The sequence below is a fragment of the Xyrauchen texanus genome, chromosome 40 (assembly GCF_025860055.1).
Source record: "Xyrauchen texanus isolate HMW12.3.18 chromosome 40, RBS_HiC_50CHRs, whole genome shotgun sequence".
In the NCBI taxonomy this organism is placed as follows: domain Eukaryota; kingdom Metazoa; phylum Chordata; class Actinopteri; order Cypriniformes; family Catostomidae; genus Xyrauchen; species Xyrauchen texanus.
This window is the reverse complement of record NC_068315.1, coordinates 20,485,178-20,613,723: the sequence shown is the minus strand read 5'-3', so window position 1 is coordinate 20,613,723 and position 128,546 is coordinate 20,485,178. Positions and strand designations below refer to the sequence as shown.

General features: G+C 37.0%; 9 protein-coding genes and 1 pseudogene across 12 annotated transcripts in view; 2 read left to right on the top strand and 8 right to left on the bottom strand.

Moving 5' to 3' along the window:
- Positions 1–10,203, bottom strand: part of ccz1 (CCZ1 homolog, vacuolar protein trafficking and biogenesis associated) — a 13,953-nt gene extending 3,750 nt beyond the window's left edge. The window contains exons 1-13 of one of the 2 annotated variants that reach the window (XM_052112674.1): positions 10,049–10,199; positions 8,535–8,591; positions 8,351–8,426; positions 8,142–8,238; positions 7,601–7,698; positions 7,375–7,468; positions 7,159–7,239; positions 6,975–7,022; positions 6,799–6,882; positions 3,699–3,874; positions 2,822–2,903; positions 1,681–1,742; positions 290–401 (exon numbers count right to left, since the gene is read on the bottom strand). In XM_052112674.1, the coding sequence (XP_051968634.1) occupies positions 290–401; positions 1,681–1,742; positions 2,822–2,903; positions 3,699–3,874; positions 6,799–6,882; positions 6,975–7,022; positions 7,159–7,239; positions 7,375–7,468; positions 7,601–7,698; positions 8,142–8,238; positions 8,351–8,364 (948 nt within the window). In that variant the 5' untranslated portion in view covers positions 8,365–8,426; positions 8,535–8,591; positions 10,049–10,199. Of the gene's footprint in view, positions 1–289; positions 402–1,680; positions 1,743–2,821; positions 2,904–3,698; positions 3,875–6,798; positions 6,883–6,974; positions 7,023–7,158; positions 7,240–7,374; positions 7,469–7,600; positions 7,699–8,141; positions 8,239–8,350; positions 8,427–8,534; positions 8,592–10,048 lie in introns of both variants that reach the window. The other variant, XM_052112673.1, reaches the window with a different exon arrangement.
- A 9,841-nt stretch (positions 10,204–20,044) lies between these two features.
- pvalb9 (parvalbumin 9) lies at positions 20,045–23,305 on the bottom strand. 2 transcript variants are annotated; one of them, XM_052113120.1, is made up of 5 exons: positions 23,078–23,305; positions 22,635–22,705; positions 22,356–22,488; positions 21,497–21,606; positions 20,045–20,516 (listed from the first exon to the last, which is right to left on the bottom strand). In XM_052113120.1, the coding sequence occupies exons 2-5, from the start codon at positions 22,693–22,695 to the stop codon at positions 20,491–20,493; spliced, it is 330 nt and encodes a 109-aa protein (XP_051969080.1). In that variant the 5' UTR covers positions 22,696–22,705; positions 23,078–23,305; the 3' UTR covers positions 20,045–20,490. The 2 variants fall into 2 exon arrangements, with proteins under 2 accessions (XP_051969080.1, XP_051969081.1); XM_052113121.1 differs by having other exon boundaries at positions 22,635–22,702.
- A 4,827-nt stretch (positions 23,306–28,132) lies between these two features.
- LOC127633270 (parvalbumin alpha-like) lies at positions 28,133–30,935 on the bottom strand. The gene is made up of 5 exons (XM_052112234.1): positions 30,836–30,935; positions 30,081–30,147; positions 28,801–28,933; positions 28,507–28,616; positions 28,133–28,398 (listed from the first exon to the last, which is right to left on the bottom strand). Exons 2-5 carry the CDS (start codon positions 30,139–30,141, stop codon positions 28,373–28,375), a joined length of 330 nt encoding a protein of 109 aa, XP_051968194.1. The 5' UTR covers positions 30,142–30,147; positions 30,836–30,935; the 3' UTR covers positions 28,133–28,372.
- A 3,454-nt stretch (positions 30,936–34,389) lies between these two features.
- Positions 34,390–36,333, bottom strand: LOC127633271 (parvalbumin-2). The gene is made up of 5 exons (XM_052112235.1): positions 36,268–36,333; positions 35,680–35,750; positions 35,417–35,549; positions 35,204–35,313; positions 34,390–34,650 (listed from the first exon to the last, which is right to left on the bottom strand). Exons 2-5 carry the CDS (start codon positions 35,738–35,740, stop codon positions 34,625–34,627), a joined length of 330 nt encoding a protein of 109 aa, XP_051968195.1. The 5' UTR covers positions 35,741–35,750; positions 36,268–36,333; the 3' UTR covers positions 34,390–34,624.
- A 1,317-nt stretch (positions 36,334–37,650) lies between these two features.
- LOC127633185 (parvalbumin, thymic-like) lies at positions 37,651–38,506 on the bottom strand (annotated as a pseudogene).
- Positions 38,507–59,647: 21,141 nt separating this feature from the next.
- On the top strand, positions 59,648–60,978 carry bhlha15 (basic helix-loop-helix family, member a15). The gene is made up of 2 exons (XM_052111999.1): positions 59,648–59,763; positions 60,391–60,978. Exon 2 carries the CDS (start codon positions 60,421–60,423, stop codon positions 60,973–60,975), a length of 555 nt encoding a protein of 184 aa, XP_051967959.1. The 5' UTR covers positions 59,648–59,763; positions 60,391–60,420; the 3' UTR covers positions 60,976–60,978.
- Positions 60,979–63,430: 2,452 nt separating this feature from the next.
- On the bottom strand, positions 63,431–77,693 carry tecpr1a (tectonin beta-propeller repeat containing 1a). The gene is given in 18 exon segments (XM_052112054.1): positions 63,431–63,589; positions 64,154–64,197; positions 64,200–64,272; positions 65,151–65,228; positions 65,230–65,258; positions 65,813–65,905; positions 66,144–66,279; positions 66,540–66,714; positions 66,809–66,862; positions 67,993–68,072; positions 68,169–68,265; positions 68,360–68,462; positions 68,546–68,660; positions 70,982–71,127; positions 71,251–71,411; positions 71,413–71,808; positions 74,202–74,350; positions 77,673–77,693. Coding segments are annotated over 18 exon segments (2,109 nt in total).
- Positions 77,694–84,940: 7,247 nt separating this feature from the next.
- Positions 84,941–113,416, bottom strand: baiap2l1a (BAR/IMD domain containing adaptor protein 2 like 1a). Of its 2 annotated transcripts, none has more exons than XM_052113189.1 (14): positions 113,200–113,416; positions 109,438–109,513; positions 109,156–109,242; positions 104,414–104,475; positions 101,206–101,277; positions 100,953–101,087; positions 99,552–99,704; positions 98,859–99,014; positions 98,478–98,598; positions 98,057–98,270; positions 88,200–88,259; positions 87,943–88,072; positions 86,147–86,187; positions 84,941–86,051 (listed from the first exon to the last, which is right to left on the bottom strand). In XM_052113189.1, exons 1-14 carry the CDS (start codon positions 113,248–113,250, stop codon positions 85,979–85,981), a joined length of 1,431 nt encoding a protein of 476 aa, XP_051969149.1. In that variant the 5' UTR covers positions 113,251–113,416; the 3' UTR covers positions 84,941–85,978. The 2 variants fall into 2 exon arrangements, with proteins under 2 accessions (XP_051969149.1, XP_051969150.1); XM_052113190.1 differs by having other exon boundaries at positions 84,942–86,051; positions 87,943–88,069.
- A 2,177-nt stretch (positions 113,417–115,593) lies between these two features.
- On the top strand, positions 115,594–120,137 carry tmem130 (transmembrane protein 130). The gene is made up of 7 exons (XM_052113216.1): positions 115,594–115,843; positions 115,934–116,105; positions 116,204–116,346; positions 116,464–116,548; positions 116,705–116,907; positions 118,105–118,220; positions 118,912–120,137. The coding sequence occupies exons 1-7, from the start codon at positions 115,744–115,746 to the stop codon at positions 119,032–119,034; spliced, it is 942 nt and encodes a 313-aa protein (XP_051969176.1). The 5' UTR covers positions 115,594–115,743; the 3' UTR covers positions 119,035–120,137.
- A 3,052-nt stretch (positions 120,138–123,189) lies between these two features.
- On the bottom strand, positions 123,190–128,008 carry LOC127633656 (neuronal pentraxin-2-like). The gene is made up of 5 exons (XM_052112891.1): positions 127,490–128,008; positions 126,015–126,234; positions 125,534–125,778; positions 124,847–125,026; positions 123,190–124,653 (listed from the first exon to the last, which is right to left on the bottom strand). Exons 1-5 carry the CDS (start codon positions 127,901–127,903, stop codon positions 124,426–124,428), a joined length of 1,287 nt encoding a protein of 428 aa, XP_051968851.1. The 5' UTR covers positions 127,904–128,008; the 3' UTR covers positions 123,190–124,425.
- Between the last annotated feature and the right edge of the window lie 538 nt (positions 128,009–128,546).

Sequence of the window (128,546 nt, the reverse complement as noted above, 5' to 3'; positions counted from 1 at the left end):
ATGATCAAGAATAAAAAAAACTAGTAAAAAAGAAACGAGAATAAAAAAACTAGTCAATATCTTGCAAATGTTATTAACAGATTAATCTTAATTATTATTATTTTTAATAACTAATAAATTAATAGTTTTAATTAACATGAATTTCTATTCATTAATTTATTATAATAATAAATTGTTATTTTTTTTATTGAATTCATGTTAATTCTTTTAATGTATTAACTGTATGAATTATCATGCATAAATAACTTTTTATGCAACTGAAACTTCCCCAAATCACCACTTCTCTCACCTTGTAAACAATCAAATGTAGCTCCTCATAACTGTCCTCTGTGTACACAAATATCCTGGGAAATCTGAATTTTGCATCTGGATCTTTAAAATTTGTGGGTCCTGTCAAAAATCTGTAACATAGGTGATAAAAGAACAATTAAGACCAATTATCAAATGTAATTTATTGTAACATTAAACAGACAGTGTTACCAGAGTTATATTGCAAATTATAGTGTTATATTAAAAACAGCAGCAGCCTGCTTGCACCTGGCTCAGCAGTCACGTATCACGGGTAGTGCATGGCGTTTTGAAGTGGGACCCCTTGTGTCACTACAATCGACACAATGTCGAGTGAGTGATAGAAGGGGAACGTCATGGTTACTGTTGTAACCTCCATTCCCCGATGGAAGGAACGAGACGTTGTGTTCCCCTTGCCACATCACTATCCCTACCACTGTAATGTGCCGTAACCTTATTCTCGGCTCCTCAGTGAAAACTTGCTCCCCCGCTCCCCTTTATACTCGTATGTCCGGGGGCGGGGCATGCAAATTCTGTGTGCCAACTTGACATTGGCCTTTTCTCAAGTTCAGAGGTGCGCGAGGCTCTCAGAAGAGACCCCTTGTGTCACTACAATCGTCACAACGTCTTGTTACTTCCATCGGTGAATGGAGGTTACAAAGGTAACCATGACGTGTGTTGGCTATGAATTATAGTTGCTTTTCAAGATTTCACTACAGCACTGAATGTTTGACTTTAAATAATACAATTTTCACATGACCACTTAACTAGGCATCAAAATCCACAATCCACAAATACCTCTTTCAGATGACCTGTGATTATCTCCCTGGCCACTGAATAAATGCCAAGTCACAGTTCTACGTCTGTATGGCTTGCTACCACCAGCTATGTTGTTCTGCTATATACTTGGAGGGGGTGGCCCTGGTCTACAGTGCTAGGATGTCATGAGTCACAGGCTGACACTCTGGCATAACTCCTAACCATATAACACACTAAAGACATACCAAAAAAGAGCTCTGCCAATAATTAATCAGCCTCTCCTTGATTGACCTCATGGGAATACTCTATACATCTTATTACTATCAGTCAATTGCATCCCCAATATTTGTTGCCACACTGACTGGTTGGACTTATCCACATCTCGTCGAAAAATCAGATTGTGAAAGCTATTGTGAAGTCTGTTGGGCTCATTGTTTTCCCTTTCCCGCCAAAGCAATTAAATGACCATTGTGCAATCGGATATTTGGCAGCGCTGGTTGATCTGTGTTGTATTAGCACTGCGGTTGACTCCTTGTGTCCCCAAAGCCAACAAGGCCAAGCAGACTGGTAGAGAGGGGCAAGAGGCTGACGTTCCAGCCCTGAAATCAAAGCAGGAAATATTTGGATACTTGCCTCCCATAGTGCAAAAGATTCCCTGCCATCTCTGGCCTAAGAGGGGAGTCCCTTCCAGCGAGCTGCCAAATAAACACACACAAAGACAGATAATTCATTGCAGCAGCTGTACTTTAAATACACTGTTTCTACACTGGAAGATATTGACAACACGCTGCTACTGCTATTCTATTTCCTTTTCAACTGAAATCCGTTGGTAAACACTTAAAGGTGCACAAAGTATTTTTTCCTCATTAAAAAAAGTTTATTCCTAAAGAAATGAATTGTACTTTTGAAACATACATATAAATCATGAACACTCACATGAGATTAAGTCATATCAGTAACTGTGATAAACAAATGTATTCTACATGCAGAGGGTCCCCTCATTGGGGCTGCCATGTTTCAATCACATGACCAGCCAAATACTACTCGCTTAATATCAGTAACCATTCTGTTATTGGACACTTTTACACATGGATTAAATGAATCATGGCACATAAGATGTTTCACAAAAAATGTGTCTTAAGATGGTTATTTTATATCTTCAGCTTTAGATTGTTAATAGGAAATATCAATTTTGATATCAATCAATTTTTAAACATTCCTTTTGCACACAGAATAGAATAAAAGAAGAACAAGTCCTGCAACAGATGGCATGGCCCCCACAGTGCCCAGATTGAACCAGTCTGGGATTACATTAAGATACAGAATCAGTTGAGACATAGAAATATGACAAGATCTTATCTGCTAACAACCTTAAAAAAAAGAGTGCTCAAGTGTTTACCTACTGTAGGAGAACTGGTGCTGTTTTAAAAGCACAGGGTGGTCATACCAAATATTGATTTAATTTTTACTGCATTTTGTATAAAGCTGGCTTTGACATATCAATCAGACGTTCATAGCAATCAATTCACACATATATTTGTGAATAAAATCATTTTAATTCAGACTGAGGGGAAAATAAAGTGCTGAAGAAACATTGTTAATTATAATGGGGTAATTTAATTTAGACGTGTTGTATTCAATGTAAACACTGCATTAGACCTGTCGGGTTAAAAGGGAGAATCATTCAAATGTCCAGTCTAACACAGCTTTACATGTGTCTGGCACCAGAGATTTGTAATTATCTCTTTTCAAGAAGAAAATTAAGTTTTCTCACCTCTGGTTCACTGTGCCGTGGGAACAGTGAGGCTGTCAGGTATTTGTACAGAATATGCATGTCCTCCTGCTCAAGACCACTCCTGCAAAATACAGGACAGAACATATAGAAATTTTAAACAGATTACTTGTTAGTCAATAATGTGTGTCTGTGTACCTGCAATACCAGTCAAACGTTTAGAATCAAAAATGTTAAACAAATCAAAACTCTCTTATATTCTGTATTTCATAACTATTGTATCTAGATTTGAGCCTCTTCAAAGTAGCCACCCTATGCGTTGATAACAACTTTGCCATCGCTGGGAATTCTCACAACCATCTGCATGAGATTAATTTCAAAACAAATGTATTCATAGGCACAATTTATATTTGTCTCCAAAACCAATTTCAAGCATTTAAGCATTAGCCTTAGATCAAAAAGTTTTAGGCCAAAAACAAAGTGTTCAGAACTTTTGGAACATAGTACTAGTGTGGTAGTTGGTATATGTCATAAAAGAGAATTTTACTCTTTTAAAAAATAATAAAAAACAATATTCAACAGGCATAAACATAGACACCTCTGTGAAAGTGATTTTTAAAAAACAAGAGGTGAAAGTCATGATTAGAATTCTACAAAGAGGATTAAATGGCATGTTTTAAGTCTATCTGGATCCCTGTGCCAGACCGCTCATGATTAAGAAGCTTTGGCAGTGCTGCTTTAGTAAGTCCCTGCAGTCCTGTCTCAGCCTATCTGCACTCTCCCAGACTTCATGCCCTCTAGATAGCTCAGAGATCCAACTTAGCCCCTCCTTCATGTCATGCAACTATTGTGTTTTTCATTTCAACCTGCAATTAGATAATGCAACTGTGAGAAGTGTACAGTATATCTTGACATTAACCAGATCAGCTGGTCGTTGTAGAGGAAGGCTGTGTATTTGACCAGACTCAGGCTCTCCTCTACTCGATTAACAAAAGACTGGATCTTCAGGTAGGTCATCTTGTCCAAGGGGAAAAAGCTGATACCCCCGAGCACATCCAGCAGGTCACATGACTGGAGGTGAAGTGTCAGCAGGTACTTTAGAGAGAGCAGACACATTTAAATATGTTAATTCTCATACAACATTACCTTTTTGAGTGGCAACAACAGATCCTTTAAAATGTTGTGAACTTGGATTCTCTTGGAAAAAAGCTTTTTCAGACATCAGCTGCTTGGTATTATATACTGTATACACTGCGTCCCCAATTATTAGGCAAGTGAGAATTCTGATCTTATCATTATTTCCATGCACATTTTCCAACTCCAAACCAAATAAACCTGAATGCTTATTTGATTCAAACATTTTCAGCTGGTATGTTTTTGTGTAATGAGGGAGGGTGTGGCGAAAGTGACTAACACCTTATATCAAGGTGTGCATAACTATTAGTCAGCTTCATTATCTCAGGTAAAATGGACCAAAAAAGAGAATTAACTGACCAGTTAAGTTAGAAGTCAGATATTGTAAAATGCTTTTCAAGAAACTGACAAACTCCATGGATGGAAGGCTTATGGCAGTTATTGAACAGAAGGATGGCTATATTGGTCACTGAATATTTTAGAAAGGCCAAACATTTTATTTAATTTATTTAATAACAATTGACTTGGGTGAAATAATCTTTTGTAATTTAGTTGCCTAATAATTGTGCACACTGTCAGTTGCATAATAATTGTGCACACTTATATATTCCCCTGAGGAAGAAAAAGTCACTTTTTCTTTGTTAAACATTCAGGTTTGAGATTCAATAACATTTTGGATTGACTGAGAGCATTGTGTTTGTTCAACAATAAAAATAATCCTGAGGAATACAATTTGCCAAATTATTGGGCACGAAGTGTATATATGTCTCTTAGTCCAACTGCACAAGTATCAGAGAAATAAAAAAAACATGAATACAACATTGATATGTACAGCATATAAACGATTAGGTTTGAAAATCTAAAGAAATATCCAGAAGTAACTGTACAAAAACACTGCAACCGCAAACATGGATGAAATTACCAAAGCTTCCCTGATAAGGCTGACGTAATGTAATTTGTCAACTGGATGTGCTAAGATGCAGCGGTGGTTTGACTTTGCATAGCAGTCAGTGACATTTTAGCTAAGGCACAAATTGCACTTTCACTGAGAGCATCAGGGCACAGCTCAGGTTAGAGCGGGGGTGACAAGAAGGGTTTCCCTTGACCTAAGTTGAATTATTCAGATAGGTGAGTAAGCATGATGCCCTCAGCAAGGAAATTTGAACCAATAAGACAAACATGGCAGTCCTTAACAAATGAGATTGCCGGGCCTCTCAAGTAGCAAAAGATGCAAATTAGGGCTAGGGAAACCACCGACTGTGTAAACACATCACTGAAGGTTAGTTCACCCAAATATAAAAACTCTCGTCATTTACTCACCCTCATGCAATCCAAGATATGTTTGTCTTTCTTTCTTCTGCTGAACACAAAGATTTTTAGAAGAATTTCTCCACTCTGTAAATCCATACAATGTAAGGGATTGGTGGCCCAAACTGAAGGTCTAAATATGACAAAGACATCATGAAAGTAATCCATACAACTCCAGTGGTTTAATCAATGTCTTGTGAAGTGATTCAATTGGTTTTGGGTGAGAACAGACCAAAATGTAATTTCTTTCTTTTTCACTATTAATCTTGACAGCTGTCTCCTTGACGATCATGATTTCAAGCTCGATTACACTTCCTATAACGCCAACTAGTACTCGGTGCATGTGTCAAGCATTAGGAAGCTTTAAATTATGATCATGTCTAGAAACTGCAAAGGCAAGATGTACAGTGGAGATATATTTTGGTCTGTTCTCACCCAAAACCATTCACTTCTGAAGACATGGATTAAACCACTAGAGTTGAATGGATTACTTTCATGATGCCTTTACGTGATATTTGGGCCTTCAGAAATCTGGACACCATTCACTTGCATTGTATGGACCAACAGAGCTGAGATATTCATCTAAAAATCTTAATTTGTTTTCTGCAGAAGAAAGAAAGTCATACACATCTGGGATGGCATGAGGTTGAGAAAATGATGAGAGAATTAAAATTTTTGAGTGAACTATCCCTTAAAGAGATCTTTTCCATAATAGCCCATTTTCAAACATACTACTTGTCTCACGCTATTCATTTGTTCACATTCAAGATACAGTATGTTGACAGAGTGAAATTTAATGACTCAAGAGACACTGTGACAATGAGGGCCAGGCCGGCTGTAATGATGGATGCCTGGCGCGGAATTACCGCAGTCAGCTTGGAGAGGGATAAAGAGGAGCTGGAGATGCCGGAGATGTCAGTTAGAGAGAGCGATATGCATGCAGCCGACGAACATGTGCATTCTGCGTTGGGTCGGGAAGGCCAACAGTATGAGCAGCACACAGAGCTGTGTATGTGTGCTGAAAAGCAGTTTTATGTTGTGTCCGAGTGAAACTGTATCTAATTAAAGTCTTCCTCCAACTCACAAGTTTTTGTGGCAGATCTCTGCTTTCCCTACGGAAGGAGGAAGTGGGAGCCGGGCGAACAGTTCACTTTAATTAGACAGTTTCACTCAGACACAACATAAAACTGCTTTTCAGCGCACACACACACACCTACAGCTCAGTGTGTCCCTCACACTGTTGGCCTTCCCAGCCCAACACAGAATGCATTTGTTGGCTGCATGCATCTCCCTCTCTCTCTCTCAATGGCATCTCTGGCTCCTCTTTATCCGTCTCCCAGCTGATTGGGGTAATTCAGCACCAGGCATCCATCCTTACGGCCTGGCCACACACTTCTTGTCACAATCACATATTTTGACAGTATGACAGTGAAGAAACTACAGAAGAGAGTTTTAAAAGCGTAAAACTGATGGTTGTCCCTTTTAAGACATACTTGTACATATGTGTGCAGACCAATGTATACACCGACTACTTTTTATTTGATCAAAGGATTGAGTTTTCTTAATACTTTATTTACCCTGTAAAAGAACTTTTCAAGCTTTTGGATGAGCAGTTCCACACCACCAGCCTCAAATGCCATGCTGAATGTGCCATTGAAGAGCTAGAAATCATCAAAAACAAAAAACTTGTTAGAGACACGAGCCGTAACAAAATAGTGCATCTTTCAATAAAATTGTTGAAAAAAGTGTCTACCTTATACATGCTGTAGCACTGCTCTAATACGGACCCATAAACTGAATCCTAAAACACAAAAAGGGGAAAAACAAGTCTACATAATTATGAAGCTTAATCAGTTTCTGCATCAAGGGTACGGTATATAAAATAAACATTTTGCTTTATTTAAAAATGTGCAACTAATATCCCACACATTACTTACAATAATTTCTTCCTCTTGGTATTCTACAGTTGGTGGTTTTCCATCTTTGTTGGGTTTTTCTACCATTGGATTCCGTACAACCTTGAAAGATACATGTAAAGATGCCCATTACATGGTTCAATTGCACTTCAGTGTCAAAGTAGTTTGATTTTATTCTATTTTAAATGATAACAAAAGGTTAATATGTTTACAAAATCCACTGATGCATCAACATACCATGACCATCCAGTAATTCTCCTCCGGCTCATGGAAAAACTGTCTGTTCTTCTGAGTGTGGAGGGATTTAGCTGGTTTGGTTGGACTGAAGGTTCTGTAAATAAGAACTGAACATTGAATCTCCAACAGCACCTTAGGTTAAATGCTGTCTGTATGAATCATAAACCACTTCAAACCCCTTGAACATAGTTGTTCATCACTCTCATCCCATCATTAGAGTGCTAACCTGGTGAACTGAACGATGGCCTCACAGAGTCCAACATTACGAATCTTTTCGTTCTTCTCTATTTCTATGGGGTGGTAAAACAAGATCTTCTTTTCCTCCTACAAAGCAAAATAGCATGTTTATAAATATGTAATAACCCAAACATGGCCTCTACCTGCATTTGTACATTTTGAGCAGGCCAAGATTCAGATGTCGGCAGAATTTTGTGGAATATATATAAACCTAGTAAAATGTTAAATGGAGCTGAGAGACCTGCACTTGTACTGCACTACTGTACTGGTAGCTGAAAGCATAATCAGATTAGCCAAAGTATTATAAATGAATATATGTATTAAATATTTTGGCTTAACTGATTATGCTTTCAGCTACCAGTAAAAGTGAGTGATGGAGGGCTTCTTTGGGGCAGCCATTCCATTTGTGCCGAAATCTGCAGATTTTGCATGGGCCTAATTATGAGGAATAAAACTATACTATAAAAAACAGCTGTGCAAATACAATTTTAGATTATTCTTTAAAATTTCTCTAAGTAAACAGGACTTACCTCCCCCTCACGGGGTCCAAACTTTGGGTTATAGATGAAAAAATTAAGCAAAGATGGCATGTACTGTTTCTCTTGCATTCCGGAGGCCATTGTTGGACTTATGAAAAGAAGATATATGGGGGAAATAGAAAGAAGATCATTAACACACTAGGCCTGAATGAAAACCTCCCTAAATTGAATCTTAATGACAGCATCTTAAGTGACAATACCAGGTTATCAGCATTAGTGTGGTCTGTGTCTACGGTTCCCTCTTTTTTCATTTAGTTTGGCATTCATGCCTTTGACCTGTAAACACAAAATATACTTCCAAATTTTCAAAGAATTCTTTTATAGCATATGAGGACACAATGAAAACATCTTCAAGAACAAAAGTAACTAGACAAATTTAGGTACTGAAAATGTGCTGGAAACAGATTCCCACACTTTTTGACCAATGACTTTTCCAAAAACCTGCAAAACAAACAAAGACACACACACACACACACACACACACACACACACACACACACACACACACACACACACACACACACACACACACACACACACACACACACTCATGCATTTCTCTCTCTCGAACTGGTGTCTCCGGCCCCCCCCCCCTTATCTCTCTCCCGCTGATTAGTCAACTCAATGCCAAGCGTGCGTCATCACGGCCCGGCCATGCCCCCTACTCATCACACACATAAATTAAAAGATCTAATAATTAAACTAATTATTGATCGACCGATACATCACCCCGAGGCCAATAAATCAGCCGATATTCAGATTTTTTTAATTAACGGCATCGGTTGATAAATGTTCCCATTTAGCCAATTTGTTTCCTTCATGCGCTGAGTATCACCTGCTTGCATGTGAAGCGACTGAGATATGTAAACAACCAGTCACATTTCATTTTGTTGTTATGTGCAATTGTCTTACTACAATAATAGAATGGTGTGCAGCAGTTTCATTTAAACATTTTGCATGTCAGAGCCAGGACAGATGCATTTCAGCTCATAATGCTAAATTGCTCGTCTGCTTCATTCTCCCTCTCTCCTCAACAGTTCCCTGTAACTTTAACTGTCTTGTCTAATGATAAAAAGGCAAATATCAATAAAACTAATATCATACCATCTGCAAATATGCACATATCTCATTTAAACAGATGTATTTTAAGAACTATTTTATGAAGATATAAATTAAGTATTTTAAAATTTATTTTAGATGAGCCATCTAATATCTTCCTCATATCAGCCAGAATCAAAATTTCTGAATCAGGATCAAAAGTTCCTCTGAATCTCAAATTATGACAGTCACTCTGTGACAATCCAAGCAGGCGATCCAACCCGTTTAAACTGTCAGGAGAATATTGCTGCTGGTGCTGGATAATCTTCACTTCATGTGTGCTATAAGTAAATGTCTTATTCACTATTCACTGCATGTTCAATTGGATTGATTCTGTATTTTTGGAGTAAATGTGATTGCTAACATGCACATGCCATCCATGGTTGCTGGACTACTGTGTGTACTGTTATTTCCATCTTCCTAATATATTAACAATTTCTTCATGTGCAGATAAATTACAAAAATGTTATGACTAAACAGAAATCTGAAGAAACTGCTATCCACCTTTTAAAATACAATATTATTTTATATTTTAAGTTAAAGTGTAGTGTGAAATGGAATAAATATAGTGCTACAGTTGTTTCTTCTCTTTGTTTCTTCAGCTAGGAACATTCTAACAACCAACTAAACCATAAACAACTCAAAGACATCCCTTTTTCCTTGGAGAGACTGACGGTGCTTGTGCAAGACCCTTCTGCACACAAACTAGCAGATTCTGCAGCAATAATCCGATTACTTCATGCCGCTGTTCAAAAGCGACTGTCACATCATTAAGAGATATTCAACACAGAGACACTTACCTGTTACAGCATGACAACAGAAACAAACTGCTGGATTTCTTATCTCATGAGGAAAATAGTGCTGAGATCGGTGAAAAGTATTTACTTCCTGCTCTTGACAGTCGCCTGTGTGTTACAGTTGGAACTGCTCGTGTAGATTACAACTGCGACACAAACTTTGAAGTTCCACGTCACGTGAATTTATGACCTGAGATGTTTCTAATGACATTAAGCACCAAAGGCGGTTCTTCTTCTGGCTTCAGTCTGTTGTGACGGGGAAGAAGGTGACTGCCCGGCAACCATTCGCTGTTACAAAGGTTAGGATTAGATTAGTAGTTTTAAAGAGATAGTTCACCCAAAAATGAAAATGGAAACAGGGCCTGACCAGATATGGAAAGTTGGCAAGTGAGATAAAAATGATACCATTAAGATGCAAAAGTGAAGCTTTGAAACATGTCATGTCGTTCAGGAGGCAAGTGTTTATGTTTTTGAACTGCACAGAGCTGGATATATCGTTTACAGTGCAGCATGAAGGAAAAGCGTATATGGTTTACGCGAATACTGGCAGCATGAGATGCTTTGAATGTGGTGACATAGGGCATAAGAGGACGGCATGCCCACATAAGGATCAGGTTAGAGAGGAGGTTGCTGGGCCTAGTTCTGCTGCTGTGACAGTGGAGTCTGATAAAAATGAATCCTTTTCAACACGAATCACAAGCTCAGGTCACTGAGCAAAGAAACAATGTTGAATTGATTGGAAGTGTCACTGATGATCAAAGTAAAGATACTGATCAAACGTTGAAACCTAGTGAAGAAGATGAAGATGCATTACCAGTAAATGATTATGGAGTAATGATTGATGATGATAGAAGGAATAGTGTTGAAATGGTTCTTGTTGAAAGTGTTGTAATGTCAGAAAGTGTAGAAATGGTTGCTGGAACTGAGATTAGAGATGATGATACATTATTTGATATCTCTGATTTTGGGTCACAAATTATGGATTATGGATATACACTGCAAGAGATAAATTATTTCTTAGATGTAACTTTTGGGAAAGCTGTTGAAGTGAAAGATTTTTTTCCAGACACAGAAAAATTAATGGTGTTAGTGTTGATGTTACAGAAGACAGTTAGCTATGAGGCATTAAGTAGGCAAAAACGGTTCAGAATGAAGAAGATCGTAACAAAACTAAGAAAAGAGAAGGCACTTCACAAAAGTAATGGTTAAATCACATAGAGTGTCTGTTTCCCATTGCTTTATTCTGCTTCTCTCCTCTCTATTTCTCTGTTTTTTAATGGAGGTTTTAAGGGTTGGATCCTTAAATATAAATGGGGGAAGGGACAGGAGTAAGTTAGCAATGGTATCAGAGTTGATTAGAATAAAAAAGATTAATATAGCTTTTATGCAAGAGACACATACTGATATTGATAATGAAATTGAATAGGGTATGAGGTGGGAAGGAAAATCTATTCTAAGCCATGGGACAAACAATAGTGCTGGTATAGCCATTTTATTTTCCAAAAATATTGATATTAATATTGTAGCTTCAGAAGAGATTGTAAACGGCAGAATATTATTAACTCAGATAGAGTTTATGGGTACCAGTTTTGTACTTGTAAATATTTATGCACCGAATAGTGGTCCTGAGCGAATAGAAGTTTTTAAAAAGTTGGAAAACGCAATTCAGAAATTTGATAAAAATAATGTATGTTTTATTATTGGAGGTGATTGGAACTGTACCATTGATTTTACGATTGATAGAAATGGGGAGGAGCCACATAATGTATCAAGTACCGTGTTAAAACTGAATTTGATATGATAGACATATGGAGAAATAGAAATATATGTGTAAAACAATACACGTGGCTTAAAATCTCTGATAGTAGGATAAGTTGGGCAAGGTTAGATAGATTTTATTTGGATAAGATGTGGAATAGTAGAGTGATGAATGTTTTTATTTCACCCAGTGGGGTTTCAGACCATCATCTAATTGTTTTAAAGAAATGTTCAAAGCCAAATTACTATTGGCATCTTAATATTAAATTATTGCAAGATGCCTCATTTTGTGAAAAATTTAAGGTTTTTTGGAATATTTGGAAATTAAAAAAGAATTCTTTTGAAAATCTATGTCAATGGTGGGATGTGGGTAAAGCAAATATAAAAATGTTTTGTCAAAACTACAATTCACATAATACATCAATGGTGCAAGCGACAGTAAAAAATCTTCAAAGAGACATTGAAATGCTGGAGAGTGCACTTTTTAATAACAATGGAACTGAACATAAAAAACTTTGACAAAAAAAAAGAGGAATGAACTTTCATTCTACAAGAGTAAGTAAAGGGAGCATTAATAAGGGCAAGGCTTTGCTCTGTTAAGGATATGGATGCTTCTACTACTTTCTTTTTCAACCTTGAAAGAAAAAGTGTCCAGCAAAAGCAAATGTACCACCTTCGTCATAATGACGGGATTCTTACATCAGATCTTGCATAACTAAAGAAGCTAGCAGCAGATTTTTATAGAGACTTATATGATGCTGAGTGTTGTGATTCTGGGAATGGTTCTGATTTACTAAATTAATTACCCAAATTAGGGAATGAGCAGAAAATATCCTTGGACAAACCAATTACATTGCTGAAGCTCACAGAGGCAATGCAACAAATGTCTACTGGTCGATCACCAGGTATTGATGGACTACCTGCAGAGTTTTATAAACAATTTTGGGAGATTCTTGGTCAAGACTTATATGAAGTACTTTTAGAAAGCATTGAAAACAAGTCACTTCCTACAAGTTGTCGACGTTCAGTACTATCCTTAATCCCAAAGAAAGGGGATCTTGGACTTCTGAAAATTGGAGACCAGTATCTTTGTTGTGTCTGGACTACAAAATATTCTCAAAATGTCTAGCAAACAGACTCAAGTGTTACTTGGAATCATTAATTCAGAAGGACCAGACATATTGTATTCCTAATCAGTCAATCATGGACAGTCTTTTTTTAGTGAGGGATATAATTGATTTTAACTAGAGATGCACCGATTGTAATTTTCTTGGCCGATTTCGATTTCCAATTTTTTGCAAGTGTGACCTGCCGATACAGATTTTTTTCCGATTTTCTTTCTAAGAACTATTATTGACCGCATATACAAACAAAATCTACCTTTCTTCAATGCTAAATTTTATTTTCATAATAAAATAAATTATTAAACATTACAATTTCCCCCAAACTGCACTAAGTTTACAGGATCTTCTCTCACTTAAACAACTCTCAAAATAAAGTGCTCTGTGACTGGAAAGAGGTAGAAATAACAATTAACTGCAAATGAGTTGCAGATTCCAAAGATCTGAAAAACTGAAGTGTCCAATACGCTCAACTTACGTTAGATGTCCAAATATCAGTTGTAATACTGAGCACTGCTTCGGGAACCTGTCAACACTCCCGTTTTTCCTGGGAGTCTCCCGTTTTGTTATTTCTCCCCAAAAAAAACTCCCGTAATTTGTATGGCCCAAACCACGTTATATGAATAATCAAATCAATATATTATTCCAAGGTGGTTCAGTTGCCAGATCTTGAATGAATCGCATCCTACTCACACTATCGACACATCATACAAATTACAAATCATTTATGACCTCAACCTGGCAACCTACAACCCATTTGCGCTGTTGATATCTGTGCAGGCAGTAGACGCGGGATGTTAAATCAAGCATCACTGGTAGATGGGAGGAGAAGACTCAGCTGGTGCTCCAGTGAAAACACAAAATATACATGTAAATTTAACAACAGCTGGATGGAAGAATTTAATTTCATATCCCGAAGCCATACCGACAATGCCCAAGCCTTTTGCAATGTGTGTCGCACTGATTTTAATATTGGACACGGTGGGAAAAATTCCGTTAAATCACAACGGCACAATTTGTATAGTATTTAGCCTGCCTCTGCCATCCAGCACTCCCCTTCCCCTCTCCCGGATTTGTGTACCCAAATGTTGACAGGTAACAGGCTGTGTGTGTGACGTGACATGAGATTAAACAACTCGGACAACGCGATGTCGGAAAGTACCTCATACTCTGTATCGAGGAAATTTATCAGATTTCTGAACCCTCTGTCCTCAACTATGGAGAACAGCTGGTCATCCAGGGCCATGAATTCCATAATTTTCCTCGTAATTGCTTTGGTCTAATCGCTGCTCATTCCAAGGAATGATAGGAGAGGCTGCTGACTTGTTGCTCTGAGCTCTGGCTAGCTTTAGCCACTTTCCCTTTTTAGCTGCTTTTTTAAAATGGGCATTTTCAGCTGGGTGATGGTGTTTTAAATGTCTAATTAGGTTTGTCGATCCGAAAGTTATTGTGGTGGTTCCCCCACGGTTTATAACACATTTCAAACTTTATGTATTCTTCACTCACTGTGAAGATCTTCCACGCCAATGACATGTTTACGTGCGGCTGTGACGTTATTGCCTGCGCAGCTGGCAACAAAACGGACCGGCTTGGAATCGGACAGACGTGAGGCTGACCGGCCGATCACCGGTCCGGGCCGAGCATGCGGAAAATCGTCTAATTCCGGTCCCTGGCCGGTCGATCGGTGCATCTCTAATCTTAATCTTAATAATTCTAACCTTGGCATTTTATCATTAGATCAAGAGAAAGCTTTTGATTGAGTTGATCATGGTTATCTTTTTAATGTCTTACAAAAATTTGGTTTGGTGACATTTTTATTTCATATGTTAAATTATTGTATTTTAATGCCTTTGTAATAGTAAAAGCTGGTGGTGGTTTAAGTGCACCAATACCAGTATTAAGAGGTATTAGACAAGGCTGCCCACATTCTGGACAATTGTACAGCCTTGGCTAAGAAGAGGTTTGTGTGGAATTTCAATTCCTGGAATAATAAGTGTGGAGCGGAGGGGGGCGGGGCCGGTCGGAATATCGCGCGCCCGGTCCCCAATCAGCCTGATGAGGCGCGCAAGGGATAAAGGCGGCCGGTGACGATGGTTCGAGAGAGAGAGAATTACGGACATGTCCGTCATGTGTGTTTGTTTATGTGTTTTTGAGTTTAAGTTTCTCATTAAAATATAATTTATGTTGACAAGCCGGTTCTCGCCTCCTCCTTTCCCATTCTTTAACTGTGTTACATTGGTGCTGAAACCCGGGAAGGAGGAGGGATGCCTGTCGCAGAGTCCTCGACACTGCCGTCCACCCAGGGGAGCGCCGCTGCCATCTGCCGGGTGACGGAGTAGCCCGACCGCCCGGATGCGGGTACGGCCGCCGTCCCGGGGCAAGTGGGGACTGGATACCCCGACCGCCTGGAGCGAGGAGCCGCTGCCGGGGCGGAGGAGTGCCCTGCCGTCCCCAGAGACGCGGAGGGGTCGAGGGAAGACCGCCGTCCGCGAGGGGAGGAGGGAAGAACTCTCCGACCGCCCGAGCGGTAGAGCCGCTGCCAGGGGCGGAGGAGTGTCCCCATTTGCCGCCAGAAAAGCGGAGGCGCGTTCTGCCCGCTGGGGGTCGGCGGATTCACTCCGGTTCGCCCGGTGTTGGAGCGGCTGTCGTCCGCCTGAATGTGGAGGAGTGTTCGAGGACCACGCGACGGTACATCAGAGAACCGGTGAGTGAGCTTTTTCTCTCTCTCCTCTCTCTCTCCCTGTCGCACCGTGTTGGCCTTTTCCCGCACCTATTTTGTTTTGTTGTTGTTGTCTTCCCCTCCTGTCTCCTCCCAGGGCGAGGAAGGCGGGGCTGACCACGCGGGACGCAAGATACACCCCGCCCCAGGGATGGGGGGTGTACGTCATGCCGGTGGCACCCCGGCCTGAGATAACGCCGGGAGGAGTGTGGAGCGGAGGGGGGCGGGGCCGGTCGGAATATCAGCGCCCGGTCCCCAATCAGCCTGATGAGGCGCGCAAGGGATAAAGGCGGCCGGTGACGATGGTTCGAGAGAGAGAGAATTACGGACATGTCCGTCATGTGTGTTTGTTTATGTGTTTTTGAGTTTAAGTTTCTCATTAAAATATAATTTATGTTGACAAGCCGGTTCTCGCCTCCTCCTTTCCCATTCTTTAACTGTGTTACAATAAGTAATTCTAGAGTATCACTATCAGGTTATGCTGATGACATTACAGTTTTTATTACAAGTCAAAATGATGTTACAGTGTTAACAAAGGCTATTGAACAGTATGAGAAAGTATCATCAGCAAGAGTAAACTGGGGAAAAAGTGAAGGTTTTATTATCGGGAAGTGGGAGGGGATAGGACCTCCACAATTGTTGAGTGGATTGCTGTGGGGAAAAGCAGGGCTGAACATTTTTGGTGTTTTTTTTTAGGGAATAAACAATTTCAAGCTAAAAATTGGGAGGGAATACTGGAGAAGGTGTCTGTCCGATTGTTTAAATGGAAATGGCTATTACCACAATTGTCATACAGAGGGAGAGTTCTAGTATTAATAACCTGGCCGCTTCCACATTATGCATTGAACTATTGTTATGGAGCCACCTGATGATATGATTTATAATATTCAAAAGGCATTTGTGGACTTTTTTTTGGAGTGGAGAGCCATGGATTTGTGCAGAAGCGCTTTATCTTCCTGTTCGGGAAGGAGGACAGGGCTTGGTGGATGTAAAGAGCCACATTTACGCTTTCAGAATACAAGCGGCACCGAGACTACTATACCATAGAGACCTGGCTTGGACTCAGACTGCAAAAGGGATTTTTAAAGAAGGCTGGTGGTCTTGGATTGGACAGACATCTATTTTTAATAAGGCTGGGAGAGTTGAGTCTGTCTGAACTTGCAACTTTTTACCAGTTTATGCTACATTCTTGGAGGACTGTTTTTAAAACTGAAAGTGTATTGGATGAACCAGGACACTGGGTTACTGAGGAACCTTTAATTTTTAACCCAATGTTGCAGACGAGGCTGTTGTCCTCAGTAAGTGTACGTACATGCTTACTGAGAAATGGAGTTGTTAAGTTGGGGCACCTGATGAATAAAACTGGGTGGAAAGACGCGAAGGCCATTGGAGAAGTGACGGGCTTGAGGTCTTCACGTCTTACATCTAAGCTTGTAGAAGAAATGTTAAATGTGTTGCCAAGCAGTTACAGGGAGTAGATTGGCAGGATACATTTGATGGATATTCAAAGTGGACTGGAATTTCCAAGGATTAAAGTCACCTCTGTCATTAATGAAGAACGAGAAAGTGGAGTTGCAGATTTTATATTATCTTTAGAAACCCCTCAGTTGTAGTTTTCTGAGAACACCTCAAAGAAAGTGATATATTACACTACAGTGAAAGTTCTGTATAAAGACTCACTTACAAGACAAAAACTTTCAAAATGGCCAGAAATGTTGGAGCCAGACTTCCTTGTGGAGAGCCCGGTATAAACCTCCCATAGAGAAGCGAATTGCAGATGCTACAGTGGAGGATTATTCACGTGGCAATAGCTACAGATATAAGGTAGGTGTAGGTGAGGGATGTAGGTTTTGTGGGAGGGTTGAACATTTAGAACATTTGTTTATAATATGTGAAAGATTAGTAGGCCTTTTTAAGATTCTTATGAATTGGTTTCAAGCTTTTAATGAGGGAGTTCTCAGAGAAAATCTTTATTGGAGGAGTGAAGTATAGTTTTTCTATCAGAAGGAAAGCATGTTTATTAAGTTATTTGATAGGGACAGCAAAACTAGTGATTTGGAAAACATGAAAAAATAAGGGACTACAACGGTTTACAGATGCTGAAATGATGTTAATGAATATGATTGCAGGAAGGCTTAAAGTTGAATTTGCTTATTATGCTCTTATCAATGATGTTAATGGAATTGTATGTACAGTTGATGATGGTCTGTTGTTTTTACTTTTTTAAAAAGGAATAATATTTATTTTTGAGTTCGTTTTCTTTTGTTAATAAGAGGTTGATGATGATTTGTGTATTTTATTCTTTTAGTTCTTTTTAAGATTGCGTTACTAAATTATTTTGATAACTTGTGATGTATGATTGTTATTTGTAACAATAAAGTTTTTGTTAAACCTCTCTCTCTCTCTCTCTCTCTCTCTCTCTCTCTATATATATATATATATATATATATATATATATTTGTGTGTGTGTATTTTCTATGTATAATTTTTAGCATTGCGCTGATGAGAATGGGGAAGGGGGTAAATGTGAGAAACTGTCATGAATATAATGTAAAAACAAATTAACAGGGCAAAAAAAAATTTGCAAAATATGTTTTCTTATTTGTTTCTTTTGATTTTTATGTAAAACAGGGCAAGGATATTTTCCTGACAGGTTTCATGAGAATTACCTCGGTGGGTCTGAATAGCTCTATGACCAACTTTGGGTTTTCGCACTCTTGGTTTAAAATAAGTTTTTTTTTTCTTCCTTTAATTTCTTGCCTTATTTAGATTTCAGCATAGTCGTTCATTTGAATCTTTGCCTACTAGTTCATCTTGGATTGTGAAGGGGAAAAAAAATCTGTTCTCACCAAATTTTGCTCTAATGATGCAGGACAAAGATGATCAAACAGACAATTGTTTCAAAACCATTTGGCTGTAAGATTACTAGCAATAGACCTAGCTGGTAAGGTCTTTGTGCTAAGCACAAAATGCTTTTGTGTGCTGACTCTCATTTTGGTTTGCCTGTTTGGTAACACACCAACCAATGTTGTGGATGATATGACTCAGTAAAAAATAAAAATAAATTGAGCATCATTGCTGAACAGATATCACTCATGCCTTACATTTTATTTTACTTTATATTTTTTGTAATCATTTTAAAAACATGAGTACATTATTCAGCCATCTCTAAGGCCACTGTTTCCATCATACTTAAACAGGTGACCTCTCTGACTTAATAATATGGTGGATAAGCTTCATATTATAATTGCTGTTTAATCTCTTCCATTAGTTGTTTGCTAAATCTAATATATTAGGCCATGCACACTGGGATTATTTCAGTGGAGCTATCATCATTTAGGCATATGTTTGCATGGATCATTTAGGTCTGGCTTTAGTACAGAGAGGGGATAATCAGAAACTTGGATTGATGTGACATTTTCAATTCCATTGTTCTAATGGGCTAAGCGGTAACCTGAGCGGGATATACTTACCATTCAGTATTGAGAGGCCCTCTTCACTGAAACTTACACCTGCTCTCACTGTCTGTCCCTTTTGTGTCTCCTTAGTCTACTTTACATTTAACCATCTTGTTCCTAAGGCTATGATTACATCTAGAATGAAAATAAACTGCATTTGAAGTTTATTATTATTATCATTTTCCCAAGTAATGTTGTATGTAATGAATAAAGAATGTGAATACTATGCACTGCTTTTAACAAAGGACACAATGAAATAGATTGATTAAAGGCAATATCGTCTTCATCAGTCCCTTCTGTTAATAGAGCCAGAATCATGAATCATTGCACTGTATGTAAATATGACATTGTATCTGGTTCATAGTCATGAGTTCACAGTCCTGTTTCAGTGTAAATCATTAAAGTAATAGTAGAGTTCATTTTCTCTCTTTTTTTCCCTCATTCTTTTTTATCTTAATGTCTCACAGAGTTCAAAGTGCATGCTAACTTCCTATGCTGGTTTTTGTCAGAAAGGTTTAAATACCAATTATTTACTTTAAATGCAACACCATGTACTATCAAGGCAAATAATTCAGATGCCAATATCAATACTAATATGATACCTCTACATTTTTCTAGTTTATGAGGATAAACATAGGTAATTACTTTCATAAAAAAAAACTTTTTTATATATATATATATTTGCAGGCCTAAACTGTAAAATGTTCTCCTTTTTGTTTTGTTGTGCTGCAGAACAATAGACCTTTACACAGACTGTGATGATGCAGTTTGTCCTTAATTTAGCAATGCATTTTATGTAAATATATCATAATTACCCTGATATTTTATTTTTATGTATTTATTTATTTTTATAGGAAACACTGCCGTGATGGTGTTTCTAAGACATCTGCCGAAGGGGGTGGCAGTAAAATGTATCCTTTTTTTTATTTTATTTTTTATTCCTGTTTTGGGAAGTCATGAATCTACAATAGTTGATTTTTACAATGTAAAGATACAAAATTTATCCCGCTATAGTTTACTTCCACTTTCCAGTCCCGGAAATGTAAAAAGGGTCCAATACAGAACGTGATCAAACACCACAAAGTCCATTTAGCCAAAGTGTCAAATTTAGATTGGTTGTTATTAAGAGTAAATTCTCTCTAAATTTAAAAGTCATTAAACCAAATCATCATCATTTTTAATGACTTCATTTTATTTTCCCTGAAGAGTTTTGCCATTGGTCATTTGGAGTGATTTTGGGACAATAAAACAGACACGTGTAATCAACAGACAAATCAATGTACTGATGTACATTTTGAAAAGAAATCCTGTGTAAAAGCATAGGGAACGATAAAGCTGCAGCGCTCATGGCTATAGGCCGCAGACTCGGTGTGACCGAAGGCTATTCTTTCAGCATAACACCATCGTTTGGAATTCTGCAAAGGAAGAGGCGCAGTAAAATGCAAAATTAGTGATAAATTCTCTAGAAAATGAAAATGCGACTGATTTCACAGGAACAGTCCGATTTAAATAATCGTTCTGTATAGCTCACACCTCTGAGACATATGTCTCAACTTAAGCTACACAGTTGATTTGATATTAATAAACTCAAATTAAATGACTGTCAGTGGTTCCCAACCCTGCTCCTGAAGACCCCCCAACACTGCTCATTTTGCATATCTCCTTTCTGACACACCAAATTCAGGTCTTGGAGTCTTTACTATCGAGCTGATGAGTTAAATCACGTGTGTTTGATTAGGGAGATATCCATAAAGTGTACTGTTGAGGGGCCTCCAGGAGCAGGGTTAGGAACCACAGCACAAAAATATTGGGACATTGTAGTGTGAACTTTCTTTCTTAGAAATGTGCATGCTGTTTTAAGGCGTTGCATCATCTAAGAGCATGAATAACTAAGGACTGGAGTAATCACATGAGGTCATCCTGTCCTTTGATCCTCTTATGCAATGCAGTACAGTTTTTTTCTTAAAAAAATGTCGAGTTTCGATGAGTACTGAGTTAAGTATACAATTTTAGCACTTGATGTCAGAGTATTGTTTAATTTTACTGTCTAGAACGGACTGAACGACAATTGTGCAATCATACAAGTAATTTAGCCAAAACATTTGATTTGGCAAGACACTGAATGTTACTTTGTTATTAACTTATATAATATAGGTCTGATCGGATACATGGTATGTTGTATGCAATGTGATTGTAAATAAATAATAATTTAACAGATAAGCAAACAGCATAAAATAACAGAAATATGCGGTCTAATATAAATACTCCTGTGTTTTTATACAAGTTTCCAAGTAAAAAGGGGTGAACTGTGTAATACTTTTTAAAAACATGCAGATGCATAAAACTCAACAAATAAAAGACACACCATTATGAGACTGCGAGAGAAAAAAATTACCTTCTGCTCCAATCTTTCCATCGCTATCGTCGTCTGCAGCTGTAAGGAGGCTCTTTATCTCCTTTTCAGTCAGAGTTCGTGCCCCCGGGAAAAACCGCTGGAGAAAGAACCTGATTCACACAAAACCACTGATGAACAGAATGAACTGTACATCTCACACTTCAGTCAGCTCTGCATTTTAGCAGATCTTATGCAGACACAAACAATGCAATCTCAATGATCCCATATGATCTCTTTCACCCGAGGAGTCCCAGACGTGAGCTAAAATCTGAGCTTGAAATGAAATACTAGTGACCCTCACAGACTGCTCTGAATGTCATGGGTTCTAGTTCTGCTGATGTCATTACATATATGCAGATAAATCCCATAACAGGGACAGACAAAAGCATAATGACAGCATCTTCATGGATTACATCTAAAAAGGACTTAGTTTAAATGGAACACTGGTATTACCAGGTAAGACAAGGGAATTTAATGTAAAGCTTAGACAAAAGCAATTCTCTTTATGTGCAGGATTTTATTGTGCATTTCTAAAGCATAAGCATATTTATTTTAGAATTAGGGATGTTTTCTCTGATCACACTGAACATGATTCAAGCCATTCAACTTTTATGAACTATGCCTGAGTTGCAATAAAACCCCAAAAAAGAACTTTTTCTATATCTATATATATATATAGATATAGTATATTTGTGCCATTAAGGAGAAAATGTATACTCTTTTTCTGTTCTCAGAGGGATAAAACATATAAATACCTTTAAATATACACAATGGCTCCTTAGGGTACAATGATTGTACCCAAAATAAGTTACACATTTTAACTAGAGCTACAACCTGAGAGTACGTTATGGTGACATACTTGAGCTCGGACTCTTCAATAAATCCACTGTTGTCGTCATCTATGATGCGGAAGACATCCTTCACCTCTTGGGGACTTTTCTGACTCAGGCCACAGAGTTGGAAGAACTTTTTATAACAAAAGGAGTCTGGAGCTGTTGGAGAAAAGCACATGAGACACCAATGATGCTACAGACCAAACATCAAGTGTCACTATATATATATATATATATATATATATATATATATATATATATATATATATATAAAATTCAGTACTCCTAGTTAATCTTCGCTATACCTTGGCAGTCTTTAACAGCATTCTCAATCGCCTCAGCGGAAAGGATGGAAGTAAGTGACATATTCAACCTGCTGGAAGAAGACATGTTAATTGTTTTCCTTTATATCTTTATCTGTACTGCATTTGTGCTTTTTTTAAGGGGACAGAAAAAATTATACCACAATAAAAGTAACATCTAAATGAAAGAAACATTAAAGGCAGTTAGCAAACACTGACATATAACATCATCATGCATTTGCTACAATTTTATGGGATACGCTCATTTCACTACAATAGCCTATCCTAATTTATGCAAGTCTTTTTTCTTTAAGTCTTTTGTTTCTTTAAATTGTGTTAAAAATTCAAATAGACCGCTTTAAAAATAAAAATAAATTCCCAAATGTATGTGGATAGCCTGCATATAACGGTGATCTGTATTATCATAATTATCAACAGCATCTCACCGCTTCGTAGAGTTCTCTTCCCGGTGATCCAGAGCAGAGGTAAGGCTGTGTGATAGCGCCTCTCATCCACTGACAACTTATATATACGTATATGCTAATGAGACGGACAATGAGCGACTCTTGGGTTACCTGTTCGTGTATCAAATTATTGTTCTACTTGAATTTCGTGCCTAACTAATTATCCTTTACTATTTAAATGAGGCTCAGACTGAATGCACAGACAGGCACCTGTATCCGCCCTCATATAGGCTAGTGCGTGCTTTATAGGAAAGAAGCTCTCTCTCTCTCTCTCTCTCTCTCTAGCTCGCTCTCTCTCACACACATACACACACACACACACTGTATGACGTTTGTTAGATTTTACCTTTGTATTTCTGTGAAATCGCGAACCATTGTTTTCAATTACCTTTGAACTGATTCACATGCTTTAGTTTGGTGGCCTGGAAAGAAGCCCAGTACCCATCTCTATCTCTACTAACAATAGCCCACTGAAGTAAATTATTTTGATGCTGGTGTTCAAGTTATGCTGTTTCAAAGTTATGCATGCTCACTCAAATTCTGCCAAGGTTTCGTTTGCACATTAACAGCTTTAGGCCCACATACGTTTTCAGTTTGACTTTGCATTAAATGAGTAGTCTTGAGTCCAATGCATTTAATAAGACAAAGACTAATCATCTACTCATGCAACTCAACACTGACTTTTTTCTTACTGACTTTTTTCTTACTTTGTCACTAATCTGACCGATATCTGAACGGTTAAGCTCCCTGTCAATTAAGTTTCCGCATCGTTTGCTGTTCAGAAAAAGCCGTTAAAATTCAAGGTAAAGTGTACTTTGCATTATATACATACATTGAAGTCAGAAGTTTAAATTCACTTAGGATGAAGTTATTAAAATTCATTTTTTAACCACTCCACAGATTTAATATTAGAAAACTATAGTTTTGGCAAGTCGTTTAGGACATCTACTTTGTGCATGACATGAGCAATTTTTCCAACAATGGTTTAAAGACAGACTGTCACTTTTAATTGACTATATAATTAATCTCTTTTTTTATATTATACACTAATGATTGTCAGAGTATACAAGGTAACAGTTACCTAGTAAAATATGCGGATGATACTGTTCTTCTTTCCTTGCTTTCACATTCAGACTAGGATTATGGTCTGGCTCTATCTCTTGGTGTAAAAGTATGAAGTTAGACTTGAATGTCTCAAAGACTAAATAGTTGGTTATCAATTTTAGTAAGAAAACACTTTCACTTCAACCTGTGATTATTTATGGTACACAGGTGAATGTAGTAGAGGAATACAAGTATTTAGGGACAATTTTTGATAACATGTTGAAGTTCGATAAAAATACTGATGCCATTATCAAAAAATCACGCCAAAGATTGTTTGTGTTGAAGAAGCATAAGTCTTTTGATGTACAGAGACCCATTCTTAGGTCTTTTTATAATTCATTTGTTGAAAGTATTCTGTCGTTTTCTTTCTTATGTTGGTTTTCTTCATTGTCTATGAAGAACAAAAATCGTCTGCAAGGTATTGTAAACTTGTGCTCAAAAATTATGTGTGTTTCTTTACGTAGTTTAACATTTTACTATGAACAGCAAGTGTTGAGGATGGCACAGAAAATAATGGGAGATAGCACACGCCCTTTGAACCCTCATTTTGAGTGGTTGCCCCTTGGGTGGCGTTTAAGGACAGTCAGGTGTCTCACAAACCATTACAAATGTACTTTTGTGCCTAAGGCAATTAGTTTATGTAACAAACATAATTGACTATTTTGTTATTAACTTATTTATTTGTAGTTATTTATTATACATTTAAAAACAATTTTTTTTAATATATATATTTTATGTATTTTGATTTTTTGTTGTACGTGTATTCATTGTTGTCTGTATATGTGAAGCACCAGGACAGTCTGAATGAATTGCCCCATGGGTATTAATAAAGCTCTAAACGTAAACGTATATCACAATTCCATTGGGTCAGAATACACTACATTACATACACTAAGTTAAATGTGCCTTTAAGCAGCTTGGAAAATTTAGGAAAATTATGTAAATCCTTTAGGCAATTAGAGTTTGCTGTCCTTTTCTGCATATCACGGCGGTGTTTTGTGGTCTGTTTTGCATAACACGGCAGCTCGTTTTAGCTTATTGCGACCCACCGGCCCGCTCGGTTCTCCCGATGGCCAGTCCGCCCCTGATCGGCCCCAAAGTGCGTCGGCCCACTGGGAAAATGCCCGGTATGCCAGATTACCAGTCCAGCCCTGACTATGGGACCACGCAGCCATCCCGCTCAGGAAGGAGTTGCATTCTGTCTCCTAGAGATGAATGTAGTTTGGTGCAAAAAGTGCAAATCATTCCCAGAACAACAGCAAAGGACCTTGTGAAGATGCTGGAGGAAACAGGTAAACAAGTATCTATATCAGCAGTAAAACGAGCCCTACATCAACATAACCTTAAAGGCTGCTCAACAAGGAAGAAGCCAGTGTTCCAAAACCGTCATAAAAAAATCCAGATTATAGTTTGCAAGTGCACATGGGGACAAAGATCTTACCTTTGAAGAAATGTCCTCTGGTCTAATGAAACAAAATTTTAATTGTTTTGCCATACTGACCATCGTTATGTTTGGAGGAAAAAGGGTGAGGGTGGGGATGGCAGCATCATGTTGTGGGGGTGCTTTGCTGCAGGAGGGGCTGGTGTACTTCACAAAATAGATGGCATCATGAGGGAGGAAACTTATGTGGATATATTGAAACAAAATCTCAAGACATCAGCTAGGAAGTTAAAGCTTGGTCACAAATTGGTCTTCCAAATGACAATGACCCCAAGTGTACCTCCAAAGTTTTGGCAAAATGGCTTAAGGACAACAAAGTCAAGGTATTGGAGTGACCATCACAAAGCCCTGACCTCAATCCGGTAGAACATTTGTGAGCAGAACTGAAAAAGCATGTGTGAGCAAAGAGGTCTACAAACTTGACTCAGTTACACCAGTTCTGTCTGGAGGAATGGGCCAAAATTCCAGCAACTTATTGTGAGAAACATGTGGAAGGCTACACAAAAATTTCACACAAGTTAAACAGTTTAAAGGCAATGCTACTAAATACTAACAAAGTGTATGTAAACTTCTGACCCACTGGGGATGTGAGGAAAGAAATAAAACCTGAAATAAATCATTCTCTTTACTATTATTCTGACATTTCACTTTCTTAAAATAAAGTAGTTATCCTAACTGACCTAAGACAGGGAATGTTTTCTAATATTAAATGTCAGAAATTGTGGAAAAACTGTGTTTAAATGTATTTGGTGTATGTAACTTCTGACTTCAACAGTATATGTGTAAGATAATTGTCAACATCTCACAAACTTTTAATGGTACTCAATGTCACTATTAAGATTAATTAACATTATTTTCTTACTGTAATGTCATGAATTGACAAAAGAAAGTATGCAGTGCATTAAAGGTGCTCTGTGATAATAGAAGTATCCTACTGAAAAGTGGTGGAGAATTGGCATTTCCAAGGCCCTTTGGCCTATGATGGAAAGGGGAAGACAGGACATTGGAGCCACCAGCTAACAAACCAATACTCTCTAATGTCACTGAACTGACTGGTAGTGTTACGGTATAGTGATCTATCCATTTACATTCTCTAATTTGTTGGTACAGTAGTCATCATGTCCTCTGCTGTCTTTTGTCAAGTCTGCAATTCACATTAATGATGTACAAATGTCTGAAATTTAAATAGTACACTTCTGGCATACAAGCGCTTTGATGTTGAAAGATTTTGAAAGTGTAAGGAATGCAAAAGTTGTATGCAACAGTTGAGAATTCTGGCATGTGAAAGGCTTATTTTACAGGAACGTGGCACCAGACATTAGTGGACGCCACATGCTACTTCATACTATGTACTATGTTACTATGTTACATACATGTTACATACAGGTTACATACATGTTAGTATGTTACACATACTATGTTCAATGGCAACAGCTTTGTCTAAAGTGCATGTTCTGAAACACTATTTTAAACTTTATTATTCTATACTATTTAATACAATCATAGGTATCACTTTAGAATACTGTATCTTACTTAATGCATAACTAACTAAGTTTTATTTTTTCAAAACAATCACTCATTAATTGGGTTTCCTATATTTTCACTATAGAATAATGTTCCAGGTTGTAAGGAATTCCCTCATAATTATGTGGTAATTATTTATTAATTACTCATGGGTTCCCTGTATTTTCACTTCCTCAGTCATTGCCTTTCATACAGGAATAATTTACACAATGGTAATGTGATATGTGCTGAGGAAAACAAGAGACACACACACACTATACTGTATATAAATCATAAACCTGCCTGAGGTAAGTTGGCTAGTCACTTATAGTGGGGATGGGGTTCCATTCCATAGTTAATTTCTGGTTACAGACCACACACACAAAGCAATTGACCATACAGACCAAAACTTCTGTTAAATTCACTGTAATGACTCTTTTTGGGAGTGCAGCAATTCCACGAAATGCATATTGCATTGCCATAGTAATAATAACATTAGAAGTAAGGAAGAAGAAAGGGCCACAACCTTATTCTTGTAATGGCTAATTGTGTATGACTGTTAGTAGATACTTAATATTTATTTCTCCTGAAGCTGAATTAGTAGATAATTAAAAGTAGTTCTTCAGGAGGCATGACTGAATTCAATAGTTATTTATTAGCTAATTGTTACTTAACACAATTTTAAAATGTTATTACATGCTGATTAGTTAACACATCTTCCTTAGTAGTTAATAGTAGTGACTTAAGTGTTAATGAAGAATTACCTATTAGTTCTGCAGTAATTCTTTATTAGTTATGCATTAAGTAAGATACAGTATTCTAAAGTGTTACCCAATCATCTGTAAAGTGTCTCTTAAGGCCATTACAAAGGCTATTGTATCTCTATTATAGTCCAAAATATCTATGCTAAATTCGGTGCAAATGTGTGAATTTACAATGTCGATCACAATGTAATTTGTTTATACAGTAAGAAGAAAAAAACTCAAAAATGAAAAATAGTATTTATTGTTTTCTCACTGTCCGTTCCCCAAAACAGCATCAAAGATTTTACAGTAACCAACATTCATATCAACAACACAAAAGACTGTGTACATATACAGCCATTCTGGACGAAGTGCAATGTTGGAGTGGACAGTCAGAAATGTATAAAAATCAGCCACCCAGAAAAACACGTGGGGATCTCAGGCAACGTTACTGGTTGTGAGCATGAGTTGTTGGTCGGGTGCCATTTATGCCTTGACCAAGGCAGCGAACTCTGTAAATTGAAGAAGTATCTAGTTAGAAGACATTATGAAACAATTATAAATCAACGTGAAAGGAAATGCTGCTTTATGAACAACTGGCAAGGGAGAAAATTCCTTACCATCGACTCCAATCATGCCATCACCATCAGCATCCCCAGCTTTCAGGAAGGCCTTTGTCTCTTCATCAGTGAGTGCCCTGGCACTAGCAGAAAAGTTCTGCAGGAACAGTCTGAAGCACACAAGAAGACAATCAACCTCAAAGTGTTTACGAACTAAAGGTGTCACCATTCCTGGGCGTGAAATAGGAGACAACAGTAGGACACCCTATAGCCAACAAGTCATTAATAAGTTTATTTAGTATGGAAAGCTTGTGGTTTGACCTAAATCTTCGATCTAAGATCAGACTCACTTACTTAAGCTCATCCACCTCAATGAAGCCACTCTTGTCCTGGTCAATGACAGCAAAGGCCTTCTTGATGACTTCAGGAGTCTTGGCGGTCAGGCCAACCTTGGCAAAGAAGTTCTTATAGTTGAAGGAGTCAGCAGCTGGAAGGTAATTTGGTCAGGTTTTTAGAATTATGGTGGAGCTGATAAATACATTTAAGCAGATGCACTTCATATTAGTGAAGCTAGAAATTCCAAAACAGAAATTTTGATTGAAAGGAATAGCTCACCCAAAAAGTTCATCACCCTCATGCATCCCAGATATGTGAGTTTCTTTCTTCTGCTGAACACAAATTAAGGTTTTTAGAGGAATGTCTCAGCTCTGTAGGTCCATACAATGCAAGTGAATGGTGACCAAAAATTGAAGCTCCAAAAAGCACATAAAAGCATCATATAAGTAATCCATTCGACTCCAGTGGTTTAATTAATGTATTCTGAAGTGACCTACTTGGTGAGAACAGACCAAAATATAACTTCTTTTTCACTATAAATCTTGACATCATTACTCTCCTTGGCGATTATGATTTCAAGCTCAATTGCACTTCCTAGTGCCATCTAGCGCTCTGCGCATGTGTCAAGCACTAGAAAGTGTAATTGCGCTTGAAATCATGATCATACCTAAAGACAGCAATCTAGATTTATAGTGATAAATAAATTACATTTTGGTCAGTTCTCCCTCGAAATTGATTGGATCAGTTCAGAATACATTGATTAAACCACTTAAGTCAAATGGACTACTTTTATGCTGCCTATATGTGATTTTTTAGCTTTATATTAATCTTTTATCAAATATTTTTTGGAGATTTAAATAAAAAAGGATTTAAATATTGATCTTTTTCTCACCCACTTCTATCATATCACTTCAGAAGGCATAGGTTTAACCGCTGGAGTCAAATGGATTATTTTAGTTTTTTGCATTTTGGAGCTTCAAAGTTTTGGTTACCATTCACTTGTATTGTATGGATGTACAGAGCTGAGATATTCTACTAAAAATCTTCGTTTTTTGTTCTGTAGTAGATAGAAAGTCACATCTGGGATGGTATGAGGATGAGTAAATGATGAGTGAATTCTGACCGATTCTGAATTAAAGTATCTGAACCACAGAAAATGTGTCTAGAAAAACTGAAACATTTCAAGCCATAATTTCTAAAAATGATGTTTACACTTTTGTTAATAAAATTGATGCTCCAGCTTTAAGTTGTTGGTCAATGTCTCTCTCACAAAGATGATCCAGAGACATGAACATTACCTTGACAGGCCTGCAGGGCTGCAGTGATGTCAGCCTCATTCAGAATACCAGCGAATGCCATGCTTAGCTTAAAAGAGTTAAGAGAGTTTCATTATACTCAAGGATTTGTATATAAGGATACATAAAGTTACATAATTCAATCAGCTAAATATTTCATCACTGTAAAAATGTTACATTAAAGAGACATTTTTATCTGACATAACACTAAATAAAAAGTTAAGAATACATTTCAGTTTCATAACAAATTAAATCAAATTAAATGAGGTAATCTTTAATAAAATCACTAACTATAAAATTTTTGTTTACATTATTCAATTTGATGACATTTTTTTTATGAAATTAAAAAGCTTAAATCTTAAAAATAACCTAATATATAATATATATACATATTATCTTCAGTGTAAAAGATGCCCAGCTTTTAAACTGAATTGATCTATGGTATGTTAACTTGTCATGTTAATTGCATCCGGCTCGAAACTAATGTAAAAATAAATGGTAAATCCCCCCATAAAGTCCTCAGTGTATTCAAAGCGCTTAATAAAGAACGATATCCCCACGCCATGTACAATGACGTCAAGTCCAAACTCGAGGTCGCAAATTATTCCCACGTCAGGTGGCAGAGACTCAATATCAACACATCCTCTCCGGATCGGTGAAAAGTCAAATTGCCGTTGTTGCTTGTCGTTTTCCCCTCTTCGTCGCTAGACATTGTCAGCTGTCTTATTGCTTGTTGTTTCATCTGTGAAGCCACTCACCTCTGGTTGTCTTTGGGGTTTGGGTTTGGATTCGCAGGGATGAAACTGGCAACTGCAGTGAGCACCAACTCCGTGGCTACCACCTTATATACTACTACTCAACAGAAATATAAGGAATAATGAAATGGACACCCCATGCGAAGCAGTTGGTTGAAAAAGTAGTCAGGCCGTTCTATTTATATGCTCTTAAATTAAGATGCTTAAAAGGGATGTATGTATAAGTCCTTGATATCGTGGGGGCTAATAATATACGATGCTGATATGGATGAAAGCCCTGTCGTATGATTTGGGAAAATGAACATGAAGACTTCAGGTAATTTTGCCTGTGAGAAATTCACTTGACTGAGTTGTGTAACTACAGCAAATCATTTCACACGCTGTAATTTGGTGCCTCAGGAGGAAGCGGGAAAATAAAATATGAACCAGTGATACTGACTTTTTCATTGCTTTGAACGATGTGAGGTAAATGCAAACTCACAGGGGATTGTAGATGTTGTCATGTGTCAGGAACACACGATTTCAGCTTTCGGTCCTTCATTGCGTCATTGATGTGGATATCTTGAGCATTGTTAGTCAAAGTCACATTTGATTTCAGTATTTTGTAAGTATTTTGTTGATGTTATTTTGCTTAATATCTGAGTACTTTGTTATTTGCATTATATTATATTAGGTTGGTTGACTCAAATACATTATTGAAAAGTTAATAAAGGACCAGAACGATTAACAGTTGTTTTGTTTTTTCATTTGCTTATTTATGGTTGATTCTCCAATTAGGGTCACTTCTGACTACATGAAATAGTGGCAAGTTTCATTTATGTTAAAACATGTATCATTTGTCCTGGAATAAAGATCTGCTCATGGCCTTGATCAACCTTGGATGAAGTGGATTTTAGTATAATGCGTGATTGTATTAATATTGGATGTTTTGTGTGATGGATGGTAATGTCATTGTCCAATTTTTGGAGAAAAAGTTGGATAGGATTGCATTTAAAATATAGGTCAACATCAATGACCTTTGAATGAAATATAGAAAGAAATAGATGATGTCTTATGTGACAGCAAATATTAGTTCTAACAAAATGACTAATTGTACACAAATACCAAATGAGTTGAAAACAGGATGTAGATATATATTTTTATATATTTTCTTTATTATATAAATTATTATACTATATATTATATTTCTTTCTGTCTGTCTGTCTGTCTGTCTATCTATTACATGTGGAGGGGTACAGTGCTTTTTTATTGGATACAGTCTATCTATATTTCTATATTTCTTTATATCTGTCTGTCTGTCTGTCTATCTATTGTCAATCTCTATTTTTTCTATCTATCTATCTATCTATCTATCTATCTATCTATCTATCTATCTATCTGTCTGTCTGTCTGTCTGTCTGTCTGTCTGTCTGTCTGTCTGTCTGTCTGTCTATTTATATTTATTTCTGTCTGTCTGTCTGTCTGTCTTTATGTCTGTCTATCTATATTTCTTTCTGTCTGTCTGTCTGTCTATCTATCTATATTTCTATGTTTCTTTATATCTTTCTGTCTGTCTGTCAGTCTGTCTATCTATATTACTTTCTTTCTGTCTGCCTGTGTCTGTCTGTCTGCCTGTGTCTGTCTGTCAGTCTGTCTGTCTGTCTGTCTATCTACTGTCAATCTCTATTTTTTATATCTATCTATCTATCTGTCTGTCTGTCTGTCTGTCTGTCTGTCTGTCTGTCTATTTATATTTATTTCTGTCTGTCTTTATGTCTGGCTATCTATACTTCTTTCTTTCTGTCTGTCTGTCAGTCTGTCTATCTATATTTCTTTCTGTCTGTCTGTGTCTGTCTGTCTGCCTGTGTCTGTCTATCTTATCTATCTATCTATCTATCTATCTATCTATCTATCTATCTATCTATCTATCTATCTATCTATCTATCTATCTATCTATCTATCTATCTATCTATCTATCTATCTATCAATGTCTGTCTGTCTGTCTGTCTATTCATCTGTCTGTCTATCATCTGTCTGTCTGTCTATCTATCTATTTATATTTATTTCTGTCTGTCTGTCTGTCTTTCTTTATGTCTGTCTATCTATATTTCTGTCTGTCTGTCTGTCTGTCTGTCTATCTGTCTGTCTATCTGTCTATCTATCTATATTTCTATATTTCTTTATATCTTTCTTTCTGTCTGTCTGTCTGTCAGTCTGTCTATCTGTCTATCTAAAAAATATTTATATATTTCTTTATATCTTTCTTTCTTTCTGTCTGTCTGTCAGTCTGTCTATCTATATTTCTTTCTTTCTGTCTGTCTGTGTCTGTCAGTCTGTCTGTCTGTCTGTATGTCTGTCTGTCTGTCTGTCTGTCTGTCTATCTATCTATCTATCTATCTATCTATTTTTCTATATTTCTTTATATCTTTCTGTCTGTCTGTCTGTCTATCTATTGTCAATCTCTATTTTTTCTTTCTATCTATCTATCTATCTATCTATCTATCTATCTATCTATCTATCTATCTATCTGTCTGTCTGTCTGTCTGTCTGTCTGTCTGTCTGTCTGTCTGTCTGTCTGTCTGTCTATCATCTGTCTGTCTATATTTCTTTCTTTTGTGTGGTAATGAGAATTATTTTATTCAAGTTATTGAATTTTAATTCAATAATGTTAATCAGTAGTTTAATAATAATACAGAACTGTGGTGTTAAAAGTAAAATCCAGCACAGACAGAGTGTAAAGTTCCCAGCATTGCCTCGGTCATGTTGCGTCTGATATCTCTTTGGGATCCATGTATAAAATGACACAACACATTAATTCATTTAAAGCTGTAAATGTTGCCTGTACAAAGCTCATTAGCTCACTTCCTTGTGATTATGAGGACATTAATTGAGCTTGTGTAAAGAAATCCTCTTTAAATTCCTGTGGTGGACAGGGGATACTAAGTGCCTGACATTCATGCTTCCATTCACTGCTGTCCTCTGTCATCTCAACTATTGCCAACAATGTACCCATTCACATTGTAATTCATGTGCCACATACTGTATACTGGTTGTGCGAAATGAATAGGGAAGTCTGGGGAAAGTTGTCACACGGGGAAGTTGTCACAAGGACAATATTGTAATTAAAAAAGGTTTTGAGCCAAACGTCCTATTACACATATGTGTATTTTCTCCAGCAGTGGTTTTATATATCTAGTTCAAACTCCTCTTACAGTAAATTATAATATTTTTATGAACTTTTTACTATAGCTGTTAAGTAAACAAGTGAACACAATAAAACCACACTAGCGTGCAAGGTGTCAGCTATTTCACGAAGGTACATTTTAACTGAAAGGTTTAAAGTGTTCTCAAGTCAAAAGTATTTTTCAGAAATGTCAGGTCAGGGCAAGTTGTCCGGTGTTTTAAATGTTTTAAATTTTGTAACAATTTGTGAAAAATGTGTGTGACAACCAGCCTTGGACTTTCCTGTTTTTTATGAGAGCTTAGACAGTCCATGTATTCTTTTCATTCATATCTTTTCACACATATGTATGATTTGCTTTCACATTCTGAGTAAAGTATTAAGCAGAGGATGCTGTTTTACATCAAATGTTTGTTTATTTCCTTTTCTAAAGTGCAAAAGAGATTGTATGCTTGCACACAGAAGGTTTTTCACAAAACAATACAATTAAATAACATTAATAATAAATAGCTTTCCAAGACATTTAGCATTTGTTCTTTGCAAGGAGGAGTTTGCAGGGCATTCATAAATAAATATAAAAAAGATGATAACTAAGCGGAGCTCTGGTTCCAAAGATGAGGGTCCGTGAATGCTTAAGCTTTAACAAGGAGAGCAAACTCTGTGAAAAGAAAGTTATAAAGAAAAAAATAATAAATACATTTGCAACTTATAATATCAGCAATAGCAGGCTAAGAGCTTACAACCTGCTAGCTTGACTAACATAATACATTCATTTCTTCTGAGATGCAATCATTTTCTATCAGATTCCAAATCATTTATATGTAAGTTATTACTATGTAAATAGACAATTAGTGATGCCTATGGATCAAATTTCCCTTTCATGAATTTTGGCTAAAAATGCCCTTTTCTATTATGTCTCAATAGATACCTTTTTATCAGGACCAGTATTGGTTGATATGGCTTGTTGGTTTCCCAAATTAATATAAAAAAATTTTTAATCAGATATTTAGGCTTCCTCTGGATCTAATTCTCTTCCATTAGTGATGGAAAGTATTTAGAGATATAAAAGTAAGATAAAAAGACCAATAACATATAACAATTTAGAAAGGATTCAATGAAAAAGTGTCCCTGTAACAAGACTTTACTTAATAACCTTGAATGCAGCATCAGAATCAGTTAAGCTTAATCAAGTTTCATCCTATTACTCTCACCATCAACTCCGATTTTGCCGTCACCATCACTGTCACCAGCTTTGAGGAAAGCCTTGGTCTCAGCATCGGTCAATGCCCTGGCACCAGCAGAGAAAGTCTGCAGGAACAGTCTGGTAACATTTGCAAAGGATGCAAATTAGAAAATGAACATTCTGCAACACCATATTACATTTGAATTCAATATTGAAAATTGTAAATCTGTTGCTTGCTTACTTAAGCTCATCCTCCTCAATGAAGCCGCTCTTGTCCTGGTCGATGACGAAGAAAGCTTTCTTGATGTCCTCAGGGGACTTAGCGCTCAGGCCGACCTTGGCAAAGAAGCTCTTGTAGTTGAAGGAGTCAGCAGCTGCAATTACATGCAGAGAGCAACTTTATTTTTGCTCTAAACGTTTCACTGTAAACCATGTCTGCCTATTACACAAGATGCTCCTGTATCATTTTATCAGCTTTATTTTTGTGCAAAAGATGTGCCTTACCAGCGCACTCTTTAAGGGCTGCAGCCACATCCTCGTCCTTGAGAATTCCAGCAAATGCCATTTTGAGATATCTGGAAATTAGAGCCAAACAACAGAATAAGCTTTCTGAAGTAAAGATACACAAAGGATATTACCAGTGAATGTTGGAATAAGTTGCTGGAACACTGCACAGAATAGCCAACAAACATACTCAATCCCTTTATTTAATAATTTCTTAGAAAATGGAAAGCAGGGATTGGAAAGAAAAGTTGATCCACCACCACACATAATGCCTAAATTCACTGTCAGTTCACCCAATGGATTAACCTTCTTCCTATAAATATAATGTCTCAGTTAAAATGCCAACTACTTGAAAAAACAGGAAAAAATCATTAAAAATGTTTAATCATTGCAAGCTCATCCAAAACTCAGAAAGTAGCAAGTCCTTGGTGTAATTTGGTGTATTCAGTCCTGCTGTGAAATGTTACATCCGTTTCCATCCTCATTTTGTTCCTCCATTTCTTGTTCATATTCCATATTGATAAAGATATTCACCGAGCCCTGATCCATGAATCCTCATAGTGATATGGCCTCTCTTGGCAAACTCACCTTTGCGCTGCGCTGGCTACTGTTCCACAGATATGTGACGGCTACCCATGCACTGATGGGCCTGACTTTTATACCCTTTTCTCTGGGGCTGTAACATACACCATTTGCTTAGGTTGTGTATAGTTTGGAAAAAATGTGTCAACTAGTCATATAGAGCTATTTTTATCCTTTCAACTGGGGATGCTCTAAGTCCATACGTAACATAAGAGGGACACTTCAAGGTGCATATGTACGGATAGTGCTGTATGTTTGCAAGAAAATGTGTGCAATGTAGTTTATATGTAATGTGAATCTCTGTGGTATAATTCTCATTTATTTTTTTATTTCTTTATCTTTAACATGCAATTTGGTGGAGGGTGGGGTGTGTGTTGGGCGGGCATTTACAGTCTCTGGACTATATATATTCTTTACATGCGGTAATGCGAAGCTGCAGATTCTGGGACAGCTGAGACAGATGAGCAAACGATTCAAATTACTGGCAAACATTATGAAAGACACTAACGTTTTCTTCTCAGAAGAAGGCTATCCCTTGGATTAATGAAATGTGTATCCAACACTACGATGATAAATGGCCAAAGTGTTATAAAATAAACAAAAGCCTGTATTAGTTCATGGATTGCTTTACATATATATAAATAGATTTGTTTGTTCCAATGCAGACAGTCTTTTCTCAAATATATTTGTCTTGTGGAATTGTTTTTCTGAGAGCCTCTCAAAGGCAGAAATGCACTGGGGGAGATTTGAGAGAAATTCAGTATTGAGTAGTATATTAAGGCCATTTCAGATGGACTGGTCAAAAGTCACTAAAATATCTGTGGGTTTAGGCAGAGGGAAAAAGACCATAGATTGAATTAAGGATGTATTATGAAATGCTTAAAATAGCTTGAAACCTGGTGGAATCATTGGTTCAAGGTTATCATATTACCACTTGATCATAAAATAATGTGGAAAAATACACCAATAACGTAAAGGCTCAAAATATATGTATTTTGACACAAGTTGTAATTGCTAAAACAGCAATTCAATGGGTAGACATCACTGTATGTGCAACTGTTGCCGCTGTGGTCTTTATAGCAATTCTGAATTTTATGACTTTTTAATTCAAATTTGTACACAACAAGCATTGATAAAACGTCTTTATTTTATATTCTCTTGTATTTATACACAATAACATAGAGTAAAACACACAATACAGAGCACAACCCTCAAAATCCAGCTTTGAAAATAACAACTAAAAGAACCCAGTGGCAAAACTATGCTTTCTTTTCTTCAAAGAGTTTGACAATCACATCTGGTCTCAGGAAGCATCAATAAGGGCTGACAATTTTGAAGGAAACGATGAACAAGTGAATTTTGTACTTGATTTGTAGTTTGTTAAACATGTTAGATCCAACCTTCCCAGCCAATCTTTCCATCCCCATCCATATCTCCCGCCGTGAGAAAGGCCTTTGTTTCAGCTGCCGTAAGAGCATGTGCTCCTTTAGAGAAGTTCTGCAGAAACAACCTAGAAAATGAGTCACAATAAAATAAACATAGGCCATAAAGAGCTGAAATAACCCATCTATCGCATGCATTTTGGGGTGTAATTTAGGATTAAATAGTTTACATTTCTTTATCAAACACAATTGTGCATTACTGTCAGCTGAAGTCGACCTACCACAAAAACAATCATCACCAACAACAACCCCCAAAAAATAGAAAATAAATACAATTACAATTTACTGAACTGTAACTCATCCTGCTCAATGAACCCAGTCTTGTCTTGGTCCAGCATTTTAAAGACATTCTCAATCTCAGGAGGACTTCTTTGACAAGCCCATTGCTGCAAAAAATTTATTTGGACTGAAAGAATCCTTTGCTGCAGCAAAAGAAAATCAAACAAGTATCAATGCTGAACAAAACAAGATCAAATAAGGCAAAATAGTACAGAATCAGCACAGTAACAGGGCAACTCGTGGGAATTCTGTGTATGTTAAACTGCCTGATTTCCTGTTTCCCTTAGCTTAGCTATTGTCTTAAGCGTTTAGTAACATTTTCTGGCAACACGCATTGCTACCCTCTTCCCAGCGCAGGAACAAATTTGCAATAAGCAACTATTTCGGTGTTCAATTTATACAACATGAACTGAAATGAGCAACTGATCAACAAGCGGCCATTAAAGCATTATTCATACTTTACCTTTACATGCATTAATGGCAGTATAAATATCAGAAGCAGCCAAGAGGTCTGTGATAGCCATTTTCCAGAGGATCTGAAGGAACTTAAGGCTTCTACTTGTTACAGTAGCCTTACTTATTATAACAGCAATGCCTGCATTCAGAACATCATCATGTCAAAAACCACCAGTATTTGTATGTCAGTCGAAGGTGTCCTTTACACCACCTGTCCAGAGCACATTAGGAGAAGCAATTGTAAGCTTTTTTTGAGAGTGAATCTGCACCTTACAACCTATAAACAAACAAACAAACAAAAAAAGGTATTCATTTGAATTAACCTTTGTGTCGCTAAGTAACGGCAGGTTAAATTTAGTTCAATCAGATGTTAAAGGGATAGTTCATTCAAAAATGTTAATTCTGCCATCATTTACTCACCCTCTTGTGTTCCAAACCTGTACGACTTTCTTTCTTTCCATAGAACACAAATGGAAATGTTAGGCAGGATGTTAGTCTCAGTCACCATTCAAAATTTTGGTGCTCACGAGAATATTTTGCCAGAATTTGCACTGATTTGATCTTTGTTTCTTTCTTGTAATTTGCTGAATTAACTTTTTCTACAGCAAAGTATTCATCTTTACAGCAAAATTGATCATGTGATGTTAAATAAGATTATATATGTGTATATATATATATATATATATATATTATTTATTATTTGGAATGCCCAATTCCTAATGTGCTCTAGGTCCTTGCCTCCGTGTCTGAGACTGTCAATCCGTGAATCTTATCATGTGGCATGTTGAGCGTGTTACCGTGGAGACAAAGTGCATGTGGAGGCTTCACACTATTCTCCGCAGCATCCACATACAACTTACCACGTGCCCCACCAAGAGCGAACCACATTATAGTGATCACGACGAGGTTACCCCATGTGACTCTACTCTCCCTAGCAACCAGGCCTATTTGGTTGCTAAGAAGAACTGGCTGGAGTCACTCAGCACAACGTGGATTCAAACTCGCAACTCCAGGTGTGGTGGTCGGCGTCTTTACTCGTTGAGCTAACAAGGCCCCCCCTTAAATAATATTTTTGTATTTTCAAACCAGTTAATTTAGATGTTACCACATGAAGCACATTTTTTTTAGATAAATTTATTTTCAGTGTGGGCCTGTCCACCATCTCCTTGTATCTTTATCCTGCGTTCACTCAGTTAGAAGAAATATCTTTGTAAACATCCTGTTATTGCTTGGCTGTCATCATTGGATCTTAGCCTACATAAAATGATTTGAAGGCTACTGTTGTAAAAAAAAAAAAAGGATTCTTTGGAGAATTTTGACGGGAAAGTTTTTATTTTCCACACAGATCAAAGGCAGTAGGCTCGATCACTGTTTTGAAACACAATAAGATGAAGTCCACCTGTTTTTTGGTGTTTATGTGACTCTATACTGATAGCTTTGTCTTTGTGCAAGTGCTGATGTACAGCAGGTTTACTGTGACGTAAACGTAACTTCCTCAACATACTCTTTTCCTGAGGATGGATGTCTGCAGCCAACTAGGGACCAAAGCAATGACAAAAACATCCTTCTAGCTCACTATCTGCCCCTGTGGCCTTGTCCCTCTCCATACACTAACTCTTGTTTGCAGGAAGGCCATGTTTCCTGAGTGACAGGGATTTGAAGGGGGTAGTTTTCTTTGTCATTGTTTATATGTTGTACCAGGTGCAGTGAAGAGCTGCTAAAGTCATATTATATTAGACATTTTTTAAAAAGAGATTTGAAAAGCAGATTTTTTTTCCCGCATGACTGTCTGTGATGGTGAGTTAAGATTGATTGTATTTACAATATAATGCATCATTTGGAATAATAGCATTTTTACTTGTTCTGTAGAAAAAAAACTATTTGCAGTATGTATTTTAAAATATCATGATATGCAGCCATGATATTTATTAATATCTAATATCTTGCTTTCTTGTTTAAAGGGATAGTTGTAAAAATTCTGTCATCATTTACTCTCTGTATTACTGGAACACAAAGGTAGATGTTAGGCAGAATGATACACATCATTCACCTTCATTGTATTGAAAAAGAAAATGCAACAAATTTGAATAGGGACTGAGACAAAAATTATGCCTATTTGCCCTTTTTGCATTCCATGGAAGAAATTAAGTCATGCGAGTTTTTCGGTATTCATTGTTGGTGAGTGGTGTTTGGTTATTGACATTTTATGACTGTGCTTTTGAAATTACAGCACATCTTGAGCTTGACGAACACATCTGAACATGTTGAGATTATGGACAAATGTGTTTTATGGGTAGTTGACATGAAATTCTTTTGGAAAGTTGACATGTTCTGTGATGTGATATCCTTAACCCTAACCCCATCAAAAACTATTTTACAATATGATATTATATGATATTGTATTTTATTATGTTATGTTATGTTTTTATTTAATTTAATTTGAATGATTTATTTATTTATTTATTTTTTTTTGCAACATTGTTGGCCTAATGTTAATTGAAAGACAACATGGAATATTTATCAAACTACATAACATTAAAAATGAACTTGTAAAAGCAAAAAGGTGATTAGAATGGTGAATGGTGACCAGTAACAGGACAGAAGATATATATACTTTTACTAATGCAAATTATGCAATTTTACATTCATATACTGTACAATTCATACTAAAATCTTGATTTAAAATGTCCATGGACATGTTCAGTTCTGTTGTTATTTTCATAAATACTTTTTAAATGTGACAGAAGGTAGTTACAAATGATTAGAGTAATAAGCGGATAAGTGACAAATGTGTTGCAATTACTGTACTTAAATCATTGCAAGTCTGGAACGCCTCCTGTTTTATTTTGAGACCATAATTTTCTGTGTCAAGGTTCTCAATAACATAGACTGTGACTTCTTACAGTCCAACTGCTAAGCCCCTCTTGATGGATTTACAACTCACTTGATGTATCATCAATTGCTCTTGATTTGACAACGGCATTGTCATCGGTACATTAGACATGTACAATGTACTCATGATGTGAATACATTTCAAATGCTGTCCCTAATTAAAGCTGATCATGTCTTTCGTAAGTGAGGCCAGAGATTGCACTGCTCCCTGTCTCTCGGGTTTAGTTGCATCTCCTGCTATTTCCAGCTGACCAGCTGTGACGGAGGTATGCCGATGGGACTCTCAGATTTAGTCAAGACGGGAGCCTCAGTTTCAGTTCCCGCCCCTCCCCTTCCCTCACATCAATCTCTCAACACTGTGTGTGTGTGTGTGTGTAGGGTGAAATGTTGTGTGTGTACGCATGGGCACCCTGAAGTGACCTCTAGCCAGATCACATCATTAGCCATAAATCTAATGGTACACACAATACAAACAAACACATTAAAGCTCATTTGGGCATTTTTCCTTACAGGCTGATTTACGAAGCCTTCCGCAACACCTGCCCTTCTTAACAGACGATTCCCTCCTCTCTACTCTGCCCTGCACGTGACCGATGTAGCCATTGCACTGGCTACCGCTCTGTCTCTATGTCTGTGAAGTACATGAAGGCGCTAATTGAGCAGCCTGTTTTGCCAGGCTGCGAATTCCCCTTGTGCTGAGCATTGATATGCCCCTTGAGAGCCTGGAATAGTGGCAAGATGCCAGAATTAGGATTGGTCCTCCACAATGAGCTCACCAAGGCCTGGACTAGTTGTGTAATGCTGCTCATGTGTCATTCCACAGAGTATGACACTTTCCACTTTGGATCTCATGTAATTTATCTTCAACAAGAGCCATGAGCAGGTGTTTTGATTTGGTTTTGTGCCGCTGACAATTAGAAAAGCTTCCCCGGAAGCTTGTTCTTGTTTTCTCTCTCCAGCTCTCACTCATTGCATTGTTGACATCCAAAAAGAGGTCCGTTCATGTGGTTGTGTAAGCATATGGGGATTAGATCTGGTAGCAGCTGTCTCTTCTAGCGTGATCGAGGGTGGGAATATTAAGAGTGGGGACATGTTAAAAGATTTAGTTTTCAATGATTCACTAAATGATTTGAAACAATACTCAGATTGATAAGGATTATGATTGCCAAAGGCAATATTTGGAACAGATGGATTTTCTGATGTCCTAGATTTAGTGTGCAGTGTTTTGACTGTAAAATGAGACAGTCATTTGAGGATACTTCTCTGTTTCAGAGCTACCAGCAAAGCAAAAACAAGCTTCTCAATATCAGCTGATAATTACTTTTTAAAATGCATAGTGGCAATACATAACAGGCAAACAGTTTCCTCAGAAGGAACTTTCATACTAGACTGATCACACTGAATTTGGCAACAAGAGGTCAAAAGTTCTGCAGCTGAAATCAGTCTTCCCTTAATGAAATTCAAACCACTTTCCTCAGTGGTTAAAACTGGAAATGTTGTTGACCAGTTTCTTGGTGAATTCTCCACTGGGTGGTGCCAAAAGGGAGTTTTAGTTGTAATAAAGCAATACAGTCAACAGGAATGCCCCAACCCCAAAAAACCCAACCCTAAACCTAACCATTAGTGTAGTAAAAATGTCATTTTAGTGTGAAAATGCAACCTCTAAATCACGCTCTGCATTGTTTTTGTGTAGTAATTTCTTCCAGTATTCCATGGGATCAGAACTCCTGTCTTGGAGATTGCTCGCACAACGTGCTATCAGGGGTTGCATTAACAGATTTTTTGAAACATTGATGGATAATTCCACATGCTGTCTGTCTGAGAAAGAAACAAGAAACCCATTTTAACCTAGTGCATTAGTTTGACTTCACTCTATCACTCTCCTGCTGTGTGTGTGCATGCCCTGTTTATAGATACATTTTGGCCTATCCTATAAAAAGTTTACAGGCACTATCAGCATTTACACCTAGTAATATGCGTCTCTTTTGACCAGCTGCATTCAGATTTCAAGAGGAGAGGGACTCTAATTTCATGACAGCATATGTAAATTATTACATCAGTGTGTTACTGCAGGATAATACAGCGATAAAAAGTATAAGAACAAATGAAAGAACAAAAACATGGCGTATCGTTTCTGCCAATTATAACTGCATTTAATCTTAGCTAAAATATTAAGTTTATAGCAGAATTCCCAGATAATTTAGTGGAGTGGCCTATTCAAGTTACGTGCATTTGTGCATGTATGCAAGGAACGCGAGGTGATAATCTGACGTGGTACACTCTGTGAGGTGATCATCTACGTTCTGCGACTCTTATCGTGTCCTTGAACAAAGTATAATATGCAAGGAAGGGCAGCTGTTGGAGTTTCTGGTGCCCCCTGAAGATAAGATGGTGCCCCTTGGGAGTTGGTGCCCTATGCAGACTGCGCAATGTGTGTACAGGGAGCAGCAGTACTGAATGCAACCCTAGTACTTATGAAATGAAAACAAGTATGATGGATAAAAATAAACCATAACAGAAATTTTACAACTCAGACCGCTAGTGACAGATAGAGAAAAAAATCTAGCGCCAACTCTGCAAGCTATCAGTACACAGGTAAAAGTAAACACATTTGAATACATGCAAAAATGTCTAATAAGGATGGTGCTTGTAAGGAATTGGCAGAATGGGATCAATTTCAGGATACATGAACATTCGGAAGCAGCATGTTGTTTTCCTGTGTGATTATGTTGCTTCATTCACAAAACACTGCCTGTGAAGTCATTGACTAGCTCGGCAGCAAGACAGCTACCTTAAGTATCAATCACAGCAAATATGAACAATAATAGTCCAGTTATGTTAAGCACATCAAACAGATTGCTTCCACGTGGCACTATAGGAATAGATGAGAAATCGCACCACCTATTCCTGGCAGAATATGTTGACAGTTATGTATTGTAGTCATCATTTTAAGAAATGAAGGCTGCGCAATCATACAATGTGCTCAGAGTCTATGATCTTAATCTCAGATCTTACATGTGACACACTTTGCATTGACATGCGTATTTGTTTATTTCTGTGCTCAGTCTTTCAAATCAGACCCTGGTAGAATCTTTCACTCAATGAATTTTGGACTGAAATGCAGTCAGCCTCGCAATAGGAGCAGGAAACCAGCACTCCAGTCATATTACAATTTAGTGACTGTCCCTCTGGTTGTACCATCCGCTACTGGCCTGGGTGTAGTTTTATGAGTATGACAGGATCTGTTGGATGGACTTTGCACTTAGTTGAATGGCAATACACAGCCATGACACTGGATACAAAGATGGCATCACATTTTTACAGCATTTCATTGCGAGTTTTTCCCTTTCTCTATTTTGAGATCAAGTATGCAGTATGCTGTCCGACTGGTACAGATCTCATCTGGCAGTTTCAATGCTTTAGTAAATTAGATGTCTGCCAGGCTCATAGCAGGTGATATTTTTTCTTTGCACAGACTGTTGTGAAGTCAGAGAAGAGACTTCCGAAAGCAGATTTGTTGGGGTCAGAGATTATAGGGCAAAGGTTGCAGATGTGTGACTCAACACATTAGAGTCAAAGTATTGGGCTGTCAGTCTGCACAGCATGTTCTCAACTGACCTCATTCTCAGTGAGACCTGCCTTTGATGTTTGTCTTAAACAAATTTGAATATTATTTGGAATTTACGTTAATCTGTTTTTATGTCACATCATAAAACACTAAAAATATATAGCAGAATGATACAGATTAGATTATACAAAATGTATCTAAAAGAAACCAAACAAAAAAAAACTTTTATTTTTTATTTTTTATGATGAGCTGAATAATATATATTATTCCAGGTCTATGAATTATTTACTTAGGTCAGTTTGAGACAATGACAATGACAATGACACCATACCATACCATAAAATACTATAAAAAAGACTTTTCCTCCATTTGTCATCTGAACATACAATCAAAATAAAAATGGGCTATATTCGATAAGTCTAATTGGCCGTAAAAAAGGCGACAATTTTGGTATTCGCGGTCAAAATTGACTGACCATTGAAAATGAATGGGAAAGACCAAAGCAGAGCAATTTTTTATATGTTAAATATAATTTTTTTATTTATTTATTTTTATTTTATTTATTATTACAGGGACAGTGCATATTAATTAACATTGCTGCCAATATGCCAGAATTAGCCAGAAGGCTATTTTTCGTCTGCAGTCCCAGGACAGATGTTAAAAGTCACCCTAAAAAAGACTAAAATTACATATATATATATAAAAAAAAATAAGTTGTACAATGCATTTAGTAAAAGATCCTATTATGTTAAAAAAATAAATAAAATAAAATAAAAAATACAGTCGAATTGCAGCAAACCAACAATCAAACAAACATCTGACAAAGACATAACATATACATACACAAGGCAAGAAGACTAGAGAAATGTGTTAATGTTGACAGCGCTGAAATTCAAGTAACCATTTCTTTAAATGGTTCTTAAACGTACAATAGGTTTTTAGATTTCTGATTGTTAAAGGAATGCGGTTCCATTCAGTAGCAGCTCGAACAGAAAAAGAAGTATGACCAAATACACTTTTTCTAAAGGGAATGACACAATCTCCCCTAATTAATAGATCAGCCACAATGTAGGAAAAACACTAGACAGAATTTACAGGGTGAGACTCTAAAACATCCTCAGTGCAAAACATACACACTGACTCACATAAATGCACTTACACACATCATTAACTGCTGAGACTATAACACAGAGCTTTATTTTTTACATTTGTCAAAATAAAACTTTCACAATGCTAAACACACACACACAGAAATGAAGTGGTGAGACAATAACACACACACACACACACACACACACACACACACACACACATAGAGAGAGATAGAGAGAGAGAGAGAGAGCATCAATAAGTGGAGCTCTGCAGACATCTTTTGGTCATTTTGGCATTACAAGTCATCTGCTGTTTTTCCAGCTGATGTCAGCAATCACACACACACACGCACACACATTCTGCTTATTCTGTGTCTTCTCTTTGTAATAGCATGTTCAGGTCTGATTGCAAGTATAATGACATTAACTGCAAAAACAGACACTTCAAATCAATTTTAAAATGCTAAACTTAAATAAAATAGTTTAATAATGTCTAAATATATATTCAAATGTATATCTTGTGATAAAATATAAAATTTGTTTACAACAAGCCATCAGAGTACACGGTAGGTGGCTACAGTCATCTACTGGCTGTTACTGCCATGACATGGTTTTCAAGTCATGTTATTTATATCATGTTCACCAGATGGCAGCTTTCTGCCTCCAATTTATGTCACATTCTCATATTTCTTTTGTTTTAACTTATAGAAGTGTAGGTTCTTTGCATGTAAATAAGATCAAAATAGCATACAATCCCAAAAGAAATGCATAATTGTATTGTTCTTACTTCAGGGAAGAAGAAATGGTATCAGTATCATCATATAAAAAGGGGGTTACACATAAATGACCATGAATACCAAAGGTAGGTGCCCTTTTTCAATACCACAGGAGTGTTAAAATGTCATTGTATTAAAGCCAAAATAAATTATTTTAATCTGGAAAATATTTACTTTTTATTAATTAGACATTCATACATCTTATTTAATACAAACAAAATCTCTTAAGATAACAAGTGAAATTTGACTGCTCAAAAAGATCATCTTCTTTTCATATGCATAAAAAACACCAAAAAAAAATCAGAAAACACAACAAAATAAAGCAATGATTATTTTAACGGTTTCTGGCTGCATTTCAAAAACAACTGAAAACTAGAAAAGTTTTATTTAGCAGGTGGTAGCCTAGTCTATTCAATATTTACCCTCAACTTTTCAAATGTCTTGTGCACGCTACATGTTCATGCACCATAAAAGAGTTTCAACTTATTCACATTGTGTATTAGTCTTACTGAATAAACTGCTTTGAGGAATATCCCAGAAAATGATTTGCACTGAACAGTGTGTCCTCTCAAATGCAAGACCCAGAAACCAGATCCATGACTGCAGCGCATATGCAGGCAGACTGCCGAGACTGACAGAGCTTTTTTATTTTTAAATTATAGTGACACAGCATATTGCAAAATCTAGCAAACATCCTTGCCCATATAAAGCTTCCACACAGGATTAGATGAAGAAGCTCAAAGAGCATGAGTCAACATTTGAGAGAACACAGAGTGTAACACTTTTTTGTGTTACCTTTAAAAACAGATATGTTTCTTTACTTGGTTGCTAATTAAAAGAAAACTCACATGAGTGATGGAACTCTAATGTCATCAGCAATTTGTGCCCCACAGTAAAATACTAAACCTCAGGATAGCCTGTACTGTACCTGCAGATACTGTACAATGCCAAAATGATCACACAGGAAGTTGTCATGTTGCTTCCGAATGTTCCAGTACTCTGCATCACTTTGGATAATAAAGTACACTGTAAATTTACTACAAAGTAATTGTAGCAGAAAATAATTAAGAAATGCTACTTATCAACTGGTCAACTGCAGGTTACTTTCCCACATACAGTAAGGAGAAGACTGCACATGTCATTTTGATGTAAATACTGTAAAAATACAGCATTTAAAATGTTTTTTAACTAAATAGTTTGAATAAATTGGGTAGCACTGTCCGGTGTCTATACATGTTTAGTCGCATACAAAAAGGCAGATTTTGGTTGACTTGAAGTCATCACATGGCCTTCTGTTTTACCATACAGTATATATTACAAAGCATATTTATGTCATTCAAGTAAGGTGGTATTATATTACAGTAACATCATGTCATAATAGAAATCCACAGGTTTCTTGAGCAACCACTGGGCAGTGCCATGACGATTCGGATTGCTGTCTGTTTTTGGACTGTTTTCTGGTTCTGGTCTCCAAAAGAACAAGCAATATAAAAACTACTGAAATGAGTGCTGCAGATGGACAACAAGTGTTAGTTGGAGTAAAAATTATTTTAGGCTCAACTTGTGCAGTTGTTGGCATTCATTACAACTAGATGTAGTTAATGATCTACTTAACTCACCTAGTGCAGACACTATGGACTGGAGAACTAAAACAGGCTCCCGTTACATATTTTAGAACACTTCTGTGTTCAGGAAAAAGGTAAATATGATTATGAACTGTAAAATGTACAAGCACCAAAATGCCATCCCATGATGCACGATTTTTGGCCTCATCATGATGAAATTTGTACTGTATGTAACCGTCTGCAGTCTTTCATTTCTTTCTTTTCTTTTTTTTTTACAACGCACACATAAAGTTTGGTCTTTGGGCTCTAATAACATAATGTCAGTTAAAATCCTGATGCCTTCATAATCAGTCATTGGAAATAGTTACAGTGGCATTAGCCTCAAGTGGCCTCTCTGTTCCAACTACAGCCAACTTCCTGCCACTCTAATTTAGTCTGTTCAGTAATTCACACCCAGAGCCAAATCAGCCCACCCTCACCTCTATTAGCTTTTGTGGCCAGGGACAGAAAAATACATGCAGACTAGTCACTGAAACTTTGTGTGGTATTAGATTCTCATAAATACATTTGATGTTTATTGTTTTTACATAAATATTAATAGAAACTGATTGTTAATATTATCTACATGAATGTATTTATATTTAAATGTTATATTAAATGTAATATACATTTTAGATTATGTATAATGTATATCTGAATAAATGAATCTATTAAATACATTAAGTATAATTATAGAATTATAAACAAATAATAAAATCTCAACTTTATATAAATATAAAAATAATATATATATATATATAAAATACTAATCTTAATTTTTATTTCTTTAAATGTATTAATATCTATAATATAACAGGGAAATTCATGTTTACATACTGTTGTTGAAGTTCTATCAAATATTCAGTAAAAGAAAAATTATGAAGGTGCTTTTTAATTTTCCTTGATAATGAAAAGTCATCATTTGAATTTAAGCTTAAGATGTAAAAACACTTGTGTTTACAAATACATCTTAAATCACTCTCACTGTTCAGACTGTCTGTCCAGCAAAGCTGCTGTACGAGGCACTTCCCAGCTTATCCAAAAAAGGTTGCGACGGCCAAGGCTGACGTTTCATTTTTGTCCTTTACCCAGAATGCAGAGGGGCAGCAGACTGTTGTAGTGGGGCATTCGGCTCTCAAGCGCCACTGGCTCTGATTTGCATGCTCAGAATAAGCTCAAAGGCATCCAATTACACAGCTCTCATGGATTGTTTGGTGTCACTTGTCATCTGTTTGAGGGATATGATGATTCTGCTTGTCGAGTGTAAAAGGATAGGTTGAAGTTCTGCTCCACTTTTTTGTGAAGTGTTACCACTCATTTGGTGGGACATCAGCGCAAACCCACTTAAAATAGTGAGCCTACTCCCTTTTAGGTGGCAGGCTGATTTTCTGTCAGTGCTTTGACCCCCTACAAGGTCTGTTGCCATAGGTGCAAAACCATCTTTTAGGGTTGAACATATCGCCCTACACTGTAATAAAATGATCAGAAAGCTGGCGCAGAGTACACAAAGGAATGCAGTGTAGTACACTAGTAAAACAGCTGTAAATCCACAAATGAAACATGAGCTCAGGGGATACAGCTGAGAATATTAGTCTTTGATTTGTGTTCTTAACTGAAAGTTTCTGAGAAACATTTATAAAACCAAATCATTTTTCAATCAAACATTTCCGTTATGTCAGAAGGAGTTGTAGTGGTATTTATGGTAATTTTGGTTGTTCTCTTTAGAAGCATACAGGTGAAACTCGAAAAATTAGAATATCGTGCAAAAGTTCATTAATTTCAGTAATTCAACTTAAAAGGTGAAACTAATATATTATATAGACTCATTACAAGCAAAGTAAGATATTTCAAGCCTTTATTTGATATAAATTTGATGATTATGGCTTACAGCTTATGAAAACCCCAAATTCAGAATCTCAGAAAATTAGAATATTACATGAAATCAATAAAAAAAAAGGATTTTATATACAGAAATGTCGGCCCTCTGAAAAGTATAATCATGCATATGTACTCAGTACTTGGTTTGGGCCCCTTTTGCATTAATTACTGCCTCAATGCGGTGTGGCATGGATGCTATCAGCCTGTGGCACTGCTGAGATGTTATGGAAGACCAAGATGCTTCAATAGCGGCCTTCAGCTCTTCTGCATTGTTTGGTCTCATGTCTCTCATCTTTCTCTTGGCAATGCCCCATAGATTCTCTATGTGGTTCAGGTCAGGCGAGTTTGCTGGCCAATCAAGCACAGTAATACCATGGTCATTGAACCAGGTTTTGGTACTTTTGGCAGTGTGGGCAGGTGCCAAGTCCTGCTGGAAAATGAAGTCAGCATCTCCATAAAGCTTGTCTGCTGAAGGAAGCATGAAGTGCTCTAAAATGTCCCGGTAGACGGCTGCGTTGACTCTGGACTTAATAAAGCACAGTGGACCAACACCAGCCGATGACATGGCTCCCCAAACCAACACAGACTGTGGAAACTTCACACTGGACTTCAAGCATCTTGGATTGTGTGCCTCTCCATTCTTCCTCCAGACTCTGGGACCTTGGTTTCCAAATGAGATGCAAAATTTGCTCTCATCAGAAAAGAGGACTTTGGACCACTGAGCAACAGACCAGTTCTTTTTTTCTTTAGCCCAGGTAAGACGTTTGACATTTGAAGCCCATGTCCAGGACCCATCTGTGTGTGGTGGCTCTTGATGCAGTAACTCCAGCCTCAGTCCACTCCTTGTGAAGCTCCCCACACATTTGAATGGCCTTTTCCTGACAATCCTCTCCAGGCTACGGTCATCCCTGCTGCTTGTGCACCTTTTTCTTCCACACTTTTCCCTTCCACTTAACTTTCTATTAATGTGCTTTGATACAGCACTTTGAGAACATCCAACTTCTTTTGCAATTACCTTTTGAGGCTTTCCCTCCTTGTGGAGGGTGTCAGTGATGGTTTTCTGCACAACTGTCAGGTCAGCAGTCTTCCCCATGATTGTGAATTCAACTGAACCAGACTGAGAGACCATTTAAAGGCTCAGGAACCCTTTGCAGGTGTTTGGATTAATTAGCTGATTAGAGTGTGACACTTTGAGCCTACAATACTGAACCTTTTCACAATATTCTAATTTTCTGAGATTCTGAATTTGGGGTTTTCATAAGCTGTAAGCCATAATCATCAAATTTATATCAAATAAAGGCTTGAAATATCTTACTTTGCTTGTAATGAGTCTATATAATATATTAGTTTCACCTTTTAAGTTGAATTACTGAAATTAATGAACTTTTGCACGATATTCAAATTTTTCGAGTTTCACCTGTATCTAGGCTATTAAAAAGTAACAGCGGCCTGGGCATGACATAAGTAGCAATCTCTTATATTCTGTTTCATAGCGGCCCTGTCTTAGTACTTTTAATGGGAGGGGACTGTGGGGTCTTTAATTTCAGATGCTTGGAGCAAACCTGTGACAAGTCTATGGAATTCATGATGAAGAAACCAAAGCTGCCTGTCCCCTCTTGTCCTGAGTTTGATTGAAGTACCATATGTGTTCAGCTGCGTGCTTGCTCCTCCCCATGCAGGCCTGATAGAGGGACTGTGTGTATATAATGTGTATATCTGTTGCCAGCTGGGAACAATATCCTGATGCTGAATGAGTGTGTTGAGGAAAGCTCCAGCATCAGTGATTTTGTTGCCAGAGGAGCACACTGAACATCCAGTCTCCTCAGAGATGGAACTTATTTACTGAAAACAACAACAACAACAAGCCAAACTGGTCACCACCACTGTCAGATGTTGTTTTTTTGGATGCTGGTGTTTTAAACTAGATAAAACAGCAATAGATTAAACCTTGCTAAACCAGCAGCTTCATCTGCGAAGGTTTGCAAAGTGTTTCGGTTTGAACAAACACTATTAGTATTCTGTTTCAGGTGTAAAGCTCATTAATGACCACTAGGTGTCAAAAATTTCAAACGGAGGTTGTACTCTCAATAGTGTCCAACAGAGGGCGCTTCGCACTGGCCTTGTTCATTCGCCTAATCATCCGCATCCTGATGATGACTGAAATGTTCTTCCATCCATGAATCTACGGAGCTCGACTGCTCGAGGGACACGCATGAAGACAGCACTTTACTCTTTCTGTATCCATCTCTTTTTGCCTTATTTGTTCTCTCTCACACACTCCGAATTGTTTTAGTATATTGTCTGCTGTCTGTTTAGAAATGATTCAAGCAACTTCCTGACACTGACACTGGAAAGGTTCAGTAGAGCTCCCTCAATGCAATTTAATATAGGACTAATTAAAAATACGTGTAACATTAGCTTGTAATAATTCATTAATTTACATGCAAATTAAAATGACTTTAACTGTATTAAATCATTTATTTGGTAAAATAATTAATTTATATATAAAACTTGTACATTTAAGGGAATAGTTCGCCAAAAAGGACGATTCTTTCTTGATTTATTCACCCTCATGTATTTCCAGATGTGTATGTCTTCTACTGAACACAAAAGAAGATTTTTAGGAGAATATCTCTGTTCTGTAGGTCAGTACTATGCAAGTCAATCGTGACTGAAACTTTGAAGGTTCAAAAAGCAAATAAAGATAGCATAAAAGTAATCCACACGACTCCAGTGGTTAAAACTATGTCTTCAAAAGTGATATAATATGTGTGGGTGAGAAACAGATGAGGGGCGGGGCCAGAAGGTTCTCACGGGGTGACAGCCACCCCAACTCGGACCCCGTTCGCTGGAGATGGTGCGCAATGGCTTAAACTGTCTGTATCGTGCATGGTCCCATGGATCGTTGTGCCCCCCCCACACACACACACACTCAGACGTAAAGTGGAGCACAGAATTCATACGGTCAGATAACATGACCGGTTGCCACTCCTTATTCTACTCTTGCCAACCTGTGTTAAAAATTGTGGACATGCCCCTGAAACAGATAAATATTTATGTGATTTTTTACTATTAATCCTCACATTCTTCTTTTGTTTTTTGCCGATTTGCAGTATTTGTGCATATTGCCACCTTCTGGTCGGGCTGGTCAAATATGGAAATGATATTATATCTATTATAATAACTATTATATCGCTTCTGAAGAGATTAAATCCTACTTCTGAAGGATTTAACCACTGGAGTCATTTTAATTACTTCCATGCTGCCTTTATGTGCTTTTTGGAGACTCAAAGTTGTGGCACCAATTCACTTGCATTGACTGGACCAACAGAGCTGAGATATTTTTCAAAAAATCTTTATTTGTGTTCAGAAGAAGAAAGTAATTCACATCTGGGATGGCATGAGGGTGAGTAAATGATTAGAGTAATTATATTTTTGGGTGAACTATTCCATTAAAGTCACAAATGAAGGCCTTTTATACAATTTCTGCTGCACTGACAAAAGTTGTGACCTGCAACTGTTATTTTGAGGATAAATTTCAATGTTTATTACAGCAATTGATATAACCCATAAAAATGACCGTAGTCAGGAAAAAACAAACACTTAATTGAGATGATGCCACATGAAGCACATTTTTTTAGGTTACAAAACTACTTTTACAGTGAGCATGCAATTCAGAATAAATGTCAACTAGTGAAACCTGCATTTGGTCTGTTTTATATTGCAGATCACATTGTAAGTGAGTTGGAAAAGATAAAAAAAGGTGCTGATGAGTTTTTAAATGCTTTTATGCAGGGCCTTTATTTGTCAAGCACTTGTTTCAGCATTGCGGTGTTTGCAAGTTGGTGCTTATTTGTATGTTTGTATTTATTTACAGGGTGGGACAGATGGGTGGAGGCTCTGAGAGGATGCCACCCACACCTGTTGAGCACAGAGGTGTTGATCCAGTGGGTGAAGGAACAAAGGATTAGGTCTCTACTTTAACAGAGAGATTTCCTCTATGCATACAGATGGCGTGTGTGTGTTTCTTCACCGACTTCGTCACATTACCTATTGAGTCAGCTCTCTTCTGAGTCATCCATTTCAAGGTTGCCTAGTGACAGCGGCAGTGAAAATGTTTCCTATTGCGCATTCGCTGATGCTTGGCACCAATATTTATTCAAGCACTGCAGTAAGAGGGCAGGAGAAAATAATTCATACATTTTCAGATGATTGCATGGATGTTTGGCCATCTGTACAAAAAAATGTTTCCCTTGTTTTTAATGCTTACCTTATCTATATTTTTTTTTTAAAAAGTGTATACAGTTTAAGGTGGGACTAAATGTGCTTTCACAGGTTCAAGTCAAGCTAAGATCAAAGTTGTTTTCAGGTTCTGCACTGTGCCTTATGTCTTTATGTAACTTATGAGGCATTGATTGGCAGTATCACAGCGTTTACAAGTGGTAGCCTACTATATTTTTGTTTGTCCTCATGATAGACTATAGGTCTTTGCTGTTGGTGCTCCTCTACACAGGACAGCATTGCATGATGCTCCACCTAGAGGACAAAATATCCTCTATGGCTCACATCACTCCCTTCATTAAAGTCTTCCTCAATCTTGAAAAGGAAGAAACAAGTTGTGAAAACTCTGATCATTAGGTTATCTAACTGAGCAAAGTTTAAATAAGCACATAAACCACATTTTGTGTAAAATTGTGTAAAGCTTGTTTGGTTTCCAACAGTGTGTATATGAAGTGTGTACGTAGTGGTTTAAAGGTTTCCTGTGAAACGTCATGTAATAATAGAAGGTCTTCTGTTGCTATCCAAATATTTACCACTACTGAGTGATGCACAAGTTTCAAAAAGTGCTTCTGAAGATTAATTTGAAGTGTTTCCTGTTTGGTTATCATCCACCTAAACAAGAAGATAACCTATTCTAAAAAGCAGGTGGATACATCTACTTTGTATATTCATATGTCAGTTCTGAGGCAACCCCTCTAAGCTGTAGGATTTATCAATGCAGAACTGCAAGGATTTTCTTTGTTCTCCCAAAAGCAGTAGAATTTTATAATTTTCAAGTTGAGATTTGGTCATTGGTAATTCAATTGTCAACAATCATTTTTATTTGTATAGCACTTTTCACAACACACATAGTTTCAAAAAGCAGCTTTGCAGATAATTATGCTGTAACAGAAAATGTAGCAGTCTTGTCATAATGTCTTAAAGTCCTCATAGTGCTATTTACATGAATGACGTGATTGTAAAAAATGCCTTAAATATTTGTCTAATGGCCCACAGAGAGCAAGTCAACGGTGACTGTGTGGCAAGGAACACAACATTGCATAAGATGTTAGTTAATGGAGAAAAAATTATCTTGGGGGAAACCAGACTCACCAGGAGGAGCCAGATCCACTCTGGCAATACAGCATGAATAGAATGCAAATATTAATAATGATCTATGTGGAATACAAGTCCAGTTGTTTGCATTGTCTGCAAATAGCTCTTTTCAGAAACTAATAGTTCAAGTCCTAGTTGCTGATTAGTCCATATAACATATAGTAGCACAACTTTGACACAAAAAACGTCTGTGTATATCATCGTGCAGCACCCATTGAGGAGTGTTCTGTTTTTTGTTCTTTCATGGTATGTATATTTCAGCAGTATGGCATTTTATTACTTAATAAAATTACATTTAATGGAAATTTGTGGACTTGTTATGTATCAAAAAGCAACCATTTTTAAATTTATTTTATTTTAATTATTGCTTAAACTAGGTATATATCTTATTTTACATATTATTTGCATATGTTTACTAAAAGAAATGTAGGATGAGCTTAAAGCACAATAAATGCATGCATTTTTTTTCTAGACAGTTAATGTCTCTATTATTGTAGATGTCTTCTGTAGGCATATATTTGTATATGTCGTCTAATGCAGCATTTCTCTAGAATCTGTCAAACAAAACTGAGATAACAGGTTGTACTTTTTCTCTCTCTCGTTTGACTGGCTTTTGGGTCATGGAAAAACTGACTTGTCCCCCTCTCCCCTCTTTTATGATGCTGCATGAGTCAGTCTCATGAATCCACTGGTTCCTGGTTGATGTTTTGTCCAGTCAGATCAGGGATGATGACACAAGTAACAGTATGACATCAATACATGTTGCATGAAAAATGTCTCTCAGATTGCAGACATACTGGTGTATCAAAAGTGTGCATAAGCTCTAAAGGTAGTTTGCAGTTCATTATGTAATTGTAAGGGGATAAACTGAGGGGCATTTTTAGCACAATGTCTTTTCAATGAAGCATTCCAGATCATTTTTAAACCGGTTAATTAATCAACTGTTTTTGACAGTGCTGATATTTAGTATAACAGCACAAAGTTTTTCACTATTAGCATCACTCTGCTTGTCTGTTCAACTATTTAAGTTAGCAGAGCAAAAATAGACAAAATTACTGGCCATGATGTGTCTAAACTCTCACAATCATGCCATTTTGAATATTAGTGTGTGTCAGATTACCTGCGGTTTTGTGCCTTCATCCAAATTGCAGCCATGCTGATATTCAGTACAACAGCACTCTTGCTCGTGTCTATTTAATTATCTAACCATCATCCATTTTGTTCTTTCATGTTTTAAACACTGCTACAAAGACTAAAGAAACTTTCAGGTGATGAGTGCAGGTGTACAGCGCAGCAAGAAATGGCTTGCTGTTTAAACAGCTATTTTTAAGCTCAACCTTGGATGCAGCAGCTGTGAGCTATGGGCTTTGATTTTTAATTATAAAAACGTATATATGTTTATCACTACTCAAAGGTTTGTATGTATGGTGACTAATCTCCCTAAGTTCTCATCAAACACACTATTAGGCGTCTGACAATGTTTTCATTTGTCTTTTAACACTGTCAGTTCCAGTCACTGGAATGTAGCACTTAGCATGGGGTTGCTAATGAGTGACTTATTTACCTAAGGGAGCAGCGACTTTAAAGATGTAACCACCATGTAGAGTATGCAAATCAAAGAGTTATCTCGAAACACCCATCATGTTGAATACCATGTTGAACAGTTGTAAACTACAGTCAGGGCAATATATGCTATACAAGGTGCAATATATCAGTACTACTAAATACTGATAAACTACTACTAATGTGGATATGGGTTGGAAGTGTGTGTGTTTGCATGAATGACTTTTTAGATATGTATGCTCTTTTGTTTTGTTTACATAGTTCTTATGCCTATTGGTGAACATGGTGTTGCATGAGGTTGACTGCCTGTGGCACTTTTCTTACAAGCAGATTGTTATCTGTATAAATGGTGTATACCGGAGGTTTCACACTAAATAAACGAAGGGTTGGGATAGAAACTGTTTCCATGCTCTCAGCACTCAGCCCTTGCTACACTAGACCAAAGCAGGGAGCCTTGCCACCAGTGTGTCGCCAACTTCCACAGTGACCAAGGACATCGGTGATGGGGGAGGGTTCATTTGAGCTGATAGCTCCTGAGAGTTAAACAGGTGTGCAAAAAGTACTTGTTTTCAAAAAATCTCTGATAACAATTCTGTCATCATTCAGCCACACTTGTTCTAAGCTTTGACCTATGGCCAAACCTATGACATTCTTCCTTCTGTGAAACATAGAAGGAGATGTAATGCATAATGTTATGTCCACAGTAATTAATTTGATGAAGTATGAAAGTTTTCAGTTTCCCTTTTAAATGTCACAGTAGTTTCTGGCTCATTTTTGATACATTTATGCATCTAATCCACACTTGAAAAGTGTTTTCCATAACTAAAAATGATTACTTTCGAAAAACCTCTCTAGTACTGCATACTGTACTTTGAAAAACAATGATGTTAGGAAACAGAAATCGTATTAGTGTGGAAGTGGCCTGAGGCTGCCCAACATCTCCTTTTGTGTGCCATGAAAGAAAGAAAGTCTTATGGGTTTGGACTGGAACAACATGACTGTGAATAAATGATGACAGGATAAACAAAATTGCTTCACAAGATCAAAATGGACTGATTTTGATGACTCCATCCTTATAATGGATTGACAGTGTATTATTGGTTACTGTGATGCTGAAAAAGGAGCAGTTTCACTGCTCATGTACAAAATAAACATGTCTGTGTTTGGTATGTCTGATACCACAGTTTATGAAGGGTGGTTCTCTGCATACATCTACACACACGGTTTGATAACAACTCGAGGCAAAAAGGCATTGTCTTGAAGTCAACCTCTGCTAAATGCTTAAATGGTATGCATGCAGGAGTAATTTGAAATGCAAAGGCCTAGGCAAATATTCAACAGTGTTTTAACTTGATAAAGTGCCATGGAAACAGTACATCCTATCACTCGCGTCATCTGCAGGAAACCCACCAATACATCGTTTTTCTTTCTTACCTTCTTTCTTTCTGCAAGAAAAAACGGAATATGGACTCATTTATGTTTATTCACTGAAAAGTCTAGAGTTTGATGACTGTAATATTGTTAAAGGAATAATTCAGCCAAAATTGAAAATGCTCTCAACATTTACTCACCCTCATGCCGTCCCAGGTGTGTGAGTTATTTCTTCTGCAGTACATAAACAAAGCTTTTTTAGAAGAATATCTCAGCTATGTTGGTTCTCACAATACAAATGAATGGGTTCCAACATTTTGAAGCTCCAAAAAGCACATAAAGGCAGCATAAAAGTAACCCATAAGACTCCAGTGGTTAAATCCATGTCTTCAGAAGCGATATGATAGGTGTGGGTGAGAAACAGATCAATACTGAATATATAAGCCCTTCTTTACTATAAATTCTCCTTCCTACCTAGTAGGTGGCGATATGCACAAAGAATGTGAATCACCAAAAACAAAAGAATGTGAAAGTGGAGATTTATTGAAAAAAGGGACTTCTGTTTCTCACCCACACCTATAATATTTCTTCTGAAGACATGGATTTAATCTCTGGATTACTTTATGCTGCCTTTGTGGGCTTTTGGAGCTTCAAAGATTTGGTCAACATTCACTTGCATTGTGTGGACCTACAGAGCTGAGATATTCTTCTAAAAATCTTGTGTGTGTGTGTGTGTGTGTGTGTGTGTGTGTGTGTGTTCAGAAGAAGAAATAAGTCATACACATCTTAGATGGCATGAGGGTGAGTAAATTATGAGACAATTTTCGTTTTTGGGTGAACTATCCCTTTAAGATAATTTATAAGCCATTCGTTCTAATAGACTTAAAGTGAAAATAGCACCAGCAGCTGTATTGCAGAGAACTGGTACCATTATCAGAGAGCATTAGAAAGTTTCAAATCGCTATTTCCGATGCATGCGCCAGTTCATGAGCGTCTCGAGACAAAACGTGTCCCCTCATTTGATTGGCCACAGAAGCGCGACGTGGACATAGAGAGCAGCAACAGGTAGAGCGCGCATGTGACCGTTATCATTTCATTCGGCGGCTGTCAGGACGACAACAGCTTCTCACTTACTCGTTATCGCTCACCGTGAGGCTCGTTTCGAGAAGACTCATCACTTTGATTTGGGTGGAAATTTATTTTAAGGTAAGCAGAACTTTTTTTATTCGCAAGTAGACAGAATTGACAGCTAGTTGTTGGTGCAAGACAGATAGTGTCAAAGTAAATTCGTTGCTTACTTGGTAAATCCAGTTGAATTGTGTCAGGATATGTTCATTGAAAGATCACTATTAGCCACCCTCTTCTTTTAGTCCAATTTTGACAATCAAAGTTTCTGCTTCAACATAACACTTAAGCAATTAATGATATGCTGTAACAGTTGTAGCAAGGACACTGACAAAAATGTTAACCTAAAATGTGTTTCAACATCTAAATTAACTGTTGCTGTATTTTTCCCAAGTCAAAAATATATTATTTGTTTTTATCACAGACTCAACCTCAATACATTAGGTTACACCAACAAAACTAATTGTAAGGGTTAGATCAGGTAGAAATATAGCCCCTTAAGGTAACAATTGCCGTTTTTACAGTTTAACAATAGTGTAGTAATGGATTATAGTAATAGATTATCTACTCATTCCCAGTTACCAAATATTGATAAAGCATGCTTGTCCTTCATATACTAGAATGCATTTTATATGTCACTAAAGACTTGTTATTTTGCATTATGAATGTTTGTTTCCTCCCAACAAACATATATTATAATTGTTCTAGGGCCTACACCAGTGTGTGGGTTAGTCAAGCATGAAGTCCAAAGGAAAAGGGTCAAAGCGGGGCAGACAGTCTTGGGCAGAGCAGGACGACCCAGACTTCACCCTGGAAACAGAGCCAGGTTCCAGCGAACAGGAGGGTTCGGAGGCATCCATGAGGCTCGGTGGATCATGGAGAACGTTGAGAGGTGAGGGGCATGGTGGTACACGGGTGGGCAAACGTCGTAGACGACAACGCGGCAGTGCTAAGGAACGCAACGTGCGCAGGCTGGAGAGTAATGAGAGGGAAAGGCAGAGGATGCACAAACTTAACAATGCTTTTCAGGGCCTACGAGAGGCCATTCCTCATGTTAAAACAGACAAGAAACTTTCCAAGATCGAAACTCTGACACTGGCCAAGAATTACATCAAGGCCTTAACCACCATCATACTGGGCATGTCTAATGCCTGCCTGCCTCATGCGGAGGGTCACGTGGAGATGAACGCCTCCCGGCTCCTGCAGTGCTATCAGCAGCATCTGGAGGAGGAGGGGGAGGAGGGTCTCTCCAGCTACCTGAGCCAAATTCACAGCTTCAGCCAAGACAGCTAACACATGCTGCCATTGAATGAACTCAAAGATACAGTGCTGAATGAGAGGGCATTCCAGAGGCAAAACAGATGGAAGTGAATGCATGATGACAGTACCAGCTCTCAAGACAAAAGAAAAGGGTTGATTTGGAAAACCTATTCTGTGAAAATGAGTTTACATGCTAAATCTGGTCCACAAACATGCTTTGATGAAGAAAACTATGTGCAGAATGTATAGTTAATAATGCAAATAACCCAGTGTATTCTGTACACAAATATTGTGGATGTTATTAGACATCCTCAAATCAAAATTCATAGCAAGTAACTCTGTTGCTATTGGTCTTTTATGAAGAAAAAAGGGGACCATTTGTAGGGTTAGCCTATTTCATATCCAGAAATTATAAAAGGCAAAATTGTGGAGTAGATTTTATATTTATTGAGAGAAAATAAACCATGCACAACATGACACTGAGGGGAGTTTAGAGCACCCAAATAACAGCGCCACTGCTGTTACGTAATGTAGCATCTCATCACTAAACGTATTTGTCTACACTTAATAATTGAAAACTATAATGTCTTTTTATTTTTCCACTGATAAAACCCTTTAGACACAAACACATCTGCTGGGTTTTGGAAGTCCACAAGGGGCAAAGTTTTAGAAACTTTATCATTTTTATCTATAATATCATTATAGATCTTTCTAATTTTCTCTCTCCCTCTTTCTCGCCTGCATATATTTAAGAAGTTCTTCTTTATATGCACAGCAGTAGCCTTAAATAATGCTCTAAAAGGATGTGACACAATTGATTTCTCTCATTGTAGCTTCACATTAAGACCTTAAATACCATCATTCAATATTATAACATAAATTATCCAAAGTTATACATCCATATTTACAACATACATTAACTTAATACAATAGGAATAAAACTGACTATTAATTCTGATAAAAATGTATTTTGAAAGATTTAGTATAAATACTGTTACTCTCTGAGATTGTGCTGGCTTTAACTGGAATTACATCATATACACTTATTAGAAATGAAATGTCTTTACATCCTGAGAAAAGAAACACCGTCTTTACATTGTCAAGTGTCAAATTAAATAGTGCTCTTTCTTCTGTTGCCACCAACAAGAGCTATTTCCTGTTTAGACAGTATCACTGTGCTATGTCAGCTTTCAGTAAGTTTAGAAAATACCCAACAATGTAGTACAAGCAGATAATTAAAGTGGTATTACAGACATTTATTTTCTTGGGCACTCCTTATGACATTTTCACAGCTGATATGGTCCCACTTTATATTAAGTGTCTTTAACTTCTATGTACTAACATTACATGCAATACAGTGTATTTATTGTGTAACTAAATGTTGTTCTGCAAAATTCTCACAAGATTCACTTTTGTTGCAACAGAGGTTGATATACAGCTAGGTTTAGAAGTAGGGTAAGGTTAGGGTTTAGGGTAAGGACTGAGGAAGGGGTTAGGGGTCAGGTTAACAGTGTAACTACAAATGTAATACAATGCATTTAGTTTAAATGTAAGTACAATGCAACAACACATATGTACATAATAAGTACATCATTTTATCAAATGCTTAAGTACAATAGTAGTTATATACACCTAATATTAAGTGGGTTCACATATATATATATTATTCTGGTAACACTTTACAATAAGTTTTCAATTGTTAACATGAAAACAACGTACAACACGTTTACAGCATGTTAAACTTGGTTAATGTTAATTTCAACATTAACTAATACAACTTTTAAATGTAAAAACGTATATGTTAGCATTAGTCAATGCACTATGCACTAACAACAACTAACAATGACCAATTGTTGTTGTTTTTTTTATAATCAATTAACATTATCCAAAATTAGTTAATGCTGTTTTAAAAAATTGTCCATTGTTAGTTCATGATACCTAATGCATTAACTAATGAAAACAATTGGAACCTTTTTGTAAAGTGTTGCCACTATTTTCTTTCCCCCTTCTTACTGATGTACAATGACATTGCAGCCAAGCTGAAAACTCCAGAATCAGGTGTTTGTTTAAAGTTGTGTTGTTTGTGATGTTTATGACAAAATGCTTGTAGAGTACCTTCAGAAGCTAATACTGTGAATTGTGACTTTTTTTGTATTTAATGCCGCTGGATTCCAATAAATAATCAAAAAAGAAAATGGACACAACCTAATATGACCACAGACAAATAAATAAACATTAAATTAAGATCCTCTATCCAAAAGTACCATGTAAAAACCTAATGTCAAGAAATTGTAGATTTCTCATTATCCACAGGAGCACTCAAAATAAGAAATTAACACTTAAGCTTACTGGAGAATGTGAGTGCAGCTGAAGTGCAAATAAAAACAGCCATTTGCACACACAGGAGCTTGAACGCATTTCAAGTTGGAGTGAGTAACTACGCTCTACAGAAAAGAGAACAAGTCATGGCTACAGTAGAAATGTTTTGCTAACAGCCCACTGGGATTCCATTCATCTCTGGCTGGTTACTAGTTTGCAGTGGATTGCGTGCTGCTGTTTGGTTGTTGCTGTTGTCCGTTATGGATGGCATTTGAATGCGAGGTGCCTCCATGGCATTCCCCCTCACTGTTATGTGATCCCATCCACCCTGAGAGAAACAGAGTACATCTAATTATCCATCTGTTTTACTCAATTTCCGATACAGATGTACACTACCAGTCAAAAGTGTGGACACACTTGCTCATTTTTTATTATTACAATATTCACATTTTAGAATAATAGTCAAAACTATGAATTAACACATATTGAAGTATGGGAACAATGCATTGATCCAAAAATGTTAAACAAATCAAAACTATCTTATATTTTACATTCTTTAATGTAGCCACATTTTGCCTAGATAAAAGCTCTGCTCACTCTGGAGATTCTCTCAACCAACTTCATAAAATGTTGGATGCTTTACCTTCATTTTCCAGATTCCGGCCCAACCTCAACCATTTAGATTTTTAAATAAAAAATGTAATTTCACAATGAAATGTATGCATTGACACAGTTCAAAAACAGCATTCAAGCATAAACCTTCAGATCAAAATGTTAAGTTCATGGGAAACATCCAAACAATGATCACTTCTGTATCAAACAGTGTGCTGCAACCATATGACAACTCTGCTATTAGTGCCGTTAGCAGCGAGAAGACTTCAACAGCACTCACCCCAATGCCATAGTCCCAAGAGTGGCCTTTAGGTTCCATAGACAGCACCCCAGCCGGTGACAAACAGTTCCACAGCTCAAAATGTGACTACCCTGCATATTATCTGCAATGATCCACACCTTAGGAAAAACACACATATCTCACATTTAGCAGAGCAGAAAACATAGTTATGCTACAACAAACTGAGGATGGAAAATATCGATACATTTCACTTTTTCAGCAACAGTGCACAAACAGTGTTGCAAATCTTCAAGATATTCTATAAATTCTGTGAAAAGATTCCTAATGACAACCATACTATAATATGTCTGCTCTGGCCCACCAATAGAAATGGAATAAGCGGCTATAACAATCTAGTATCAGATGAGGATCTGCGACTTTCATATCAATTTGTTGTTGATAATCCTCGCACAACTTGCTTTCTGTGGCTGACTGCACACAAGAGCAATTCACTTTCGAGCCTGTGAGGCATTGTGTGCTGTAATTGTGATGATTTCTGTCAATTCTTTTTTTGTTGCCTCTGTTTTGCATTAAAAATTCTGTGTTGTTGAGTCATGTATCTCCCTTGAGCATTTTGCAGCTTAAATTCAGGACAAAAGGCATCCCGTACACCCAACCTAGTCAATATACAAGAAAATTATTAACAGCACTGTGGCATGCCATTTCATTATAGAAGTCATGATGCAAACATCACAGCGCAAGAGCACCTTTTGGTGGTATACTGTACATGTCACTACAAAAGCAACCTCTGTGCTGTTTTTGCACTGATGCACATCGGTACATGGTACTTCTTGATATCTGTAAAGTTTGTTGTGCATATGCTTTTTCAATAAACAGATTTATTATCTAATCATCTGAAAATCTGAGTATTATTTTTGTAGATTGATCTTGAATTGATTGAGAAAGAATTGTGATGCATATGTGAATACAAATTATTTCCCCCATAAACTAGTTACAGAATGCTAGTTATAAGCAAACAAGTTACAAAGTTCTATACCTGGTACAGAGGTCCCACAGATACTTTGCGAACATGATTGGAGATGTGCTCCCATGATTAACCCTGAGGGTAACTGGGGGGTTACACCATGTCTGTACCATAGGTTACCTACACATACAGGGAACACAAAAGCAAACAAGAAAAAAAAAATAATAATTACGTTTGATGGTTTCTATGGAAGAACATACAGCATAATGTATAGAATAGATTATGAATCATTAAAAGTCTTTTCAATTAGGCATTAAAGAGATAGTTCACCCAAAAATGAAAACTCTCTCATCATTTACTCACCCTCATATCATCCCAGATGTGTGAATTTCTTTCTTCTCCAGAACACAAACAAATATATTTTTAAATAATATCTTAGCTCTGTAGGTCCTCTATCCAAGTGAATGGTGGATTTAACCACTGGAGTCATATGGATTAACTTTATGCTACTTTAATGTGCCTTTTGAAGCTTCAAAATTCTGGACACCATTCACTTGCATTGTATGGACCTACAGAGCTGAGATATTCTTCAAATATGTTCGTTTGTATTCTACAGAAGAAATAGTCACACATCAGGAACGGCATAAGTTCAAGTACATATGCAGAGAATTAGAATTTTTGGGTAAACTATTCGGAAGTTGGCCCAACTATTTCTTTAATGTGTATAAATGTACCGTTTTCATCCACTGTGTAAACAGATGTCCTGCCCACAGAAACCCGTTTGAGCTTCTGTCCAGTTGGAGAGGGGATGTGGTACCAGCAATCTCCTGTAAGCAAAGATAAAAACGTTTTAATGCTGCTGTAGAAGTACTGCAGACAACCCTGCGACATCAGCATGACAGGCATGACTTGCATGAAAGACGTAACATGAGAGATAAACATTCTAGATAAGAGTATGAGAGTGATGCAGGGTGCAAAGGCAACAAATAACTAGACAATCTACAAAATGCTTTCGAGAGAGAAATTTAAGAGTAATGGCTTTGCGATGGAATGTAATTCTCTCACCTGCCGGGTTCTGGGCTGACACAGAGCCCATATAGAATGCAGAACCATCCTTGGCGATGGCCCAAACCTGGTGGACAGCACCTATGGAAATCGACATAAAAGGCTGGTCGGTTCCCACGTGTAACCATGACGACCCCTGTGAGTGAGCCACATTGGTCAGGATTACATAATTCTGTGTAGGCACTCACAGTTATAATGCAAAGTATTTGTAAAGTGTGCAGTATTTATACACTATTTGCATGGGAACTGCTGAGTGTGTGAATGTATCCTAACTGTTCACAGTCTAGTGTAAGCTTGTGAAGTTTGGCCAAGAATGTGAAGATGTTTCATGACTTTCTGAATGTCTTAAGTAAACCAAGGAGAATTCGTCTAGAAAAGGAGGAACTTGGCTCTTACCGCAGGGGTCAGGGAGGTGACACCCAGGCGGCACAAGATGTCTCCCTTGTTGCTGATGGCCCACAGTGGCACCTGTTCTACTGTTCTCTTTGGCCCACAAAGTAGGATTGTTACATCACTCAAAGGTATAGGCGGGACTTCCTGCCAGGGGCCGGTTGTTGTGAGTTTACACTTTCTACAGTGAAAAAACAAAGTATGAAAATAGACACTGAGATAAACAGAGTTGGAGAGAACAGAATACTTTAAGTGCTATAAACAGTAAGACATACCTGGCCCAACGCCTACGCCGGACAAAGTCCATCATTTTACTTCCATGGTATGACCTAAAAAGATAAATTGAGAGTGGTCGTATCACTTAAGAAGTCATTAATTTAACTGCTGGAGTTGTATTGATGATATTTTTGCTGACTGTCTGTGCTTTTTTGGAGCTTCAAAAGAGAAATTGTCATTCACTTGCATTTTAAGGACCTACTGAGCTAAGATATTTTTCTATTTTCCTTCAAATGTGTTCTGCAGAAGAAAGTCAGTCATACACACCTGGGATATCATGAGGTTGAGTAAATAATGAGAGAATTTTCATTTTTGGGTGAACTTTTCCTTTAAGTGAGTCATTTGATCCAAACATGGCAGCCCCCATGAGGGGACCCTCTCCATTTAGAATAAAACAACTTTTAAATGTTTACAGATATGACTGTCTTCATCTCATATGACTGTGGATGATTTTATATATACATTTCAAAATAACTATTTATTTCTTCAGGAGTAAAACTGTTGGAATAATTGAGGAAATAATTACTGCGTGGACCGGTAACAAAATTCTTCAAGTAGCTACTAGTACCTTTGCCGTTTCAAAACCTTGTAGCTTTTACAGCAATAAGCTACTTTTTCAAAGTAGTTGTCAATTTGTATCACAAGCGCAGCTTTACAACAGAGTGATTGGAGAAAATAATCAAATGCATACACTGTTCCCTCTTTCATTCAAGTAGCACTGGGTAGTCTGATTTGTTTTAATGCCTTTTTCATTTAAGTAGTTCATTTCAAAGAACTGGTTCAAAAAACACTGCAAACATACATCTTTTCTGTATCAAAATATTTATTTACATTCTGTTCATAACTGTTTTCAACTCAGCTATATAAATGATGGTGTTTTTTGGTTTTAGTAGTTGTATTTAGCTGTCACCCTAATTGAGATTCTTTTCTTTTTTTTTGGTCAGATAAATAGATCTCAGATTTTTTATATCATCTAACAGATATATTGTATATTTAAAATGATACTGAATGATTCAATGTAGTTTGCTAGTTTTCTTCATAGATTTTAATGCTACCCAACTACTACTTTTTGTTTTAGAAGCATAGCTTGACAAAGTACATTCAATTATGAGTATTAGCTTGTTGCATGGGAGCTACAGTTTCAACCATGTTATTGGGAAAGATTATGGCCAATGAAACTTACGCAGGAAAGTCAGCTGCATACTGCCAGCCCTCTCTGTCTGTTTCTTCTGGCACAGCATAGTCGATAGTCCAGTCTGTCAACTGCAGAGAGTAATGCAATTGTCCCAAATTTTACATTGGAATTTGTCCAAAAATGTCCATCACTCAGCACACAACATTATGCATAACAGCACCAACCCAGGTCCAGTTTGGTGAGGGTGGTTTTGTGTTGGTTTTGGTGCACTCCTTCAGACCTGTAGCATCGCTCCACATGTAACGATCAGTAGGGAGACCTCTGGAGGAGAATGTGTGAGAAGCACAGCATTGAGCACATGGAGCACTTCAGAATTATAGAAACCGTTCACGGCATTATCATGAACAGTATTCACCTGTTGGTGTAACCAGTGACAGGGTTCCAGCGCTGGTTCTCATATATATAAACACTCTTCACATCGGTCTGTGTGTTTATGTTATCTGTGCTGCTTGCCAACCCTATATGTGTAAGATCCGTTATGTTATTTACATGCACTGAAGAAACACATAATTGTTTAGAAAGAGGTGGCGCATTGATTTACCCTGAATTAATCCTCCTCCATAGCCTCCTGTATGGACCCAGGCGGTGTGGTCATTACCAATCCCCCACACCACACCAAGACTGTTGGACTCAATAACACGATTTGACGCCAGAACCTGTCCACGATAACAAGAAACCAATTTTTTTATTTGTTTTTGGTACAATTTTCAGGCAGCAATCATATTTACCCAATTAGTACTACTGTAAAGAATAAAGAGAGTTTGAACATTATGCGACACTTAATGTATAAATGTCTTTGCTTTGTATATAAAAAATTCTAAGGCTAAGAAAAGTAAAGTTAGTTCTGGGAAAAGATCTTGCATCATCATTTTGACATCAGACATTTTTAAGTGTAAAGCAATACCCAAAAGTGTCCAAATCCTTTCTTGGACCACTATAGTTATAAATGTATACATATAGTATACATTACCTTTATATAAATCAATGAAGTCACATCTAATTCTTACATCTGATCACAGGGAGTAGGAAAAGGAGATGCCTCTAGTTCTTTAGTGGGCTTGCTGACAAAGATGTCACCTTTAAATGTAACAGACCATATGGCCTGTTTGGAGGGAGGGCCCTGAATGTGGCTGCAGCCAGGCGGATGGGCCACCTCTGTTTGGTTTTCTCTGCTGTATAGATGGCAAATGTGTTTTTAGAGTCATTCAGCACTGACACCAGGATTGTTACTTCGTTAATGAATATGTGGATATACTGGACAGAGAAGGAGCAGAAAGGAATACAAGAGACAGTGAAACAGGGGTGGAATTAACCAAACGCTCTGTCAATCGTGCCATCCAGAGGTCAAATATTTCTGAATAATGACCGTATATTCAAGGATAATGAATGTACATTTATTTATTTTGCAAGTAGCTGTGTAATAAGCAGGATAATGTACCATCAGCTGGTCATTGTTGCAAAATTACTCATACGGGGTGATACGATATCCCACCATTCCGCTGTTGACTGGAGATTATCCCTTTACTAAGCTGTCAATTACCCGCTGTGCTAAAATGAGTTTAAACTGCTGGTTACGAGTGACCCTAAGCCGCTATTGCATTGTCTTGGCTGTGTGCTTAGGGTCATTGTCCTGTTGGAAGGTGAACCTTCAACCCAATTTGAGGTTCTCTGTATTTTGCTTCACTGTTGGGATGGTATTGCACAGGTGATGAGCAGTGCCTGGTTTCCTCCAGACATGACCCTTGACATTTTTGGCAGAACAGTTCAATCTTCATTTCATCATACCAGAGAATCTTGTTTCTCAAAGTCTGAGAGTCCTTTAGGTGCTTTTTTGCAAACTGCAAGCAGGCTTTCATGTGTCTTGCACTGAAGAGAGGCTTCCGTCTGGCCACTCTGCCATAAAGCCCAGATTGGTGGAGTGTTGCAGTGATGGTTGTCCTTCTGCAAGTTTCTCCACACATGATCTCTTGAGCTCAACCAGACTGACCATCTGGTTCTTCCTCTACCTCTCTTACCAAGGGCCTTCTCCCCCGATTGCTCAGCTTGGCAGAGCGGCCAGCTCTAGGAAGAGTCTTGGTTGTCCTAAAATTCTTCCATTTAAGAATTATGGAGGCCACTGTGATCTTGGGAACCTTCAATGCAGCCGAAAAAATTTTGCAGCCTTTCCAAGATCTGTACCTCGACACAATCCAGTATCTGAGCTCTGCAGGCAGTTCCTTTGAACTCGTGGCTTGGTTTTTGCTCTGATATGCATTTTCAGCTGTGAGACCTTATATAGACAGGTGTGTGCCTTTCCAGATCATTTCCAATCAATTGAATTTGCCACAGGTGGACTCCAATCAAAGTGTAGAAACATCACAGCTTTTTGTCCTGTATTTCCTATTGAAAAAGGAAGTTTGGACAGGACAAATCAAAGGGTGTCCCATGTTCTAAACTGCCAATAGGCATTAGTAACATCACAGCCATGAACCATGATTTTCTACTTGCTAGTCGAATGCAGGAGGGATTAGTGGGAGGTACATTGATAATCTAGAGAGCATTTAATTAGACACCAATCTGTGTAGTGTAAGATGAGTCATCAAAGTTTTTGGTCTGTTTTCATGGAAGACTTTTTTTTTATTATTTAAATTGGAATTTCTGCTAAAAGTTTTTAGGAGTGCAATAGCATCCAATGGTTTTAAAGCAAACAGGCGTAGGCAAATAGCCACAAAACTCAATTTTGATTTCATGGGGTCTTTAGAGAAATGGAAAGGATTAAAAAGGTATTTTAAGGAAGGAGTTATCTAGGAGTAACTGAAAGTTCCACTTGGTTACAATGGACTGTTCCGTCTATGAGTCTCTTGGAGCATTTGTGTGGACACTTACTGTCGCTTTAATAATGACTGTCTGGACTTAATCACAAAATAATAAAATCATGGGTTAGCATTGATGAAAAGATAACATTTTGAATATGAATTGCTCTGCTCTTAACCACTACCTGTTCAATGGCCTGCTCATAATGCATGAAATTCTCCATTTCTCTTTTGGACCGCTCACAGAGCTGCTCAAATATCTGTTTGCGCCAGGCTGCTGTTTGTGCTGGAGTCATAGAAAGAGACATAGCCTGCATAGAGCAGTTCAGGGCTGTGGAGACCAGGGAGGGAAACGTTTATTTTTGAACATGACACTCAAATCAAGACAATAATGTTATGTATTGATTCACTTCTACACCACAAAAGCGTAGTTATAAATTAATGCCCAGCTGACCTGTAGATGTAGAGGAGTTGAACCAGTTAAGTTGTGAGTGGCAGTCGACCGCACATCCTACATCGCTCACCCAGGCCCATTTTGGATGCTCATCAGCCCCACAAGGCTCCTCCAGAGCCAAATTGTATGTGGCTACAGAGGACAGACTGCAGGGATCAGCTGTCTCCCCCAGATCCTGAAGCCAGGTGAGTCTGGGCCTCCTCCAGGTCCACATTGCTCCATTGAGGTTCCAGCCCACCTGATTGGCTGGGAGACAGGACCCTGGCTGGGGAAGCCCTGTCCTCTACCTTGCCTTCAGCATGCTCCTCCTCAGGAATAGATGAGCCAGCTGCTGCTGTTGAAGGCACCTCACGGCGGCTGATCAGGCCTTCATGGTCAGTCACCAGCTCAGAGATGAAGCTGTCACTGGTCACTTTGGGGATGCGTGGTTTAGGGGTGTCTCCCATTTCAGGAATGGGGAGAACTTCTCCCACAGCGCTTTCAGTCTCAGACTCCACATCACTCAACACAGAAGCCTGGGATTGCAGATGCACCTCACCGCCAAAGAAACAACCAGCACTGTGAAATGTAAGAGACAAGAACATTTTCTCCTGTGAATGATGCCACCTGGTGTTGAATTATGTTAAATGCAACCCATTTTCCTTATACAACAAAGGCCCTGTTTGCAACTGATTTTTAAGATTTATCTGGGATAATCCGATTCAAAGGGGTCCACCGAAACATACAAGCATTTACACTAGTGGTCGACTGATATAGGTTTTTTTTTTTAATCGGCCGATGCCTATATCCAGAGAGCAGGGTGGCCGACAGACCAATACAATGCCGATAGATCACACAATTTAATGTAGTAAATAACATAAAACATAAAATAATAAAAAAAAGAAAGAGTAAACTCTTATTTAGCACTATATTTACTCAATTTCACACAAAATTTTGTAGACTTTGGTGGCGGAGCAGAAGCAATCTCCTGACAGTTTAAACAGCCTGATCACCTGCTTGAAATGTGACTACTGACCGTCATGATTTGTGAATCAGAACTTTTGATCCTGATCCTGAAGTTTTGATTCTGGCTGATAGAATACACACTTCAGAGGAAGATATTAGAGGAGCGCTTAACGGAAAGAAAAAGCTGTATTTTTGTGAGGTTTGTTTATTACATCTGTTTAAATGAGATACAGTATGAGCATATTGGCAGATGGTATACGATATTAGTTTTGCCTTTTTATCATTAGAAAAGAGTTACAGGGAACTGTTGAGGAGAGAGAGGGAGAATGAATGCAAACCGTTTAAATGCGGTCTATTATTGTAGTAACACGATGGCATATAACAACACAATGAACCATGACTGGTTGTTTACATACAGTGGCCCTGTCCCAATACCCCCACTTGCGGTCTTGGTCTTGCCTACTTACCAATTGTCTTACATATTTCTGGTGTTTGGGCCACTAGTGTGCAAGTAGATGAGAAGACTGCGAGTGTGTGTATGACTTTTGATTGCAAGTTGGGATACTTGTAGCCTTAACGATGTTGGTGCTGGTTGTGACAGCTGTTTTTGTATTTTCACTCAGCTGCAGACTGGTTGTTTTTGGTATCTGTGACTGTTATAGCCTACTTAAAATAATAAATAACTGAAAATTGTACCCAACTTTTCATTTATAAATACACTACTGGTTATTGGACGTGCATTGTGCTGTAGAAAATATGTACATTTTTATATAATGTTTTTAGTGTGAAAATAATTGTAAAATGCAATTATTTGTACTTATTTTGAGTTTCAGTACTTCACACATTAAAAAACATCTAAAACTGCTATACAATTAAGAAATGTATTTCTACTTAGTTTCTCAATACACTGCATAAAACGTAATCCTTTTTTTTTTTTACTTTATCCTATAAACCTGTGTGATCCATTAATAGCTACTAATAAAAACCATTTAAATTATATGCTTTGGCTTGTTATTTATTTAAGACGACCAAAGACTGCTTTACAAAACTTATCAGTATGTGGTTTCTTACAACAAATAAAAAGCATTAAAACATATATTTTAAATACATAACGATGAGAAAAAACCTGTGGTAGTAATTGATAAATGTTTTATTGTAAAACAACATTTACTAGACCGCATATTGTATGCCACACTGTCTGATAAATGGCCAAAATGACCAGCGGTATTAGGCAAGAACAAACAAAAGGTGATTACTGGGCAAGAAGTATAACAAAGAGGTATATAAATATACACATACTATTTAGTAATTATAATACTTTAATTTATACAAAAATAAATATAAGCTTCACTTATGTTCCACAGTCTGATTATAATAAATAACTTATGCTGAAAATATTCCCCTGACGTCATCATGGCGAAAATACACGATTGCTTGGGTAGGCGGAGTGTGGCTCCTGAACGTGATGAACTCTGGGATACACTTAGACTGAAAGATCGCTCCGAAGCGGTAATCGCACTATTTAGTGTGGATTTTGTGTGGGTTAAGTGCAAAACTTTAGCATGTTTTAGACATGGGACAGCCTTGAACACTTACTTCCTGTCACGTGCACGCGCACACAAGTAGCCAAGGCCGCAAGTGTGGGTATTGGGACAGGGCCACCATCTCAGTCGCTTCACATGCAAGCAGGTGATTCTCAGCGCCCTCAAGAAACAAATCAGCCAAACGGGAAAATCTATCGGTCAATAATAAAAAAAGTCAGAATATCGGATGATTTATCGGTCTCTGTGATATATCGGTCAACCACTAATTTACATTTTATTGTAAATTATTTTAATAACCTTCAAATATGGTTTGAGTGATCACATCACAAAATGTTTTTAACCTTGTTTACACCTGTATTTAGCCCTGCCAACTGGTGATTAGATCCTGAAAGATGTTAATTCCCTGTGTAAAGGGGTTTAAATCTGCTCTAGTTTAGACCCATACTAAAGGCAGTGACTGACCTCTGAAGACTGTTCGCACTGGTGCTGGAATGGGAACGGTCACTGTCTCTAGGCACAGACACAGCCTTCCAAGCCTTCCCACTTAACTCACTGGCAGTCACACCCTGACGGAAATATACTGCCCGGTCTTCATAACCAATACCCCACACCTGAGCACAGAGACAAATCACAATCACACAAACTTCAAAGACATACCATCCTAATAAAACCATCCAAATAGTGCCTTAAAATTGACAAAATGGAAATGGGATGATTCCTGCTGGGAAACAAAAATTAAATCATACATTTGTACAGAATATATGATCACTTTAACCATATGAAAGTTTAAGGGTTAGCCTTAAAAAAATATGACAAATATACACACACACACACACACACACACACGTTGTGTTTCCATGTTTTATGGGGACTTTCCATAGACATAATGGTTTTTATACTGTACAAACTTTATATTCTATCCCCTAAACCTAACCCTACCCCTAAACCTAACCCTCACAGAAAACTTTCTGCATTTTTACATTTTCAAAAAACATAATTTAGTATGATTTATAAGCTGTTTTCCTCATGGGGACCGACAAAATGTCCCCACAAGGTCAAAAATTTCGGGTTTTACTATCCTTATGGGGACATTTGGTCCCCACAATGTGATAAATACACGCTCACACACACACACACACACACACACACACACACACACACACACACACACACACACCGATCAGCCACAACATTAAAACCACCTGCCTAATATTGTGTAAGTCCCCCTCGTACCTCAAAAACAGCGCCAACCCGCATCTCAGAATAGAATTCTGAGATTAAATTCTTCTCAACACAATAATACAGAGCAGTTTCGGAGTTACCGTAGTTAAAAAATTCTCAAACCAGCTGATCTAGCATCAACAACATGCCACGATCCAAATCAGTTAGATCACATTTTTACCCATTCTGCTGCCACATGATTGTCTGATTAGATAATCGCATGGATGATTGTTGGTGCCAGATGAGCTGGTTTGAGTATTTCTGTAACTGTTGATCTCCTGGGATTTTCACACACAGCAGTCTCTAGAATTTACTCAGAATGGTACCACAAACAAAAAACATGCAGTGAGCAGCAGTTCTGCAGATGGAAATGCCTTATTGATGAGAGAGATCAACAGAGAATGACCAGAATAGTTCAAACTGACAAAGTCTACGGGTTGGCACTGTTTTGGCAGCATGAGGGGGACACAATATTAGGCAGGTGGTTTTAATGTTGTGGCTGATCGGAATATATATATATAAACTCATTTTATATATAAAATATATATAAAGAAACGTCCTCTCACATTCAACTGCTTTTATTTCCAGTAATCTTATCATTTGTAAATATTTGTATGAACATAAAAAAGATTCAACAAATAAGACATAAACTGAACAAATTTCACAGACATGTGACTAACAGAAATGGAATAATGTGTCCCTGAACAAAGAGGGGGTTAAAATCAAAAGTAACAGTCAGCATCTGGTGTGCCCACCAGCTGCATTAAGTACTGCAGTGCATCTCCTCCTCATGGACTGCACCAGATTTGCCAGTTCTTGCTGTGAGATGTTACCCCGATCTTCCACCAAGGCACTTGCAATTTCCCAGACATTTCTGGGGGGAATGGCTCTAGCCCTCACCCTCCAACAGGTCCCAGATGTGCTCAATGGGATTGAGATCTGGCTTCTTCGCTGGCCATGGCAGAACACTGATATTCCTGTCTTGCAGGAAATCACGTACAGAGCAGTTTTGGTGGCATTGTCATGTTGGAGGGTCATGTCAGCATGAGCGGGGTCGCCGAGTTCTGAGGCGCATAGTGCGTAAAAGTCGCCAACGCTCTGTTGACTCAATGACTGCAGAGTTCCAAACCTCCTCTGGCATTAACATCAGCACAAAAACTGTGCACCTGGAGCTTCATGGCATGGGTTTCCATGGTTGAGCAACTGTATGCAAGCTTTACATCACCAAGCACAATGCCAAGCGTCGGATGGAGTAAAGCACGCCGTCACTGGACTCTGGAGCAGTGGAAACGTGTTCTGTGGAGTGACGATTCACACTTCTCTATTTTGCAGTCTGATGGACCAGTCTGAGTTTGGCAAATGCCAGGAGAACGTTTCCTGCCTGACTGCATTGTGCCAAATGTAAATTTGGTAGAGGAGGGATAATGCTTTGGGGTTATTTTTCTGGGGTTGGCCTAGGCCCCTTAGTTCCACTGAAGGAAATTGTTAATGCCTCAGCTTACCAAGACATTTTGGCAAATTCTATGCTTCCAACTTTGTGGAAACAGTTTGGGGAAGGCCCTTTTCTGTTCCAGCATGAATGTGCCCCTAGTGCACAAAACAAGGTCCATAAAGGCATGGTTGTATGAGTTTGGTGTGGAAGAACTTGACTGGCCCGCACAGAGCACTGACCTCAACCGTAACAAACACCTTTGGGAAGAACTAGAACAGAGATTGCGAGCCAGGCCCTCTCGTCCAACATCAGTGTCTGACCTCACAAATGCTCTTCTAGAAGAATGACATTCTCCAAAATCTTGTAGAAAGCCTTCCCAGAAGAGTGGAAGCTGTTATAGCTGCAAAGGGGAGACCAACTACATATTAATGCCTATGTATTTAGAATGGGATGTCATAAATCTCCTGTAGGTGCAATGTGTAGGTGTCCCAATAATTTTGTCCATATAGTGTATATATATATATATATATATATATATATATATATATATATATATATATATATATATATATACATACATATATACATACATACACACACACACACACACACACACACACACACATATATACATATTCTGCCCAATTCCCAATGTGCTTTTAAATCCTCGTGAACACGTAGTGATTCACCTCAATCCGGGTGGCGGATGACGAATCCCAGCTGCCTCCGCGTCTGAGACGTCAACCTGTGCATCTTATCATGTGGCTTGTTGAGCGCATTGACACGGAGACATAGCGCACGTGGAGGCTTCACGCCAATCACCGCGGCATCAACGCTCAACTCACCGTGTGCCCCACTGAGAACGAACCACATTATAGCGACCACGAGGAGGTTACCCCATGTGACTCTACTCTCCCTAACAACCGAGCCAATTTGGTTGCTTAGGACAGTGGTTCCCATCCCTGGTCCTGGAGTACCCCCAACACTGCATGTTTTGGATGTCTCCCTTATCCAACACACCTGATTTAACATCAGCTCATTAGTAGAGGCTCCATGAGCAGAATTGGGTGTGTCAAATAAGTGAGACCTCCAAAATGTGCAGTGTTGGGGGTACTCCAGGACCAGGGTTGGGAACTACTGGCTTAGGAGACCTGGTTGAAGTCACTCAGCACTTCAATTCGAACTAGCGAACTCCAGGGGTGGTATAATATTACTACAGTTTGCAAGTGCACTTGGGGACAAATATCTTATACCTCTTATCTATTGAAACTAAAATTTACCTGTTTGGCCATAATGACCATCGTTATGTTTGGAGGAAAAAGGGTGAGGCCTGCAAGTCGAAGAACACATCCCAAGTTCAACCATCCCAATTTGTGGGCAGAACTGAAAAATCATGTGCAAGAAGGTCTACAAACCTGACTCTGTTACACCAGTTCTGTCTGGAGGAATGGGCCAAAATTCCAGCAACTTATTGTGAGAAACATGTGGAAGGCTATCCAAAACATTTGACAATTAAACAAGTTAAACAGTTTAAAGGCAATGCTACCAAATACTAACAAAGTTTATGTAAGCTTCTGACCCACTGGTAATTTGATGAAAGAAATAAAAGCTGAAATAAATCATTCTCTCTATTTTAAGAATGTGAAATGTCAGAATAACAGTAAAGTAGTGATCCTAACTGACCAAAGACAGGGAATGTTTCCTAATATTAAATGTCAGGAATTGTTAAAAACAGAGTTTAAATGTATTTGACCTAGGTGTTATGTCAACTTCTTAATTCAACTGTACATTAATGTCACTATTCGGACCTAAGCCAACTGAACATATGTCTACACTAATAACAAACAAACTAAGTAGGGCTTTATTAATGTTGGAAGTTTGCTCATTCTATTACTGACAGATTTTATGATATCACATAATATTTGGGTGTAGCTTTACGACGAGAATCTGACGTTCACATTTCATACAATGTCATAATCGGACAAGACCATCAGTTTATAAACTGAGGCTCAAGTTAACATGGACACACTGCTGGATTATATGCACCATTTGACACCGAACATACACTCGTGTGAATAAAAAGATCCCCCCTTAAATAGTCGCTCTCTAGTAGCTTAAATGGATAGGATACTACGATGTCGCACTGATCATATTATTGATGGCCGAATTCGATTATCTTCGGTTATTATTTTTTATATTGCGTACTTGCGTTTGATCAAATAATACCACATATTTTAAGTTGCACAATGATGCCAGTATCATGTAGTAAGTTTACATTTAATGGGGAGAAAAATATTGAGTCAGAAGCATGAGTTTCGATTTTCGAGCATGATTGATGAATCTGCGGCCAGTCATTCACATCTCTTGTAAAACGGAAGAAGGTCACTAGTCAACATGAAAAGCAGTTCTGTGACAGTTGCCCTGAAACTGTAGTTCATTTATTCTGGCACTACCCATTTGTAAGACCGTTTTGGCCAAATGTTTGTGATTTTATCACAAAAAACATTAATGGTTCATTTGTGCTGTTTTGGAAACACTTATTATTTGGTTTTATGGAGAATTGTAGAGACAAGCACAGTCAGATTGATATAATACATTTGATCCTTTTAATGGCAAAATTCCATGTTCACAAATGTAAGTTTTCCTATAAAACCCCCTGTTTACTCTAATTATTGTAACATGCTTTTTTGTTGTTAATAAAAAATCAATAAATTATAAAAAAAAAAAAACAGCAGTTGAACTGCGACATCTGTCGGATTTAGCTAGCGTTGACAGCAAATAAGGCGTAAATGTGTAGAGTACTCAGTTAAAATACTGCCAGCAAAAAAATACAGGGAATAGACTATTTAATAGCATATTTAAATGACAGCACCTGTCTGTATTTCGCAGTGGCAGATGCATCTCCAACAACACAACAGAGAGGTAAACACATCATACTCTCGTAACAATACATGTGCAATACATGCGTAAACAGCACTGTTAACATGCAATGTTTCCGTAACGTACCTTATCTGCGTCAGGGTGTAGGCACTGTGCTAGTGCTTATGTTGTCATTTTGAATTAAATCTGTCTGTGATTTTGCCTGCTGTAGATTTCTTCTTCTTTGGATTTATGGTTTTGGTGCATTTCCGCCACCTAATGGTTTGGAGTGTGACACCGAAAGAATAAATTCTATACAGATCTGTTTCTTTTAAATAATTTAAGAGAACTTTATTCAATTTTGAAGACTTGTTCAAAAGGATCTGTAATGTCAGACAGTTTATACCAAGATATTTTAATTCTTCTTTAAACTGGAATCTTTCACTGACACATGCTGTGCAATTTAGTAGCACATGCTCAACAGTGTCAGGAAGATCACATTTATTACAGGTACCAGATTCATGTTTACTATGATGTAACGTGAGTGATATAGTGTCCAATATATAATCGAGATATTACTGTATCATTCTTCCTATTGCGATAGTTAATCCTTTCATAACCAACTTGTTTTTAGATATTATATAGATGTCGTCCCTTTATTTCCTTGTCCCACCTCTCTTGCCACACAACCGTTTTAATAAGTCATTTGACTTCATATTTGCTTAATGGTGCATTGATGTGTAAGAGCTTGCCTAGCCGTAGTATCCACCTCCTCATTACCCTCCACTCCAAGATGAGCAGGTACCATAAGAAGTCAATTATCATTCTTAGCTGACGTATTCTGAACAAACTCTGAAGGATTTCCAATAGAATATCTTGCCTCAATGAGGATTTGCCACTCATTAAACTTGTATGTGCTGAATATGAGTCAGAGCAAATCATAACACTTATCGGATGTATTTCTTCCACCCACTGTAAAGCCAGCGGAAGTACTTTTCATCCAGGTACTGTTACTAATATATCTTAGCAACACACCTTTGTTTATGACTGGTGATATTTACAAGCTAGAGATCAACTGATGGCATTGGAAAAGACCAAGGGGGTGAGACTGACACAGGCACAGTTGGGCTAATATCAATATTATGTATTCTTATGTGCTGAGGCCCCTTGTTTGGAGTCCATACAAAACTGTCAAACTGTTTATAGTCACATTCCCAGCAATTCTCCAATACATTTTAACAGGATGATAAGTACATTTACATTTATGCATTTGGCAGACGCTTTTATCCAAAGTGACTTACAGTGCACTTATTACAGGGACAATCCCCCTGGAACAACCTAGAGTTAAGTGCCTTGCTCAAGGACACAATGGTGGTGGCCATGGGGATTGAACCAGCAACCTTCTGATTAACGCCACCACCACTCTAGTAAAGTTGGAGTCTTTGAATGTCTACTGACTTTCTCCTTGCAATGCTGCTATAGGTGATGATCTAAAAGCACCACAGCATATTCTCAAACCTTGAGACTGAATTACGTTTTTTAGTAAGGGATGTTGATGCTGAACTGTACACTAAACTGTCAGTCAGTTGTTGATCTAATCTATGCACAATAAATTATCCTTTGAGAATGACTTTTGTCTGCCCAGTCTATTCCTGCCGAATACAGCAAGACATTTATTACTTTCTTACGTTTATCTACTATTTTCTGTATATGTACACCAAATGTTAGTTTAGAATCCATCCACACACCTAATACCTGACCACTGATATCTGCTCTAATATTTGATTGTATAGATTTAAATTAACTGTGGGAATTTCCTTCTTTCTTGAAAAGCACATCACTTGAGTTTTTGCAATGAAAAAACGAAATCTCGATGATTGGCCCACTTTTCAGCTTCACCTACTGCATCCTGCATTCCTCTTCCACACATTGTACATTTAGTCCTCTCTTCCATAGAGCTCCATCATCTGTATATAGTTATTTACATATCCCTGGTCCAATATTTACACCTGCATGTGAGAGACAACAAGCAGTGAACACATTTCATTTTAGCAGGTAGAGGCGTCTTGTGGACTCTGGCCTGTAAAATGGTGTTCAAGGCTGAATGCATAGGCGGAAAGAGGGGGGTCAAGGGTCAGGACCCCCCCATCTGAGGGTTGCCCCCCCCCTAAAATATCATTAAAATATGTGTATTGTAAATAATATAATGATATCTTCTTAAAATAATTGTTTAAGAAATAAAAGAATACAAATGCGAACGGGGCAACAACAAAAAACCCCTTCAAAAATTGCTCTTGAGAATTGTTATGTTTATTGTCCCCCCCAACATTTTGATGAAATTTTCACCCCTGGCTGAATGTGTCATTTCTGGGTTTAGCGTTCTCCGTTCAGGGCCCCACGTGCAATTTCAACATATTGGGCTGATGATGCCAGAGCGTGCCTGGCGTCTGAGTGAGGAGATCCCTTTTCAGCGGTATTTCCCATGGTAAACTGTACAGCATCTCTATCATTTCCGGAAACCATGGCTGGTTGGGCCATTTCAGCACAACCAATAGAATCGTTTCCTTCCACGTATCGGGACAGAGGGCATTTTGGTATGTTCATAAATATGTAACGCACCGCTCACCATTGGAAAGCGGTTGGGCAAAAAAAATGTGGGCCCTTTTTTCCTAATCACTCTGTGGCAGGGCGGTGTCACCGTATATGTCGATCCAGAACTGCCAGACTACCCATGGACTTTCATGGCATGCAGCACTAAGTCTGTAGCGGTGAGGAGCTCTTTGAATGTCTCTGGATCGAAGCATTGCTCGTCCATTTGCTTGAGGAGCTTGGCTTAAAATATCTGGAGCACCGCCATTGCGTGGAGTGCTGATCCTGCATGTTCTGCTGCTGAGTTTTTCCTTCAGTTATGGAGTTGAGGCGTCTTCAAGTAAATGCTAAGTGATCTACTTCGGCGCAGTACTAACGGGGTGAACAAATCTTTATGACTTGTCACTTAATGACTTTTGGTGCTAATTTTGGTTATATTGCTCTTGTTTTTGAACACATATCTGCTTATGTGATGTTGAACACTTAGTTGACAATCACAGTGACAACTTCCTTGTGTGTGTGCAATAAAGCTCATTCTGATTCTGAAAAGATCTGATCTATATCAGAAAATCGAACTTTTACACCCCTTATGATTAAAATAATTACTAAAAGGGCTAGTACACCCAAAAATGAAGAATCTCTCATCATTTACTCACCCTCATGCCCTCCCAGATGTGTGTGACTTTCTTTCTTTTGCAGAACACAAGATTTTTAGAAGAATATCTCAGCTCTATAGGTCCATACAATGCATGTGAATGGTGGCCAGCACTTTGAAGCTCCAAAAAGCACATACAGGCAGCATAAAAGTAATCTATAGGACTCTAGCGGTTAAATCCATGTCTTCAGAAATGATATAATAGGTGTTAGTGAAAAACAGATCAAGACACTTTTGAACAATAAATCTCCACTTTCACATCTGTAAGCCACTTGTGGCACCTGTTTAGTTTCAAACAACGTACATTTTCTTTAGCAGCTAAACTGCAGGAGAAAAAAAAAAATCGAGAAATCTGAGAATGTCGAATATAATAGTAAAAATACAAATATTAAAAATATCTAAAAATCCTTTTAAAAAAGATGCATTCACCTGAGATGCAGCATGTAATATATTTAGACTTGCTTTTAGAGAATAGATCTTGTATATGAGTATATTTTGTATTTAAAAAAAATACACTTATATACAAAATTCACTTGTATTTAAGATACATTCTCTTAAAGCAAGTCTAAATACCTTATATGATGCTTCTCAAGTACATGTATCTTGTTTTAAGGATTTTTAGACAATTTTAAATGGAAAACAAGACAATATATATATTTTATATATATATATAATGTTATCAAGTGTTTTTATATATATATTTGTTAGTGATGCTAGCACTTAAAAAGGTTTGGGATGTGACTTAGCACAGTAATAAGAAATGCTGCTGTAAACATTTCCCATAAGATGGATAATTGTCCAGATTGTGAGATGTGTTATTTTGTGTGTAGCTGCACAAAAGTGTAGTGCCATTGATAAGGGAAATTACAAACCATTGTGAGTGTGCATATTTTGTCTATAAGTGAAGCTCTGGTTTAAAGAAACATCTCACTCAGATATATCTACATTGTGTCAAAACAGCAGTTGGCTGTCTGAATAATAACCAGATGCTCTTTTTAGTCTTTACAGCTCTTGGGAAGACTGCTTGAGTCACTTTTATCTGCCATGTGCAATGCGGATACATTTATGCCAGATTCAGATAAGAAAAACCTGAAAGTTGCTTTGAATAACTCTTGCAAAAGGTCATTCACCTGCACCTATTTTGCCAATTTACAATACAGGGCAAAAAGTAAGACCAGTGCTATTTGAGTGGACATTTTCAAAAAGCATTCCTCATTTTGCTGCTATAAAAGCTTACTCTCTTCTGGGAAGGCTTTCAAGTATATGTTGCAACATGACAGGGCATTTGATTCCATTCACACACAAGAGCATCAGTAAGGTCAGGCACTGATGTTGGGTTATGGGGCCTGGCTCACATTCAGCATTCCAATTAATCTCAAAGGTGTTTGATGGAGTTCAGATTTTAGCTTTGTGCAGGACAATCAAGTACATCCACCTGGGCCAGAAAACAATTTCTTCATGCATCTCACTTTGTGTACAGGGGCATTGTCATGTTGGAACAGAAAACAATCTTCCCCAAACTAGAGCCAAATATTTGGAAGCACACAATTCAGAATGCCATAGCATTAATATTTGTCTTCACTGGAATTATTGGCCAATACACTGGCCAAACCTGCTAAATAGAGGATAAGAGTGTCCACAGACTTTTTGATATTGAATGTAGAATTTAGTATGCTGAACAAGATGAATGAAATGTGTTGGAGAATGAGAAATCAACTTTGTGAGCACAATGATTTACAGTAAACAATCATAAATTCACCGTTATCACAACCCGTTTTCACTTTATCCTGCTGGATGACTTAGGAAACAAGGCATCTGAGTTACTGCTTGGGAAAGCCAATGTTTTGTTTTGTTTTTTTTGCACCAGAAGCACAATCTTCAAACAAAGAAGGAATATCTCCAAAGGAAGATACTTGTTGGCCCGTCAAAGATTGTTATGATGCATTTCCATCTTAATTTAGCTGTATAATTTCTATAATTAGCAGAAACATTCGGTTCAATGTTGAATTATGTACTTTAAATATATAACATTACTCATGTGTTACATAACCCAGGAATTAATAATATAAAAAAGTAGTCAACAGAGCTGTAATTTCAAATACATCTCCTGAATTAGTGACAGTAAATTTGGGAACTTTCTTCTGACTGCCGAAATCCAAAATGTTTTTTGGAAAGTTGTTCAAACATAATTGTGGATTATACCTTTTGATATTGAAGCAAATGGGAATGCAAAAAATAAAGTACAATAAACAAATAAAATTACTATTGTCTGTCATGTACATCTACAGAAATGTATCCTGCTACAGTTCACGTTAGCATTTCAAACCTGTAAATGTAAAAAGGGTCCAAAGATACAGATATCAAATGTACAACTGCAACACTGGAAAGACAGATACAGTACATCTGTAACAATTTACCCAGAAAGAGAAATAACCACAAAAGCAATAACCATTATTATAATCCATTAATTACTTCAATAGGTTTTATTATACACATATATACCTTTATTTCAGACTAATGTGCTATAACAAGAAATGGGGTGATTAATCAATATTGCAACCAAAAAGAAAAAGCTCTGAAAGAAAAAAAAAAAACCTTTCCCCAACAGAACATGCTAGCATAGGCACAGTATGTACACAACCTTACAATACTTAATAAAAACAAACAATATTTATTCACGTAAGAGTGATGGAATGCTTGGGGCACTTCTCTTTCATCACTAAGGTAAGAATACTCATTAGGTTGACATAATCTTCAGCTAAATTCAATAAATCAACATTCAACTGTTCTGGCAACTGTTCAACTGAATGTTGAACACATTGCACTCTTAGTTTACATGAGGAGGTATAAGCAATTAAAAAAAAACAGTCTTTCTATTTTCCTCCTTCAAAAGTGTAAAAGATGTGGTGGATAAGATATATATCAGCATTAAATATATATATATAAAAAAAATGATATTGTATAATGCAAACAGTCTACAATGAAACCATATTCCAAATGGAACACTTTGGCATTTTACACTTCACTGGAATTTGAAATGAAATATGATTTGGTTATATGCTGCGTTTCTAATTAGGGGCTGCAACACTTGAAACTTAGGCCATTCATAGGCGACTTCAGTTTACCCTAAAAAAGCCCAGATGCAGACAGAGGACCAATATGGTCAGAAACTAGTTATTCATGGAGTAGAGCTCAAGAGCCAGTTTAGCGCTGTGTCTGCTCTTGGAAACTCACTGTATGAATTCAGTTAGAATTTAAAATAATAATTTAATCAAAGTCTAAAATCCTTATAAATAATGACATATGTAAATTTAAACTGTGTTGGTGTTTGCTTATTTAGAAAATCTGGATAAAAAAATAAATAAAATAAGATGCAGTAACAGAACTCTTTCATTTGGTTCCTCTGCCGAATCTGCATTGTGTCAAAAAAGATCAAAACCTGAGACACATCTTCACATCAGGGCAGTGCTGCATCCAGTTCCATCAAACGACTGGTGCTGATCTGTCGTTTGTAACAGTGGGTCGGAGTCTGACTGTGGCAAATGGATTCCCACCTCTGAGGAGAAAGAGATGCATTATGCTAGTAGAGATTAGGTTAAATTCTAGGGCATTTTAGTAGTATTGGTAATATATTCTGTTAAAGTTACTCACACTAGGAATGGAGCCATGGAGTGACCATTTGACAAAGACAGCTGTTGCAGATACAAAACAAGAAAAGTTGGTGTCAGAAATGCAAGTTCTGTAACAGTTTCTGTCCTTTGGAACTTTAAATGAAGAGCGTTTCCCTGTTAGACTGGTTTGATTAGGATGTCAACAGATAAATCTGTCACTTCACCAGCAAACTTTAGTACCTAGAACATTCACTTGTGTTCTAGGACCTCATTTGCAACATGAATCTTGATAATCTTGAAACGCTTGCTCACTCCATCAGAGCGATAATAATCTAATCATTACTAATTCAAGTGACTATGAACAGTTTACTTTGCATATGACATACTGTTGTATGCTCCATGTTTTCATAAACCAGACATTCTCAACTGGTGGGTCGCAGGTCTGTACTTGTAGAGTTGTACACAGCAGGAAGACAATGCTAAATAACAAACCATATAATTAGGAATCAATATCACTGTTGTTAATACATTTACAAATGATCAGTTTCCAATGCAGCTTATGCAAATAATTTTGCATAATGTCATTTTTTTTTAAAGCCAAACAATTTTGGTTCCATGTTTACCAAATGTAATAATACGAGTACTAAAAACAACCATTCATAAACCGGAGTATCAATCAAACAGGAATCAAATGTTTGCAGAGTAAATGCACAACAGGGCAGGTTTGAGATCAAGGTCAGACTAGCTGAAGTGGCAGCAGTGGAGAATCATTTAAATCTGCCAAAACAGTCCATGTGTGTCTATTACAGCAGCGAGTCACCTGACCACTGCCATATGAGCACATTCTAGATTAACTATTTCTATCCAAACACTGTCAATTTTATCTCAGTTCATGTTGCTTGAGGTCATTCAGCAGAGGGAGCCATATATTTCAGTTTGACATCAGCTGACATAGTTCAACGGTAATTGTCTTACAATGTCAAACCAGATCGGGAGCATTTTTCTTTATTTTTTACAATGCCAGTAATGTAGAGCATTCATTTACCCCTCCCTAGGCCCCCTGGCGAAGAACAAAGTTTACATAATGGTAGGTCTTATGTTCCTTTTTGTGGGACTTGCAACTAATGTAAATATTATCTTTATTATACCTATTTGCAACATTCTAGAGTAATAGCAAAGTCAACAGAACTACAAAAATGAAAGTGTTGGCAGTGACATAAATGTTAAGGAAATTAAAACGGATTCAGTAGAAAATGTCAGAGTAGCCAACCTTTGTCTAGACTACAATTTTGCACACATGCTTTTAAACAGTATTCATGTTCCTATGTACACTGGTCACTTGTTGGATTCTTTTCCTTTACTATACAGTACAACTCATCCATTTTAAAAATAGTTTTTTAAAGAAATTCATATTTAGGCAAAATCTATGTTTGTCAACAGTTCATTTAAACATAAGCCTTTATATCAAAAGGTTTTCATGAGAAACAAATTCAGTCAAGTATGTCCAAAATTCTGACTGGTAGTGTAATAACATATTTATATACTGTATATAATATGACAACACAAAAATCAGCTCTTCTGTATTGTATGTACACCCTTCATGTGTTCCTGCTGTACAGACCCAGGGAAGGACAGAGGTTTCATGTTCACCATAGAGGGAAACCAAATCTGATCAGGGAGTCCCTCCTGGAATACACATCAATGGCTTTTCCCTATTCATTGCAGCCACAAAGGAAAATAATCCAATGGAGAGGCCCAGATAGAGGTACTCCTAATCGCTGCTTTTTCAACTAACTTTGCTTTTAGTTCTCCTATTATCCAATGTACTGCATTTACCGTGCTTTGTGGAGATGAGTCACTGTAGTCAGGTGGGGGCAGCAGCATGGGTTCCTCCACCTCCTTGTCTTCTTCTGTCTGCTCTGGGAGATCAACCGCACTCTGACTACGCAATGGGCTCTCCACTCTGCTGAACACAAAGCATATAGATGACAGTCAGGCACTTGATGTCTTACTGCCTTTTTATATATAGATAAACATTGTTCCTTTCATCCCATTTCAATCCCATCAAGGTTTTCCCGTTTCTCTGTGCTTACCTGATAGCGTTCACTGGCTCGTTGTAAGTTCGGCAATAAGATGAAGGAAACCAGCCCCTTCTGCAATTGAATACAAAGCATAAAACCATAATATGCATGTGAGCTTTTCCATGTGCAACAAAGGGATAGTTCATGCAATCATGAAAGTTCTGTCATCATTTAATCAACCATATGTTGTTCCAAACCTGTATGACTTTCTTCTGTAGAACACAAAAGGAGATGCTACGCACCAGGCACATGCAGAAGAGGGTGCTCTAGGGGCTTGAGTCCCTGCCCTTTTGCTGAGGCGCAGGTGCCCCTCCGACGACACAGTGGTATAGCCATGGCAAATGACATTTTCTTTTGCTTAATAATAGTATGTAGGGGTGTAAAAATGTATCAATATTCTGCAAAAAATGTGAGGCATTGATTACGTAATTTAGGGGTGGGCGAAATTATCAAAATCTTATAACAATACGAGTCATTTTATATCATGATAATGATATACAGTAGAGGTCGACCGATATTGGTTTTTTCAGGCCGATGCCGATCTTTTGAAATCCGGGTCGGCCGATGGCGGATTAATGCTGCCGATTTATTTAGGCAGATATTTGGCCGATATGTGCTTGTTTTTAACCTCTTATTTGAACCTTTTATTTGAAACATAAAATGTAACACAAATAATTACTTAAGATAGACAACATTTCTCAACAAATACATTTATTGAACACTTGACCAATCTGCACTTGTACACTTAAAATTAAAAATGTATAATGTAAAAACATATTGTATAAATAATGTATAACAAATATATTAAATAAACAAAGCAGGTGTTATGAACTGCTCCGAGACTCGAAGGTTGAGATCCAAATGCAGCTTTAATTAAGGGGCAATCCAGACACGTAATCCAATATTCAGAGCATCCAAGAGAAGCACAGGCTAGGGATGGGTATCGTTAAGGTTTTAATGGTATTACTATCTTACCGATACTGTTTATCGATCCGGTACTTTAACGGTATTCTTAATATATATATATATATATATATTACACAAATATAAACGGTATATAGGCACAGTGATTTAATTTCAGGAAGGTCTACTAACATTACTGTTCAGGTGTGGTCTAAAAAGAAATCTAATAAAGTAATCAATTGTAAAATAACACTGCATAGTTTATCATAGATAGATTAATGCTTATTAATGCAGAAGTTATTCATTCAAGAGCTGTAAGTGATTTTCTCTTTGCCTTTTGTTGTTTGATTCGCAGTAATGGCTCAATCGTCACATGTTTAATAGACTGCTTCCCCTTTAAGACCGAGTTCAGATCTAATAGGCTCCTGATGCAGCATATTTTCTCCCCAACTATTTCCATAACTACGTCCATTTTAGACATAAACTGTGTTTAAGTGAATCTCCAAGCCGGTCGTTTTGACATATTTTTGTGTATATTTGATCGTTTAGACGCGCACATGAAACCCAAAGTAGCCTATACTTTGCTTGTCTCTTTGCAGTCTGTTTCGGAGCGCGCGCCGCCTTGGGAACGGAATCTCTTGCGCTCTTTTTATTATTAAACGCGTCCCGCAATTTAGCAACAGTAGCTAGACTGTATTTTACAACAATCACAGATCGTGCTGATTCTGACATTAAGTTTGAGTTTTAGGGAGAAATGTCAGTGCACCGCTGTGAATGGAAGGAAGTTGTGCTAAACAGAATACAGCTTATGTATAAATATTATTTTTATAATCTTTGGAAGGCGAAATCTAAAATAAAAATCAGACTAATAATCACAGATCTAGTTCTGTCACTCATTAAGCAGGGCTCGTTTTGTGCTCGCTGTAGCACCGCGTGAGCGAGTTTTTCTCTCTCTCTCTCTCTCTGAATAGCTAAATTGCATCACAGACGAATGGTTCCATATTATTATACATAGAAATGGCTGGCGAGATAAAATAACTTTCTCTTTATAGCAATAAAGAATGTATTTTCTTAATTTCTCCAGGACCGACAGCAGAACTGATAACGTCCGAGCTTACCAAAGCCAGTCCTTCAATAGCCTATACTGCGTTGGTATATTTTTATTACTTATTTATCTGCATTGAGTGACAACCCTCTCAAATATAAGACACACAAACAGAACAAATAAAAGTCTCAGATTCACTGTCTGTAATTGCAAAATTCTTGATTACTTATTGTGACATGATAGCAACCCTTCTGCTGTGATAATGCAACTTCAACTACGCTATCAATATCCAAAGTAGCCGAACGTCATGTCAACTATCGCGTTTGTCATGTTTTTTGACAAAGTTGGCAGTAACATATCAAAAGTTTTTAATTAAATCTAAAGAAGTTATACAAATTTAACCCTTACTGTTTTCTCCAAGGAACTTAGCTCCTTCCTTATAGGCACTGGATGAGGTCTGCTCACTCTGCTGGAAAATGAGTCTAGGGGCAGTGTGCGTCGAACACGTGTTCCACAACAACACTAGGCTGCCCACAGATGCGCCTGCCTAATAATCGGCTTGATATGCGTGGATATTGGCCGATGGCGATTATGTAAAAAATGCAAAAAAATCGGCCGATTAATCGGTCGACCTCTAATATACAGTACTGTGAAAAGGTTTTAGGCACTTGGGAAAAATGTTGCATAGTGTGGATGTCTTCAAATATAATGCCATAAATAGCTAAAATCAGTATTTGGTGTGACCAGACAACCTTTGCCTTCAAAACAGCACCAATTCTCTAAGGTACACCTGGATACAGTTTTTCTTTGTTGTTGACAGATAGGATGTTCAAAGCTTCTTGAAGAATTAGCCAGTTCTTCAATCTATTTATTTAGGTCTCAATTGCTTCAGTCTCTTCAAGACTGACTCAATATTCAGTGGTGGGCACTGTGGTGGCCATCTCATCTGTTGCAGGGCTCCCTGTTCTTCTATTCTATACTATTTGCAAAAGTAATGTTTGGGAGTCTAAAATGTATATTTACAATTGACACACTAAAGCTGAAAATATAAATGACCATCTTAAGACAAAAAAAGCCTTTTGCACAGTACTGTATATCACGATACAGTAATTTTTTGAAGTGTATATGTGAATATTGGGACTATTCTGCAAATGCCTAAATTATTGTATTGATTTACAAAAGGTAGATACTTTTCTATCAGGCATTAAAAAACTGAATAAAGGCCGAGCTTATTATAAATTATTTTACCATCTCTACTTCCCTGTTAATTTATTACTCAATTTAACACTCTACATCAGGGGAATGTTTTAATTATAAAAAAAATTATAGAACTTTTAATGTGTGTCACAAAGCAAGTGAGTTTACTTATTTTATTCTCAAAACATTAACCGTTTGCACGCTAAAAGGGTCATGACAATTACTTCTTGTCAATGGTTTGCCTTTCCATTCAGCACACAACTGAGTAAAACAGGCTACATGACTATGATAAATGATTACTGCAAGAGTTAGGTTAACAAACAGGTGCGAGAGGACTTCAATATTTCTAGTCTCTCGCTTGCTTTTGCTTATGTCAATGATTACTCTTCCGCTTCTTGATGCCGAGATCTGCTTTTATATTAATTTAAACATTGAGGTTTTCCTGCAAATTTAGTAGCACAAACATCACAAGCAGCCTCAAGAATGGAAACAGAGTGGCCATATAACACGTTTTCTAGAGAAGAATATTACACTAGAGAATTCTAAGTTTGTTCAAAGGGGAAAGCCCACATCAAGCTCTAAATTTCTCGCCAAGTGGCAAGGGCCCTTTGAGGTCACACGGTGAGTCGGGGAAATCGATTGAGGTTAAACGAACGGATAGAGGTGGAGCACATCAGATTTACCACCTCAATCTCCTAAAACCATGGAGCGAGGTGGTCTCCTTGACTTTGGCGATGGTGGTTACGGAAAGGGAGGAGCTCGGAACGGAGGTGAACTTAAAAGCCATCGATCGAGTCACTCCGGTCACTTGCAGAAAACACCTCTCACCATCACAATCACGGAGGTTGCAAGGAGAATTCTCCAACATGTTCTGGCCTCTTCCCAGTCATACGAATATCATAGAGCACCATATCGAAGGGGTAGCGGTACGCAGTCGTCCCTACCAATTACCAGAATACGAAAAAAAAGTGGTTTGGGAAGAATTAAAAGGCCATGCAAGATATTGGGTTTATAGAAGAATCCCACAGTGACTGGGCCAGCCCGGTGGTGCTGGTTCCAAAGAGAGACAGCTCGGTCCGGTTCTGTGTGGATTATAGAAAATTCAACGTGGTGTCAATTTTATGCAGACCCAATGCCTCGGATTGATGAACTTCTGGATCGGTTAGGCGCAGCTCGCTTTTACTAAATTCTGGATTTAAACAAAGGGATATTGGCAGATCCCCTTAACTCCCATGTCCCATGAAAAAAACTGCATTTTCCACACCGTTTGGCTTACACCAATTTGTCACCCTTCCTCACAGTTTGTTTAGGGCCCCAGCAATGTTTCAGCAGCTTACACCACTGCCTATATGGATGATATCCTTATTTACATTCATGACTGGCAGCAGCACCTGCAGCATCTGAGGGCCGTCCTGAAGTCGTTGAGATGGGTGGGACTTATGGAAAACCCTAAGAAGTGTGCAGTTGGATGGGTGGAAGAATGGTATCTTGGCTTCCACTTGGGTCATGGACAGGTGCAGCCCCCAATTGAGAAGACTGCTATGACTACAGCCTGCCCGAGACCAAAGAGATGAGTTCCTGGGGCTGGCTGGCCATTATCGTAGGTTTGTGCCTAACTACTCGACCTTCACCAGCCCACTGACTGATCGTATTAAAAAAGGGCCACCAGATCCGGTTTGAAGTTCAAGGTGGTCCACAGGCCGGGGGTGCAGATGGCTGTGGCGGATTTCCTCTCTAGAAATGTCAGGGGGACTAAGTCACAGGCCGGATGGCTCCCTGACTTGAGTCGGGCAATAGGGGTATGTGGTGATGGGGGCATGGCCGAGCAACGTCTGTGGAGAGCGAGGCCACAAGAGGAAGAACGGTAAGGATTGACACATGTGGGAAATTATCTCTAACTGCTGTTTGTGTTTGCAGTGAGAGCGGAGAGGGACATAAAAGAGCAGTCCATTCAGCAGGAGGAGAGTGAGAGACACACCCAGCAGAGTGTTTTGTGTTGTGCTGTAAAATAAACCTTGTTGTGTTAGACGAGAAAGTGTGCAAAACAAAAGACTTGTGTTGAACATTTACCCGGACCTCTTTTCCTCCTTGGAAAGTTAGAGACCAGATAAAAACAATAGTAAGAACTAATGAGGTGCCGAACGGAAGATGAATTTCATTGCATTTGCTTGGGCGGCCACAGAATTATTTTATAAAATGAAATAAAATCACTGTTTATGTTTCTTAAATTCTCTCCGTATCACATGAAGCCCTGCCCACTGATAGATAAGCCCACACAGATATTTACATATTAAGTTATAGCAAAATCTCTCAATTTAATTTAATAGTAAATCATAATGACTATTATAATACCCAGTGATACAGAGGCCATCTCAGATTTCAGGAAATAAACAAGCACTTCAAATTAAGAAAGTTTAGTTAGGATTTCTACCTCATTGTTCATTACTGTGCACATCTATAAGCAAAATAAGTTGTTCTTTTCTTTCCCAGTTATGATATACTTTGCATATTGTGGAATATTTGGAGAATACACTAGAAAAGGATGGCGATGTACAGCGCATTTACTCACAATAATTTTGTCCTTCACGTGTTACACGCAATTACTTTTTTTTATTTTGTGAGTCTGTAGATCAGACTTTTCTGCCTGTATAGACACATTTTTTAATTATTGGTTCAGATAATCAACAGTCTACTTAGTCTGTTTGTGAAGACAGACATGATTTTATCCTTTATTCACATTGGCTTAATAATTGACGTAACAGGAGCATTTTAGATTTTTAAAAAAAATCATGATCCAAACCTCCCTGTACTCCATTAATACAAAGAATGTTCAGAATAGATTTTGAATCTTCTTTACAGTAGTGCATTCTTCTGTTCAACAATACATTACCCAATACCATTTATTTCTGATCCACAATTAAGTTTTTGAACCAGTGAATGTCACCTAAAACCAGGTTTATTTTTTTAAATTATTTATTTGTTTTTGGGTTGTCAATTTTGATGTATAGTACAAATTATCCCAGCATTTATAATTTGGAAAATAATTATGAATTCAAAATAATTAACAAATTATTCAGTCTAATATTTTGATACATTAACAGGCATACCTACTCAAAAAGAGCCCATGCACCTCAAAATGTCTGTACACATCCCTGCTACGCAGAATGCTAAAACTTTTCACTTTTTTTCTCACACAAAGCAAATGGTGACTGAAGCTCTTATTTTGGCTAACATCTTCTGTTGAAAGCAAAAATTTGGAACAACAGGAGACACACACAGAAATGTGTTGTTTAATTGCACTGAACAATAATCCTTATACTGGACTTTTAATATACTGACACCAGCATGTGTGCAGCATTATACAAAAGCAATAGTTTTAATTTACTGATATCTGTGTAGAACTGTGCCATTCACAGTCAGACATGGTGAATTCATTCAGTTAATTGCAGTGTCCGATTTCAGCAGGGTTACCAAGTAAAAGTGTTTAGTATTGAGCAGGTCATGTGATCTCAATTTATCAGCCCCCATGTGGCAGCCCAGCTCCATGTAAAATAAATCAGATTTAAGACTACTGATCTAACTGGAGTCTTCATCATATGAGAGTGTACATGATTTTAAACATTGTTCAAATGTCCAATTTATTTCTTTAAAGGAATTTTAAAGAGGAAAACAATACTGAGTGCCCCTTTATGACAACTTTCTGTAAACGGTGTTACAGTCAGTGGTTTTTTGTCTGTATCCTATGCTCATCTTTTTCATTGTCACTCCCTTGTTTACGTTGGCATCGCTCCATCTCTATGAGTGTGCATGCTCTCTTTCCCTTAGGTTGACGGACCTGTTCATTATTTGAGAGTTAGCTGATTGAAATCATGTTATAATTGTTTAGCTATGCATTACATTTCATAGCTCCTTTTATTAATTGTTGTTTGCCATGTTAAATATTTATTTGGTAAGTTGTTTGATTTTGTTTATATGTTGTTTTAAGTGAATTAATAAACTAGTTCTGAGCAGTGGCGTGGTTCACTAATTTTTGTTTATGTTAGGTTACCTTCCCTTTTTAAAGTATTTTACTAGAAGGGAGGTCGTAACAACGGTTATATGAAGAAAAAAAAAAATCACTGCAGTGACACAAATGTACAATGGAGCACAATGTAGTTATTAAGAATGCATTTGGAATTGGTTGCTTATGAACAGTCATATAGCCAGCTGCTGCAATCTTTGAACTGAGCTTTAAAGTGTGCATCAGTTCATTAAGACGTTTTCTTTTCTCAAAATAGCAGTGTAACAGCATATGGTAGAGAGAGAAAATCTGTGGACTAAGTAACTTTGAAATGGCAGAACTGATCAGGTATAACAAAGTGGCTCATTAAAATGTCCAAAAACACAAATACAAGACCACGCAAAGTGCAGCTAACTGCACTGCTGCCTTCATTATTTGAAATGGTTACAGGTGCCTTTCACTTAATATTTTCATAAAGAATAGATGTGCCTGAGAACAGCATAAGCAAGGCACCAGTTGAAGTATGAACTATAAAATAAATTATGGGCTAATATGGAGTCAATTCCATACCACATATATTTGCAAAAATATAAAGTTTTGCAAAAGAAAAAATTTATTGAGCAAAAGAAAAAGAAAAATTTCAAACAAAAATAAAGAATTGCAAAATATAAATAAAATACAGCAAAAACCAAGATATAATTAATTGCAAAGATCAATGACTGTTTTAAAAGGAACTTAAGAACTTTTATCCTTTTTTATCTCTGCAACAGATTTTTATGCGGCAATGATTATGCCACACATCGTTTTCTTTGCGATGCCTACTAATTATTTTGCAACGCTCCTTTTAATCTGCATTTCCATCAAGTGTAAGCTCATGATACCGTTTTGCCTTTGCGCTTCACTTTTCTGTGCGTTTCACTTTATGGCACTGTTTTGATGTGGGGGTGGAGTCAGGGGATTGGGGCGTGTACAATGGGCTCAGAGATGCCTCCCTGGAAGTTACGTTATTAGCTTGAGACACGGATCAATCATCATGGCCGAGCAGAGGCATGCGGGTGAATCTCAGGTATGTAAAGTTGATTGTTTCCTTTTATTTAATTAGCATTAAATGTGTATTAACAGCGTTTGCTTTAAATAAAGAAGTTAGAGATCAGTTAAAGCGGTGGATTTATTAGCCATACTCGCTAACGTTAGCTAGCAGCTTTGGATAATGTACATATTTGTAAGGCATTATTAGTGTTAACAGATAATTGACAATCATGAGCGGATCTTCTGATGTCAAACAACAAATACACTGTCAAGAATTCATTTGTATAGCAGTTATATAGAAAGTAAAATAACAAATTAATTTCCATAATATCTTGTCAAAATATCATACAAACTTTATTTTGCATTTTGTATATATCAACTTACTGAAGAAACTGTTATTTTGTAGGGCAGTGGGCATAATGATGCCATCAGTGTTGAACTGCAGTATGCAATAAGTCGTTACATACCTGAGATCCACCCGCATGCCTCTGCTCGGCCATGATGATTGATCCGTGTCTCAAGCTAATGACGTAACTTCCAGGGAGGCATCTCTGAGCCCATTGTACACGCCCCAATCCCCTGACTCCACCCCCACATCAAAACAGTGCCATAAAGTGCATAAAACGCATCAAAACAGTGCCATAAAGTGCATAAAATGTACAGAAAAGTGAAGAGCTCACACTTGATGGAAATGCAGATTAAAAGGAGCGTTGCAAAATAATTTGTAGGTATCGCAAAGAAAAAGATGTGTGGCAAAATCATTGCTGCCTAAAAATCTGTTGCAGAGATAAAAAAGGATAAACGTTTCTTTTAAAACAGTCATTGATCTTTGCAATTAATTATATCTTGGTTTTTGCTATATTTTATTTATATTTTGCAATTCTTTATTTTTGTTTGCAAAACTTTCTTTTTTTTTCTCCAATACTTTATTTTTCTTTTGTGATACTTAATTTTTGTTTGAAATGTTTCTTTTTCTTTTGCTCAATAATTTTTTTCTTTTGCAAAACTTTATATTTTTGCAAATATATGTGGCATGGAATTGACTCCATAGGCTAAGACCTTTCCTTCATATTGTTGTGCATGAGGTCATGTGTCAAACAACAGGGAGAAAAGAGCAAATCTGTTGAGGCTTGGACACATATTGCAGACATATTACGGACATTGCGAGGGAATTTATCTGAATCATTAGTCCACTTAGTTCCCATCCTTGGAGTTTGTAGTTTATTAATTTATCTATTTTTTTTTATAAATGTTTGCATATTTTTCCATGAAATAAAATACAGCACCTTTAAATCAGTATTACTCCCTCAAAAAGTGAAAAAAGTCCTTTAGAATGTATTTTAACTGTCTTACATAACCTCCGGGCAAGATGATGATGTAGTAGACAGAAAGGTGATTTATTTATTTATATAAACATCAGATTATGAAGTTATCTAATCTAAATATTAAAGCTCTGTTGTTAATTTAATCAAACTTACAGTATACTTACAAACTTGTATCTGCATAAGTTAATGTTGTCAACTTTAATGAGCATGCTAGAATATAGATTACCACAAAGCTAATAGACCTGAACTAAAGCCACAAAAATCCAATTCTGATTTTATGGGGTACATATGACAACTCAGAATGACAAGATTTTTTTTAACAGTGCCATACAAATATGTTTATGTATGAAAAGGCATAGCCTAAACTTACTGTCCAGTATGTTCTAGTTCTCCATACAGCCATCCATCCCGCTCATCTTGAATAAGCAGTGTAATGATGTCTCCATCATCAAAGCTCAGCAGGGTCTCATTATTTCCTGCTGTGTGGGGGAAAATAGTTTGCACTCTGATCTTCTTCACCATGTCCATACCGCTGGACACAGACGTAGACCTGGACAGGTCATTTCCATCAAGGCTGTCTTGATCTGCTGATTTCAAAGCAAGCATTATTTCTGTGCCATTTTCAAAAAGGTATATTGCAACACTAATCAGACTGTTTAGCAATCAAATGTATATTTGGAGTCCCTCTTTAATACAAACACAATACAAACTAGACTGTGCTTGATTATTGTGATGAGAAGCTGCTGTCTGATTAAAAAGAATAGATCAAAGCATAAGAGTCTCCAGCTTGCCTGACCACTGCTCTGATGAGATGGGGCTTTTGGGAATGTCCTGGGAGAACATACTGGCCAGTGGACTTGTGTGGGCTTTGAGTGACGGGGCTGGTGGTGGAACCACTGCATTTGAATGGTTCTGAGAAAACATAAAAACAACATAGTACCATATTAATGCATTTACATACTTTGTTATAATGCTTACATTGTACATCGATAATAAATATTTAAAGGTTTTGTCCTAAAAATATTCATATACTTGTACATTTACATCATATACTTGTACATTTACATTTTATTTAATACCTTTTTTGTTGAAGGTACAATGAATCCTTAACTGAAATGTAGTTTTTTTTAACATTAGCATTGGTTAAGCATGGTTGTCTGTTTGAGACTGACCTGGTCACTCTGCTCGATTATAGCCGAGGACTCTGGTATGACTGTCATTGGAGTATGCAGACCCTCAATCATGGATATCACCGTGTCTGGAACCTTGGTGGCATCAGTGCACTTATCCTGCCAACTGGGTAGTTTGACGGTAAGTATCTCCTTGGCCTGTGAAATGCATGAACAGTTTGTACTGGTACATGCACAATCAGTTTTTATTTAATAATTAGGATATCATCTAATATTCCTTTTAATTGAAAGTCAAACTTTATTGATTGAAAATTACTTTCCTTTTTCTGTGGAACACAAATGGTGAAACTTTTTTTTAATTATTTTTTTTATTTTTTTTTTTTACAGTAGCCTATAGTTACTATAGTATAGTATATCCTGGCCACTCTTGATAATGAAAAGGAATGAGAACTGGTGCCGTCACACTACAAAAAAGAAAAAAAAAAGCTCCACAAAAAGGCTCATAAAAGTAGTCAACAAGACTTGCACGCTGTATTCCTAGTCCTCTGATGCCATACAATAGCGATAGTTTTAGGAACAGACCAAATTTGGGGATGTTCTGGATATTCAACAAAAATACAAATGTTCTGCCCCACAGATGTCATAAAGGTTTGAAATGAGATGATTAAAAAATTTGAGTAAACTATTTCCTTTATATTGATTTAATGGGAAACCATAATATATTCAATAGGTTACCTTGTCATGAAAATCTGCTAGCTGGTATGAGAAGGCACAGTGTTTGTCCACTAGGAAACAGAACCTTCTTTTCTCTTCCAACAGAGCTTCCCTATATCCTTCTGCGATAAATCTTTGCATGTCTGTCTGCCGGGATGAGATGGTCTCCAAGCACTAACAATTATAGCAATCACAAGATATATGAAATATAATAAGGCTACAATTAATTATATAATAGATGATCCTTTGTTTCTTGATTAGTCAATGTACTTTTAGCAAGAACAGTACAGATATACTTGGAATGATTCGGTACATTTGCCATACAAATGACATTTAATAAAATAACAACTCACGCAAATGCAGCCAATGTCTTGCAAGTAACACTTACTCCAGACACAGCTTGAGAAGCAATTACCCTTCAAACCAATGAAAATGACACCAGGAACAGAGCTCTGTTCTTCTTTACTAGATTTCCCTTCCTATTATATTTCTCTGCCTAAGTTTTCATAGTGACCATGAACGTTGCTTGTTTCCTTGGAGTTGTGTTTTTTTTTTCTTCTTCATTTGTGCATCATGCCTAGACAAGTGAGACCCACACAAGCTACCTACAGTATTGTTTTGCAGTAGCTTTAACAACAGAAGTGCATGTAAAATATTTTATATGACTATGGTTACGTGAAATTATGATTCATTTGGTTCGGTCAGGGATATAAATTGACATGTTTTTGAATGAGATACCAGACGAATGAAAGTAGACAAATAAACTGGGTGGTACTACACGATTAAGCAACCTCATCAACTTAATCCACTTTCGGTCAATAAATAACTTGTTTCTCAACAAGAACGTTTTATAAGCACTTCATCAGCGCCACCCAGATTTATCTTTTTGAGTTTGCTGTTGTGTTTAGAGTATAGTCTAAATGAATGCTTTATTAGACTTGTTAATAATTTCCCAGTTATCAGTTCTCAATTTCATAGACTCGTAATTCAGTCAACAAAACATTCCTTTAGTTCTGTAAAAACACAATTTACACGATTGCAGGGTGTTGCATTATTCATAAACACAGCACTCAATCATTTAAATTTTCCTTTAGACAACTGTCAAAACAGGACAGAAATAAACTCTAAAACAAACATGTTATGTAAACAGATTTCTATTGCAAACTGTTCAAAGAAACAATGTGCCTTTGAAAGGAGGACCACAATGGTGATGGGTGAGCAATAAAAACTGGTATTAAAAACCAAAGAGCCTAGCCCAGTGAATTATGTTATAGGTATTGAGTGGCAAATAATCTTCCTGATACAGAGCCAGACAATAAACTGAAATAAACTGAATTGTATATGCACTTGAATAACTGAGAGCAACTTCAAGTGCATTACAGATAGATATAACTTTCACCAAATATCAAAAGATGTCCTCACCTCATTTTCTTTGATCTCATATTTAGACGAATGCTTCCCTTGACTTTTTCTGCGCAGTTTCTTCAGGTCAGCCTGTGATTTGTCCAGGAAGTCTTGCTTCATTTTGTGTTCAGACTGGTATCTTTTGAAAGTGGCCTAGGAGGATTGTAATATCACAGCATCCTTGAAATGACCTTGCTCACACAGGTGAGCGTAACACATTGAGTATTACTAAAGTTTGAACAGTAATGGAGTAAAAACATGCAATACTTACGTTCATATACTTGGTATCCATATCGGTTTTCTTTTCCAGTTCTGCGATAAGCTCTCTGTGGAACTTCTTGAACTATCACAACAAGGGATTGGAGGAATTACAAATTAGTCAGAGAGATAAAAATCAATAACGGTGATATTGAATTAAGTCTGGTAAATTCCACAATGATAACGTGACTAAGTAGAGAATACGGACAAAAGTGTTATCTTATCAGCTTCTGTGGTTAAATATTCAAAACACCTTTTGTAAGTGTGAATACCTTCACTGGCGGCCAAAAGTTTGGAATAATGTACAGATTTTGCTCTAATGGAAAGAAATTGTTACTTTTATTCATCAGTGTCAGGACATTAATGTGAAAAATTACCATAACAATTAAAAAAAATTAATTCAGAACTTCTTAAACTACTTCAAAGATTTCTCATAAAAAAAAATCCTCCACATGCAGCAATGACAGCTTTGCAGATCCTTGCCATTCTAGCAGTCAGTTTGTCCAGATACTCAGGTGACATTTCACCCCACACTTCCTGTAGCACTTTCCATAGATGTGGCCATCTTGTCGGGCACTTCTCGTGCACCTTACAGTCTAGCTGATCCCACAAAAGCTCAATGGGGTTAAGATCCATAACACTCTTTTCAATTATCTGTTGCCCAATGTCTGTGTTTCTTTGTGCATTCTAACCTTTTATTTTTATTTTTCTGTTTCAAAAGTGGCTTTTTCTCTGCAATTCTTCCCATTAGACCAGCACCCATGAGTCTTCTCTTTACTGTTGTACATGAAACTGTTGTTGAGCAGGTAGAATTCAATGAAGCTGTCAGCTGAGGACATGTGCAGCATCTATTTCTCAAACTAGAGACTCTGATGTACTTCTCTTGATGTTTAGTTGTGCATCTGGGCCTTCCACATCTCTTTCTGTCCTTGTTAGAGCCAGTTGTTCTTTGTCTTTGAAGATTTTAGTGTACAAGTTTGTATGAATCTTCAGTGTTTTGGCAATTTCAAGCATTGTATAGCCTTCATTCCTCAAAACAATGATTGACTGATGAGTTTCTAGAGAAATTGGTTTCTTTTTTGCCATTTTTACCTAATATTGACCGTAAGATATGGCAGTCTATTGCATACTGTGGCAACTCAAAAACAAACACAAAGACAATGTTAAGCTTAATTTAATGACCCAAATAGCTTTCAACGGTGTTTGATATAATGGTAAGTGATTTTCTAGTACCAAATTAGCAATTTAGCATGATTACTAAAAACAATTAAAAAATAAGGCGCTGAAGTGATGGCTGTTGGAAATGGGGCCTGTCTAGATTTGATAAAAAATTAATTTTTCCAAAAAGTGATGGTACTGTATTTTACATCAGTAATGTCCTGACTATACATTGTGATCAGTTGAATGTAACTTGAATTAAAGTACCAATTTCCTTCCGAAACAGTAAAATCTGTATATTATTCCAAACTGTTTGCTGCAAGTGTAAGATTATCTGATAAAAAACAAAAAGGTTCTGCAGGGATTGGAGGGAGAAATGTTCATAAAGTCAAGAGAACGGAGGGTCAGCAAAGATATATGTGCTCAATCACATACCACAGTTAAACTCACACACTTTCCTTTATGCAATAGGTGTACACGTATTGCTTGCATGTTATTTATAAATGTCAATGTTTTGAAAAACAAAATATGGAATAATCTCATTGTCAGCATATGACTATGAATATACTGTGCTGTGAATAAATATTTTCCCCCTTCCTGATTTCTTCTATTTTTGTGTATTTTTCATACAAAATTGTTTTAGAACATCAAACAAGATAAAGCATAAAACAAAGGCAACCTGAGTAAACACAAAATATGGATATATTTTTTGCTTCAAAATAAATATATATATATATATATATTTGAAATTGTATTTTGTGTTTACTCAGATTGCCTTTGTTTTATGCTAGATCACCCATGTGAAAAACGAACTGCTCCCTTAAAATTAATAGCTGATTGTGCCACCTTTAGCAGCAACAACAGCAACCAAATGCTTCCGATAACTGGAAATCAGTCATTCACAACACTTTGATGGAATTTTGCCCCAATCTTGAACTAACTGCTTTAGTTCAGCCACACTGGAGGGTTTTTGAGCATGAATTGCCCATTTAAGGTCATGCCACAGCATCTCAATTGGCTTTAAGTCAGGATTTTGGCTAGGGTCACTCCAAAACTTTAATTTTGCTTCTTTTGCGCCATTTAGAGGTCGGCTTACTCCTGTGATTTGAATCATTGTCTTGCTTCATAATCCAGTAGCGTTTGAGCTTCTCTGACTTGTGGACTGATGACCAGATGTTCTCCTTTACGATTTTCTGGTAGAGAGCAGAATTCATGTTTCCCTCAATTATTGCAAGTCACCCTGGTCCTGAAGCAGATGTTCTTTTTGTGGAATTCTGTGTTTGATTTACACCAGAAGTAACGGGACCCCGGTCTTCCAACAGTTCCACTTTCGACTCATCAGTCTACTAAACATTCTCCCAAAAGGTTTGAGGATTCTCAAGATGTGTTTTGGCAAAATCAGACGAGCCTTAATGTTCTCCTGGGTTAACAGTGGTTTTCGCCTCACCACTTCCATGGATGGCATATTTGGCATTTGTCTTTCTGATAGTGGAGTCATGAACAATGACCTTTATTGATGCAAGAGAGGCCTGCAGTTCCTTGGAAGTTGTCTTTGGCTTTTTTGTGACTTCCTGGATGAGTCGTCACTGTGCTCTTGGGAGGAATTTTGGAAGGTCGGCCACTTCTGGGAAGGTTCACTACTGTGCCAAATATTCTCAATTTGGAGATAATGGTTCTCACTGTGGTTTTTTGGAGTCCAAGAGCCTTTAAAATAGCGTTGTAACCCTTCCTAGACTGATGTATTTCAATCATTTCTGGAATTTCTTTAGACCTTGGCATAGTGTGCTATTGGGTGGGACCTTTTAGCAAATTTCATGCTGCTGAAATAATTCTACTTAGGTGTTGATTTGATTGAACAGGAATGGGGGTGTGTCTAGTCTAGCTGAACCCCAATATGAATGCGGTTTCATAGATTTTGAGATTTGAGAAATGAGAGTATTACTCTAGGTGTACTCCAGGCCGTTTCTGGACTGTGTAGAATTTTAAATGAAAAAGAGCAATAAAACAAAGAGAGGAATAAGGGAAAGGAGCCATGAAGCTGCTGAAAGGCCAGGCATACTTACAGACTCCTCCATCTCCAGCTGGACCTTCTTATGCACTTCTGCAATCTCCATCAGAACCACTCCTGAAAAAGTATGTGAAAACTTCAAGCTACATTACTGCTCCTGCAACCTCAAGTGTCATGCCCATTCAAACGGAGGTGGCATGTGCACCCTTAGATTGTTTGAGACAACTGTGTGCAACTTCTTTCTGGGAATGTTCCGGGTTCAATACAAGTTAAGCTCAATTGACAGCATTTGTGGCATAATGTTGATTGCCACAACAATTAATTTCGACTCGTCCTTCCTTTTCTTAAAAAAAAAAAAATAAATAAATAAATAAAAAGGTCTGGGTTACAGTGAGGCACTTACAATGGAAATAAATGAAGGCCAATTTTTGAACGATAAAATACTCACTTTGTCAAAAGTATAGCCACAAGACAAAGATATACCTGTAAACAAGATTTTAATTGGATAAAATCGCTTACAAACCTTTTCTGTTTAAAGGTAAAGCCAGTTTTACAACTTCATTACCATGATGATGTAATGTCAACAAACACTAAAATGACAATTTAAACAACTTTACAGCTCAAATAATACAAGTTTTAACAAAAGTGCTTTTATAAAATTATAAGCTTGAATTTTTGGTTTAAACCCTCCATAAATTGTCCCCATTCACTTTCATAGTAAGTGCCTCACTATAACCTCGAATTTCTATATTTTAGAAAAGGAGGGATGAGTCAGAATTAATTTTTGTGTTAAATAAAATTATGCCACAAATGCTGTCGATTGAGATAAACTTGTATTGAACCCGGAACATTCCTTTAAAAAAAAATAAATTATAGTTTGTATTTTAATAATTAGGATAACAAAGTTGCACAAGTATTGCAAGTAAACTATCAGTCTAAATGTTAAATGTGAACGCTAAACAAATAACCTATTCAGATCAGTGATAACGGATAGTTCACCCAAAACAGTCATTTGAAACTTGTAGGAGTTTGCATGTTAAAAAGTCTAATCTGTTCATTTCCATACAGTGAGCAAACACATAGTAATACGTTTTGAGTACAAATCTAACAATATTTCTTCTTTGGTCATGCCATCTCACCTTGGGCACTAATTAAGCCAAGACCACCACTGGAGACCCCTAAACAATATAGGTGTATATATGTAGCTATTTCTAGTGATGTTTCCACTGCAATTAGGAAATACAGACTCCTCTCTGTAGGCAGCTTTGAACTTGAACTTTCAAAACGTCTCGTCTTCAGGACTCATTTACATGTGTGCTCCTCTATTTCTACATCCTTGGCATACACTTTCTTCTCCTACTAAGTAGGATTATCTTTTCATACTGCTGTTGCTCCATTAGTGCTGCTCATAAAAACAAACCTTACATCAAATAAACAGGGGTGAGTTAAAGAAAGATGTGCATTATGGACTGCTCGCTACCACTTTTATAGCAGATATAATAGCATCATTAGCATGGAAAGGTCAGCAGAGTGAGCTTGTAAATGATGTTTTTGTACCAAGATTGCCAGAAAGATCTCTGTGTTTTCACAACTCAACAGATGAAGCAAAAGGGAGCACAACCTTACAAAGGGACATCTCTGCAAATGGAAGAAGCCTAAATGGCTTTTCCCATATTTTTCTGGTCTGATTTAGTGCAATTTATCAGAGTAAGCTATTGCAAGTACAAAACATTTCCTTTATAATTTTTCATCAAAATGTTATTAACTTGCTCTGGCACTGCAACGACTTTCATTTTCTGCTTTTACCACAAATCACTTTTATTTCTACAACTTCTCTTCAACCACCGGCTCCATTCTGGTATGTAATGGTCAGTTTTTATTACCTTATCAGTTCCTAATGGACAGACTTGCAGTCCTGCCCTAAAAGTTTTCTAGTTGAATATCCTTTTCACTCAGAAATGTGTCCAATTACAGATGTAAAACAGGCTACAAACTGTGTTTCATGTTGACATTAAGATGATTTATAATGGTCAATTGGCTACAATAGATAACTGTTAATCAAGTGCTGTAGTACTGAAAAGTAATGGATTGTACTGTACGTGTTGAGTTCTGTATGATCAGCATATATGGGCCAGTTCTAAATAAGTAATGTAAATTACTGTGTAAATCAAACTCCCATGATATGAACCTGCATTTGGATTTCTTTAAAACGCAAGTACAGTGCATGGTCAGTGAATTGGGTTTTGAAAAGTAAATTATATAGAAGGCTTAGGTATAAATAAACCGGTCTGAGGATTTGCTTGCCTTTTTACACAAGATTCTTTTTTACAATGATGGTCTGGCAAGAGAATATTGTCCACTTTAATTTAATCTTAAATTAGATATTTTTGTTTGCTTTCCTAACCTTCCTAATGCTTACTCAATTTAGCAACTAATGAGAAGCATCATCACTAGTGGTCGACTGATATGGGCTTTTCCAATGACCAATGTAGACACCAATATCTAGATGGCATGGTGGCTGTTGACCAAAATAATGCCCATAGAAGCATAAAAGACAATTTAAAGACAGCAAATGCAACACCAATTTGCTGAAACTAAATTAATACTTTTATACACATGAGGTAACACTTCAATTAATTTGCCAAATGGTTATCGGCCAATGCAAATAACCTCATAATGGCCAAATATTGGCCGATTAACAAGCCTGCTCAAATCTCATTTGATCACTACACTAGTAGTGACTAAGTAAATATTTAAACTACAAATAATAGGTAGGGGTAGAAATCTCTTTCAGAAAATATTCAAACAATAGGCCTTTATCATGAAAAACAAAAAGATTTCTTTGCAATTCCTTCATAAATTCACTCATATGAGTGAGTAATTTAATTCGACAATTAACACATGAATGCTTTACGTACAATCTATTCATAAATTCCTTCAGCATGCATTTCATGAATAAAGCCAGATGATTTAATGTCTTAATGCCTGAGAAGGCTGAAAATGTTAAAGGATTATTGTGTGACAGAGGTGTTCAAATCACCTTAAAACTACAATATGCTTTGCATCTTCGACAGGTATAAGAAGCTGGTTTTATACCAAACAGCATCAAATCTCTCTGCAATCTCTAGCACAATGTTCTAAGGGTTGACAAAAAGCCCTCTTCCCATCAAATGTGGCCAACGGACATTTTCCAGTTCACATCATCAAGCACCTTACATTTACATTTACGCATTTGGCAGACACTTTTATCCAAAGCGACTTACAGTGCAATTATTACAGGGACAATCCCCCCGGAACAACCTGGAGTTAAGTGCCTTGCTCAAGGGCACAATGGTGGTGGCAATGGGGTTCGAACCAACAACCTTCTGATTAACAGCCCTGTGTTTTAGCCACTATGCCACAACCACTCTACACCTAAACCAAACAGTCTCTGAGAATTTAGAAATGTGGCATGTCCCTAACAACCACATTTTGATTTGTGTAGTTAGATAATGTCTGTCATAGACAATTGTACCATAAGATGACTTGTTTCTGTTAAAACAACAAATCTATTCTTGCATTTGAACGTTCTTGGACTTCATTTTAGAAGAGCATGTCAGCAAGGGAAAAGGGTGGTGACCAGACTGAGCACTTTTAACATTCCAGTCATGCAGTTTCAACTGAATGTTTGGATTCCCCAGAGAACTCACTGATTTTAAGAACTAAACTGAACTTTGTGGCAATAATAAATTTTTCAGGATAATTAGATAACATGTGAGCCAACCATGAAGTATGGAGTTCTTATTAGTTACTATCAAATTCCAATTGAGTTGAGTTAACATGCACTTACTTTTGACTATTGTGGACATTTACTGCAGGAGTGTTGATATAATGATACCAAGGGTTGATCAAGTGTCAAAATCAGTCATAAGCCATGCTTTCTTCATATAAGGAACAAGTTCTCATAATATTCTTTTAATACATTATGAAACTTCTACCAAGAGCAAGAGCTTTCATTTACAGCTAGGTTGCTATTCCTCTAGCACCACCTCTGCTTGCACCAGTAATCACAAAAGTATTAAAAAGGTACCTCCTAGGATGTTAATATGATGCATGTACTTATGACTCTGCATCACAGCCATTTGGAACATAAAATATTCATGCAAATTAAATCTGAATAAAACTGGTGTGCACTTTGACACTGCATGTTCCTTTGAAACATTTGAGCTACGATGCCTTTTAAACAAGAAAGCTTAGAGGACAAACTCTCACAGCATAATGGTTTGCTTTCTATGTTTGCTGCCAGTCTGTGTGAAACGTGTGAGAAATCACACAGTCTTGTGGTCATCTGAGCTGTCTAGAAGGCATTCCGGGATACAGGCCCAGACAGGGACAGAAGAGCTCAGTAAAATCACAAACGGATGCAGGCTGCCTACAGCCACACTGGAGAGCAAAAGCCTTTTTAGGATACCTCAGCTAGACCTGTGGTGGAGAGTATGAAATGCCACAGATGCCATTTAAAATGCACAATAAAGCTGTCTATATTTTCAAAAGATATGAATCAAAATTATACCGAGTCACAAAGAGTCAACAAGAACCAAACCTGTCTGGGGCTAAATGCAGACGCCAATGTTAACATGTGGTCTATGCAGTCTTGATAAGAGAGGAAATGACTGGCACAGGATATTCCAAGACATGCTGAGAGCAATGAATCATCTACTAGGAAATGTTTAACAGATCTGTCTGCACAAAAAATCCATATAGCTAAGTGAAGGCCAGATTAGGACCACTGGGCAACAATTAGAGATTCATACTCACCCAGCTCCCTAGAAACCGGTGACACCGCAGCATTTTCCCCAATCTTTGAGACTCCGTCAAAATACGCCTTTCCAGCAAGGGTCATTGCTGTGTGAGTGAACACAGCAAACTGATTATCGGGAACTGAAATCTGTGTTGCAATTATTGTTAATTTCTCTATGTGATCTATGTATTAGCTGTTTTTAATTTAACAGTATGCTTTCTCTTTGAGATGCTCTATGCAAAAATGGAGGATGGTGGTGATGCATATACATTTTTCTGTAAATAAATTGAGGTGGTTACCTGCCACTGATTTCTCGTAGCTCTTTCCCAAGTTGACTAGATTCCGCAGCCCTGGGTTGAATTGCTCCATCACATTCTGGGGAGCAGGAAACAAAGCTCATATTTCAAAATTCCATCGAAGGCAGCTTTTTACAGCTGAATGGAACTGTTAAATAACTTAATCTAAAAATACGACACAGATTGAAGCACCTACACCTGTATGTTTACTGACAAATTATTTTATTTTTCTACATTTAATTATGGGCACATTCCCTATTCAGAGTAAAATAAAGACCTTATTATTGTTTTTAAAGGTGCCCTCAGTAATTTATTTAAAAAACATATGTTATCTTGGATTTAGAGTGATACCTAGGTGCATGGATACAGCATAATTCAAACACAATAGTTTTAGTTACAGATGACATTGCAGAAATTAACCATTTACAGTCAGAAATGATTAATATAATAGTGAAAGTGTCCAATAACAGAATGGTTACTGAGATTAAGTAAGTAGTCTTCGGCTGGTCTTGTGATTGTAATATGGCAGTCCCCATTAGGTGACCTTCTCAGTGTAGAATTAAACAGCTTAATAAGGTTACTGACATATGACTGGTCTCTTAATCTCATGTGATTGCTCATGATTTTATAAATACGTTTTAAAATAACAACTAATTTCTTTAAAAGAGAAACACTTTAAATTGCGAAAATATCCTGAGTGCTGAAAACTTTTCATACATCAAAATTATAACAGAAATGTATAATAAATATATATATATATATATATATATATATATATATATTATTTTCTAAATATAGCACCATTGTAGCCGTTTAATCATTTACTTATATTTGTAATTCAATTGCCTTATGGGATCAAAGAGGTCAATCCAGGGCCCTGTTGCTCTCTATTGGAATGGCCGACAATGTACAGTTGAAGTCAGAAGTTTAAATACACTTTAGCCAAATACATTTAAACTCAGTTTAAATGTAATATTAGGAAACATTGCAGTCTTAGGTCAGTTAGGATCACTACTTTATTTTAAGAATGTGAAATGTCAGAGTAACAGTAGAGAGAATTATTTATTTCAGTTTTTATTTCTTTCATAAAATTACCAGTGGGTCAGAGGTTTACATACACTTTGTTAGTATTTGGTAGCATTGCCTTTAAACTGTTTAACTTGGGTTAAACTTTTTGGGTACACTGTAAAAACTGGTAAAAACACTGTAACTATGGTTGCCAGAATAATTAAGTAAAAAATACAGTTAAAATATAAACCACTTTACTGAACAACCTGTACATTTTACAGTTTAAAATGGTTGTAATTTACACGCTGGCACTGTAAAAAAATAAATTACAGTAAAATAAAATTAATTAAATGTACCTTCTGAAACTGTAAAAATCTGTTGTTTACTAAGGTATTTGTTAATCACCGTAGTAACTACAGAAGGGCACATGATGACATGAAGTTCATCAATAGTGGCTCTTCCAGGAACAATGACCAATAAACATGTTGAGACAACAAACACTAAACACCATCATGGTAACACATGTGAGATATAAATAATACAGTAAACATTAACTAAATTACATAAAATATAACACCCAGTTTATGTAACTGATATTAAAAATATGATGAAACATAACTATTCCCATAAAACTGGGAAAAACAGGGTCACAGAGGGAATTGTGGGAACACCCGATTACTGTTTTTTACTGTAATTTTAACAATAATTTACTGTAAACAAGTACATGTACTCTCTTGTTCTTTTTACCATTAATTATACAGGAAGATCTTACTTTTTACATTTAAATAATGTAATTTTTACATAATTTTATTGTAAAAACTACTGTATTGTCTTTTAAAATATATTAAAACATTTTACTGTATATATTACAGTTAATATTTGTTAAATCAATTAACATTTTATTTCTGTAGCATTTTTACAGTATTTTACTGTTAAAATTACTGAATTTTTTTTTACAGTATAGCCTTCCACATGTTTCTCACAATAAGTTGCTGGAGTTTTGGCCCATTCCTCCAGACAGAACTGGTGTAACTGAGTCAGGTTTGTAGACCTCCTTGTTCGCACACGTTTTTTCAGTTCTGCCCACAAATGTTCAACCGGATTGAGGTCAGGTCTTTGTGATGGCCACTCCAATACCTTGACTTTGTTGTCCTTAAGCCATTTTGCCACAACTCTGGAGGGTCATTTGTGGTCATTGTCCATTAGGAAGACCCATTTGCGACAGAGCTTTAACTTCATGGCTGATGTCTTGAGATGTTGCTTGAATATATCCACATAATTTTCCTTCCTCATGAAGCCATCTATTTTTGTGAAGTGCATCAGTCCCTCCTGCAGCAAAGCACCCCCACAACATGATGCTGCTCATTGGTGTTCTTCAGTTTGCAAGCCTCACCCTTTTTCCTCCAAACATAACGATGGTCATTATGGCCTAACAGTTAAATTTATGTTTCATCAGACCTGAGGACATTTATCCAAAAAGTAAGATATTTATCACCCTGCGCATTTGCAAACTGTAGTCTGGATTTTTTATGGCAGTTTTGGAGCAGTGGCTTCTTAGGTAGGACACTAGTTTTAATGTGGATATAGATACTTTTCTACCCGTTTCCTCCAGCATCTTCACAAGGTCGATTGATTTGCACTTTTGCACCAAACTACATTCATCTATAGGAGACACAATGCAACTCCTTCCTGAGTGGTATAATGGTTGCGTGGTCCCATGGGGTTTATATTTGCATACTTTTGTTTATACAGATGAACGTGGTACCTTCAGGAATTTGGAAATTGATCCCAAGGTTGAACCAGACTTGTGGAGGTCCACAAATTAATTATATATAATATTTATATATTTTCTTATGTTTTGACTGATTTATTTTTTATATTTTTATTTTTCCCATGATGTCAAGCAAAGAGGCACTTAGTTTGAAGGTAGGCCTTAAAAAAACATCCACAGGTACACCTCCTATAAGAAGCTAATTGTCTACAGGCTTGACATAATTTTCTGGAATTTTCCAAGCTGCTTAAAGGCACAGTTAACTTTATGAATGTAAACTTCTTACCCACATAGTAAATTAAAAGTGAAACAATCTGTCTGTAAACAATTGGTGGAAAAATGACTTGTGTCTTGCACAAAGTAGAGATCTTAAACGACTTGCCAAAACTATCGTTTGCCAATCTGAAATCTGTGGAGTGGTTAAAAAAAGAAGAAGAGATTTAATGACTTCAACCGAAGTGTATGTAAACCTCTGACTTAAACTGTAATTCTGGGCAGTTCCTCTTAACTCCCCAGACAAACACCCTTGGCAAAACAATGAACAGTCAGGTATGCAGTAACAGAAACAGTCCAGCACAAACAGGTTTGTACCAACTGAGGTACTTAAATATGCACTCATGTCACTATTTCACAACTAATTTGAATATTCCATCGTGTAAGAGTGTAATAGTTAATGACCCTTCCATTCCTGTTTATAAATCACGCCTGAAGACGTATCTGTTATTCCTTGGCTTTTGAATGTTTATTGTAGACTATATGGGTAATTTCTTTTTCAAATTAGTATTTTATTCCTCTGTGCCCTGTTATTGTTTCATTTGCATATGTACAGCACTTTGGTATACACTAGTGTTCTTAAATGTGCTATATAAATAAATTGACCTTGACCTTAACTATTTAACTTAATACGCCAAATTTCACAGAGCAGCATACTTTTTGGTACAGTTGATATCAAGTAGTCAACAACAAACCATACAAAGTTATTTTACCTTATAAGTGCTCTCGGTGAGCTTGTTCACGTCCTCCGGGGCTCGAGACATTTTTGCAGGTAGTCCTCGAAACGTCCTTAGATACTATTTGTTTGTTTCAACTTTCCGTTCAAGTCTTCTGTGTTTTCGTCCCACCTGTTACAGTGTGTGAGAAATAAGCGCACAGGCGCTCTCTCGGAGAACACAATACAGCACTGATGCACTGAAGGAGGATCAAACTTTTCTGAGCGACCTCGCGCCACACATGAGAAAGGTGGGATCCGTGACGTCAGATGTTCACTTTCTCGATTAAATGGAATTTTCAAGTTGAGTAAAATCTGTAGGCTACTACTGGCTTAAACCTTATATTGGAAAGAAATTGTAATTGTGGCACAATGTTATTAGCTATCATTAAATCGATTATTTTATACATATTTACTGTAAATAAATCCTTCATTTCTTAACATGTTTTTGGTCGAAAGCGAAATGCTTGCGAGTCCTATGGTGGGAAGCGAGCGCTGTGGAATTTTTTAATTACAAATGCCGACAATTTGTTTTTGTTCTTGTGATTTGCTCCTTTAAGCTGAAAATTGAGGACTTTACTTGTCTTTGAGTAACATAAACGCATATGAAGCACACTAGTAGACTGAAACGGGTAGCCTTAATAACTGAGATTAAGTGTAGCCTATGTGGTGTCAAATAATTTAAAGGGATAGTCCACCCCAAAATGAAATTTCTCTCATTTACTCAACCTCATGCCATCCCAGATGTGTATGACTCACTTTCTTCTGTAGAACACACACAATTTATTATTTATTTATTTTTTGGAATATCTCAGCTCGTAGGTCCATACAATGCAAGTAAATGGTTACCAAAACCTCCAAAAAGCTCAAAAAATCACATAAAGGCAGCATAAAAGTCATCAATACGACTCCAGTGGTTAAATCCATGTCGTCAGAAGCTAACTAATCTATTATATGTTAGAACATACCAAAATATAGCTACTTTTTCACAGTACATCTTGCCATTGCAGTCTATAGGCATGATCGTGATTTCAAGCTCGATTACTAGAAGTGTAAATTGTTTTCATGATACATCACGGTTAAAAATGTGATAATGTGCATCGTGGAGATGACTTTTAAAAAATAAAAATATTTGTCTTCTATTCAGGGCCATATTAACGCACAAACTTACCGGGTTCGCGGCATCCTCTACCGTATTCTCCCTGTCGACGTTCTCGGGATGGTGCGCATGAAAACACGTTTCAGCGGGAGACGGTGATGTAAACACAGAGAAGGTGAGCAAGGTTAGATCCGAATGTGTTGTGTTGGACTGTTGAGAGGCAATCAGCCTGATCGTTATTATTTATCAGTAAATTATTATTATTTAACTGGATAAGCATGCGTTTCCATTACTGGACTGATTTTTTGTCCCAGTACATCTCCGATGCACCATTTACCACTTACAAGAACAGCTACATTTCAAAGGAATGGAATTGTTTTGCATATGTATTTGTAGTAATGTTGAAAAAAAAAAACTTTCAATCTTAACATTTTACTTAATGTAAGCTTAGTTTATTAAATCGTGAACTGAACCGAACTTTGAGTTCAGTATCGTGAACTAACCAATTTGTGAGATGAGTGAATTGTTTCACCCATCGAGTACACTTTCTTGGTGCATGCGCAGAGCAATAAATGGCGCTAGGAAGTGTAATCGAGCTTGAAATCATGATCATCAAGGAGACAACACGTGTCAAGATTTATAGTGAAAAAGGAGTTACATTTTGGTCTGTTCTCAACCAATTGGGTTGCCTCAGAAGACATTAATTGAAACACCGGTGTCTTGTTGATTATTTTATGCTGCTTTTATGTAATTGTTGGAGCTTCAAAGTTCTGGTCACCATACACAGGCATTGTATGGACCCACAGAGCTGCAATATTCCTCTAAAAATCTTTGTTTGTGTTCTGCAGAAGAAAGAAAGTCATACACATCTGGGATAGAATGAGGGTGAGTACATGATGAGAGAATCGTTTTTTGTGTGAACTATCCATACAACAATGGCACAAACAATTTCATGAACATTAAACTTAGAATTGTACTGCACTACTATGTGGCAATTTTACATGTTCACATATGTTGTAAGATTAAATAAACTTGGTATATTTTTAAACCTTTGAAATAATATGTAGAGACATTTTTACATCATTAAGTATTTGAGGTTTAGGAGGAGTGGACTTGTGATTCAGTTCTGTTTCTGCATGAATTATGTTCTCTTTGGCAACACAATACACCTCATTATTCAGAGGAACACAAGAATTCAACACGTGAATATGATTTCAAGCTTTTACAAAAGAGTGCGAAACAGACTACTACTCAAAGTCACAAGCTGTTGCTTGTACTCATTTGGCGATTCATGCTGATGAGTCCACATGAACTAGTAAAATATTGCTTATTATAGTTCTAAGTAATATATTTCAACTTATGCTTCCCTTTTATGAGAAATCATTTAGTCCTCAGTTGTTTTTTATTCACGTAAAATTTATATTTAATTAAGGCATCTTCAAAATGATTTCCTTCAGGATCCATAGTGTTCTGGTTCACACTGTTCTCTCACTGATTTCCTCTCTTGCTTTTGGGATACACAACGAGTTAATCCATTCATTTGGTAAGTTGACTTGTCCTCTTATGTCTTTTGAGCTGGCTGTAACTGGTGCAGATTTTGTTGTTTTAATTTTGCCACATTTTTTTGCACTAGGAAATGTGACAGGAAAAATCACCTTCCGCCAAATGGATGGGAATTCAACATATTTGCGGGATAGTGGAGAGTTGGCATCTTACACACCCACCATGGTTTCATTTGAGCTCTCTAACCTAAGACACAACTTACGCTCTGCGACTTTTATATACACATGGGACTTGGGCAATGGGTAATTTCTGTTTATCCTTAATTTTAATCAACTAATCTTTTCTAAAAAAAAAAAAAAAAAAGGTAAATTGTATGTAAATCAATTGTCATTGTTTTTAGGGAAGTGCTTAAAGGTCCAGAGGCTTTTGTCCAGTGTTGCTACACGTCACCTGGAAACTACACATTTAAATTGAGCATTGGAGCAAATACAACCAAACATTCCACAATTTCTGGGCTGTATTCTGTAGATTTGACTGTGTTAGGTGGGTGCAACATCACTATCACTGATCACTTGTGTTTCATTCAGCTCTTTATATAGTTCTAGTGGTGTTCACATGTCAAAAATGAGCGGCAACATTCTATGTTCTTTTGTTTTGTAGATCCCATAAAGAGCATTGAATTGAGAGGACCTTTAAATTATAACGTGGACCAAAGCAGCAGTCTTTCCTTTCAGGTTGGAGGAAGGTAAATTAATTTCAAAACAGTAAAATAAATCAATAAATGGAAAGGTGTAAAATGTATAAGCACAATTATTTCTTAACTTAGCCTTATTCTCTTTTGCCTTCTCATGTGTATTTCTATTTACCATGCTAATTCTTCTATTGCATGTAATGTGTGCAGTCCTCCGGTTTGGCTGTGCTGGAGAGTTTTGCCTGATTGCGTCTCTCCCAGTCCAACGTCCTGCAATATAGTCAGGCTCTATTACAATAAATTCAATTTGAACTACACCTTCAGATCTGTAGGAACTTATTGTCTAGACCTCAGCGTGAAAAATGATATCAGCAGTCTCCAGACATCCTACTACATCTATGTACAGAGCAGTCGTAAGTATAGTCCATTTATATAAGAAATGTATATTAATTGTGGGGGGAAATCATTATTTATACTGTATACTGAAAACCCTAAAAGTTGACTACTCAATTGATTGAGTAAACTCATTCCCTCAATTGAATTCAGTATTGGCATCTCTGAAACTATTTTAGTTAAGGTAACTATATGCAAGTAGAATTAACACAAAATTGCTATTTAAATACTGTTGATTCTACATAATAATTTTAGTTGAATTGACTCAAATGTATTTTATGCAATAACAAACACTGAAAAATAGTTCAAAAGGGTCCAAATTGACCAAAGGGGACACAGATCACCCTAATGGTATCATCACATGAAACGACAGTTTGCCAAAAATTTACATAAATAATATTGCAAATCACCTAAAACCTTTATGAATTCTAAAAAATAACGATTAAATGCCCCATAAGTTCCCTTTAACCAAGGAAACAATTAAATAATTGAAGCACTAGGGGATTATGGGTATTCACATAGCTACATTTTTACTTAATTGTTTGAGTTAATAACACTTAAAATCTTAAGTCTATTGTTTTTTTTTTAAAGATAAGTAAGTTCAAGGAATAGAGATATTTGAGTAGTCATGAGCCCAAAATTTGACATTTCAAGAACATTTCAAATTGATTTTAGCAAAGACAACATTAGTGTTTACAGTGGTGTATGATGTTCGTCATGTGCTGGCAGGATGCATTTTCATCTTGAAATTAGAGTAGGGTATTGGAAATGAACTTTAAGTTAATGGAAAGATGCGCCACATGAATGAGCCTGACCTTTGAAAATCACTGTGAGCCTGACCATTTAAAATCACTGTTTGCTTCGGGATCGAGTATCTGACGCAGTCTGTAGCATAATAACAACATGGTGCTCAATGCTGGAGAACAATGGTAGCAGCTGTTGTGTCTTTAGACCTCTGATTGTTCATTCATGATTCATGCAGCCTTAGCATGAGAAGTCTGAATTACTCAACGGTACAACATTTTGCCTTTCAGCTTTTGAAATAGGTTTTACTTTCCACAGGTTGCAAATGAGATGTTAAGCTTATACTTAGCTAATTCTGAATCTAAATATAGCCTATAATGTACTCTTAAACCAGTGCCATTTCCAGCTAAACAGTGTTGGCCGTTTCTATGTATTATGCAAGCTCACATGTAAATGTACTTTTCCCTCCTCAGCTGTGAGTCACCTCATCTTTATTTTGCCCTGTGCTGTTGTGATTTTTGCAACCCTCATATTCATCTTTGTCTCGGTGTGTCGTCCACGGCAGGAATCCCTCATGTCTAAGGGAGTGGTGAGTGATTCAGATCATGACAGAGGATAAGAACAGAGACTCACGTGAATGCATAAGGTTTTGCGTATTTTGTATAAATAGTTATAGTTATTATATAAATAGTGTTTGTCCACTAGAGGTTGATACACACCAAATTATTGGAGGAAATAGCCTTCATTAGAGGACACATTTCGGATTAATTTGTACAGTCATTATTACGATAATCATTACGATAATTATTTGTATACAGCACAGTTAGGCTAACATTTAAGGATTTTTTTATTATATATATTTATTTTGTATTATTTTTATTGTTATTATATATATATATCAGTATTATTTAAAGGATAACTATGCTGTATACAAATAATGATCGTAACATTAATGCCCAGAGTAATAGCACATTTGTTCCCTTATTTTTATTGCTATTATAAAAATAATATATATATATATATATATATATATATATATATATATATATATATATATATATATATATATATATATATATATATATATATATATATGTATATGTGTGTGTGTGTGTGTGTGTATGAAGATTTACATGTATTTCTATTGTAGTCCTGTAGTTTGGTTGTGCTTGAACATTTTGTTTTGCCTGGTGGTAGGCTATATGTCTGTATTATATACAGTAGTTACTATTTATGTTATGAGTGTGTAAATGTTGTTTTCTCTTTTTGTATGTCTTCAGGTGAAAGATGTGAATTATCTCTCATTCACAGACATTGAGCTACATGCAAAGGATGCAATCATCCCCTGTACTGCTATTCCATCATCTGCCTCTAAGAGCAGTGAAGCCCAGCCCCTTCTTTAGCAGGGACTTATGGTCAACATCCTGTACACATAACACATGAAGTGTTCCTTCATATTTGCCAGTCATTGCAATATAGTGCTCCATTATCTAGCTATTCACATCTGAGAAGATAGAAGGTCAGTCTTGACTCAACCCTCTGTGAATCAACACAATACAGAACCACTGAAAGCTTTTTATTTTGCACATCAGATTCATTCTCCTCTATGTGAACTCAGTTATGATTCTCCTTCTATTCCTTCTTTTGCTTTTTTTCTGACCATTTTAGTCTATATTAAAAAATTGTGTTTTAAGGTTATACTTCAAAGAAGTTTCTATTTAGTAATGTGAATTTTAGAAACTCTTTGAGTTTCTAATGGATCTAGGCAATGATTATGAATTTGGATCATTGCATGCGAACTGAAAAAGATGTCTTTCTAAAAATTATTACAATAATTATTTTTAACTTGAACCTATTGTACAACAAGCACTGCTGGCTTAAGTTTAGTTTGTGTGAAAGATCATATTTGTTTTCTTGTGATTTTGAGCAAGAGTCTCCTTGTCTAAGACCAAGAGCTCTTTCTCCGGAAATGAGTCTGACCTGTATGTTCCTGCTGTGATGATCAATGCCATTTGCCATCTGCGCTGCAAGGTACCAGGGTAGTGTTGCACCAACTGTGCGAAAGGTTCACACTCTTGGCTTAGTAACTACCTGATATTTTGTAACTAAGTCAGTGCTTAATTTGGTTGCATCAACTGTTCTTAATGCAAGACTTAAATAGGTCGTAAGCTCTCCGTAATGTGTTGTTGCATAATATGATGTTTATTGTATTGATCCAATAAGCAGCCTTCAAATTTGGAAGACGGTGTTAACAATCTGTGAATTTCAGTTTGATCCTGTTATGGCTGATGTTCAAACCTTGTTTGCTCATTCAAATGTCAGCTGTAATTATAATTTAATTATATCCCCACTTAAATACAAAACTTAATAAGACAAGATTTCATTGTTGGTATATTTAGCCTATGAAAAGAACAATATTCAATAATTGTATCCAGGGGCGATTCTAGGGTCAGAGCTTTAGGGGTGCTGAGCACCCAATGAGCCCCACTGCCACCACCCACCCTCTTTTCACACAAAAATAAAAAAATGTCTATTGAAAAATAACTTTATCATTTTAATATTGGTTCAACTAACTCCAAAATCCAGATTTTTTTTTAGACCTTTTCAGAGCACCAGCTTAATTGTGAGAGTTCACACAGAAAGCCCCCTGTAACAAACACAAAACCTTTCACAAGAGAAGCTGTATTCTCCATTGTGGGTTTGAAATAAATAAAAAAAATAAAAGCAGGGGACCATTGCCTAGATAGTAATTTGATACAACAACAGATAGCTGGTTTGCATTATCTGTTACTTTAGCTTAACACTTTTCAGAAGAACAAAAAAAAACTAAAAACAATACAGAGGTCATTATGGACTGTCCCTAGTCTCTCACCTGAATCTGTCTTTTTTCTTTTAAAAAACTGTCGTATGTCCATTGCTCACTGGCAGGCCACACACACACACACACGCGCACACACAGAGAGAGAGAGAGAGAGAGAGAGTAATGCTAGGAGTTCAGGAGTTAAGCCTGAAGGAAAGAAGTGTGAGACACAGCTTTGGAGCAACTTAGTTGATTCACAACACTACATAACGGGTTCTCCCTCTGCGTGTGTTTCGCGACTGGATGATGGTCGTGCTGAGCGGTGCAGGTACAGAGAAGTAGAAGAAGAGAAGAGGATGACACCATTTGCTAAGCGGGGGTGTTTTCATTTTCATCCTTAACACATACATTTTAAACCACAAACTACGGAGTATGTTTTGGACATTATTTAACCTTGTCAAAGACGAACAACATTTTTAGAATAACAACATTTCTTACTCCAAGTTTTAGGGGTGCTGAGCTCCTTCTTAGGGGTGCTGAAGCACCCCTAAAAAGGGGCTAGACTCGCCCTTGATTGTATCTAAAATGAATAAGTGGCAATAAATAAATATCACAGGCTGGAAAAATAGACATTTATTCATTTTAATATCATATATATTTTGTATATGTTGAAACCAGTAAAAGTAAATGAGTGTAAATGCCAACATCATCATATATGTCGAAAGGACTGAAGCCTGTCAACCAAAACATGAGCTCATTGATGCCTTAAAATGAGTGTGCTTTTTTATTCCATCCGTTACTCCTGGTCAGAGGCTTCTGTAAATATTTAGTTAATACACAGGGTTACGTTCTAACTAAGATTAATAGTGCAATGCTCGAATATTTAGTAGTGCCTAAATTGCAACTTAGTGCCCATTTACGCCACAACTAGGCTAAGTTGTAACTTACGTATAGCTGATGCAACCTGCCCCAGGAAGACATGAATTACAGCTCCATAAGGAGCAGCAAAATATCTCTATGGGTTAAGGGTAGGCTATAGATGTTCAATGCATCACACTTATAAATAACCTTGTTCTTCAGGTCAAAGGTAGCTGAGGAATTACTCTTGTCCTTGGATATATAAAGGAGTCATATGTATGTTTAAGAACTTGAATCTTGAATTACAGATTTGTTTTCTAGTTTACTTGAGAAAACTGTTGCCAACACAACTATGATAAATTCCTAATTATTTTACGACGTCTGTAGTATCTAGTATGTATCTGTCAGCAAGAATGTTTTCAATGATTTTGCTATTTTCTAACCAACAGGTGTATAGGTATAAGAAACTACACAAAAATACTTTATCTTAGCTTTTTTATTAGACTAGTCTATTTAAATTGATCTACCTCACACAAAAATAATTACCCAAACCACAAATCCATGTGCGCTATCTGACTTCTTCACTCAATTACTGAAATTATATTAAATTCTCCAGGAAAGTGCTTAAAAAATGTTTGTTGTATTATTAATGATTTGTGATTGAATTAAAAAAAAATTCACACAGCTACTCCTTTGTGATCTAATCAGTATTTAAACACAATCATTAAAGCCCCACCTGACATTCACAATAGTGACATGCATTAAAAAGAAAATCTGATATTTTGAAACGAGTCCCTCTCATAAAAAAATAGGTGCATTGAAGTCAAATTCTGCCTAGTAGTTACATTATATACAGTGAGTCTAATAAAAAACAACCTCTTGATTTTAACTTTCATATTTGCTCAACAGCAGTCATAATGTAAAACCAATGATTTAAATGATCCAATCATGTGATTACTTATGATTCTTAAGATAGATCACTCATTATCTAACAATCTTACTAATTAATACTGATTTGCAAAATGATCATACATCAATCAATCACACACACACACACACACACACACATACATATATATAAATATAAATAAATATATATATATATATATATATATATATATATATATATATATATATATATATATATATATAAGCTATTTAACTTCTGAGCCCATAGTGTTGATATGTGACTGAAATGCATTTGGCAGAGCATGGGTAAACAAAATTAATCATCTCAGGGATGTAAGCTGTGAGGAAGCTGGAGATTTTCTCTCCCTGTAGGTGAAGGTCAAAGAGATGCAGTTCTTTTCTTTCTAGAACCTTAAGACCTTCCCAACATTCCTAGGCTGGTAGGCTACTGCATTGATTTTTTAACACCAAGCCTTTTATCTCAGTTTCCAAACCTTTTAAGAACATTTTTATTTTAATAGTTTAGATTGCAGTTCAGTCTTGTGAGATGTCCCTCTACAAGCTTTGGCATATCATCCCCTTAAGTCTGGCTAATACCCTAAGAGCCACCTGTCCATCAGAGCAGTGTGATTACCTGCTCTCTCTCTTGCTCAGCACTTTGACCTAAACAAGAATTATTTCTGCAGAGGTTACAGTCATAAAACATTTATATAATCTACATCATTATAGTATTTCTGTTGCAATTGCTTTGCAAAACAAGATTCATATGGACCTGGAAATATTAGTGAATTTTAAAATTGTGATTTTCAGGCCTTAAGAAAGCTTAACAATAATATTCAATTCGTTAACATTAGGTATCATTTACAAACATTTAACAATATCTATTTTATTATATATACTGAATAAATCACCAGATCAGGTTTAAACAACAAAGGGAAAATTGTAGCAGGGGAAAAGAGCAAGACGAAAGAGAAAAAAACGATTTCAAAGCTATTTTTATTTTTCATTGGCAACGACATGTTAGCAGTGTTTAGCAAACCCTGCCGAAAAATTGGCACAGTTATGTAAAAGAAGGCCTTTCATAAAACAAAAAATTATGACACATACATAGAAACAACACATAATTATATTTATTCTGAAAAAAGAGGGTATAAAAATATATGTTTAAAGAAATAGAGCTTACGATATAACTTAAATTTCATTAAAATATACAGTCTTAAAACATTTATAACCTTCAATAGGTATTTCAATCCACATAAACAGTTAAACAAAGGTGGGCTTTGGACTCTAAAAACAGTGTAATCTAAATATCCCATCCATCCATCCATCGTCAACCGCTTATCCTGTGTACAGGGTCGCGGGGGGCTGGAGCCTATCCCAGCTAACATTGGGCGAAAGGCGGGGGACACCCTGGACAGGTCGCCAGTGTAATCTAAATAGTCTAACATAAATATTGATTCATATGACATTCTTTGACATCTTTTAAAAAGATATGGTGCAAAATAGTAGCTTTCACAGTTGTGCTAATGCTAAAGGGTACATCTGTACAAGTAAAGGACCACTGTAAACTTATTTTCACCAGTCCTCTGTTTCAAATCTTTTAACTGAATAACACAAGGTCCAAAAGTAGCCTTTCTTATAGCATGAGTGGCCTTGTTCACATTTCATTAAATAAAAAGAGGGGATTCTTGTCAACAAGACTGTGTGCGTGTGTGTCTCTGTGAACGTGACAGGGTAATTAAACTTACAAAAAAGGTACCATGAAAATGTTTTGGTCATGTTTTTTCTTTCTTGGGTTCCACGGTAACTCATTTGAAGCTTAAAGTGAGGTGTAGTGTTGTTCCTTGTAAATACCATGGTATATGGATGTAGTAATCATACATTACCATGATATATGTCATGTATTTCATAAATATGGTAATACAATGAGTACCATGGCTTTACCATCAGATACCATGACTGTTCCATGGTACCAATGCAGTACTTTCTTTATAAGGGTATTTTCCTTCAGCCACAAATATGAAACTACACTAACTGAAATTGCTCCACTACACATATTACATTTATCTGTATGTTATTATCTCTCCAAGAACATATGCAAGTACATATATGGTTGATTTTAAGTTGGTTTAGCTAAAAACTGTCCTCCACTGCTTGTCTGAGTAAATATTTTCTGAGGATGAAAGAATAGCAATATACCATATCTCTTTAATATCCACAAAAACCTTTAATTGTCAAAGAGCCTGTCTTCACAAAGTCCAAGTGGCAATTTTGAGGAACCACCAAACACCTCAATATTACTGTCGTCCCAGGCCACCACATTCCCAGGGATATAGGATGAGCAGTTTGACATTGCGATGATATCTGTCGAGCGCAGGACCCGATCCCAGATGTTAAAGTGGCTCAGTTCTCCCACAAAGGCCTGGTTGGCATCAAAGCGCCCCCCAACTACATCCTGTTTAGGCCATAAACAAAAGGCCTCGTTAAGACAACAACAATAACCCCTTATGGATAAGGTCAAGTTTTATTCAAAGTTTTTGAAGTTTCAATGGTTAATAAAAGTATTGCTGATAAAAATAAGACTACAGTTACAGTGTGAGTGTGCACTGATAGTTTTGTGGATGCAGCAGGGACGCTTCTGTTCTCACCTGCTCTTGGCCAAGGATAAGGACTCCACCAGGCTTGATAGGGTGCCAGGGGGCCAGGTTTTCACCTGTGCCCAATCTTTGGCCATCCTGATAAGCTTCCCACAGCCCATCCCTTGTAGTCCAAGTGATGCAGACGTGGTGCCATCTCCCATCACTCAGTGATAGAGGTAGTTGCGCCACCTATTTAACAACAGGAGGTATTAAAGGAATAGTTCACAGAGAAATAGTACTTTTGGACATTTGGCAGAGGTTATCAGTGAGGAACCTACCATTTCAGTCTGTTCCCCATATAAAACTATTGTGTGACTTTGGAAGACTTACAAAATAGAACACAAATCATATGGACTACTTTTATGGTGCTTTTGTCCTTTTTTGGCAGTATAAATCAACATCCCCTTCGGGTAAGAGCAGCTCCCGACAGTCTGTCTAACATATTAACACACATTTTTTTTTGTTTACTGGGTCGGAATGATATTTTATATTTATATTACATTGTAAATAAATATTTAGGAGTTTCACTTGAGCATATATGATGACATCAATGTTAAAGCTGTAAGTTAAATGATGACATAGATGACATAATAATAGTCTGTAGTTGCTTTGTGCATCCTTATAATTTAAATCCATGAAAACATACTTTTAGCATTCAATGCAAAACTTTGTAAATACTGTACTTTGGGTCTGTACCTTGTCATTGATGAGCAGTTCTAATGGGTTATTGCCCCATTCAATCAGTACTATCTCATTTGCTTGCCCAGGCACTCCATAGGAAAAAGGGGTTCCAATGCCAGGACTTGCACTTGACTTGAGCCACATGCAAATAGTGAAGGCATACATTTCTGGCAAGCTTTTCTTTACTTGTCCAAAAAGATAATTTGTTCGTAGAGGAAGAGAGATTTTGAAATTCTCTGGTGATTTGAATCCAGCTCCTCCTGTAGCCAAAAGATGGATTTAGTTTTGCGTCACATCTGGAGTGATGCAGAAATATACTGAGACTACCGACAAAACAACCAGATCACTGCCTTGACAGGCACTTTAGGATTAAGAAGTGTCTAACTCAAATCAAATATTCTTATATGGATAATATGGATAGAAATGATCAAGAGTTGATGTAAATGTACCTGAAACAGAAGAATGCCTATAGAACATAAGAGGGTTTTGTGCATACCTTTTTCTAATTCAGAGAGCCTATTCATGAGAGAGTTCAGGGTATTGTCTGTTCGCTGCCGATGAGCAACCGTCTCATTATATAGCTGAGTCTTCTCTGCCTCAAGATCATTGACCTTCTTCAGCAGTTGATTCTCCAGATCCTCCAATCTACGCTGCAGTAGATTTCTCAGCTCATTGGGGAAGGAGTCACCAGAGATATTGGCCCGTGTTTGTTGTTGCTTTGGAAAATTAAATAAAAAAGGTTTCCAAGGATTCCTACATATAGCCTGCTTATAACTGCACATGGGGTTCGAGCCCCAGCACTGCCAAGATGCCACTGTTGGGCCCTTGAGCAAGGCCCTTGACCCTATCTGGTCCACAGGCGCCGTGTCATGGCTGACCCGGCGCTCTGACCACAGCTTAGCTGGGATATGCGAGAGAAAAAAAATGTCACTGTATATGTGCAAATGTATAACGTGTGACAAAAATAAAGGCTTCTACATACACAAAAAGTGTTAGCCTGAAATTAATAACTCTACATGATTAAACCCATAACTTTTACGTTTGTTGGTGTCACTTAAACTCTCAATTAAATTTAGACAGATTAATTACATTTTTGACTTGAAAGATCTGTTTGAGGTTGTACGACGAATCATGTTTGTACAACGTGTTTCAAGCAGAAACTATTTTTTTTTTGTCTATAACCTAATTACTTCTGTCATAAGAACACTTTTGAGTATGTAAAACATCCATGTGCATCTAATCCAATAGGTTCCCTTTTGTAAAAATGAAACTGCAATTGTTGCCTTAAAGAGGTATTTCTGATATAATAGAAATAAAATGTTTTTGCTGTATGCCAGTGTAGTCTAAATATTTTTGGCTAAATAAATTCAATACTAAAGCAGTTAAAGGTGTCACATTTTTAGGCTATCTATAATATCTGTATGGGTAAGGGTACACTGAAAAAATTAGCTTCACATCTAAATTAACTTTTATCAGATTTTATATAACTCAATATCTTATTAAGCATCTCTGAATCAACATGAATGCATTGGGTTACAATAATAATACACATATTAAGGGTTCGATCAAAATAATAGCAGGTTAGTGTTTTTTACAGTGTTGTTGACTTTTTGTATGACATAAATAAATAAACAAATCAATAAATCTAATCCGTTGATATACAATGGAGAAATAATAAAAATTATGTTTATTTAGAAAAACTACTTCAAGCATTTGATTTTAGATCCATCATCATAGAGTCAGATTAACACCCGGCACGGACACATTATTACAGACACTGTCGCTTTGGGCATCAGAAGTAACTTTGGCATTTGTGGTTAAGGGATAGAGATGTACTTACTAACGGGATAATCCTTGAAAATCTTCAACGCCTCCGCACAATTACCAAAATAGTCAGACAGGTAAAGAAACATACAGCACAAATGTACTTCCGTTACATTTCAATTGCATCTGAAATAAAGAGTATCTTACCTCAAGATTTTCTAGTCGATACTTTAGAGTCTGCATGGTCTTTCCCAGAACATCAGTGGTGTCATTCGGGTCTTTAGGCACATCATCCATCGTGTCCTTGATGTTTTTCCGAAAGGATTCTGATTCAGACTCACAGCGTGAGAGTTTAGACGTCAGATCTTTTATTGTTCCTAACTGACTAATAATGGTCTCCTTTTGTTGTAAGATTGTCTCTCGAAGTTGCATGACAGTGTTCCTGAGTTCTTCCTCCTGAACCGTTGTACTTTGAAAAGGCAGAGACTGCACGGGGCAACTTGTATCCTTGTTAATGGGAACTGCAGTACAAAGAAAGCGCTCTCCCTTTTCATCTTGCCCATGGACAACTACATACGTAAAAGCATAGAGACACGCGAGTCGGGCGACCAGATTAAACATTTTCGTCCGTGGTTTTTAGTGATAACAAATGGTACCCTGCCCTTCTGAACTACTGACGCCACACTTCTCTATTTGAGCGCACAAGCGCGTGGTGGTGTTGTAAAGAACAACGATAGAAGTCAGCATGACCAAATTAACACCCTTATGAGATATTTAGCATCACTGGGCGGAGCCTATATTAATATTCATGAGTTTTCTTACTATGCATGTGGAACAGAAAATGTCAGTCCACGCCCTTCAAAACGAACAGTGAACACTCCTAATAGTTTATCTCGAATATGTTAGCACGTTTCAGTGTCTAAGTTAAGGCTAAATTATGTTGTAGTTTGTAATCAGTGGTTTTGTTGAGTCTGTCTGTTATGAGCAGCTTTGCCTTGATGATTACAGCCATGTTTGTCCGACTAGGCATAAACAACTAAATTACAGCTATTTCTATTCGTCATTGTGGTCTTCTGTTTTATCTTGTTAGGTAGGCTAATTATTGCAATATTTCATAATTTGTGTAATGTTTTCTTTAAAATGCGTTTATGAACAGCAAATGTGCAAAGGGCACCAGTAGACTATATGGAAATATGCACAGCAAAAATAACTTTGAAGTCCATTATACAATGAAATGAGATGGAAGTTGAACGTCAGTGATTTT

What these genes read in the sequence shown, in the direction of transcription:
- pvalb9 (XM_052113120.1), bottom strand. Translation starts at nt 22,695, where the DNA reads ATGTCACTTACTTCCATCCTTTCCGCTGAGGCGATTGAGAATGCTGTT. An exon ending in TGCTGTTAAAGACTGCCAAG is followed by an intron (nt 22,489 to 22,634) that starts GTATAGCGAAGA and finishes TTTCTCCAACAG; the next exon opens with CTCCAGACTCCTTTTGTTAT. An exon ending in TGGAAAGATTGGAGCAGAAG is followed by an intron (nt 20,517 to 21,496) that starts GTAATTTTTTTC and finishes CTTCCTTTGCAG; the next exon opens with AATTCCAAACGATGGTGTTA.
- tmem130 (XM_052113216.1), top strand. Translation starts at nt 115,744, where the DNA reads ATGATTTCCTTCAGGATCCATAGTGTTCTGGTTCACACTGTTCTCTCA. An exon ending in TGTAGATTTGACTGTGTTAG is followed by an intron (nt 116,347 to 116,463) that starts GTGGGTGCAACA and finishes TTTGTTTTGTAG; the next exon opens with ATCCCATAAAGAGCATTGAA. An exon ending in TCCTTTCAGGTTGGAGGAAG is followed by an intron (nt 116,549 to 116,704) that starts GTAAATTAATTT and finishes TAATGTGTGCAG; the next exon opens with TCCTCCGGTTTGGCTGTGCT.
- LOC127633270 (XM_052112234.1), bottom strand. Translation starts at nt 30,141, where the DNA reads ATGGCATTCGCTGGTATTCTGAATGAGGCTGACATCACTGCAGCCCTG. An exon ending in ATTGAGGTGGATGAGCTTAA is followed by an intron (nt 28,617 to 28,800) that starts GTAAGTGAGTCT and finishes TGTGTGCTTCAG; the next exon opens with ACTGTTCCTGCAGAACTTTT. An exon ending in TGGCATGATTGGAGTCGATG is followed by an intron (nt 28,399 to 28,506) that starts GTAAGGAATTTT and finishes TTCAATTTACAG; the next exon opens with AGTTCGCTGCCTTGGTCAAG.
- bhlha15 (XM_052111999.1), top strand. Translation starts at nt 60,421, where the DNA reads ATGAAGTCCAAAGGAAAAGGGTCAAAGCGGGGCAGACAGTCTTGGGCA.
- LOC127633271 (XM_052112235.1), bottom strand. Translation starts at nt 35,740, where the DNA reads ATGGCATTTGCTGGAATTCTCAAGGACGAGGATGTGGCTGCAGCCCTT. An exon ending in AGCCCTTAAAGAGTGCGCTG is followed by an intron (nt 35,550 to 35,679) that starts GTAAGGCACATC and finishes ATGTAATTGCAG; the next exon opens with CTGCTGACTCCTTCAACTAC. An exon ending in ATTGAGGAGGATGAGCTTAA is followed by an intron (nt 35,314 to 35,416) that starts GTAAGCAAGCAA and finishes AAATGTTACCAG; the next exon opens with ACTGTTCCTGCAGACTTTCT.
- baiap2l1a (XM_052113189.1), bottom strand. Translation starts at nt 113,250, where the DNA reads ATGTCTCGAGCCCCGGAGGACGTGAACAAGCTCACCGAGAGCACTTAT. An exon ending in CTACGAGAAATCAGTGGCAG is followed by an intron (nt 109,243 to 109,437) that starts GTAACCACCTCA and finishes TCACTCACACAG; the next exon opens with CAATGACCCTTGCTGGAAAG. An exon ending in AGCTGGAGATGGAGGAGTCT is followed by an intron (nt 101,278 to 104,413) that starts GTAAGTATGCCT and finishes TTGTTGTGATAG; the next exon opens with TTCAAGAAGTTCCACAGAGA.
- LOC127633656 (XM_052112891.1), bottom strand. Translation starts at nt 127,903, where the DNA reads ATGTTTAATCTGGTCGCCCGACTCGCGTGTCTCTATGCTTTTACGTAT. An exon ending in AACTGCTCATCAATGACAAG is followed by an intron (nt 125,027 to 125,533) that starts GTACAGACCCAA and finishes GTTGTTAAATAG; the next exon opens with GTGGCGCAACTACCTCTATC. An exon ending in TTATCCTTGGCCAAGAGCAG is followed by an intron (nt 124,654 to 124,846) that starts GTGAGAACAGAA and finishes TGGCCTAAACAG; the next exon opens with GATGTAGTTGGGGGGCGCTT.